Raw genomic sequence first — 113,228 nt, 5'->3', positions numbered from 1 at the left:
GGACCTCCGCAGGCCGTGGCTGAATAGGAAAAACAATCCTGTGGAAAGGAAGGCTAATACACAAGCTCTAGGCGCCGACCTGTTGTCAGCAGCCAGCTCCAGCATGCCTCAAGAATGTCACCTTGCCAATAGTCAAAGATGTGATGCTCAACAGGCTGAGTGGTGGACAGTGAGATAGACCACAATTATAAAACCATTTAATGATTAAAACTAACCATAATGATCTTATATCCTTTCCCCAAGCAGGAGAATTTCTGGCATTTTCCCTTTGCCCACAAAGGAAGTTCCAACCACTTCATATTGTGACAGGAAAGGACAAGTACAAAAAGAAAAGCTGGGTTTTTGGCATTTGAGTGGGGAGGCCCTCGGGGAAGAAATACTTCAGGTGCACAGAAAACATAACTTTAATTAGTATGTTTTTTAATACTGTATATGTGTGTTTGTGAGTGTATGCCACATATATGTGGGTGACTACAAAAGTCAGAAAAGGGGTCAGATCCTTTGTAGCTGGAGTTACAGGCAGTTGTGTGCTTTCTGATGTGGGTGCTTGGGAACTGAATTTGAGTCATTGGGAAAAGCAGCAAGTGTGCTCTTAAACACTGACTCTCTCCAGCCTATAAGAACTGAAGTTTTTTTTTTTTTTTTCTTTCCTATGATACACTTTTAAATCCTGGTGATTAAACCCAGGGCCCGTCATGCTAGGCCAGTGGTTCTCAACCTTCCTAATGCTGCAAGCCTTTAATACAGTTCCTCATGTTGTGCTGACCCCCAACCATAAAATTATTTTCATTGCTATGTCGTAACTTAATTTTGCTACTGTTATGAATTATAATGTAAATATCTGTGTTTTCTGATGGTCTTAGGTGACCCCTGTGGAAGGATCATTTGACCCCCAAAGGGTCTTGACCCACAGGCTGAGAACCACTGTGATAGGCAAAGGCAGCACCACAGGGTTGCATCTTTTAGGACGTTGTGTGTGTGCATACGCACATGCTAAGGGGTGTGTATGTGTGTTCAGACACATGGCTGCACCTGTAGAAGTCAGAAGACGGTACTGCATCTCCTAGAGCTGAAGTGGGTGCTCCCTGATGTGGACACTGGGGGTTGAATTCAGGCTCTCCAGAAGAGCAGTAAGCACTCTTGACTGCTGAGCCATCTCTCAAGCCCCAATATATTTAACTTCTAAAAGAACCAATTAAATTTGTGTTATATATTTATAAACCCACCATAACTTACTAAAAGTGTGCCTTTTAAAAAGAGATAAACCAGTATGCTAACACACCAAGATAATGTTGAGATGGCCCTTTCATTTGATAGTAAACAATCTGTACATGCACTGAAGCAAGTTCTACCTCATTCCTTGAGCCTAGAAGTCTGAGCTGTGGCAGGTGGAGGGTGAGCTGGCAACTGTGCCTGCAGGCTGTCCTCTTCCTCCTGCAGCTGCAGTTCCTTCATGTCCTACAATAGATTTTGGCCACATTCCTAAAAATATGAAGCACTTTCTGATTAAATGGGTTAAAATTGTATATAATAAATGAAAATGGGCCTATCTGAAATTTTTGAAAACTGCTGTTTTAAAATAGCTACTATATATATTTTGAACATTACACTGTAATGTCACCAATAGATATGAAAATGGTTTTAATTGTTTCTTTTTTATTTTTTATTTTATTTTTTAAAAAATATTTTATTTTTTTAAAGACTCTATTTTATTTATTTATTATGTATACAACATTCTGCTTCCAGAAGAGGGCACACCACATTCTGCACACCAGAAGAGGGCACCAGATCTCATAGCGGATGGTTGTGAGCCACCATGTGGTTGCTGTGCTCTTAACCTCTGAGCCATCTCTCCAGCCCTTGTTTCTTTTTAAAACAACACTGTCTATATCAGAAGTTTTATTTACTTAACAACTGAGTTCTGAGGGGGGCAAGAACTGGAATTTATATTGAAAGTGCAATTTGATAGGTAAATGGAAATAACTGGTTGCCCTTATCAGCAGGTACAGCCTGTAAGTGTTCTGGGACTCTGGTCCCTATGAAGAAAAAGGGCTCTCTGAGCAAGGCTGCCCATACTTAGGTGGTCACTGGAGCCTGGCAGGATATCCATGCCTAAGTTAGCCTGCACATCCAAAGGTATACTTCTGGTCTTCAGGTCCTTCACGGTAATTAGTGAGTAAAACCTGAAAATGTTCCTGTATAGACCAGTTGCTACATTAAAAGAAAATCATTTGGAAATACTATATAACGAGAAAGTCATCTAAAGAACAGAAACTATGGAAAGACAGCAGAGTCTGCCTCCGAGTGTGAGTAAATGCACAGACATCAGGCTCACACAATTCCTATGCAGCTGAGTGCCCTGCTAGCCTTTGGGGCTAGCAAAGGAAGGCAGTATGAGGTGGAGGGGGTTGATAAGACTCCAAGTCCCAAGGATGTTGATGTCCATGAAGACAGGCGGCTGCTAGAGTCTAGTTCACACAGGGCTTTGTGCTGAACACAATGAACACACTAGTCACAGCACCAGGCCAAGGTCTCCCAAAGGCTGCTTGCTTTTTCTCTTCTTACTCTGACATGAAGTGCCTAAAAGCAGCCTTTAAATTATGGTGGCTGAAATAAAATGCTGAACTACTGCCTATTTTTAAAGAAGTATTTTCCTTCTGTTGGTTATTTAAAATACAATGCAAGCTATATATAGGATTAGCTAACACTTGTTAGTTGTACCAAAAATAATAATTATCAACATGAAGTAAAAATAAGTATTTATTGCCTAAAATGCTGAACCAACATTTTCAGGGTCATTTCTCTATATACAAAAATGAGAAAACATATTAGACAATCTTATTATAGATAAGTTGATAGTTTTGGGATTTAAAAGTTTAAAAAAAAGAGTTAAGAAAAAAGACAAAATCAGAAGACGAATAGTTATGTACTATGACATCTGGCAACAGGAGGAAAATTTTGAATATTTAAAATAGTATGTACATACACAAAATAACATTCAAACATAATAAGAGTCTTAAACAAGCTATAACAGCAAGAGCATGGTTTATTTCCACAATTTAAACATAAACAGAACTAAGAATGAAAAAGAGGAACTCAAGATAGTGGAGGAAAACAACATTGCTCTCCAGCACTATTGGCCACAATTTTCCAAGATGTGTTTTTAATAAAAAAACTGAAAAACGGCTTGTATTAAATTGTTTCAAAAGATGATCCTTATTTTAGTTTTCTTTGGAGCAGAACTAACTGAGTTGAGTTCTATTCCATGTTTTAGATATTATTTTTAAAAATTGTCTTCATACAGTATTTCTTGGAGATTAAAAGCAGGAGAAACACAACTTTATTCAGAGACAGAAAACAAAACTCAGGGTAGGGCCGGGAGACAGAGATCGTGCTCAGCTTTCTGAGTGAGTATGAAGAGCCGCTTTGTCTCTGTCAGACAAACCACTTCCTACGCAGTTTTGCATTACAGAAACTGTAGGGAACAGTGCAAGCTGTACTCATAAGGGAAGAAACAACAACAACAAAACCACAGACGAAAACCCAAATCCTGCTTGAAGGGATATTTGCCACCAGTGCTGCCAACAGCCTCCTCTCTCAAATGTTCTTAGCCTCCCATGACTTGGAGAATGTGAAACAGTAAAGCAGAGTGAGGCTGGAGTGGATCCGACCGGAGCGAGCGGTAGGGATGCGTGCATAGCACCAGTGTTTTCAAGTAATTAAGTTCAGCCTCGGACCAACTGAACTCAAGATTCACATTTTATGCTCTCTCCACAACCTGCCAGAGGGCAAAAGCTGTGAAATGCTTCAGCCTGGATACTCAGTGGTGGCAGGAACTGAAAGGCAGCTTTTTTTGTGTGGCTGAACTGGTGGGTCTCAGGGCTCTAAGCTACTTCCAGGTCAAGCATCATGCCTGTTGGCTTTCAACACCAGGTTTGGGACCGTCCCCTTTTCTCTTTTTAAAAAAATGAATAGCCTTCCTTTATGAATGACAACCTTTGCAAATGTACATACATACACTGAAAAGACATGAATAATTTTAAAGAACCAAAGATGCTTTTTCTTTATGAGAAATTGCTCAAAGAAATTGATCTTAGAAATAATATAACTAAAAATACATTTTAAAAGTCAATTTAACACTTATGGTGCTTGGACATTGAATTTATTGTCTGATTATGTATAGTTCTACATTTTAGACTCCATGAGCTTCAGATTCTGAAGCTCGTTGAAAAAGCTAAGCTCCTCAATATGGGAAATTCTTTCTGGCTGTACTTTTAGATGGTTACTATTTTTCTGCTTTCAAAAAATACTTTGAATCTCTCTCTATACATACTATTAACAGAATACCCCATTTAAATCATATTTCAAATACATATTTTATAGTACAATTTGCTTTATACCCAATATTTTGGGTGAAATTTGGAAGAATCAGTTGTCAATCATATTTCCTCTAGGTAAGTTTTCATATAGAATATTAAAATTTAAGTTGATATTTGGATTGTGAGCTATTTTCCCTGGGTACTGTTTGCATCTACTTGCAGTGGAGGAGACTGGACCATGGCATAGGCCCCCTGTCTGGCACTCCCTGCAAAGGGCTCATGCCCTGCCTTCCATCACTCACTCTTGGCGGTCAGACTTAGGGGTGCTAGCATGCAATCCGAGGAGAACACTAACACCAGCACTGACATGTTAAAATTCATTCTCTCAAGTAATAAAAAAAATATATAGGTAGATATACATATAGAGATCTGCAGCTGTGCTAATTACTTCAAAGAGCAGAGACAAAGAAAATAAACACTTGTTTCATAAGTTTAAATTCATTTTAAGTTTGCTATATTAAATTTAAAAATTAAAAAAATATCAACTTACTATAAACAATTTAAAATATGTATATACAACTTCATGGCCAAAACATTTGAGCAGTCCATGAAAACAGGAGATGCTTTGAGCTTACATTTCTGCTTACAATCCATACATGATTTTCCTACCTGTCTCTTTCACGAGACACCATAAAACAGTTGTCTAATCTTGTGGCAACCAAGTTTTTAAAGAGACTTTCTCATCACAAAGTATTTAATTACTTTACAGGGGAGCTAAAGAAGAAAGAACTGGGAAATAAGTGGCTCTCTCCCTATCTGTCACTGTTCTCTTTGTACACAAGTGACCTCCACTTTTCAATCCATTTACAAATGCATTCTCAAAAAGTGAAGTTTAGAGTCTAAAAGTGTTACTTTGTACACAGACTATACAATATATATTGGATTTATACAAATACACACGTCTTAAAGGTAAGGTTCTCCAAAGGTTTTTCGGCATTCCATCACCCCAGTACTTGGTGGCCTGTCACAGTTATGTGTACTCTTGACTTGACTAGGTGTAAGGCGATCATATGCCATCTTGTACTCTTTGTCAAATGCATCTGCAAAATGTCATTAACAAACAAGGATGATTGAGATTGACTACAATCAAGTTAATATAACAAACAATATGGAGACAAATAATGCTTTAAGGGTACTTCTGTCACCCACAGGTTCACAAATATGGAGCCTAAAGAAGGGGAGCCTTAGAGTACAAAGCATTTCAGAAGTAGGTAGCACAGATCAAACATCAGTGCTAAAAACCACTGAATATCATGCACACATTTTTGTAATTTGCTTTTCATGCTCAATTAAACAGTAAGAATAAGCAATGGAGCAAAGCCCCTTGTCACAGTCCTGCAGACAAGGTACTGCAGAAGCTGAGACAAGAAGATCATCCACTCAAGGCTTGCCTGGGCTACAGAATAAGATCAAGAAGAACCTGACTCAAAACAAAGAATAAAGTGCCGGGAATACAGCTCCGTGGTGGCACACTTGCCTTGCACGTGTGCCTGAAGCTCTTGGTTCAATTCTTAGCACTGAGGTAAAGAAAAATATCATAGTAATTTTCCTTAACAAAACAAGATTAAGAAAAAAATGGATCCATAATTTCTTTACCTTTAAATTTTATTTTTTTACAGTTAAATTTTAGTGCTAAGTGGTGGTGGTGTACACCTTTAATCCCAGCACTTGGGAGGCAGAGACAGGCAGATCTCTGTGAGTTCGAGGCCAGCCTAGTCTACAGAGTGAGTTCCAGGACAGCCAGGATTACACAGAGAAACTCTGTCTTGGAAAAAAAAAAAAGAGTAAAATCCTGAATATGCTCTGGAGTTCTACTGGGTAGAAAATAAAGGGATGGTAACTACAAGCATAGTGCTTCTTCTTGGTACCCTTCCTGTCTTATTAGTTAAAAGTATCTAGCAACTTCCCCAGTGGCTCCAGTGATTGAAACCCTTTTGACACTCTGGTTTTCCTAACCAGTTTTATCAGGTATTTTCCATGTACCCATGCCTATTTCTAGACTCTATTTGGTCCCACTGACTTTCCTACCTCTGTCTGATACTGGCCATACTACAGTGATATGGTCTTCTACAAGGGAAAGCCAACTAATGAATATTTCTTTAAATATTTCATGACTATTCTTTTTCTTGGTCAGATAAACCATGTAAATTTGAGATATTCAGATTCAGCCTAAGCTGGCCCTGATTAAACTTATGGTCCTCCTGTCTGAAACTCCCAAGTGCTAGCACTGTAAGCATGCACTACCATGTTTGGCTCATCAATGTTTACTCACGAATAATATTCTATCTGACAAATATGCCCACTTTGTTTCTCCACTTCTCAGAAGAGGCATGTTTGGACTTTCCCCATTTGGTTCATGCAGAAGCTCTGAGTGCATGTCTTCAGTTATCCTGGGCATCTATGTACAAGCAGGACTGCTGGGCCATACAGAGGACACACAGAACTGCTTCTGGTGGCTACATCAGTTTACATTCCCACCAGCAACATATGCGGGCCCCCATTTCTCCACATCCTTTTTGTTTTTTCTTATGATAGGTATTCTAGAAGTTGTAAAGTAGTGACTACTTGTGGTTTTTTGTTTTTGTTCTTTTTGACTTGCATTTCATGAATGAACAAAGATACTGAATCTTTCAGTCAATTTGTATATCTCCTTTTGGAGAGATGTTCAAATCCTTTGCCAAGTTATTTTATTTTATTTTATTTTTTGAGACAGGGTTTCTCTGTGTAGCTTTGGAGCCTTCCCTGTAACTCACTTTGTAAATCAGGTTGGCCACAAACTCACAGAGATCCTCCTGTTTTGCCTCCTTAGTGCTGGGATTAAAGGTGTGTGCCACCACCACCCAGCCTTTGCCAAGTTTTAAGTTGGATTATTTACTTTTGTTAAGTTACGTTTTTTGCTCATGTCATAGTGAATGACTGTATACCCCTGCACATATAAGCAGCATTAATTGGACTTAGTGTGCCAAAATAAAAAAGACATAAAATTGGGAGGGAGATATCTTAGGAGGACAGAAAGGGCTGGAGAGAGGGAGCAAAGATAAATTGTATATATGTATGAAATTTTAAAAATTTAAAAATTTAAATAAAAAGTTCTTTATACTGAATACTTTGCTTTTGTCAGATGTATGGTTTTCCTGTATCTGATATAGGGCATATACGTCAGATATATGAGTTTTGTGCTATCTTTTCATTTTTTGATGGAGTCTGCTCATGAACACCATTAACTCTGTTGATGTCCAGAGTGTGGTGTGTGTGTGTGTGTGTGTGTGTGTGTGTGTGTGTGTGTGTGTGTGTGTGTGTGTGTGTGTGTGCTCGCATGCACATATGCCAAGGTGCTCTTGTAAAGGTCAGAGGACACCTTGTAGAATTTCTAGAGATTGAACTTAGGTAGCTAGGTTCACTCCTCATGACTTACTCTGCTTGTTTTCTTATACAACCCAGAACTCAGGTGCAGAAAACATCTTGACCTGCTGAACCATCATACTGGCCCCTTCCTTGTGTTTTGGATGCTACTTTTAAGAAACTGCAATTTACTCCAAGGTCATGAGGATTTATACCTATGTTTTGTTTTGTTTTTTCCCTGTAAGGTGAATATATTTGTATCACTGAGTCATCTTGGTAGATTGACTCTTGTTATAAAATATTTTGGTCTCTAACTGTCTATTTTACTTGATTTTTAAATAGTCACTGTACTTCTCTTTTGAGGATGTGCCTGATTAGTTTTTTGTTTGTTTGCTTGTGTTTTTTGTCAACTCGACACAAGCTAGAGTTATAGGGAAGAGGTACCTCAGTTGAGAATATGTCTCCATTAGATTCTCTATAGGCAAGTCTGGTGGGTATTATCTTGATTAGTGACGGATATGCAGGTTCAGCCCACTGTGGGTGGTGCCACCTCTGGGCAGCTAGTTCTGGGTTGTATAAGAAAACAATCGGAGCAAATCACGATGAGCAAGCCACTAAGCAGGACTCTGCAGTGGCCTCTGCTTCAGTTTCTGCCTCCAGGTTCCTGCCTTGAGTAAAGCCTTAATTTCCCTCAGTGATGGATCATGACTTGGGAGTTATAAGCTAAAATAAACCTTTTTCCTTCCATGTTACTTTTGGTCATGGTGAGAAACTCTCACTAAGACAGGACTACTTGTATGGACTATCTTTTTAATCTTTTTACTTTCTATTATTTATAATGTGTCTCTTGAATATGGGCTACTGTTGAATCGTATTTTTTTTTTTAAAAAAATCCCATTCTTGTAACTTGCCTTTTACCTGCAGAATTTAATCAACTTACATTTAGTATAATCCATGATCAAGAAGGATTTGTATTTATAATTTTGATAGTTTTCCTTACATGTTTCTTCCCCTTAAGGTTAACCAGATATTTCATACCATACCATTTCAATGTCTTTACTGTTTCTTTTACTAGTTTTGAATCCTGCCAATCTCTGTACATTATCTTTCCAATTAAATATGAAAATCATTTGTCAAATTTCTTATTTTTCAGTCTCTAGTGTTTCAAATCTTTAAAATAAAGAGCAAATAAATAATCACAGTATTTTGCTCAAAGTTACCTGCATGTAATTTGAAACCTCTAGTGGGAAGGATAGGTTAATGCATAAAACATTTGTTTACAAACAAATACTGGATTCAATCCAGTCTGTTTCCTCTAGCCTTTTCCATCACCATCTCTTGATTTTCAATGTTTATATTTCTATTGAAACACATCCAAAGTTTCCCAACTTTATTTCAACTAGGTGACTAATGATTTCTAAAGTACAACACTCCCTGATGTAAGTTTTTTCCTTTAAAAATATTTAGTTATTTTGGAGGACTGTGAGGCTGGAGAGACAACTTAGCTATTAAAAGTGCCTGTTGCCATCATGAGGACTGAGTTCAAATCTCATGAACCCATGAGGTGGCTCACATATAGATTTATTTTATTTTTATTTATGTGTATGTGTTGTGTGACTGTATGTATGTGACTGTGTTTGTGTGCCTGTGTGTGGTTGCTCATGGGGGACAGAAGAGGGCACTGGATCCCTTGGAGCTGGAGTTACAGGTAGTTTATACGTTGCTTGACATGGGAGCTGGGAACTGAATTCTAGTCCTCTGGGAGAGCAGCAAGTGCTCTTCACTGTGAGCCATTGCTCTAGCCTCTGACTGTATTTACTTAGATCATACTTTCAAAGGTTTATTATTGTTGTTATTATTGTGCATGCAAAAGTACAAGTGTGTGTGTTATGATGTGCATATGTCAATATCAGAAGATACCTTTTGAGAGTCAGTCCTCTCCTTCCACAGTGGGACCAGGGATTGAACTCAGGTCGCTATGCTTGGCATGGCAAGTGCTTTTACCAACTGAGTATCATGCCAACTCTTACAGTTAGTTTTTAAACAAAGATTCTAAACACTGACCTCTATATGACTTTAATTCATATCTAAATAGTTTTAAATTTATATCTATTTACTGTGTGTATGTGCATGTATGCACATGTGTTATGGTGTGTGTACATAGGTTACAGAACAACTTGCAGGACTTGGATCTCTCCTTCTATCATATGTTTTCCAGAGCTAAAACTCAGGTCATCAGTCAAATTTAATGTGCTTAATGATATGGCACAATACTGAAAGCTTGAGAATGAGGTTAAGTTGCTTAACCTCCTGGATCCTTAATGTCTTAGTTAACATACAACTGTATACAACTGGTAATAGGACTATTCTCATAGAAACTTGTAGAGAATTAGAAAATGCATGGAGAGACTCACTATAGTATGAGGCCTAAGAGATTTTAGCTTATTATTTACCATCATGATACAATCCATGACTAAAGTATCTTTTACATTAGCTAAAAACCAACAACCAACCAACCAACCAACCAACCAAACAAAAACAAAGGTGGGGCTGGAGAGATAGCTCAGCAGTTAGGAGTGCTTACTGCTCTGACAGAGGCTCTGAGTTTGGTTTCCAGCACCCATGTTGGGTGGCTCATAACTGCTTGTAACTCCAGATTTAGGGGATCCAATATCCTTTTCTGGACCCCACAGGTACTTGAATTCAAATGCACAAACCCACATACTGATAAACACATTTAAAAATAATACATCTTAAAGAGATGATAAAAATAAAAGAACCATTTTCCTAAAAAGTCAATGTCATGATATAATTAAGACCACTAATGAAAACCCTTTAAAAACTATAATTATAATAATGAGTTACCTATATCAATGTTTTCTCTTCCCAGTGCCACAAGCGAGAGAAATAATATTTCTCTATATAAACTCCTGTGGGCCAAAAATATGGAAAAATGTTAGAATCCTTACAAATTCTATGTTCTCTTTTATGCTACATAAGTATAAGGATGATGGAGCAAACCGGATGCATGTAGTTAGAGAAATAACTCATTCATTTGAGATAAAGACTTACCGCTGTCTTTTAAAATGTGGACACTTATTCAGTGTCTCTAAAATTTGACTCATGGGTCCATAGACATCATTCATTTTAATGCTTTTCACCATACTTTTCAACAGTTCCTGGTTAAATGAGTTATCACTTTTTTGTAATAAATGGACCATTGGATACTTTTGAGCTATAAAAGAATAAAAAAGCAGATGAAGGAAACGTTCTTTGTAGAAGGGAGAAATAAATCAAACAGAAACTAACAAGTGTTAAAGAAGTTACAATGCATTAAAAACAAATTAAAGGCAATAGGTAAAGGAATATAAGTTTAAAAAAATAAAAGAAGAGAAATAGGAAATAGACAAATAATGATTAAAAATAGACCTGCAGAGTTTTGTGGCCTCAAACAGACAGAAACTAAAAGTAGTTTTCCTTAATATAGTCCCCTAAGGAAAGTCTGCATCAGCAGTCAGGGGCAGAAACAAACAAACAAAATAAGTAAAAGAAGAAATTGGGACAAACAATGTTCTTCAAGCTGAACTGTACAAAACACAAGCAAGCCCTTCACCACATACAGAGCAGCCCTTCCAAACAAAACCAGCAGCACTAATAAATCAATCAATACTCACTCTCAAACAAAAGAGTGCGGTTCTGACCTGTAAGACAAAAAAGCACAATGCTATACAAGTCAATTATACATGCTGAGGCTTTTTAAAGTAAGAGGAGATAACTCTCCTGAAGTCAGTATTCTATGACATCACTTACTATGGGCATTCCAGAGGATGTACAGGGGTTGCCCTGGATCCTGATGTAATTTCATGTTGTCCCATAACATCTGTATTAAGACATATTTACTATCTTCGGACATACAGTGGCGGGGAATCTGTTGCAAAATAAAAGTTTATTACTGATCCTTACATAATTTTGTAAATATTTTATAAAGCCTGTCTTAGTAGGGTTTCCATTGCCATGATAAAACATCATTACTAAAAGCAACTTGGAGAAGAAAGGGTATTTCAGCTTACAACTCCATCCCCGAAGGAAGTCAGGGCAGGAACTCACAGGAGGAACCTGAAGGCAGGAACTGAAGCAGAAACCATGGAGGAATACCGCTTACTGATTTTCTCCCCATCGCTTACTTAGCCTGCTTACTTATAGCACTCAGGACCATCTGCCCAGAAGTGGCCCCACCCACAGTGGGCTTGGCCTTCCTCACATCCACCACTAATTAAAAAAAAATACACCACAGGCTTGCCCAAAGGCCAATCTGATGAGGGCATTTTGTCAATGGAGGTCCCATCTTACGAAACAACTCTAGCTTGTGTCAAGTTGATGTAAAACTACATACCACAAAGCCTCATAAAAATTTAAAGATACAGACATAGGAGAGAAAAAAAGAACAGAAAATTACTTATTTCTATATTATTTGATACCCACTGAAGGAAGATTTGTTGAGGTAAGAGGCTATTTATCTCTAAATCTCTAAGCAGCAGATTTAACAAGGCACTGGGGGAAAGTGAGAAGGGACATCACATGGAGCTAATCTTGTCCCTGCTCAAGAGTCCATAGAAAAACAAATCCAATAGGCCTATTCCCTCCACCCACTATTTCTCAGTTTAAGACCTTGACCAGCCAAGACAATTATGGATGACTTAATATCTGTTACTCATCTATTATGTACTAGAAAAAACAAGCAAAGCATATGCATGGTCACAGACATGAAATGCAAGGGAGAAGACAAAAAGTCCCTGAGCTTAGAGACTGCACTTCAGTTGTCCTTCCTAAGAAAAGGTAAAAACACCCTCATAAAACAACATATCAGGACTGGATAGATGGTTCAGTGGGTTAAGTGCCTGGTGCACAAATGTGAGGAGCTGAGTTCAAATCACTAGAACACATGTAAAAGCTGGACACAGTAATGTGAATGTCTATAATTCCAGTGCCCCCATGAGGAGATGGAAGGTGGCAACAGAGAATTCCTAGGATCTTGTGGACTGGCAAGCCTACAGTATATAGCAGAAAAACAACAAAAAGACTCTGTTTCCAAACAAGGTGGAAGGTAAGTGCTAACTCCTGAAGTTATCCCTGGACCACAGGATGCGTCTGTACTCACACACACAGATAAAACAAAACAAAGCAAATGACCACATAGAAATGTAAATGTAAAATGGCCAAAGATGCATCCCAGTAGTGGAGTCAGTCCTTGTCTAGTATGTATGAAACCTGGTTGTGAGCCTCAGCATGATTTTTAAGAACCCAATTAAATAAATGAATGAACATAATAAGATTCAGAGAGAGGGAATGATGAGACAGGCAGTGCATACTTGCAATATGAAACAAACACCCTCCTGAAAAGTGGTTGTCTTCCTCATATTTGAAAGAGGGAAGGGGGAACTAACTCAAAAACCTTTACTGTAAGAGTAATTTCTGTATTATTCTTCAAGTGATACCAAAACTCAGTCATGTTTGAGTTATTTTGGGAAGGCTAAACCCACAACTACATCACCACTGCTAGTCTGCAAATATAACTGAAGACAGTTAGTTCTGTTATGTGATGATTCAGATGGTAGTGAAAATACCAAACATAAAAATAAGCCTTACTTTGTGCCATTAGGAACATATAAACGGTATGATGAGGATAGTAGCATTGCTTTTTAAATTTACTCTCGTACCTTTGAATACTTGTTACAATGCTCAGAAGAAAGAATCAATCCAGGCAAGTTACTGGGCAAGTCGAGCCGTCTAAAATACCACACCAGGTTCCAAAAGACAATTGGATGATGGTCCACAAAGTCTGCCACTGTTATTGCATGGTCACCTTCATTTTCCAGTAAACTCTCAAGTTCCTTCCACACCACTAAGGGACTAAGGTATGGGACAGTGACAGGGTCTGGACTCGGAAGGTGCCATTCTAACCCTAAAGAATCCTGTTGAATAAAATCACACAGGACAAATGTAAGAATGACGACACATTACTATTTTAAATTTAAAGCATACCTTAAAATGTCTGTGATTTCCATGTGTAGAAAGGTAACAGAACTATATCATAGAATGGGACTATTTGTGACAGTAATATAATTGAAGCTAATAAAGTTCTTTGGGACAAAGGTTACAAGATTGTGTAAATGATCAATTTACAAACAAGAAAAACACTCAAATACATACTGTAGCTCCTTGCAAAGTTGCTGGCAGGCTGCCTGTAGGGATGAGCTTCTGACCTCCAGGATCATCCTTATCCAAGGGGCCACAAGTACTAATGCTCCTGGCCATTGGGAATAGTGGGCACTTTGATACAACTGTTTTCGATCTGTGAGCAGGGATCTGAATACTTCGAGCACAGGGATTTTCCTGCAGTTTAGATTTGCTTGGACATTTAAAAAAGAAAAATCTTATCAGTGCCTAGACTTTCTTAACTCACCTCATCTTATTTCATATCATCTTATCTAGAAAAACCATGCTGTTCTTTTTAGAATCAGAGCTAGACATAGCAAAATAAATAAAAGAAAATGGATACATACTCTTTGAGGGCTGAGGTGGGGACATAAGGGACATATAACGAGAGAAGGTGAATACAGACTTTGTGTTTTATAGTCTTATGATCAAATGGGTTGTGTTTAGCCTTGGCAGTAGTACACAGGCATTTTCTTTCTCTGAACATGCATCTGACAACACAGCTTCACTTATTTGGCTACATATGGTGAATCTGGCTTTTGCAAAAAACTTTTGCAAAAAAGAGCCAAGTTTCTGCATTTAAATATAGATTACTTATATTGGATTGCTATATATGCTTTTAATTTTATAGCTCTATATCAGCTCCAAGTTTTCTTACACTACTAAATATTCATAAACAGAAAATTGGATATTCTAAGATAGAAGTTCCTGAAAAGATGGAGAAAACCTGGTGACTTTAAACTTAAAGTATATTACAGATTTTTAAAAATTTTTTTATTTTTTGGTTTTTCGAGGCAGGGTTTCTCTGTGTAGCTGTGGAGCCTGTCCTGGCACTCACTCTGGAGACCAGGCTGGCCTCAAACTCACAGAGATCCGCCTGCCTCTGCCTCCCGAGTGCTGGGATTAAAGGCGGGCGCCACCAACCCTCGGTTTACAGATTTTTTTTTAATCTTTAAAGACTGGCATGGGATCATGGTGGCACACATCCATAATATTAGAACTTGGGAGATGGAGGCAGGAGAATAAGGAGCTCAAGGTCATTCTCAAGGTCATTCTCAATTACATAGCAAGTTAAAGGCCAACCAGGGTCACACAAGATCCTGTCTCAAAACAAACAAACAAAACAGAAGCAAAATACTGGTAACACTTTAACTTTGGAGGCTCATAAAGTTTAACATACAAACATTTAGACTTAAATAGTTATGACATTAGAGCACTTTAATATCTCTTTAATTATGGGTAAAGATTTAAGATAATGAGGGGCTGAAGGGAGGGAGAGTTAAAAGCATTTGCTGCTTTTGTAGAAGACCTGGGATCAGTTTCCAGCCTCCACATGGTGGTTCGCAACCATCCCTAATTCCAGTTTCTGAGGGCATGAAGCCTTCTTCTGGATTCCATGGGTATTACATACATATTTTGCCCTTAAGCCTTCTTCTGGATTCCATGGGTATTACATACATATTTTGCCCTTAGATACATGCAGACAAAATTCTCATACATACAAAATACAAATAAATAAAAATCTTTTTTAAAAACTTAAGATAATGAATTTATTTTTCACAGAAATCCATCCATCCATCCATCCAAAGCAAGGTCTTGTTATAGACACCAGATCATCTTTAAACATCATCCTTTCTCTACCAGTTGAGTGATGAGTAACAGAATGTACTTTTTTTTTTTTACAGAAACTTATACCTTAAAATGGTCCATTTTTTCTGTCCCATGTCTACAGCATGTATAACATATATAATTATGTTCTCCACAGTCATACTTACTTATTTAGATCAAAATTTCCTTGAACAGAAAGAGTGGATGTGTCAAGACCAGAGGCTGATGCTGAAATGCAAGACTGCCTTGTCTGATTTGAGAAGGAGGATGCAAAATGCATGGTTTCTGTAGATGAGCTGGACTTCAAGAAATATCTACAATGTGAACCAAGGACATTTTGAAAACAGGTATTTTAGGAACAATATCCTTAAGCATAATGACAGAAAGGGCATACTGTTACCTTCCAGGTCGTCTTAAATCTCTGATTTCAACATTCAGAAAGGGTAAGAAAAGATTGCCACAAAATGGGCATGTAGTATTGAGATTTGAATCATCTGCTGTCCAGCCAGCCATGATTTCCTCATCATGGACAAGACAATCACATGTTCTACACCGAGAGCAACTTGAGATGAGAACCTAGGGAAGAGAATATTTTACTAAGCAAGCTGGTCTGTGTATATTTCAAATTAAAACCTACTTTAGCTAAGAAGCCCATTGGAAAATTAAAGCTCACAAAGATTCTGACATTAATCAAAAGATTCCAGCATGTACAGCCACATACTGTACATTAAAGCCAATATGGTACTTTTTTTTTTTTTTTGGTTTTTCAAGACAGGGTTTCTCTGTGTAGCTTTGGAGCCTATCCTGACACTCGCTCTGGAGACCAGGCTGGCCTGGAACTCACAGAGATCCGCCTGCCTCTGCCTGCCGGGTGCTGGGATTAAAAGCGTGCACCACCAACGCCCGGCTGCCAATATGGTACTGTAATGCTGCTGTTGCAGTTCATAAAACAAATCCCTGAAGCCACATAAACATAAACTCCATATCAGTGTTCATTATTTATTTCCCAACTGAACCCAAATTTCTTCATGTAAAATTGGTGTGAAATAGCAAAACATTTAACAAAATATCTGGAAGCAATATTTTACAGAAAAAACAGGGAAAGTTTTTAAAGTATAAAAGTATAACTTTTCATTTAAGAAAATGAGGATTTATCATTTTCATTTGTCAAACTGACAGAGAATGAAAATCATGATGGAAGTTGACAACAAAACCAAACTGTTTCCTCACCTTCAAGTTTGTTTGCATAACAAAATAGGTCATGTTCATAATGCAAAACAAATGTTCAAAGAGAATGTATGTATAACAAGCTATAAATACAAATGTTGAAAATGAAAACTTTTTATATGTTGACAAATTTCCAATAAGCATGGAACTGTCCTAATAAACCAATGACTTGAAATAACAGGTATCAAAAACCTTGAATGAAGTTGGGCTGTGGTGGTACATGCCTTTAATCCCAGCACTTGGACAAGACAGGCAGTTCTCTGTGAGTTTGAGGCCAGCCTGGTCTACAAGAGTGAGTTTTCAGGATAGCCAGAGCCACACAGAGAAACCCTGTATCCAAAAACCAAACAACCAACCAAACAACCAAAAACAAAAAAAAACCAAAACTTGGATGTAATACACTTTCTGAAATTTCAGATGATACATACTCAACGCTTATTACTCCATCAATAACCATCAACACTAAAGAAATGTGAATTTTATAATGCAGTATACAAAGGTGCTCTCATGAGGAAAAGAGAACAGTACCTCCATTGCATAGTTCTGGAAGATATTTGTAGTACTGGTGTTGAGAGAAGATGCAGTTTCTGACTTTCCAGGTAAGGCAAATTTTGACAAGGATCCTGATTGAAAAAAAATAAAAGAGCAAAATCATGAAAACTGAGGAGGTGCAATGAAAGAATAATTTCTTCTATAAATTCTGATAAAATGCTAACTTGTTCTACTGAGAATGCCAAAAGTAATTTAGAAAAACCAAATCAATAATGAGACTTTCTCCCTCCTTCCTTCCCTCCTCTTCCTTCCTTCCTTCCTTCTTTTTTTCCTTTCTTCCTTCTCTTCCTCCTCCTCCTCCTCTTCCTTTTTTTTTTTTTTTTTTTTGAGACAGGGTTTTCCTGTTTAACAGCCCTGGCTGTCTGAGAACTGGCTATGTAGGCCAGTCTGGCATTAAGCTCACAAAGATCCACATGCCACTGCCTTCCAAGTGTTAGGATTAAAGGTATGCACCACCACTGCTCAACTAAAAAAGTCTTTTTCAATGAAAAAAAAAAGGTGTAAACTACTAGCTGAGGGGATAGTTAAACATGTTCAAGATCAGATTCTCAACCTCATTTTGACAACAGAAATATACATAAAAACTAAGTTGAAATGTGTTCCTCACAGCAAACATAGAAGTTGGTCAACATGTTTAGCCAATGCATTTCTCTCTGTCTCTCTGTCTCTGTCTCTGTCTCTGTCTCTGTCTCTGCACTTGTGTGCAGGCACTCAAGTGATCACATGCAATTTATATGTGGAGGTCAGGGGACAACTTGTGGAGTCAGTACTCTCACCATATGGGCCTTGCGGATGCAACTCAGGTCATCTGGCTTGGCAAGCACCTTCACTCACTGAGCCATCTCAGCAGCTCCAACATATTTTGTCATACTGACAAGACCATGGAAAAACAGGCATCCTCATATACGGTTATCAAACATGTAAAATAGCATGCATCTGTGAAAGGAACCTGGAAATACTACTTCCAGGACAAACTGGGAATCATTTCACAAAGATACATTGGTAAAAAAAAAATTGGCACATATATGTTGTGGCATTATCCAGACTTGAAACTTAATGCTCAGCAGCAGGCAGTGATTAAAATAAACTGATTCAGCCACATGATGAACTAAGCCACTGTGAAAATGGACAAGCAGCATTCACTCGTGATGATTCAGGACACCATAATAGTGTGGTAAGAGAAACTATGGTGATTTAGTGCATGTTACCTTTTGAGTTTCAAAAACAGTAAAGATATATAAAAAGACCTTTATTTACATTTTAAATGAAAAAATAAACAAAAAGTGAGAAAAACAGTTACTTCTAGAGCAGAAGCAAATAATATAAAGGGATAGGGGCATTTTTGTTTGTTTGTCATTCAAATCTTTTAAGATAGAAAAAAAATTAAATCACAAAGAAAGATGTGAAAATCAACAGCATGACAAAAACTTGGTGAACCTTCTAAGGAGGCGGAGCTTCCCAGGCTTGTGCGGCTGACATCAATTCCTTTGGTCCCTGAAGTGGCACTGCTTTCTTGGGAGGAAGTGGCTCCTTCCAACTCATGGCAGACATCTTCATCTGTCAAAGAGGTAGATTCAGAATCCTGGGCTCCCACTGAAGAAAGACTGGTACGGTCAGAACTTTGATCCTAAGAACATAATTATAAGCTTAATTTCCTTCACGTTTAAAGTCAATTATTTAAAAGTCACTTCTTAGATAGAAACAACTACCTACCACCTTCTACCCAGATGGTCAACATCACAACTTCTGCAAGAAAAACAACCAATTTTACCAAGGCATACTACTCTGGATAAATATGTTGGAGACAAACTCTCTCCATGTGTGTTTGCACTGTGTTAAGGTATGCATCGTGTTTAAGTATGTATGTGTGTGCATTTTGTTTAGGTGTTGGTACATGTGTAAGCTCCTCAGCAGCTGTCCACATTGTTTTGAGATAGGGTCTCTCATTGGCCTGGAGCTTGCCAAGTAGGCCAGATTAGATGGCCAGTGAGCCCCAGGTATCTGTGCACAATGTATATTCAGCACCCATGGAGGCCAGAAGAGAACATCAGATCCCCTGGAACTAGAGTTATAGACAGGTGAACCTCCATGTACTGTGAACCTAACTGAGGGCCTCTCTAAGAGCAGCGAGCGCTCTCAATCCCTGAGCCATCTCTCCAGGCAAGTGATCTTCATTTTTGATTCATGAATTTCTTAGAACTTTGGATTTTTTTGACACCATACTTATTAATAATTTTAGTTGGATTCTACTGTGGCCAGAAAATATGCTTTCATAAAAAATCTTATTGAGATATAATTTACATGCTATATATAAAACATTCAGAAAATAAATTTCACAAAAAACTGACTTCAAAAATTCAAGAAAATTCCCTAAGATTTTAGAACTCAGTTAAATTCAATTTTTAAATTCAGGGCTGGAGACATGGCTCAGAGTTTAAGAGCACTTACTGCTCTTCCAGGGGTCCTGAGTTCAATTCCCAGTAACCACATGGTGGCTCACAACCATCTACAATTCAATCTGGTGCTCTCTTCTGGCACATAGGCAGAACACTGTATATGTAATAAACAAATAAATCTTTAAAAAATTTTAATTCAATTAAAAATTTTTATTTGCTTTTTTGGAGGAGGGAGCATTTGCATGCCACAGCAAAAGTGTGGAAGTCAGAGGATGACCTGAGGGTATCAGTTCCCCCTTTTACCATGGAGATCCCAGGGGTTGAACTCAAGTCTTCAGGCTTGGCAGCAAGTGCATCAACCTTCTGAGCCATCCTACCACCAGCCCCAACTGAATTAAATTATGAAGTCATATACCGAAAACTCTACAATGTCACAATTTTTGTGTTGAGTTATTATGAGTGTTTTAAGGAACTTAGGAGGGCAAAAGGCAGCCTTTATGTTGGCAACTGTTATAACTTGTTTTTTCCTTCGTTTCTGGAGATCCAATTTTTCTTTTTAGTAACGTTTTCCTCATCTGGACTACCCAAGCATGGCTCACAGAGCAAGCCTGTTTTCCATTCACATGTTCCTTCTCTGTGAGTGGCCCTGTTCTACCTTAGCCTGTGGAGAGGATTTTCACTGGATTAAGATTCTGCACTGTCATGTCTTTTTTTTTTTTTTTCAACATGTTAAAGATGCATTCTCACTGAATCTTCCCTTCATGGTTTTGTAACTAAAACTCATGGCCATTAAGATCTTTATTCCTTTAGTAATTTTTCTTGAATATTTTTAAGTATTAAAAAATTGACTTGTTTTCTTATAGATTGTTTTGGTTGTTAGCACTTTGCTTAGGATAAGTACAGGTGTATTTTTAAAAAATTATCTATTATTATTTTGGAGGTCTGTAGCATGGCTCATGTGTGGATGTCAGAGAGTAACTGTAGTCATTCTCTCCTTCATATGGGTTCTGGGAACTGAACTCAGTTACTAAGCCTGTGCAAGTGCCTTTGCTGGCAATAAGTGATCTCACTGGCCCCAGATGTGGTTTTAAATCCCTCCTTTTGTAATGTGCTGTGTCATGTCTGTAAATTTGTATCTTTTTGCAAATTTGGTAAGCTACAGTATTACTAATTCAAGTATATTTTCTTCAATCATCATTTTCCTCAATCCTTTTTGAAATAACAACTATACCTATCCTATTTACACCTTTCCTATTGTCTGATAAGTCTCTAAGGCTCTGTGCATGTTTAAAAAGACTGGCTTATTTTTGGTTTGTGTGTGCTTTGCTTGCATGCTTGCATGTATGTCATGTGTACATAGGTGCTTACAGAGGTCACAAAGGGCATCAAGATCCCTTGGAACTGGAGTTCTAGACAGTTGTGAGCTACCATGAGGATAGTAGGAACTGAACCCAGATCTTCTTCGAGAGTAGCAAGTGCTTTTCTGCTAAGGTATCTCTCCAGTCCCATGAGCTATGCATTTTTATAGTCTTTTATTTTGCTGTTATCTGCATTCTGTTCTTGAGTTTATTTCATGATAAGTTTATTTCATGATAAGCAAGCACTTTACCACTGAGTTACAGCCCTGCTTCTGTGGATCTCTCTCTCTCTCTCTCTCTCTCTCTCTCTCTCTCTCTCTCTTTTTCTCTCTCTCTCATATACACACACACACACACACACACACACACACACACACACACACACACACACCAGGGTTTACCTATATAACTTCAGTTGTTTTCTTTTCTTTTTTCTTTTTTTCCTGTTTGGTTTTTTGAGACAGGGTTTCTCTGTGTAGGCCTAGCTGTCCTGGAACTAGCTCTTGTAGACCAGGATGGCCTTGAACTCACAGAGATCCACCTGCCTCTGACTCCTGAGTGCTGGGATTAAAGATGGCGCCACCACCACCTGGCCAGTTGTTTTCTTATAGCTGGCTTTGGTTATTTGTTTGCTTATGATATGTATAGAAATGGTTTTCACAGAGTTCAGAGGACAACTTCCCTTAGTCTAAGCCTAAGGATAATTCTTCCTCAGACTCATGGTCATTGGAACTAAAAGGTGTGCAACACTATGTCCAGCCTTTCAGTTCTTTACATCATACTTTTTGAGAGAAAGTCTCCTACAGCCCAGGCTAGCACTGAACTCACTATGTAATGTAGCAGAGAACTGGATCACTATGTAATATATTGGAGGACTAGATTCCTCTGACTTTGTATCCCAAGTGCTGGGATTACAGGCACATGCCACAATGCCCATATGATTATTATTTTCATTTCATCTTGGATATTGTGAGTAACTTTACATAGCATGGGTACTGTTATAATATTTTGGGGGATATGGATGCTTTTATTTTAGTAGCCAATAGTAAATTATATTTAGGCTGTGTTCTTTGTGTTTTACTTTTTGTAGGTAGAGTTTTAACTAAGTCTTCTCTGTTAGTCTGCATCTGTCATGTGTGTAAATCAAGGGTTAAGCTGAGACTTGAATGGGTCTCCCTTCAAACTCTTTAGTCCACAGAGGCCTTCTTTCCTGTTCTTTTGTGCATAAAATATGGGTTCTCCTGTGATTTTAGTTTTTAGAGCTATTATGGTGCACTGTGACTGCCCTTGGGGCAAGGAGGTATGGGAAGCAAAATAGAAAACTCATCTGTATGGAGGTCCTTCCTCTAACTCCATCAATTCTTATTTACTTTGTAGAATCTTCAGTTGTTTTTTTTATATTTTGTCTGGAGTTTTGTAATCAGTAAGGGGATGCAAGGTGGGCTGAAATGTCCTCATGCTAACCACAGTGGATCCAAACTATTACCTGAAGTTTTGACAAATATTTTTTGCTAGACTTGTGGATGAGTCATATAAAAGCTGGAGGACAACCTTGAGTATTGCTCACCAGATGTCAAGAACCTTAAAAATTAAAAAAATATACATGTATGGTATGAACACATGAGTGCAGGATTCTGAAGAGGCCCAGAGTATCAGATCAGCCTGAAGCTGGAGTTACAGGTGGTTGTGAGACACCTGATAGTGGGGTTTGCTTGTTTGTTGTTTTGTTGTGTTTGTTTTGAGACAGGGTCTTTGTGCTGGTTAGTTTAGTTTTTTCTTTTTTTCAACTACACAAACTACCAACATTTGGGATGAAATGCTAAGTCAAAAGAAAACTCCTTGGCAAAGGGGACAAACTGGCTACCTATAATGTTGATTGACATAGCAGGGCCCATATTTACGATCAGGTAGATTTAATAACTAAAATAGTTCTATAATGTGACAGGGCACTTGGCCTGCTTTATGCAAAACAAAAAGGTATTACATGGCTTTGGGGATTGAATTTGGGGCCTCATGCATGCTAGGCAAGAGTTCTACCACTGAGCTTAATCCTCAGCTGAAGGCATATGCCTATCAGTGTTGAGGGACCTGTTCAACAAAGTCCTCCCTTTTGGCAACTCATAGATTCTAGCTCTTCTCACCACAGTACTCCTAAGAACTCTTTTTCAGAGGCTTTTTGCATATCTGTCTTATGGAACATCAGTATTTGGAAAATGTGCTTTCTTACTCCATGCGGTATTGCCTTCTCCAACCTTGCCTAAGGCAATCAATCCAGGTTGTCTTTAGAACCTGCAATGATTTTCCTTGAAGAAGATGCCAGGCAAGACAATTGACAAGACAACCAATGCCCACCAGTTGTTGCCAATAGATGTAACTAGACACAAGTCTAAGCAGGCTCCTAGATGAGATATAAACTATGATCCATGAGAAAGTGAGGTATACCACTGGAAAAATAAACACTCAAGTGGGAGCTTAAGAAATATTTGGAATGGACTTTAAGAGTGTGGGATAACAGAAAGTACCTAGAAACAGGGTTAGGCTGAATTATCACTATGGATCCATAGATCAGAGACTCTGGGTTTAGTATGAAAGCTTGAACAGTTAAGAAAGGTGCTGAGAGTTTAAATGGTTGGCTAAAGTATTTGTCAAAAGATGGCCTGCTTAGGAGGAACTGGCAATCCCTGATATCCCCTTGGTTAGTACTGATGAAGGAATTTTAAGGCTGAGTAAAACTGGAATGCTAGAATGGATTTCCTGTTTAAACTTAATACACCCTGATGGAGAGGTCTATAGACATGCCTTTCTCTAATACTATATGACACAATATAGTGACAGAGGAACATGTGAAGAGCTTTGTTATTGAACCTCTTATGCCAGACCTTATGGTGAGAGATATGGCTGCTCCACTGGATAAATTAGAGATAATAGGTCTAACTGGACTCTGAATGGCATGGGCCAAGTGGCAGCACTGGCTTTCCAAGGGCCAGGTGACAAAACCTTCTGGGTATTTAAAGGCCTCAGGTTTTAAATTTTGTTTCCCCTTACTCTCCTCTTCATTTCCCCTCTCCCCTCTCAAAAATGGCAACTTTATGCTTGATGCTCATATTAGTAAAAATGCTGTCTGGGGAAAATGAATATTGCTATAGCTCCTTCCTTCAATTCTCGTTTTGGAATCTTGCCTTTCTGTTCTCTAATTGTGACAGCTATCTGATGATTATGAACACATACTTTTTATACTTCATCTATGTTTTTGCTCTTGGGAGAAATATAAATCAGTCAGAAGTTACTTCATCCTATCCAGGAAGAGATAGCATAGGCCTGGCTAGTAATTTTTGGAAACATATTGGACACTGAGAAAAAAGTATATTCTGAAGGAAACACTGAAATTCAGATCTTTCATATAATAAGTAAATACTCCAGGTTAAAAACAACAACACTGTCTTGGTGCTAGAGAGATGTATCACTGTTTAAGAGCACTTACTGCTCTTGCAGAGGACCTGGGTTTGGTTCCCGGCATCTATGTGGCAGCTCACAACTGCCTATTTTCTAGTCTCTAGGAATCCTATATCCTCTCCTAGCCTCTGAAGACACTTGCATATAAATGTTTCACATGAACTCACATAGGCACATACACATGCATGTCAACTAAAGTAAATCTTTAAAAGCCCTCATCTTTTATAAGCTGTATTTAAGGAGAATGGTTAGACAGATACACCTGTAAGTAAGCTTTCAGTAGTGGTAATGGTAGAGGCTGCTTAAGAAAAGGAAAGCAGCAAATACCAACAAACCTACCTTTGATGAGGTGTACATGGTGAACCTTGAGTACCATTTACTTGCTTTCTCTGCAACTCCTTTCCCTGCAGAGAACACACTGTGTCTTAGAACATCTAGTTTAGGTACCAGCAGTGTATCTAAGTTAAATGAAGGTGATGAATGGGCTAATGTTTCTTGAGTTCCTTCCCTAAACGGACAAGTGGGTGAGAAGGCTGGCGAAGACCACAGTCTATCCCTTGGTCTCTCCTCACTTTTGGTATAACTTTTAGATTTGGTAAGTCTCACTGGCCTAGGAGAATTTGGAGGCAGGCTTGATCTTCTGCAGGCCTTCACCAATGTTGGACTTTTCTTATTGACTAACTTATCATCACATGCTCTTTGTAAATCAATGCTTGGTGTACGGCTTGTCAAAGGACTGCTCATGTTATTCATATACATCTCAATTTCTTCAGCTAAATTGCGCTTAGCAGATGGTGTTGAAATGCTTTTGCTGTCATCGTCATCCTCTTCTTCTTTCACCTTCTGCTTCTGTTCAGTCTCAGCAACCAAGAGAGAGAGGGGATCAAATCCTGTTACAACATCTGTTTTTTCAGAAGGTTTTACTGAAAAGCTGCTGTTCATACGTTGAAGCCTCTTGGGATTTTGTGCAGCGACACATCCCACTTTTGATCCATCTGTTTCAGTGTCTAAATCTTCTAAGTCAAAAATAACAGGAGAATCCACTTTATCCAAGCAGTTAGAACCATCAAAAGGTGTGTCATCATCACTAGATTCCTTTTCTAGGCTGTCTCTTTTTGATTTTACAGGTGGCTTTCCAATATCAAGACTATTTGGTCTTGTGCTTTTTGAGATAACATTTGAAAGAATTTTTGCATCAGCTCCTAATTTTTCAACCATATCTCCAGGGCTTGTTTCCTGGTTGATTCTATTCAGCATAAATCCCATCAGAACCCCACCACTAAGATTTCGGTTCCTGTTTCCCCAGGGCATTTGCTGCTGCAAATGAGATTCATCGTCACTTTTATGTCTTTTCCTGAAGCATCTGCTTTGCATATTTTGTGTTTCATTTGTAGCCTCAAGAGACGGCATTAACAGCAGCTCAGGTGTACTTTCTGAAAAACAAGAAATGTGCTTTCAGCCATGAAAATGTAATGTGCAATATGTCATCTTAAATATTTAAAATACTAGTAGTGCGAATGATAACAGCAGGTGCTCACTGGCTGCCTGGTGCTCGGCAGACCCCAGTTTAGGCAGTTTACTGCTATTGTTGCTATAAACATTCCAACATTCAGAGCAGATAAAACAGACTGCAGAGAGATAAACTATTTAGCCAAAGTTACCCTGTTCTTAAGTAACAGGACTCAATTGAAATTCAGATTTGTCTAATAAGAAAGGCTATGCTTTTAGACATTAGAATGTACTGCTTAAAAAAACTTAACAATTAAGATTTACATTTTATTTTTATTTTTTTAAAGATTTTATTTACTTATTATGTATACAGTCTTCTGTCGGTAGAGCATGAGACTCTAAATCTCAGGGTCATGGGTTTGTGCCCCATGTTGGGCGCCATTTTGTTGTGACCCGGCATGTCTCAGCCTTAACACATGAGGTTCAGCCTGAGTGGGGGTGTGTGGACCTGGAAACTCCTAGCAACCCAGCAGCGATAAAGACCAAACACAGGCATCTTGTCATCTTTAGAGAGCTCTTAGTTCCATGTTGTAAAACTAGAGTCTTTCCTTTGTCATCTTTTTGGCTGTTTCTTAACCGTTCTGCCATGACCACGAGGAGATGACTTCCGTCCTTGTTCTCCTCTCTGCTCAATGGCTCCATGCCAGCAGAGGGCACCAGATCTCATTCAAGGTGGTTGTGAGCCACCATGTGGTTTCCGGGAATTGAACTCAGGACCTCTGGAAGAATAGTCAGTGCTCTTAACCACTGGGCCATCTCTCCGGCCCCAAAATTTACATTTTAATAGAAATAAATGAACACTAAATTAAGTAACAGTTTTACAATTGTACTATGCTGGATAAACCTGAAAGTCTAAGCCACCTCCTTATTAAAATGCAAAACAAGGCCCAAACATCAAATCAAACCTATGGCAACTATATTAATTTTATCCACAAGTAAAAATTATTTTTAAATCTTTCAAATCATTTTTGACTATACTTGTAGATCAATTAATTTCACCTTTGCTTTAATGCAGTAATTGCTGCATTGTAATATGAAAATATTATTAAAAGAAAAACATTGATTTTTGGCTTCTTGTTCTTCCTCCTCCTCCTCCTCCTCCTCCTTCTTCTTTTTTTTTTTTTGAGACACTGTCTCACTAAGTAGCCTGGGTTGCCTGAAACATGCTAAGTAGTCCAGGTGGACCAGAACTTACAGAGATTCACCAGCCTCTGCCTCCCAAGTGCTTGGATTAAAGGTATATGCCACCAGGGCCATGGGTATTAGCTTCATAAATTATCTGAAGGGCTATCTGTTTTGTCTCTGAATAATCAGGAACTATATTATACTACAAAAGCATATGGTTCATTTAAAAATTGGCTAGGTGTTCTCAATAGAGGAATCTAAAATGGCTGAAAGACACATAAGAAAGTGTTCAACATCCTTAGCCATCAGGGAAATGCAAACCAGAACAACTCTGAGATACCTACCATCTTACTCTGTCAGAATGGCTAAAATCAAAAACACCAACGGCAGTTTATGCTGGAGAGGATGTGGAGAAAGGGGAACACTTCTCCACTGTTGGTGGGAGTGCCAACTTGTACAGCCACTTTGGAAATCAGTATGGCGACTCCTCAAGAAAATGGGAATCAGTCTACCACAAGATCCAGCAATTCCACTCTTACACATATACCCAAAAGAATTATATTCATACAACCAGGACATCTGTTCAATGATGTTCATAGCAGCACTATTTGTAATAGCCAGAAACAGAGCAGCCTAGATGCCCCTCAACTGAAAAATGGATAGAGAAAATGTGGTACATTTACACAATGGAGTACTACTCAGCAGAAAAAAAAAAAAACAATGGAGTCTTGAATTTTGCAGGAAAATGGATGGAACTAGAAGAAACCATTCTGAGCGAGGTAACCCAATCATAAAAAAGGAAACATGGTATGAACTTACTCATATGTGGATTTCAGATATAGAGTAAAGGATTACCAGCCTACAATCCACACTGCCAGAGAAGCTAGTAAACAAGGAGGACCCTCAGAGAGACATACATGGTCCCCTGGAGAAGGGGAAAGGGACAAGATCTCCTGAGCAGATTGGGAGCACAGGAAGAGGCGGAAGGGAGCTAGGAGAATGAGAAGGGGAGAAGAGGAGGGGTGAGGAGGACATGAGGGAGCAGAAAGGTTGAGTCGGGAGAAGAATAAAAGAAAACAAGAATGGAGATACCATAATAGAGGGAGACATTTTAGGTTTACAGAGAAATCAGGCACTAAGGAAATGTTTGGAGATCTACAAAGATGACACCAGCTAACAATCTAAGCAACAGAGGAGAGGCTACCTTAAATGCCCTCCCCTGATAATGAGATTGATGACTGACTTATATGCCACCCGATAGCCCTCATCCAGCAGCTGGTGGAAGTAGAAGCAGACACCCACAACTAATCACTGAACTGAACTGGAATCCAGTTGCAGAGAAAGATGAGTGATGAGCAAAGGGGTCCAGACCAGGCTGGTGAAACCCACAGAAACAGCTGACCTGAACATCAGGGAACTCTTGGTCCCCAGATTGATAGCTGGGATACCAGCCTGGGACTGATCCAGACCCCAGGAACATGGGTTTCAGTGAGGAAACCTTGGAAATCTACGGGACCTCCTGTAGTAGTTCAGTACTTATTCCTAGCATAGGTGTGGACTTTGGGAGCCCCTTCCACATAGAGGAATACTCCCTGAACCAAGACACACAGGGGTGGGCCTATGCCCTATCCCAAAGGATATGATAGACTCTGATGACATCCTATGGAAGGCCTCACCATCCAGGGGGAGCAGAAAGGATTTGTGATAGGTAGGGTTTTAGTTGGAGGGTGGTGGTAGGGGAGGAGGGAAGGGAGAGGGAGCTGGGATTGACATGTAAAACAATCTTGTTTCTAATTCAAATAAAAAAAATCTGAAAAAAAGAATGACAGAATAAATCTAAGATCTATATGCTGAAAATATAAACATTGCCAAAAGAAATGGAAGATAAAAATGGAAAAGTGTTTTGTCTTCATTTATTAGAAAATGTATATTTCCCAACTTAATCATCAATTAAATGTGATCCATTCCAAACAACAACAACAACAACAAAAAACACCCCAAAACAAAAAAAAATTGGCTAGGTGTATGGTCCCCTCAGATTCGTTAGTCCCCACTTTTGTTGTTGTTGTTGTTGTTGTTTCCATACTTTCCCTTCTGTAAGCCCCAACAGTACAAACTCAAAAGGCAGCATTTAGGCTGCAGGTGTGCCCTTATACCTTGTTATAATCAAAGCTTGAGCAAATACATTATAAAACACAAAACCCAAGCTCCTTAGTTTTACTAGCATAGGGCATACAGATATATTCTAGTAGATAATTCTAGTGCATTAATATATTTAAAAAGTACATAGTCACTAGGACCAGTGAGGTGGCTCAGTGAGTAAGGACATCTGCCACCAAATCTACCACCTGAGTTCAATCACAGGGACTCAAAAGGTAAAGAGAATGGTCTTCCATATGTTGTTTCTGACCTACACACATGGCTGTAGCACATGCGCAAAATAAAATAAAACATCATTTTAAAACATTTAAAAAATACATATTTAGTAGACACTGATACAATTCATTCTGCATATAGCCAATGTGTACTATTCCACTTACCTTCACATTCTCCAGCTATTTTATCAGCACTGTTGTTATTTGCACTGCTGAGGCGAACTATAGTTGAAGAACTTTGGTAACTAAGAGTAGGAAGGCAATCAGCACTTCCTTTTGTACTCTCATTCTCTGACACTATAAAGATGAAAATAAAAATGTTAAGAAAATTAAAATATACATTGCAGAATGTACAAAGAAAAGCTCTTAGTCTTACATATTTCAAAATGAAAATTGATGATAAGAATATACTAACTGCTTTTCTACACACTTGTCAACCACAAATAAGTCTTTCACTTAAAGACCATCAAGTCTGGATCAAATGACTAAGAACTGGTCATATATAAGGGTCATAAAGAATTTTATATTTTCTCTTTGGTTGTAAAAGACAGATATGTACTGGGAAGAAAAGGGGAAATATAACTCACAATTCACCAACAAACTTTAAATAAAGGTATTTGCCTGGTTGAAACCTCCAGCTTGCCCCTGCATGATCTGGAAAGCCTCAGTCCTGTCTCTCTTTCCAAGCCCTGCCCACACAGAGAGTCTTCAAACAACGGCACTAAAAAGCCCAGTTCTGAATTCTTGGCAGCTACTGCAGCTTCCTCCCCTGAAGTTGCCAGCCACCAAAGTCCCCGCCTAAGGTGGTCATCTTTTGAACATATTTAGCACAAAGCCAGAATGTAGTGGACACATCATCACCCCTGGCCTACAAACTATATAATCTCCCTGCTTTAGTTTGGATGTGCGGCTTCTCCAGTCTCAGTCTCTGGGACTGAAGAAACGATCTGGGAGTTGCTTTGCTCAAATAAACCTGTTGTTATACTTTTTCAGTTCGGCTTGATCTGGCTTACTGCATTGGTGGAGAAACCTATTAGGTAGGGAGGGGAAGAAAACTCATTAGTATTGTGCTGACTAGTTTTATGTCAGCTTGACACCAGCTAGAGTCATCAGAGAAGAGGGAGACTCAATTGAGAAAATGCCTTCATAAGATCAGCTGTAGGCAAGCTTGTAGGGCATTTTCTTAATTAGTAATTGATGGGGGAGGGCCCATCCTTCTGTGGGTGGGGCCATCCCTGGGTTTGTGGCTCAAGGTTCTATAAGAAACAAGCCCAAATAAAACAAAACAAACAAAAAGAAACAAGCCCGAGAAGCCATGAGGAGCAAGGCAGTGAGCGGCACTTTTACATGGCCTCTGTATCACTCCTGTCTCCAGATTCCTGCCCTGTTGAGTGATTGCTGTGTCTTCCATCAATGAACTGTGATTGGGATATGTAAGCCAAATATCCTCCCCAAGTAGCTTTTGATCATGATGTTTCATCCTAGTAATAGTAGATCTAATTAAGACAGGTAAAGTTATTAAGCCTCAGAAAAAGATTTCTGTTTAAAAGAAGACATTTCTACTATATTTTAATATGACTTACACAGCATGCACGTTTCCTACAAAAAGTTTTTGGGTGAAAGTATTAGGTGGTAAAGAGGGATCAATGAGAAAAAAGACGATCAGAACAGAAGATGGGAGGTAAAACTAGTACTTTTATATTTAAAAGTTATTTGTATTTTCTATGCATATAAGTTCACAATTTTACATAACATCAACTTAACATTCAATACGTACAAGAACTAGAATCGCTCCCTTTTTTTTCTTTTTCCCCTTGAATGTCTTCAGTAGATGTACCCTCTTTCCTAACATCATCCTTAGATAATGAATTATATCCAAGATCAGACCGGCCACCTGAGCAAAAAACAGAAACAAATACTATACTGCTAATCATAAACTTTTTTTTGAGATTATATGCTAAACAAATTTAATGATCAGAGAGAACACTGGTCAACTGTAAAAAGTCCCTACGCCAACACAACACCTTGAATGAACACTCCTGGCTACTGCCTTGAGTGACAGATTCCAAGAGAGGCCTGACTGTTGTCTGACGGGGGTGGGCTGGGAGTTGAGGATTAGAATGGGGAGACGAGGTAGGGACTGTGACAGCATACCACACAGGTAAGTAGTGACATCCCAGAGATGGATCACCAGCTTATATTGAGAGGCCTGCTGGCCAATCCCTACAACACCTCCTGCTGGCCAATCCCTACAACACCTATCATGAGTTTTTTTGGTGAAACCAACTAGAATGAGGTGCCTGCCACACATTAGTGTTTTAATTTCCTTATTTTGTTAGCTACCCAGCACTCATATCTATTAATGTAACAAAGGAAAATTTTTAAATAATTTTAATTTTGATTCCACATTGCAGTCAATACATTTATATTACTTTGTAGGTACCCATACCAGACAACTAGTTAATCTTCACTCAAGTCTTTCTAGGTAGAAGTCTGAGTTGTCTTTTTAACACTAGGGTCTCATATAACCTGACCGGTTGGCCTCAAAGAGATTCACCTGCCTATGTCTCCATAGTGCTTGGGGTAAATATGTGTGCTACCATGTATGGTCTGAGTTCTAACTAAGCAATGGAGAAGAGAAATTTGCAAACATGCACACACGTAGGTCACTAAAACACAATGTCTCATGATTTGACACAGATTCATGATCTTTAACTTAATTTACAAGTACTTTTTCTCAAAAACAACTGAATAATTATAGAACTGCACCCAATTACAAATATATAGGAATGAGAAAAATAGTGTGTTAAGATTACTCAAAATGCCAGGCTTGATGGCACACACCTTTAATCTCAGCACTCAAGAGGCAGGCACCTTGGTATCATAGTGAGTTCCAGAAAAGTAAGGGCTCTGTAGAGACCCTGTCTCAAAAACAAACAAACAGTGTCCCCAAAACTCCTACCAAAACAAACATTATTCTTATGGAAAGCAGAAGCCAGGTGGTGGTGGTGCACACCTTTAATTCCAGCACTTAGGAAGCAGAGGCAGGTGTATCTCTGTGAGTTTGAGGCCAACCTGTTCTACAGAATAAGTGCCAGGACAGCCAGGGTCACAAAGAGAAACCCTCTCTTAAAAAAGAAAGAAAGAAAGAAAGAAAGAAAGAAAGAAAGAAAGAAAGAAAGAAAGAAAAGCAGAAGTTACACTGGTAAAAGAAAATCTCTAATATCTTGTTTTGTCAAACAGATTATGTTTCCTTTTTAGTAAACTGTTCCCATTAGATTAGCATCAAAAGCTAACGTTATGAGTAGCAGGGATGCGTGATTTTAAGTAACTGTTTTTGTATGAACTTCCAGTTCTCAGAACTGCAAAACACAAAGTTATGCTTATGTGACTAAAAATAAAAGTTTTACAAACTTGTAAAGAATTCTAAAGAGGTTATATTCCACAACTGACCTTGTATGATAGATCATTATCAATCCAAGCCAGGCACACATCATAGAAACGAGCATAAGCTGTGTGTAAGCTCTACATGGAACATGAATGGTTTGACTCTTACCTCCCACGTAGCTCATTACACATTAGCAAACACTACATCTCTAAAACAATATGAATCCAGAGCAGTTCTATGCATAGTAAAAATTCCTGACTAGCAGTAAAACCCAGAAACTATTCAGCATTTTTTTTTTTTTTTTTGAGACAGAGTTTCTCTGTGTAGCTTTGGAGCCTATCCTGGAACTTGCTTTGCAGACTAGGCTAGCCTTGAATTCACAGATATCTGCCTGCCTCTGCCTCCCGAGTGCTGGGATTAAAGGCATACACTACCACCACCTGACTTAATATTCAGAATTTTAAAGCATTTAAAAATTTCCAAAAACACAAACTATAACCAATTAGTTGTGAAAAAAGCTAACCATGTGCATACTTTGTCACCCTTTAATTACCTGAGAGATCTCTCTGTGATAAGTGTGGATGTTTCTTCAAAGCTCTTTTAAACTGTGTGACTCCTAAAACAACATTTCTTACTTTTGTCCAAAGAAAATAGCCACTGCGACTTCTTGAAGGCCATGTACTTTCTAAAACAGCCTATTCATATAAAAATATATATAATTAGTAAGGCAATTTTTATAAATGAACATACACTGGCTTCTGAATCAAGCTAAAGAAGATACAAATAGACTGTTGAACACGATAGAAAATAAAAATGTCTTAATTTATGAAATATACTCTGAACATTTTAAAACAAATACTAAGTAGCCCTTGATTATTTTTTGGCACTAAATCAATGTTGTGCAATGACAAAACAGTACTTTCCCTCATTAAATCAAAATAACTACCTTATTGTAATACCCGTAAGTGATTGCATTGGGGTCAATACCAGCTTTCTGCATTTCAAAAAGCACTCGAACTGCAAGCACAGGCTGGTCATACTGTCCACAGAGCTGCATGAGAATTCGGTAGCACACCTGCAACACAAGTTGAGAGGTGTACAGAAACACTCTTAACCAACATAAATCTAAAAGAAAACAATATTTGGGAGCACATGTTATCACCTCATCAGGTGGATCCATCTTCTTCAGCTGCATCTTTTTAAGGACATCATATGCTGTTTTCAGAGCCCTGACTTTGGAATGACAAACCTTCACATAAGCTGGGAGACAAATAAACCACAATCCGTAACAGTGACGCAGCAGACACCTAGACCACATCTGAGGGATAGAAGAATACCTCTTCGCAATCTTATGGGCTGATTTGATTTCCTAGAAAGACATCCAAGGTAGCATCCTTATTTAACTGAATGGTAAACACAGAAAGTCACATGCACTTGTCTATAACTAATACATTTTTAAGTCTCCTCTTGCATTTGTATCATACGTAAAGTAAAGTTCTAGGTCAGATTACTACAAACTATATTCTGAGTGCATAAAGGGCCTCATCATCTGCTGAAGGCTGCATCTGGGTAGCACAGGTTATCAAGGGGGGGATGAGCATCAGGTTACTTCCTGTCTACTTGAATACACGAAGAGCGCAGTTTTCAAAGCACCTGCTTTGTTCTTCTGAACATGGGAGAAGGGCTACGAGGACTGCTGGGTTTTGAAGGCAGCTTGTTCTTTCGTGCTTGTAGAAATCCTTCAGGCCTCTCAAATAAATTGTTCCTGAGAACTGGAAATCCACTATAGCTGTTTCAGAGAAGAAGAAATAGCTTTCAACCACAGATAGATTGCTACTAGCTAGAAGAATTATGGCCAAATAACTTATTAACTTAGAATTTAACTATATTTTTCTATCAGATTATAAGATATACTCAACAATTTTTTTTTTCTCCGAGACTGGGTTTCTCTGTATTGCTTTGGAGGTTGTCCTAGAACTGCTCTGTAGACCAGGCTGGCCTGGAACTCACAGAGATCCGCCTGTCTCTGCCTCCCGAGTGCTGGGATTAAAGGCGTGAACCACCAACGCCCAGCCTCAACAAATATTTTAATAAATATTATTTTTATAAACACAGACCCAATATATATAGAATTAAAAGAGAAAACACATTTTAATGAACTTGATATCAAATTCCAAAGCAACCCCAGCCAACTTTTAAAAATTAGTGTTCATATAAATACATAGAAAGTATTTTTGCATATGTTTCTGGTGGTAAGTGGCTCATGAAAACAATATTCTTTCAAACAAGACAACCAACAATGCTGTTGTTTTGGATTAAGATATTTATACTCTCATTTAAAAGATGGAAACAGCAGCTGTAGGTGTAACCTATCATCACATTGGGCTAGGTCCTCACATTATCTTGAGGTTAGCTAGTGGGTTTAGGACCTCACTTTTGGAAGAAAGAAAAACAAACTGTGATTCAGTGAAACTTACAGATATGAAATAGTTCTAGAATTTTTTATAGTTCTAGAATTTTATAATAAAGTATTACTAAAGAATAAAAGAAATTTAAAATATAGAAGGATACAATCTTAGGTAAAAAATAAATGTATATAGCACTTAAAAAATAACAAAGCTACCTCCCTCATAACTCTTATTTTACTGTACTCAGGGCTTTTCTTTCTTCCGCCCTAGACTTGAATAAGCCATCATTTATGTCTATATCAATTTCTAAAAAGTCTCTTAAAAATTTCTAAATTAACAACAGTCAATGCCAACAATTCTGAAACCTCATGTTTTAAAATAAAAATTTATCACCAGGTGGTGGAGGCGCATGCCTTTAGTCCCAACACCTAGGAGGCAGAGGCAGGTGGATCTCTGTGAGTTTAAGATCAGCCTGGTCTACAAGAGCTACTTCCAAAGCCACAGAGATACCCTGTCTTGAAAAACCAAAAATAAAATTAAAAAATTCATCAAAAAATGAATAGTTTAAATTTTATATCATATATATATATATGGCAACAGATAACAAACCTAAATTATATTTATAATCTCTTTGTAAATCAGCTACATTAATCAATGTGTATATGGCAATAAAGAAGGAGCAAGAGAAAGGAAATTGGTTTTTATAAAAAGTAAAAATCAAAATTCTATAACAAAAGCACTACATGTGAGTGTTGCCTGGTCTACTAATTTAACCAATAACCAGGGATACTTAAATAGAGTTAGAGATCTATTTAAGCTTATGAAAAATTTTAAATTTTTCTGGCTATGCCACAAAACTTAATAATGATGTGGGATGGGCTTGCTTATTTGTAAAGTTTGTATTTTTGAAAACACCAGTCTGTAGAAAGCCATGCCACAGATAATGGATTGTTTCTCTGTCAATCGCATAAACCGTGTTATTGAATACCTGTACTGTAATGGGGGCTCTTCACCATTGGGTAGGTGGGGGATCTCGGGTGGTGTCACAAAAACAGTATGTTCACTTTTGAATGATGCATCCAGTTCTATAAGTCGAACTTCACCACTCTTGTCCATATCCACCTGAAGGAATTTAAAAATGCATTTAAGCCACATTGGTTAGGCAAGGATTCATTCATAGGGAAATGGCTAATTAAATATATCATTTCCATTAATGTCTACTAAAAAACTATTTTTAAAAAGTGCCTTAGAGCCAGGTGTGGTGATGCACACCTCTAATACCAGCATTTGGGGCACAGGCAGGAGGATCTCTGTGAATTGGTCTACAAAGAGAGTGCCAGGACAGACGGGGCTGTTACACAGAGAAAACCTGTCTCTAAAAACAAAACAAAACAAAACAAAACAAAACAAAACAAAACAAAACAGTGCCTTAACCTGCTGAGCCATCTTGATAGCCCTATTTCTAATTGTGTGTGTGTGTGTGTGTGTGTGTGTGTGTGTGTGTGTGTGTGTGTGTGTGTGTGTGTTTATTTACTTACTTTGAGACAGGGTCTCACTATGAAGCCCTGGCTGGCCTGGAACTCAAAAGATTTGCCTGTCTCTGCCTCCTAAGAACTGAGATAAAAGGTTTATGTCACCATGCCCAATTCTCTATTTCTAATTTTTTTTTAAAAGGAGGGTGATTATGTTTGTTATATATTATTTTATAGACACAAAACCTCACAATTATCAAAATGTTAAATGTGAGTGATAGTATCACTAGCAATTAATTTATATTATTTTCTATATTGTTTATTTTCCAATTAAAATAATGAGCATTAGTGTTCTGTGTTATTTGATTTTTTTTTGTGGGGGGGGGGTTCGAGGCAGGGTTTCTCTGTGGCTTTGGAGGCTGTCCTGGAACCAGCTCTTGTAGACCAGGCTGGTCTCAAGCTCACAGAGATCCACCTGCCTCTGCCTTCCAAGTGCTGGGACTAAGGGCGTGTGCCACCACTGCCTGGCATTATTTGACTTTTTAAAAACCCAAAGTAATTACTGTTAGAGCAATCTTGTTGGAGGATTTAAAAAAATCTGTTGGTATAAAAGAGGCTAACTTTCTATTTTCAGCTTATCAAAACCACTTTTAAGCTGCCATGCATGGGACTTCCCATATGGAAGCCCTGCTGTGCCTGCCTGCTTTCCTGAGTTCTAACTCAAGAAAATATAACTTAATTTTTCTTTCTATCATTTTCTTTTGGATACCAGCCAAAATCCTAGGCATACTTCCCCTGACACTCGGCTTTCTTATTCTTCTTCTGAAGTCCCCTCTCCCCCTTTGCCATGCAGCTGCTTGCCAATCTCCACCACTGAACATACTACCTTTCCCAGATCCCAACTCACAAGGCATGGCTTTCTCTCTTCTATCCCCCTGGCAAGAGCTGCCAAGATTTACAGATTACTTGCTCTTATTTTTTTCCTCCCCAAATCTAATGAAATTGTCCTTGAGCTTCTTTCTGTGGCCTGGGGAGGAGACTTGTATGCTGACACCAGCAAGGATACAATGACTGTAAAAAAATAGATGAGCACATGCCCTACTAGCACTCAACACTGGTTTGCTTGTTTTTGTGGTGGTGAGGACTGAACCAGAGTCTTGTATATAGTAGACAAGCAATCCACCACTAAGTTACAAATACAGCCTGGTATAATAATTTTTAGAAAGGAAGATGGATTCAAACATTTCTACTGTATTCTTATATTTTTGGTTGTGAGCCTAGCCTTTAATGACTGAGCTATCCCTCCAGCCCTTTACTGTATTCTTATTTTAGGAAAATAACAAATGTGAAAAAACACCTATTAGTACTAAGGATATTTTTGTAGGTTACAATACTAAGTAACTAGAAGTAATGCATTTGTCAAACAATAGGTAAATAAAGGAGAGTAAATTCATTAGATGAAGTATAATTACTGATAAAGAACATAACAGCTATATGGCTTTCTGTTTGAAATAAAACCAAGACAATACTTTCACTGCTTCTTAAAAAATCCCACTAGAATGACAGTAAGGTTAGAAGTAAAAAATCAAGGCAAAAATGAACTGGATGAGTACAATAGCAGAGCTGGGGTTCAAACACTGACCTGGCACTGTAGATAGGAAGCAGGGGAATGCCAAAATTCAAGCTGTTTAGCTCTGCAATGCTTCATCTATGTCAGTCCTAAAGATTGCTATATGTGAGCTAGAGAGATGGCTCAGTGGGTAAACTGCCTGTCACACAAGCATGAGGACCCAAGTTCATATCCCCAGCAGCCAAGTAAAAGATGGACGTGGAGCCATGCACCTGTAACCCTAGTGCTGGAGAGGTGATGACAGGAGGACCCTAGGACTCAGAGGTCAGTTAGTTTAGCTGCTGTCTGGGAAAAAAAAAGGCAGGGTAGGTCTACCACACTCCAGTAGAAGGCTACATATCCAAAAGTGCAGATAGGTTAAACACACAAACACACACACACACACACACACACACACACACACACACACACACACACACACACGCACAATTGAGTGGGTAGGGTAAGGGAGTTAATTTGGGAAGAGTTTGGGAAGAAAGGTAAAAAAACGATCAAGACACACTGTATAAAATTCTCAAAGAATAATAAAAAATGAGAAAAAAGAAAATCTTTGAAAAAGGTAGAGAACAATAAACAAATACACAAACACACCCCCTCTGGTCTCCATATATACACTACACACACACACACACACACACACACACACACACACACACACACACACACACACACACACCATGCACTTGAAGTTGGAATAAAGGGGAGAGTGAAGCAAGAGCATTAGTACCTTCGTTTAAGGACTCCCGGATCCATGGCACAACCCAAGAGTTAGAAGAACACTATCTGTCATCAATGATGGGAGAAGGATAAGCTTTTGTCGTTTGTTTTTCAGGGTGAATCAGAGGGACTTTACATTTACAAACAACAGGGGAGCTGAGGTACTCAGAAGATAAGATAATTCCGGAAGAAGTAACCTTTAAAACAACTTTAACAATAAGCCCACATTCGGGAAGTAAGAACAAGAAAGATGTCACATAAAAAAGAAACATCCAGTAAGTTTATATAGAAATTGCAAACACGGCATCAGAAATAAAAATGTAAGGACTGGAAAATGAAATTGAAGAAATAAGTTAAAAAGTGGAAGAGGGGCAAGGAAGAGAATAGCAGGGCCTAAGTGATCTGAAGAGGGAAGTCGAGAAAGGGAGATACTAATTAGGAGGGGAGGAGAAAATAAGTACAGAAGAAGAGGGGAAGAGTATAAGTAACAGTAGGGATACCTGAATAAGTCATAAGGAATCATACTATTAACTATCCACCTAGAATACTATACTACACTTAAGTTACTGTACAAATATACATATATAGTTTAAATGAAAATTTCCCATATAGGCTAACAATGCTACTGCCAAGAGCCATACACCATCTAACAAAAATTCCAACGCTAGGCATGAGACACCCTCCTTTGAGTTGTTATAGGCTATTGCTATTGCCCTTGGTTGTTCTCCAGAGATGGAAAGTAAGTCCTTATTGCTGAAAATATTTTGGACACGGGTCTCAGAAGCCTAGAGCTGGATATTACCTGTAAGCCTCTTTTCTGAGGACTAGCTATCATGGTATCAAAAGGGGTCATGAAAGCTTCCAAAGGAGGGAAGCAACCAACATTCCTACTCAGCTATGATAACTATGAACCCAACAATGACCAGCATAAGATTATGCAAAGGATGCAATAGTTGCATGCATATCTTAGCAGTAACCAACAGATCTCTAATTGTAGTTAAGACCCACAAACAAGAGGGAAATTGTGCCTTGTATTGGAAACCTAGCCAAGTACAAAGGGCTGGTGAAGTCATGGACTTTGGAGGAGAACCTGCAACCTCCATATTATTAAATCAGCATAATCCATAGCTACCTTTTAAATATTAGTCCTTACATCCACAGATAAGTGTAGTTCCCACTTCCCATAAAGGAAACCTCTCTTTGCAATAGACAGAGATCATTACAGAAAACTACAACTGATCAAAATGCCAAGTTGTAGAGCCCAGTCCCAATGGGCACATCTACAGTACATTTTCTGAACCTAAGGCTCAGAGATCATCAGGCTGGAGGAACAGAGAGCTTGTTGTGACACTATGTCTCCTAGAAATGTCAGAAGCTATACCCATGAATGAAATCTCACCAACATAGCTTACTAAACATGACCGGAATGAGGAGAACACCAAAAAAGTGGTATTTTTGATGTGATAAAGTGGAAGTGGGGATGCTCACAAGATCCCAACCCTAGGTAAGGAACTATAGGCAACTAAGGAAAGTTGAGAGAAGGAGAAATAGCCTTTCTGAGGAAAGAGCACTGATTGGTTATCCAATACCAAATAGCCCTGAAAACATGTATATACAACTGACATATGGAGTGAGCAGGGTGTAGTTATGTATTTAGGAACATAATACATACACCACTATCAATAATTAAAGAAAAAAGAACACAAATCTGAAAGAAAGCAGGTGATATACAAGGGCGAGTTTGGAGGACAGGGAAGGGGGAAACGATATATTATAATCTCTCTCTATTTTCTCAAAGTAGAAAGACAGAAAATGAGATGAAAAGGGAAAAATTAAGATGATCAGGCTAGGGGAATGGGGTGGTGAAAGACTCAGTTTTTTTAAGGGGCTGGCCACTGTGAGTATATGGGCAATACAAATTGGACTTGGTATATATATTTTCTTTCCTTCTTGTTCTCCTTCTCACTCTGCTTCTTGTGTGTGTGGGAGGTCACAAGGGTGGAGGTAGGAAGTGAGTGTGATTGGGGTGCATTATGTAAAAGTCCCAAATTGTTTCAATAAATATATTTGTTGGGGGAAAAAAAGGGGACCTGGCTAGCAAGGTCAACATTCAAATGAGAGAGAGAGAGAGAGAGAGAGAAGAGAGAGAGAGAGAGAGAGAGAGAGAGAGAGAGAGAGAGAGAGAGAGAGAGAGAGAGAGAGAGAGAGAGAGAGAGAGAGAGAGAGAGAGAGAGAGAATGGAGTAGGATGGAAGAAAAATTTCTAGAAGTGAAGGAAGTGTATTCCTAAATTATAAGTCTACATACATCCAATTCACTCAATAAAGAAATGCCTACATAAGGCATATTTTCACATTCCCTGAAATTCTAGGATATCAAGGAACTTAGAGGTATCCTGATAGAGAAAGCGATCAGACATAAATGTCTAGAAATCAAGACAGTATGAGACTTCTTGCCAATACCTCATCGGGCAGTAAAAGACAATGTAGCAATGAATTTCAAATACTGATCCAATCAAGTTAGCAATCAAGTAGAAGAGAAGAAGGTATTTTCAGACAGGCTTCACCATAACACCAAGGAAATACACCAAGTAAGTCTTTACTAAGAAGCAGTTGAAAGCAGGGCATTCAGCTCCAGCAAGATGTTAATACAATTATCAAAATTATAGAAGACAGACTAGAAGGCAGTCAGTTCATATTTTAAAACAAGACAGAATATTCCAACAACATTTTTAACACTTAAATGGATAACCTGATGTATTGAAAGAGTTTTTTCATTCTTTGTAAGTTTCCAAATGAATTTGTAATAGACAGAAGACAAAAGCAGAACACTGTTCACTTCAAGGAAAGTAAAATAACGTGCTTCTGTATTTCTTAGCACTACAAACTTGAACCTATAGATTCAATACCTTGGTAAGATATTACATACACAAAAATGTCCTTTACTTGTACATTTAAAAATTGCATTTTATTATAAATACAGCAATGCTATAAATCCTATATTCTTCAGCTGGACATCTCTCTCTGTCTTTGGAAAGTACAGTGATATCTGTCTCAATTGAGAGAAAAAGAAATCCAACACCCATGGCAGGATAAAATTAAGGTATTTTCATATTCTCTTTAATAATTCTTCCAGAAGACATTGGTATGTGTAGGGGATGCTGTAGCCACGCCTGCTGGGCGTGGTCAGGCACACATGTAGCCAGCCCCTAAGCAGGTGTGGCTACAGCATCCCCTACAGGTATGCTCAGAAAACACTGTAAATGGGCACTTGAGGCAGGCGGATCTCTGTGAGTTCGAGGCCAGCCTGGTCTACAGAGCAAGCTCCAGGACAGCCTCAAAAACAATACAGAGAAACCCTGTCTTGAAAAACAAAAACAAACAAAAAAAAAAAACAAAAAAAGAAAAGAGAGAGAGAGAGAGAAAAAAAAAGAAAGAAAAACCAAGAAAAGCATCTTAACTGACTATCAGCTACATACTGCCCTTGGCCATGCACCTTTCTACAGGAACAGACTGCATGGATTTAAAGTCAATCATGTGAAGAACAAGGACATATGGCTCTTAAATTAGTCATAAATGAAATGCAAATAACTCTTATATGTTGTTTTTATTATTTCTATATTCAGCATTACTCATTTTTTATCTCAAAATTGAGTCAGATGTTTTCAGTTTGGATATGCTAAGATCAAAAGAGGAGTATGTCTGATTTACATTCAAGCACAGGCATGGATGGTAGAGGGAATTAATACTTATCTAAATCATTTATTTTCCATAGCTATGCTTCCAGAGGTAAAAGGATCTGTTCACTTAAAAATGAACTCAACTGTATCCAACCAAGGAACAGCCTCCAATAAATGATTATTCTCAAAGTATATGTACAACACTCTGAAACTGCTTGCAGATGTAGCTTGGTCTGTTTGTAAAGCTCCTAGCAGGAAGATCAGGATCTGTCCCTGGTGCTTAGGTGGCCTTTGGGAACCTGTTCCCCATGCTGGATTACCTTGCCCAGCCTTGATGCAGTGGGTGGAGTTCTGCCCTATCTCAACTTGATGGGCCATGCTTTGTTCAAGCTCATGGGAGGCCTGTCCCTATCTAAATGAAGCAGAGGAGGGGTGGATGGGAAGGTGGGTAGATAGGAGTAGGGAAGGGGAGTGAACGGGAGGAGAGGAGGGAGGGGAAACTGTAGTTGGTATGTAAAATAAATGAAAAATGTTAATTAAATAAAATAAAATTTAAAAAGTATTTATTGAGTTTTTATGCTATTGTTCTTACTGGGGTAGAAGACTATGAAAGGCAGGAACACTGCACTTGTATTTCAGGGAATTCTGTTCCGTAACACCAGAGAAAACTAGCCTCTACTCCAGCTACACATGAAGTTTATTAAAATACACACTAGGCCTTGTGAAACTTTTTCTCCAATAAAGTGTACCTTGAACTATAACAAATCAAATACAAAACTATGTTTTATCATAGTAATTCTTGGGATTTTGTTAGTTTGTTTTTGCTGAGCTCTGTTACTAAGTTACACCCCATCACAGTTCTCAGCTTTGATTTCCTGCCTAGTCAGCAAGATTTTTAAGTATGTTAGTTCAATGAATATACATAAGAAATCTTTCATAGGATCTAGACTTTTTAAATAGGTTACAAAAAACCATGTGGGAATGTAAACTCAGGTCCTTTACAAGAGAAGCAAGTGCTCTTAATAACTGATCCATCTTTCAGCCCCTTGGAATTAATATTTCAAAAGGAATTGTTCAAATAACCCACTACAGTGATTCCCATCACATAAATCTCAAATGACCTACAGAAAACCCTAGACAATCTAAGTATTAACTACCAGTACTGAGAGATCTCCTTAGGACAAGTTGTCCTAGAAATGGAGTAAAATTACAAGTCTTGTACAGCTTACAATATTAGTAAGTATCTCATTAGCCCATGTGATATTACAGCGTAAGTTTAACTAAAACACAGACTTGTAAATGAAATACAGTAAATGGGTCAAAAGAAAAACAATTATTTTGCAAAAAATAAAAATTCTCCCTCTTAGACTGCTAACCGGAATCTTACAATGTAGTTAGTGTCCCCAAGTGGATTAATAAACTTATTCACTACTGCATGTTATTAGCTAAACCATGACCACTAATTGCCTCATATGATTCAGTTAGCTTGGCATGAATGTATACAGATGCATGTCATTGTTCATAAAGGAAGTACATACATATGGCCAATGGAGACCTGGTGCCATCTGGGCAATCCCTCTCTTTTGCATGTGTATACAATTATTTCTGTAAAAAAAAAAAGTCTAGAGAAAAACTAGAAAAACTTGAGAGCTATATGCTATTTCTGCCAACAACTTTTTTTAATAAGGCATACTTAAAATATTTATTAAACTATTGAAAAATGTGCTTGGAGAGAGATGGCTCATCAGTTAACTGCACTTCCTGCTTTTGCAGAGGACAAGAGTTCAATTTCAATTTCCAGAACCCAAATGGGTGGCTCACAAATCCACAGAAGATGGAATTGTGGTGGTTAGTGTCAACGTTCAACTTAACAGAATCTAGAATCATCTGGGAGATGGGCCTCTAGGTATGTCTGTGGGTGGTTATCTCAATTAATTAAGGTGGGAAGATCCATTCCACAATGGGTAGCACCATTCCTTAGGCAAAGAAAGCAAGCTGAGAACCACACACATATACTCATTGTCTTTGTTTTCTGACTATGGAGCAGTTGTCTCAAGTTCCAGATGCCTTGACTTCCTTGACATGTGAGTTAAAATAACCCCTTTACCCCTTAAGTAGCTTTTGTCAAAGTATCTATCCCAGTAGCAGGAAAAGAAACAAAGATAAAAACTGTTAGGAACACATGATATTGTGTGCTATTATTGGTGGTATCCACTTTGATGATTTTAATGTGGTATCCACCAAGTTTCCCCACTATACAGTTCAATTCTCGAGTGCGTGCGTGCGTGCGTGCGTGCGTGCGTGCGTGCGTGCGTGCGTGTGTGTGTGTGTGTGTGTGTGTGTGTGTGTGTGTGTTTGTGTGTGTGTGTAGGGAGGTACAGTGACTATGTTTAGATCTCACTTCTTACAAGACTTTTAATTATTAATTGATGTCTGCATAGACTCATGATTTCCTTTTTTTTTTTTTTTCTTCTAGACAGGGTTTCTCTATGTAGGTTTGGAGCCTGTCCTGGAACTCTCTTTGTAGGCCAGACTGGCATTGAACTCACAGAGATCCACTTGCTTCTGCCTCCCGAGTGCTGGAATTAAAGGCGTATGCCACCACCACCTGGCCTATGATTACCTATTAATTCAACAGGTTAATTATTTCTTACTAACATTTGATGCTCAGAACACCTTCAAATAGGTTCTGTACATGTTTTATATGCCTCTACCATTTTGGGGGTAATTTCTTACTTCCTAATACAGGACACTCTAAATCTGTAACCAATTATTTCTCCAAAAAGCCCTGATGGCTTTTGATATGCAAAGTCTTTGCATATTACAGTACATTGTTATTAAAGTGTGACTACTCCCAAGTTCTCTCAATATAAAAAGCTACAGAGTATATGTATATATGCACAGATATATGCACTTTGCCTGTAGTTATTTCTGTCTTTGTCTATCATTGAAAACCAATAGGGAATTTCCAAATTCAGGGTTTGTTTTACCTCTCTCTAAGTTTGTATTTGTACATTTCCTGACCATGACTATCTTCATCTTTTGAGTACATTTACTTATTTGAGCACTTTCCCTGCCTTTATGCATCATTTTCCCTCTTCACTGCTCTTCTCCCATACAGATGACTTCTTTACTCTAACTTGACAAGTCTGTACACATTGAATTTCATGCCCACCATGCATGAAATGCCTCTCCTTCATCCAAGTCAAAGTCTAACATCCCATGCTATACCCAACCCCTACTCTGTTGACCTTGTGTAGACTCCTGAGCTTCACACCACCATCATCATCATACTCTTCTTATCCTAGTTAGATTCTGATATCCTGAGGCTAACTGCCCCAGGAAGGATGTTCTTTTCTCCTTGTTCTGAGTCTGACGCCATGCTAGATCTCTAGGAAGTTCTTTGCTCATGGCTGGGGCTCAGGTCCCTATTCTAGGCAACTGGATCTTCCTCATCCTACTTAAGATTAGACACTGTGTTATGGGCCACTGTTTTCCTGTTTCCTTTGTTTCCAGCATGAACCCAGCTCCATCTCACCTAATAATACAAGGACTGAGCAGAAAATGGACAGTTTTCATGTATGAATTCAAAATAAAACTAACATAAGGTATAAATTCACTCTCAGTGTAAAGATAGTTATATGACATCTATTATGCTATGCCCTCTATTCTTAGCATGTGATATCTCAGTATGTTGGAGGTACATGGGCTTAGAAAAATGTCCTACTCTGTAAGTGCAAAGGTTGAGTTAGGAACTTAACCTTAACCTTGTTAAGATAAAATTCCCACAAAACCTCTTTAAGAAGTATGCTCTTGGGGCTGGAGAGAGATGGCTCAGTGGTTAAAAGCACTTACTGCTTTTACAAAGGACTTGAGTTTGGTTTCCAGCATCTAGGTCAGGCAGCAAACAACTGTCTATAATTGCAATTCCAGGGGATCCAATGTCCTCTTTGGCCTCTCCAGGCACTGCACTCATGTATACAACACCCGCCCCCAACACATACATATGCATATAATTAATCAGTAATAAAAAAAATCTAAAAAAAGGAAATATGTTTTAAGAAAGATGGCTTAGCAGATAAAAATGTTTGCCACACATGCTTAACAACCTGATTCTATCTCTGGAACCCACGGTAGAAGGAGAGAACTAACACTCAAAAGTTGTTTTCAGTCCTCCATACATGTGTGCACATGCGCACACACCCATGCACACACACTACTACTAGTAATAAATAAAATAAAAGATACTAGAAGTATGTGCTATAATTTCTAGCAGGCTGCCCAAACTTTTATTGTGGTCAATTATTAAAATAAAAGTATTTTATTTTTTGTCACAAGTTACAAATAAAAACAATAACATAATATTTATAGCAGTCACACAAAATAAGCAGGGCACTGTAGACTACAGTAGACTACTTACTTTATCTACACAATCATCAAAAAAAGCCAGACTTGCATCTTTATCGCTGACAAAAGAACACTCCTCAATGAAGCGAATAAACATCTGTGTTTTGGTCATCATGTTATAGAATTTTTGATGTGATCGGTCTCGGCTTCTTAAGAAAGCTATTCAATATAAATAGATAATGTGAGAATAGATTCAGAAAAATTTTCTGCTAGAAGAAACTTGATCAACAGTGTTATTGATATTCTCATTTTGTTCTCTTCCTTATGGAAAAACAAAGCAAAACTTATTAAGCTTTTTGATAAATGGGGAAGAAATAGAGGAAGCAATAGAAAAGGGATATACACAGAAAGTTCAAGCTTTTACCCAGAATTCCCTTACTGTCTTGATGACTACACTTAAGCTAGTTTATCTCAATTTCTGCAATTGCTACTTTTGCACAATATTTTGCATGTTGTGTGAATGCTTTCTCTGCCCATATGCTATTTAAAGTTTTAACTAAATTTTTTGCTCTTTTACTTTCTGATTGCTCATCTTCTTGAGTATAAGCTCTATGAAAGAAGTGACCATGTCTCTTTTTTCATGGTTGTATCCCCGTTGCTTACTAATAAATACCAAATGCCCATCATTTCATAACATTGAGTACATACTTATTAAATGAATTTCTCTTTCAAATATTAAATACTACAAGATAAGGTAAATATATAGCATAAAATCAATTGTACTCTGGGCTTCCCAATTTCCTTCCCCCCCTTTTCAGTACAGAAAGAAAATAAAAGTTATAAAGCAGGCTGAAATAAAATAAATGAGGCTATTCAAGTCTGTAGGTAATCATCCCAGGGGTTCTTCAGATCCCCAGTATTTCCTGGAAGTCCGGAAAACTGAAGTCGTCAATACCTCAACATGTATGTGACATAACAAAGTGGAATGAAATACACTCAGGAGGTTCTGTGGTTTTCAGACAGTTTCTTCTGTATCTTTTTACTAGGATTCCAGTTAATGCACCAGACAAAGAATTTGGATAGAAATGGATCATCTGACTTTGGCCTCACACACTCCTCAGAGAGATATCTGCTTTATTAAATATGCACTATTAATTCAGAGAACAAGTGATTTGTCACAAGTTTAAGCTTAACAACATGAAAGCTATAAAATTATATTATCACTTACCTTGAAGAGCAAAAAGAGAGGTGGCATCTGTCGCTGTCTCAGATGGGGCTTGTGTGATTGGCCGTAAGTATGATCTATAACCTTTTAAAATAGAGGCCATGAAAAACAAGAATGCTTCCTGGATTTCCAAATCTATCATGTGCAGCCTTTTTCCAGAATTAAAATCATAATCATTCATTGCTAAGTCCATTAGTCCTTCATCTCTAGGTCTCTGCTGCACTGTGAAGAAATACAGAGTTTCAATTTTGAAGTTCATGACAAATAAGGCTCACACTGATTTTAATGCAAATTTATCTTTTTTAAAAAAGTGTTCATATAACCACAACTCTTTATTTATACCACTTCATAGGAGGCAAACTCATAGGAGGCAAACCTCAAGAAAACCTTCTCTATCATTTTTAGGCTCTGTTGAGCATATTTTATCTAAGTTGCACACAAAATTATTCCTGCAAATCTATCATCCTGCTTTAGCAAAACTACATATGTACATGTGTGTATTTATGTGTATACACACACTAGTAAATAAAGTTCCTAACAACCATGACACTGGATACATATAATACAGGGTCCTTTCCACCCCTTTCTTCATAAAATACAAGTACCTACCAGATAAAAACAGAAGGATTAAAAAAAAAAAAGCCACATCCTAGACAACTCAATGATAAAGACAATTCGTGGCAAGGAGTAAGTTTATGCTAGAGAAGCCTGGTTGAATCTTGACTCTATCTCCTGACTAAGGTCTAGTAGACATCAGCCTAGTAGACATCAGAGCTCCTCTCAATAACAGCAGAAACTGAGAGAGCACACTGAAGAGAAATGGTGGAGGAGGGCATTACCACATCTGAGGCACTCATGCCAGTGATGCATGGCCTGATCTTACATGAGGACTTCTAAACAAAAATAAAATCAGGGACCATTTGACAATGTAAGTATAATTTTTTAAAAGATTTATTTGTTTTACTCTGTATGCTTTGCTTGCATGTATGTATGTGAGCAGGCTGTTGGATCTCCCAGAACTGGGATTGCAGATGGTGTGAGCAACCATATGGGTGCTGGGAATCAAAACAGGATACTCTTTCGATAAAGAAAATTATTTACAAAACAGGCAAAATCTGGGCTGGACAAGGCTTGGTGGGTACTGTACACATATGAGGGCCTATATTTGGATCCCTATCCACATAAAAGCCAGGCATAGTGGCATGCATCTGTAACCTCAGTGCTGGAGGTAAAGGGAAACAAACATGAAGATCTCAGAGTTTCAATGGCTAGCCAGTTGGTGAGTGCATTTACACACACACACACACACACACACACACACACACACACACACACACCACCACCACCACCACCACCACCATGTTAAAACTTCATCATGTCTAGAGATTAGGGTGTTCAATGTTGCTTTCCTGAGTTCCATAATTGTATTGTAGTGATGTGAAAAAATGCCCTGTAGGTAAGATATGTTCTCCATTTAGATGTAATAGGGTTCCTCTCAAGGGTCAAGACAAAAGTTCATTACTGGTTAAAATTCTGAAGAGCTTTTAAGATATAAGGAACAGTTGATCATCTACATTATCAGTATTACTTAAACACCTATAGTGTTAAGCTTTAAGTGTAGTTCATAGGACTAGGGAGGAGGCTCAGTGGGTGAAAGTCCTTGGAATGCAGACCTGACAACCTGAGTTTGGATCTCTAGAGAACACATAAAATGCCAGATGGAGTAGTCTGCATCAGTGATCCCAATGCTCCTACCAGGGGAGGCAGAGAGAAGAAAACCTGGATTATGCAGAACAGTGGCAAACAAAAAGAGAGAGACTTACTCAAACAGGATGGAAAGCAAGGACTAATTCTTGAAGGTTACCCTTTGACCTCCACATACATGGCCAGAGCATGTGTGTAACTGCACACATATACACATCATCCACACACACTATACATAAGCACACATACACACAAAACTTAAAAAGATAAGTTGGAGAGTAATCAAGGAATACACATGATGTCAACCTTTGGCCTCCATGTGCATATGGACACACACACACACACACACACACACACACACACACACACACACACACACACGTTTTTTTAAAAAGCAGAAATCTTGTCCTTGGTATCCATGGCTATCTCTTCTATAGTCTGTCCTTCACTAGAGTTGAACATACTACTTAATTGAATTTAGTGACTTATATACTGCAACAATAGCTGTTGGACTTTGCATTTATACAAAGTAGTAAGAGCACTTCCAGAAAGCAAAGTATTTAAATCACAAAACTATGTAAACAATTTATAAAGTCCATAAGATTAAATTTTACTCTATTTTATGGCTTTAAAAAAATCCCAATACTTTTGAGCTACCTTGGAATTGGCTAGTTGCTTTTAAACTTACTTTATAAACATTGTCTTTTCTATTCTATTTCAAACTATATTATAAGTAACTTGAACCTTTGCAGGTATAGGCTATTTCCTATGTTTATATTTCATAACAAATACATGAGACCCATATATGTTGCCACATCACCATTGACCACATTTCACAAAATAAGTATTAAACCACAGACACTGAGTGGATCATTGTAACAATACTAAGAGAATTCAAGAAATAAAAGCTTAATACTTATCAGTAATTCTGGATCACTGTCAAAATATGCTCCTACATAAGCTTTTTCCTAAAACATTTCACATCCTAAAAATCAATTTTCATTTTGGTTAATTTCTTTGTTTTAGCAAACGGCAGATGGTTTCAAGATAGACATTAGGTAAAGAGATGAAAATCTGACTTACTTCACTGACATCAGCATTTTCTAATATACTTTAAATCATTTGTCTTAGACTTCTAGAACTTTCTATCTTATATATGAAGAAAATATACCAGTGGCAATCCTTGTTTCTTTATGTTACTTCAGTAATGGCAACGTTCAAGAAAATAATCACTTTAATGTCCTTTTGGATTTTATTAACCTAAGATGGCCTTATGAAAACCTAAGAGTTGTAAATGCTTATTTATAAATCATTTGTTTGGCTTCTAACAAATTTTGCTTTAATGTTTATTTGCCCTAAAGACTATATGAATACTTTTCGTTCTTTCCTTCTTTCTTTCTCTCTCTCTCTCTCTCTCTCTCTCTCTCTCTCTCTCTCTTTCTTTCTTTCTTCTTTCTTGCCTTAAAGACTATGTGAATACTTTTCCTTCCTTCCTTCCTTCCTTCCTTCCTTCCTTCCTTCCTTCCTTCCTTCCTTCCTTCCTTCCTTCCTTCTTTCTTTCTTTCTTTCTTTCTTTCTTTCTTTCTTTCTTTCTTTTTCTGAGACAGGATCTTACTATGTAGTTCTGGTTGGAACTCACCATGTAGACCAGGTTGGCCTGGAACTGCCTGTTCCTGCCTCCAAGTGCTAGGATTAAAGCCATGTACCACCAGTTCTGACTGTAAACGTTTTCTTTAACTTTGTAGAGACGGTCTTGCTGTGTAGTCCTTACTAGCTTGGAACTTATGTACAAAGGCTAGCCTTGAACTTACAGCAACCTTGTTGCTTCTTGCCTACAGGCTCTGTCAACATGTCAATTTTTTTTTTTTTAAAAACAGGGTCTTATCCAGTAGCTTAGCTGGCCTGTAACTTATTATGTAGCTCATAGCTCATGCTGGTATTGAAGTTTAGGTGATTATCCTGCCTCAGTTTCCCAAGTGCTGTGATTACATGTGTGAGTCATAATATCCAACTACAACTTTCTTTAAAATAAAATGAGTATCAGTTAAAGTATTATACTCACTTTAACAGCATAGTTATAAAAACTGGAATTTATTCAGAGCAGATGGGCCCTGAGCAAAGATGATATGCAAGCATTCCCTATTTTCTTTATTCCCTATATTTCCTTAGCTAAAAAAGAAAAATAATTCAGGCAAAGTCAGTCATTTTCTCAGATTGTTACATCCGTTAAGTAGATTATCCACTTACATTTTGCCAATTGCTGGTGCAAATTATTCAGTGTATTCATCAGATTTTTACATGGCTTCTTTGGAAGAATCTTCCAGGCTACATTCTTTTTGTCACCAGTTCTGAGATTAAATGACAACACCAATACATTTGTTATATGGACCTTTGGAGGGGGTATATTCTTGCCACATTTATACATGAAGGAAAAAAAGCCATTGAACAAAAAAAGGAGAACATTCAGAATAGTCAGACTAGTGGAGAAATCTGACAGAGGCACATTGGGATAGTGACTATATAAATTAATTTGCATGAGGGCGAATCTCTACTTAATATACTTCGGAATTTACAGTTATGTTTGTACAGATCTATTACATTTTGTGGGGATCATGCTCATCACAGAGGCATTACAAGGTGATCTAGACTCTTCTCTTTCATGTGTTAGGACTTAGACACCCAAACAGCAGGAAAATCTAACTGTAACAGTTTTTCCTAATAGAAGAAAAGGTATCACTGAATACTTTCAATGAACCTATAATCTACAGAACTTTTAAAAATATGTTGTTATATGCTTTGTTTCTTAGTTTCCAAAAGAATAAATAAAAATTATTCTGGGTTTTGTTTTTCAGAAAAGAAATATTCTAAAACATTAAAGTCCTTGGGTGAAGCAAAACATTTTATAACTTTAAAAGAGGTTATCTGCTATAAACTAATATCTCTGTCTGTAGGAGAAGTCTACAATCTCCTTTATTATAACCATCACAACACAGGTGGTCTCTTACTATGGGCCAGGAGGAACCATAAAGCTGTCAAACTTAACTATACTTTTGTTTAGTCTACCTCTAGTTTACTCAATCTTTTTTCATTTAAAAAGTAATGAATACTCACTTTGAAAATTGAAAACAAAGAAAAAGAGAAAGCAAACTCATCAAGTTCTATGCATCAAAGACCATACAAGTAGGTAGGAGAATTTCCCAAGCTAGTGTTTTATTTTTAAAATGCCCCCTAAACTTCTCATAGAACAAATATAATTTTGAAAAGTAAGCAAAAAGAATAGACAAGAAAGCTCAAACTTATAAAAATTAATGACCTTAGAATTTAACCTCTTTTCCGCAAATGAAAATAAAAACAAGGACAGAACAGGGTAAAATTGCAGATGTTCTACTGCAGAAGAATATTTTTTAAGTTAATAATGTGACTAAGAGTATGGTACAGGAAGACTACAATGTAGAAACGTTTTTTACATCACTATCTGGATACAATGTTGCCAAATAGCATCCCTCTGCATCATCATTCACTGTGTGCACACCTGTCTTAGACTAGAGTTTGAGGAGCTCAGAGAAAGGAGAACTTCTATTTGTTTGCTTTTTTGTTACCAACCTTTAGAAGGCATTTAAGATACGTTTTTGGCATAGATAGAGAGAAAAATATCTAATTGTCATTTACTTTCTTAATTTTCTCCTCTTGCCCTGGATATTGTTTCTGAGAAATGTGGCCAGGTAGGGAAGCTTTACCTTGCTTTTTTCTGAGTTTTTATCTCTGATAGCTTTCTGCATTTTTACTCATGGTGTCTCCCATGAACAAGATTACCGTTATACAAACAGTTGCCTCATTATTAGTGGCAGAAGTCTTAGTGTCACAGTGAGAGATCAAAAGTTTAAAAACCAAGTGCTGACAGTAAGCTATATGTCCCTTTAACTGCTTAAAAATCTAAACTTGTGCTTCCTTATCTGTCAGAGGAACTGTTAAATTTCCCATAATGTACACAGACTAAAATGGGGTCACTTAGCCTATACATGCACCTTTTTGCAAAATTACATTATAAATATTAAGTTCTTGCCCCTTGTTCAGAAATTTTTTGATACTCTGCACTTAATCTATATTGTAGGTACCTGGAATAGTAAAGGAAACTAAAAATCCTATACTTGGGATTCTCTGGTTTTTTTTTTTTTTCTTTTTTTTTTTTCCCAGACTTCAGGTTGGAGTTTCAGAACTCTTGATGATGGAAAGCAGAGAGCTTTAGTTCACTTATAGGGTCTTCCCAAGGCTTGTAAGGGTGATACTATTGAAGAAGGAACCAAGTGCAAACAACTCATCATTTTAACTCTTCAGTTAATTAATGATCAAAGTAGAAAGAAAATATTAAGCAAGATTATTATGGTTGTTATTATTGGGATAGGGTCTCACTAAGTAGCCCTGGCTGGACTGTAACTCATTCTGTAGACCAGGCTGGCTTTGAACTCACAGAGATCTACCTGCTTTTGCAGCCTGAATGCAGAGATTAAAGGTGTGTGCTAGAAAAGATTAATTCAACAAATTACAAGAGGGAAATTTTGCATACCATAATACAGTGTATACTTACTTATAGCACTTAGTTCACTTTTACAAATTACTGTCTCATCTAATGTTTATCAAATGAAAAAGCAAAGGACTAGTTTGCTGTTTCAAAGAATGAAACATTCCCGCTAAAGAACACAATGTTGCTCATAAAAAAATCTTTACTTTTAGTAATCCCACATTAAAAAGGCATTCATGTATAAAATATGTCCCATATTTTATTGATTTATATTTTTATGAATAAAAGCTTTTTGACTATGCATATATTTCCAAACAAAATATTTTTTCCAACTTTCCTAATGGTTTAAGCAACTGAGGTTCTGATACATGGCAAAGATGGAGAGTCAATCTAAAATTCTGGAATTAAACTGAAAGGCTTTATGGTATATTCTATTACTAAAACATGGAAAGACTAGGAGTGAACTATAGTGACATAACACATGCTTAGCCTGCATGAGCTCTGGGTTCATTCTCCAATACCAGTAAGTAAACAGAGGAAACTCTGTTTCATATCTCCTTATTAGTGCAAAACTAAACTAGCTTTTGTGATTTGCCAATGGACTAAATAATGGTTACTTTAACCAGATTCTGTGGAGTCTTTACTGGCTGATGAAAAACTAATCTGAAAATGTGGGTACAAAGAAATTATAAAACATTTTTAAAGCTATGTTTCTAGAATGTAAAGAGGCAAAATTATATATAAACTTATCGATTATTTTAAATTTTCAATATGCTAATTTTGCTAAGATGCACTAGCATTCTGAAAGTGTTAGATTACAAATAATATTGAAGTATTAATACAGTTATAGTGTTTTAAATCAATTGTGATTCTCCAAGACTCATCTGGCAAAGAAAGAAACTTAAAAAAAAATTATTGTGGTGTCCAGGCAGTGGTGGCACGCGCCTTTAATCCCAGCACTTGGGAGTCAGAGGCAGGTGGATCTTTGTGAGTACAAGACCAGCCTGGTCTACAGAGTGAGTTCCGGGACAGGCTCCAAAGTTACAGAGAAACCCTTTCTTGAAAAAACAAAAAAAAATATTGTGGTACCTGGCACCATTTTTATTAGCTTCTCAATCATCATCTGAAAAGATTTATTTTTATTTTGTGTAAGTGTGCAATGTTCTGTGCAGTGTCCACAGTGGTCAGAAGAGGGCATCAAATCCCCTGGAATTTGAATTACAGATAGTTGTTAACAGCCATGTGGGTGCTGGAAACTGAATCCATGTGCTCTTCAGAGCAGCAAGCACTCTTAACCACTGAGCTATCTCTCCAGCCCCCAACTTCTTCTATTTCTGCCTTGATTCCCCTTGTACTGTGTGTGTCTGTGTGGGGGGGTGGGTGTAGGTGTGGGTGTGTACACGCAAGCTTGATAAGTTTGTAAGTAAGCATGAGATTATGCTTTAAATATTAAAAGCCTGGGGATTAAAAGTATATTTTCTTCCCAATAAAACCACCTGTAAAATATACTCTAATGAAACTGAAGCATAGCAAGGGCTGACAAGGAAATGATAATAACTACAAATACAAAAAAAAACTCAAAAGAACACTACTCAGCAATTTTTAAAACTACAAATTCACATATAGATATGATGAGGTTACAGCAAAGTGGCTGGATACAAGATTAACTCAAAAAAATCTGTAGCCCTACTATATACCAATGACACATTGGTGGAGAAAGAAATCAGAGAAACATCACCCTTTAGAATTGCTACAAACAACATAAAATACCTTGGGGTAACACTAACCAAAAAAGTGAAAGATCTGTACCACAAGAATTTTGAATCTCTAAAGAAAGAAATTAAAGAAGATAGAAGAAAATGGAAAGATCTCCCATGCTCTTGGATAGGTAGGATCAACATAGTAAAAATGGCAATCTTGACAAAAGCAATCTATGAATTCAATGCAATCCCCATCAAAATCCCAACACAATTCTTCACAGACCTTGAAAGAACAATTCTTAACTTTATATGGAGAAACAAAAGACCCAGGATAGCCAAAACAACCATGTACAATAAAGGAACTTCTGGAGGCATCACCATCCCTGACTTCAAGTTCTATTACAGAGCTATAGTCCTGAAAACAGCTTGGTACTGGCACAAAAATAGACAGGTAGACCAATGGAATAGGGTTGAAAATCCTGATATTAACCCACACACCTATGAACACCTGATTTTTGACAAACAATCCAAATTTATATGATGAAACAGAGAACATCTTCAACAAATGGTGCTGGCATAACTGGATGCAGACATGTAAGAAAACTACAGATAGACCTAAGCCTTTTGCCCTGCACAAAACTTAAGTCAAAATGGATCAAAGACCTCAACATAAATCCAGTCACACTGAACTTATTAGAAGACAAAGTGGGAACTACCCTTGAATTAATTGGTACAGGAGACTGCTTCCTGAACATTACACCAGTAGCACAGACACTGAGATCAACAATTGATAAATGGACCTCCAGAAACTGAGAAGCTTCTGTAAAGCAAAGGACACAGTCAGCAAGACAAAATGACAGCCAACAGACTGAGAAGATATTCACCAACACCACATCTGACAGAGGGCTGATCTCCAAAATTTACAAAGAACTCAAGAAGCTAGTCTCCAAAACACCAAACAACCCAATTAAAAAGTGGGGATCAGAACTAAATAGGTAATTCTCAATAGAGGAATCTAGAATGGCTAAAAGACACATAAGAAAGTGTTCAACATCCTTAGCCATCAGGGAAATGCAAATCAAAACAATTCTCAGATACCATCTTACTCTGTCAGAATGGCTAAAATCAAAAACACCAATGACAGTTTATGTTGGAGAGGATGTGGAGAAGGGGGAACACTTCTCCACTGCTGGTGGAAGTGCCAACTTGTACAGCCACTGTGGAAATCAGTATGGCGACTCCTCAAGAAAATGGGAATCAGTCTACCACAAGATCCAGCAATTCCACTCTTAGGCATATACCCAAAAGAAGCACATTCATACAACAAGGACATATGTTCAACGATGTTCATAGCAGCACTATTTGTAATAGCCAGATACTGAAAGCAGCCTAGATGCCACTCAACTGAAGAATGGATAGAGAAATGTGGTACATTTACACAATGGAGTACTACTCAGCAGAAAAAAAAAAAAACAATAGAATCTTGAATTTTGCAGGAAAATGGATGGAACTAGAAGAAACCATTCTGAGCGAGGTAACCCAATCATAAAAAGACAAACATGGTATGTACTCACTCATATGTGGATTTCAGATATAGAGTAAAGGTTTACCAGCCTACAATCCACACTGCCAGAGAAGCTAGTAAACAAGGAGGACCCTCAGAGAGACATACATGGTCCCCTGGAGAAGGGGAAAGGGACAAGATCTCCTGAGCAAATTGGAAGCACAGGAAGAGGCGGAAGGGAGCTAGGAGAATGAGAAGGGGAGAAGAGGAGGGATGAGGAGGACATGAGGGAGCAGAAAGGTTGAGTCGGGAGAAGAATAAAAGAAAACAAGAATGGAGATACCATAATAGAGGGAGACATTTTAGGTTTACAGAGAAATCAGGCACTAAGGAAATGTTTGGAGATCTACAAAGATGACACCAGCTAACAATCTAAGCAACAGAGGAGAGGCTACCTTAAATGCCCTCCCCTGATAATGAGATTGATGACTGACTTATATGCCACCCGATAGCCCTCATCCAGCAGCTGGTGGAAGTAGAAGCAGACACCCACAACTAATCACTGAACTGAACTGGAATCCAGTTGCAGAGAAAGATGAGTGATGAGCAAAGGGGTCCAGACCAGGCTGGTGAAACCCACAGAAACAGCTGACCTGAACATCAGGGAACTCTTGGTCCCCAGATTGATAGCTGGGATACCAGCCTGGGACTGATCCAGACCCCAGGAACATGGGTTTCAGTGAGGAAACCTTGGAAATCTACGGGACCTCCTGTAGTAGTTCAGTACTTACCTTAGCATAGGTGTGGACCTTGGGAGCCCATTCCACATAGAGTGATACTCCCTGAGCCAAGATACACTGGGGTGGGCCTAGGCCCTATCCCAAAGGATACAGTAGACTCTGATGACACACTATGGAAGGCCTCACCATCCAGGGGAAGCAGAAAGGATACGTGATAGGTAGGGTTTTATTTGGGGGGGGGTAGGGGAGGACGGGAGGAACAAGGGAACTGGGATTGTCATGTAAAACAATCTTGTTTCTTATTCAAATAAAAGATGTTATAAAAATATAATGCTAATCATATCCCAATGAGTTTATTTAAAATTTTTAGACAACCAGAATAAATTGCATTCAAATTGAAAAAAAAAGATATGATGAAGTTATAAAGTCTTAGGTGTAAATTGAAAGTGTACTTACTGAGAAATGGTGTTGGTATCTAGGTCAACACAACTGACATCTGGTGGAGGGTCATAAAGATCAAAGTATCTTGAATCAATCCCTACTATGAATGGACATGGCGCACTGAGGACATCTGCTAGAGCCAGTGGGCAGAGAGGAACATATGGGCATGGCCAGTGGAAAGGGAAAATCATCTTGGATAAACAAAAGATGGGAGAATATTAAGCGTTTTGACATTAAAGCATAACTTATTAGCACATACATGAAATTATCTTTTAAAATGTTACCTAAAGTTTAACGTTTGAGAATGAATTAAATAATTATAACTAAAATTAAAAGTCAGGAAATTAAAACTTCTTCAACAATGTATAAATCCATTATTTTCTAAAATGTAGTTGAGCCTTAAAATGACTCTAAATTACATGGGTAAGTTCAGTTTAAACGGAACTGACTGCCTGTAGGAAACGGGTACTTACCGACACTAATGCTTCTGTCACACTAGTGAGCACAGAGGGCCGGAGTGAGTGGATGAGGATTTTATGTTCTGTCACAGCAAAGACCAGTAGTGTCACAGCATTTTCAGGGCCAAGATTCTGAAGTAGTGTTGAAAACTTCCCACCACTGTCAATACAAGCAAAAATACACAATAAAACAAAACAAAACAAAACAAAAAACCAAACCCAAATACAACAACAGAATGTTATTTCAACTCTTAATTATATAGAATAATGGGGCTGTGTATATTTAACATAATTGTTATTACTGTTCCTGGGCAGGGAAAACACAAACAATAGGAAAGAATGTAATTGTATGAGTTTCCAAAGTCATGAACTTTTCAGTGCTGCATTCAATAGGGAAAATGAGAAGTCTTCTGCCTGTCCTGTTTGTTTTCCTTTTTCTTTCATTGTTGGGACAGGGTCTGGCTATGTAGCCCAGGCTGGTCTCCAATTATAGATCTTGTCTTGGCCTCCTAAATGCTAGGATTATAGGTATTCTATAACACACCTGCATTTCTGCCTCATTTTTATGTAAAAAGACCCGCCCACATTGATAATGTCCCCTCAAAAGAATTCAATTAGTTAAAAGAACGCTTGGTTAGAAGCCAATCCTTTAAGGAGAGGGTTTTTTTTTTTTTTTTTCCTGTTTCGTTTGAGTAAGGGTCTCACAGCCTTGGCTGTCCTGGAGCGCACTATGCAGACCACTATGCAGGCCTTGAACTCATAGAGACCTGTCTCCCTCACCCTCCCAAGTCCTGGCATTTTTTAAAGGTGTGCATCACCATGCCTGACTTTAGTGGAAGGTTTTTATTATGGTAGTTCTTTCACTATGATTATCAGGAAAAGCATGCCTTTTCAGGGCTGTCTTCCCTAAGTAAATACTAATATTAAAGTTTGGATTTATGAACAGAAACTCCTCACTATTATGATGATAATAAACCTAGGAAATCAAGAGCTACAAAATGTTAAGACACATGTGCAAAGCAAATTAATAAAAAATAAACTTAGATGTTATATCTACAAAGAAAATACTAGACTAAGTAATATAGTAATCAATGAACACTTTGTTTATATAATGCTAACTGGTTTGACTTGATTAATTTTTTGTGAGAAGCAAAATAATAAGGTCTTTTTTGAAGCAAATTAAAACATGACCACAAAAAGCTTGTGTATGTTCAAAGCAAAGTTATTCACAGTAGACAAAATATAGTAGCTTCCTAACAGATAAACAGATAAATAAAATATAGTTTATTCATACAATGATATAGTAGTTGGAATAAAAGGAATGAAGCAGCAATAAATGTGATAACATGAATGAACCTAAAAACATGTTCAGTGAAGGAAGTCAGAAAGAAAAAGACTAAATACAGTACCACTTCATTTATATGAAATTTACAAGACACAAATCTGTAGAACAGAAAAGTAGATTAAGAGGAGCCTAAGCTATGTGTGCATGTGGGGTGTGTCTGTGTGTGTGTGTGCACGGGCGCACACACTTGTGTTTGCATTCCTGAGTGCATGTGTTTGAGCATATATGTGTAGGAACATACAGAATGAAGGTTAACAGCAAAGAACACAGGGCTAGTTTTATAAGATAAGTAATGTGCTCTAAATTTTATTACAATAATAGCTGCAGAATTCTGTGAATAAAATCACTGAATTATATACTTTACTTGGGTGAATTTTATATTGTAGAAATATATCTCATCAAAGCTGTTACCTCAATGAAGTCCTTTTGGCAATTTAGAATCATTTGTAATTTGTGTGTCCATTTTATTTTCAGCTCAGATAAGACCTTGGAAAACACTCATCACTCTGGGCTAAAGGCTAATGATGAAATCATCTGTAATTCTTACAAAATTAGTGTCAAAGATGGCAGCTGGTCTCCCTAAGGTATATGCAATATAATAGTTTAATTATACTATAACTATTTCTGACAGAAAAATCACAAAGCTAATTAAATTTCAAGAAATGATACTGTAGGGAAAGCATATTTTTTAACTTCTCTGAACTTTTAGAATGATGAAATATGTTCTGTTTAATAAGCATTTTTTTATTTTGGATTAAATTTAAAATTGTATTTGGTTAGGTGGGGCAGCACATGACTTTTAATACCAGTCTTGGGAAGCAGGGGCAGGCAAATCTCTGAGTTCTAGGACAGCTTGGTCTACAGAGTAAGTTCCAGGACAGCCAGGGCTACACAGAGAAACCCTGTCTCAAAAAAAAAAAAAAGTATTTGGATGTACTTTAGAGGACAATTAAAGCTAAAAATGTTTACCTTCATAATTTACATCTATTACCAATTATGTAACAATAACTACTCTGACCACAACCCAAAAGAGACAGAGAGCCAGCCACTCCTCTTTCTTATACCGAGTCACATCCACACACCTGAAGCCACACCCTAAGGTGTGACTACCACCCCAAGTCCACTGGTGGAACAAGATGCCACTACAAATACTTCCACCAATATTTGAAATTTTAGCTAGGAAAGACAGTATACATATACATTACTTTAGTTCACACTAGATTAAGAGAAATAATTAGGACTGGAGAGATGGCTGAGTAGTTAAGAGTGCCTGTTACTCTTCCAGAGGACCTGAGTTCAGTTCCCAGCGTCCATGTTACAACCACCTGTAAATCACTTACAAGAAAACCATCACCCTCTTCTAGGCTCTGCTGGCAGATGAATGAATGTGGGAATATGTACACATAGATTTAGAGAAACAAACAGAAATGAAGCTTTACTTGCCTTAATGGAAGAGGTGAAGAAACAGGCTGACTGAGAATCAAATTATCGTGTGGTGATAACTGGAAAATTTAAAACAAAGCATTTGAAATATAAAGATGAACTCTGAAACGCCATGCTCTGGCAATAGACATGGGCTAATGATGATAACCATGAAGTTTCCCAGATCACCAATGTAAGAGCAGTTAGTATTAGTTGGACTCAATAAAGTATGCCCTGACCTCTGGCCCCTTCTAATAACTTCTTATTATGAATCCTATCTCTTATGTCTTCAACTTTTCCCTAATTCTATTTTAACAAGTTTATGTTAACAGATTAAATTACTTAATCAATATCATACATTTAGGGTCAGTAAACTAATGGCCTGCAACAAATACATGGGCTATCTGCTTTGTTAAGCAATCTAATGGAATAAAATAGCCATGTTATTTTTTCTCATACTTTCTAGCTAATTTTGTACTGTAACAGCAGAGCTGATCCCCTGAAACAGATAACAAATAACAAGCAAACATTTAACTATTTAGATAAGATCCATAACAGGAAGCATTTTCCAGCTTCTGCAACAAAACAAAATTCCATGTGTATTTAGGTGGAGTATGCTATATAGCACTCTGGCACTAAATATCAAGTAATGACATGAATGTGCAGACCAATTGTCAAGGTCATCAAAAAGTATGTTCTAGAAATTTTATCTGTATCAATATAATAATGTAATTAATTTCATCTGCATTTTCAAACTTACATTTCTGCAAATCAGTATACATCTATTTGCCAAATGATTTCTAATACTAATAATACCGCCTTCAGGGCTACAGTAATCAGTAACACGCATGAAAGTATTTCCTTTGTATGAATCATTTCATAGATTATGATTAAATAAATAGGCAATTTAAATTATCAAGACCTCAAACAAGATATAACAAACGGGGAGAGATGCATTCAACTGTGAAACATTTATAGTCATTTAAATTTCCATGTTGCATTAAAGACACTGCATTTCCTCCCTCCTGCCATATATAAACATACAAGTATTCCTGATAACTACTCTAATACATTTAACCAATTATATGATCATCAAGGTCACAAACTTTCCAATATTTAGAAACAATTTGGTGGGGATCATTCCCTGCATACTTTTCTTTTTGTTTTTCTTGAGACAGACTCCCTATGTAGACATGGTTGGCCTGGAAGTGACTAAGTAGTCCAGGCTGAAATCAAACTCTCAGCCCTCCTGTCTCTACCTCCCAAGTGTTGGGAGTATATGAGTGCACCAAAAGTCCCCTTCTGTGGATAAAGTTAATAAAGTATCAGGGCCTGAATCCCAACATGCAAGAACATCTGGTTTTCCGCAGGACTCATTCCACTTTCTGCATTTAGTTGTTAGTCTTGATACATACTGACAGAGCCCTCATATGGAAAGAACCTTACCTGAACTAAAATCCGTGGCCTCTGAGGAGATGGAAAAGGAACTTTATGCATAAAATGAGAAATATGCCTTAAAAAAAACAGAAACAAAATCAAGCTCATTAAGGCCCTATGCAATTAAACTCCAAAGCTGTGAAAACAAATTAACAACAAAAAGTTGTTTGCTTGCATCATGTCTCTGCCTAATCTAATAACCTTATACTTTTGGTTGTGAGCCTAGCCTTTAATGGCTAAGCCATCTCTCCAGCCCAAGTAACTTTATGTTAATAGCTAGCTGATCATATTCAACTATTTGGTATTTTTAGTTGTCTCAAAACCATGTTTATTCTCCCTAAGCAGGTAATAATCAACATTACTAAAGACATTATTACATTTGTAATATATTTTAATTAATTGCTAATGTTTTGTGACGTAACTATATAAGGTGCTAAAAAATGAATGAGTTTAAATGCTTGTAAATGATGAATAAGCTGGATGAAATGGTGCATAGCTGTAGTCCCAGCTTTTGGAAGGCTGAGGACCACTTGAGACCAGGAGTTCAAGACAGCCTAGGCAACACAGACTTCCCCATCTCAATAAGCTTTCCATTTAGTAATGTACAAAAATCTAGATCAATGAGATGGGATTTTTTGCTTTTTGTTTGTTTGTGGTGACAGAGATAAAACCCAAAACCTTGCACACACCAGCAAGTATTCACCTACTGAACTATATCACTTGGGTTCTAGGGATATGATTTTGCTATAAGGCCAGGCTGGACTTGAACTTGTAATTCCCCTGTCTCTACCTCCTGAGCACCAGCATTAAAGTCATGTACTAATCAATAAGTTTGGTTTTGAACATTATAGAAGACAAAAAAGGACAGAAAAATATTTTATTCCCTTTAGGAATAGCTATCTTGTATTGTTTTTCTTCTAAACATTATTTCAAATCTATCTTATTTTTAGCAGTGAGATCATTACAACCAGATAGAGAACTGAATGAGTCATTTATTGATTGATTCTATAGATGTGTTTAAATATGTGTTGTGCAAAGACATTGCTAAACATAACAGAAAATGTAAAGTAGTGTAAAGTTACTAGTCCCTACCCTTGCTTAAAATCTGGGGGAAAAAAAGATTAGAGGAATGAGTTTAAAAAGACACACGACTGCTTGATTATCTGAAGCAGTTGGAAAAGCAGGACTTTTGTATGATTCATAGAACCTTAAATGTGTACTTGAAACAGTAAATATTTGATTCTGGGGCATACACTTAGAATATTCTGTGATAAGGGGTAAGTACTCACAGAGCTTTACTAGACAAAAACAGGTGGCCATCTTGATTTTGCAAAAGCACTTACAGGACTGAGTTATGAGTGAGTTGGCCATTGTTTTTCCAGTCAGAATGCCATTTTTACTTGGTAGATGATGGGGTAATTAAGCTTATCCAGTGTTGGGTATTCAATGGACATTTTCCACATAAAAATGATCAAAGTGACATTATTTCAAGAAAAAAACTAGAAATACTTGCTTTTAATAATAATTAAATCCAAATTTTCAAATGAAAAGTAGGAATTTGTCACCATGAATATGAAAGCTTTCTAATACTCAAAACTTTTCTGAGAACTGGGAATGTCACTAGGAGGAAGAACATGTGTCATGCATATGTAAGGTCTTGTTTCATCTCTAGCACCACAATAAACCTTATTAAAAAACAAAACACTTTTCTGGTCTAACCCAGAACCCACAAGATGGAAGAAAGAACAGACTCCTGCAAGTCCTCTGACCTCCATACGTGCACCATGGCAACGACATGCCAATACACACACACACACACACACACACACACACACACACACACACACTATATATATATATATATATAATAAAAAATTAAAAAGTAAACTCTGATGCTATAGATAGTGACATTAACAACTGAAATCTTTCTTACATTGAGGGAGATACCTGGCTATATTTCAAATATGTGTTTACCTCAGTAAACCACTGCTGTCCAAAAAACCAATACAAATACTACAAGACTGAAAGAGACCCTCAGATTTTAATACAACACAGAAGGAAAGTTTATTGCTTAGGTTTCATATTCTGCATTACTATTAATTTTGAAGAAACTATCACTTGCTAAGCTTTTGTACAGTGCCAAAAAATAATATCCTCAATCCTAAAACTACTACTTAAGTGCCCTCCCTTTTCTATTATATATCTGTATGAGGTCAGATTTTCTTCACATACCTCACCTAAAACAATTACTGCATCAGACTGAATGCAGAGCCATGAAAGAGAACTCAGTGGGATTCAATTAGCCAAGACATTGAAAACTTAAAAAAATGTAAACACTCACTCTTCTCACTAACCTTCTGTTTTTTTTAAAAAGTTACTATTTGAAGAGATGTTTAAACATGTAACTAGTTTATTAATTTTAAATAAATTATAAATGAATAAATAAATTATAAATGAGTTTTAATTTCTGCTGCAATAAGATGTCTATATTGAAAGATATAACAAAGAAAAACTCACTGAGTCCTCATCAAATTTTAAAGGGATTCTAACACTAAAATATTTGAGAAGTGCTAGTTTTTTAATAGTACAAATGAGAGGAAGAAAGAGCACAGGATAATTAGAGCAATATTACATTTATGAATTATCATAAAAATGGCAACTGTGTAACTTCCCAACTGTCATCAGAGTCAGAAAATTCTGCAAAAGGGCTGAAGAGATAGATGGCTTGAAGTAACAGAGATCAGAGTATGATTATGAGTCTCCAAAGACAAAAGTCAAATCTACGGTGGTGTATTTATAGCTCCTCTGCATTATGTCATACTGCACAAAACATTACAAAATTTTAGTGCTTTTAGTAAATCATTAAAATTACAAAACAAAAATAGGATATCTACTAAATTTTTCTTTTAATTCGTGATATATAAACATAGGACTATTTTTAAAGTTCATAATACATCAAATTATATATAAAATTTACATAGTTTAAGAGTTTTAATATTTTCAGGCTAGGGATACAGCTTAATGACAAAGCACTTACATGGCATATGTAAGGCTCTGGGTTTGATCTCCAGCACTTCAAGAAGACCTAGTTCCACTATTTCACTCAATTAGCTGCTATAAACTTCATAACAATAATATATATACATGTATGTGTATATTCCAAATAACTCACTTCAAAATAAATTAAAACATTCACTGGCAGAAATAAAATTGCTTAAAATAACAGGACTGTAAAAACATAATGATGACTTACATAAATAACCGAACATTTTTCTCAACTCTCAAGAAACACAATTTACATATAAAATTTACATAATTACTAGTATAAATATACCATAGAAAAGGCTGACAAAATTTTTTGAACAGGGTCTCTCTACACAGCCTTGGCTGTCCAAACTTACAGAAATGTGCCATCATGCCCACCCAGGAGAGCCAAATTTTAAGCCATGAGACTTCTAACTTACTTTTCAATTGGAAGGGCATGAGGTCCAGAGATGGAATAACGGTACAGAAAAGTCAGAAACTTTCTGAATGCATCAAAAAAAGGCCAATGAGAAAGAAGACAGATGCATTTGTTAGTGTGAATTGTTCTAGAACTATCAGACTTTCCATCCACCAGAGATGTTAAACCCAGAAGAAGTCTCTGTTTTTCTGTAAGATTTTCCTCAGAGTATGGTTCATAAAACTGAATAGCAGCACCATAGACCTGTAAAACAAGAAATATATTTAATGAATATATTTGTGTCATTTATTCAAAGCACATCATCAGTCTAATATTTAGTGGATACTTTCTATGGGCAGGTAAGGCGCCAGGGCCTAGGAACACAGTGGTAAAATCAATCTTGCTCTTAAAAAAAAAATTACAGGATCTCCTAGGCTGGTTTCAAACTTGCAGTCTTCTGCTTCGGCCTCCTGCGTGCTAGGTTTACAGACACGAGTCACCACCCCTCCAGCTTTCTTGGTATATTTGCTAACTATATAGTGATATTTTCATGTATACTTACTATTGAAAAATAGGTATTTTGATTAAACTATATTTTTAAGTGCTAAATACTCTTTATTTGATACTATACATAGACCACAGTAAGTGCCTTTCAGTGATAAAAGGCAGCATCCTTTGACTTAGGGAATTCTAATTAAAATGACATCATCAAGTCAAGTTACTTCTGATGTTTAGCCATTGCCTGTAACAGACCAGTGACTACAAACTGAAACACAGATGAGTCTTCTCATTTCTGAGGCAGTTACAGAATTTTCCCAGTGTTTAAACATACTCATATGCCCAGTTATATAAATTTAAGTATAAAAACCATCAAATAGGTTTGATGTGACACCCCCATCTTTGTAGAAAGTAGAACTTTAATAATTAAGTCCAATCCTATCTTGAGAAAAGGAGAGCAGTGATAGTACTTATGCAACTGGAATTGTTAATTTTAAAAAGATCATATCCACTTTACTGTAAGTCAGTTTTACTTAAATCAGGACTGTCCAACAAAAACATTGTTAGCCATTCATGATCTGCATTTTGGTGTGTGAATTAAATTATGTTACACATTAAAAGTCATGAGACATTTGTTTTGCAATAAATAAGGCAGCAGAATTACTCGTTAGTAGCCTTTTTAAGATAAATTATTAGGTCCACCCTCTCTCCCTTCTTCTTAATTCCAGTGAAGATCATTTTTGTTCCTGGGATGTGCTTTTTGGGATTCTCCAAATACTCCATCAGGATATCCTCTCCCCAGGTGATGCCTTTGCTCTTGTTGGCATTTGTGTATGAGAATCCAGCAGCCAGACCTTGGAGATTTGGACCAATCTTATGCTTGCCTCCCTTTTCCACAGTGTGGCACTGGGCACACTTCTGAACAAAAAATCTTCTTGCCTTTCTCAACATCGCCCATTTTTAATTCGCTTCCGGGAGATCAGCACCACAATCGCTGCGATCAGAAGACAGACATCCTGCTCTCTAGCCCAAGGACACCCCAGCCCGCACCTGGCTGGTTGCACGTTACTGCAGCCACACTTGTTCTACTCCTAAACTACATTTTTAAAATAAAGAGTGAAAGCAACTGAGCCTTGGCATGGTGACTAAGGTCTAAAATCTCAGCACTCAGGAGGCAGGGTCCTAAGCAAGTTTAAGAGCAGCCTGGCCTACATAGAAAGATGCTTTCTCAAACCAATGACAAAGAAAAAAGCAATAAATACAAAAATAACAAAGCAAATATACCAATATTTTTATAAGAAATGTGAAAATTATTTAGTAGGAAAGTGAGGCAAATTTAAACTGTGAATAATTTACTGAATTTTCCTGTCCACAAAATGAAAATGCTCGTCTAGATGATTTCCAAGCTCCCTTCCAAATACAACTCTATAATTCCCAGGTGGAATACAGTTAAGCAATAGAGCACTCACCTATCAAGCGCAAAGTTTGATTTCCCCGGAGTAACAAAAAAGTCTGTTTATCTAATCATGTTATATTTCATAATGCCTTTGACATTATTTAGGAGCTTTTCTGTCACAGAAAATGACCAGTGAGGGATCAACATGTGACGATGAGAAAATTCTTCACTAATATTTAAAAACAAAGCCAAAAGCAAACACTCAGGACAATGGGAAAACTCTCCTTTCCTGTCTCTGGATATAGTAAATTCAATCAAGTAGAAGAATATGTATTACTAGTTGATTTAGTCAGTTTTCACTATTCTTCCTTGAAGATGTGAAGCTTATGACCTAAAAAGGTACAAGAAATTACCAAATATCACTAGTTAAATACACCTTACCTTTTCAGCTGAGGCTCCAGTCAACACAAATGTAGAGAACACAGGAAGAGGGTATTTGCTATTTGGTGGCCAGCATTCAATAGTTGCACCCATTGGTAAACAAAACAAGGGAACAGATTCTGGTAGTGAAAATGACTCATAATCTTCTTGAGGATATCTGCAAATTAGACCTATGACAGCAATGGGAAATATTAGGTTACTATATCTTGAATGTATTTTCTAAGTTGAATAACAAAAAAAGCTTTCTTATTTCACACATTTGGAAGGCCAAGAATTGCATATATGTTCATCAGATAATTTTGAATGTGTCAGTAGGATTTATATAGGCATTAATCTTCAAGGATTATTATCTATTAAATTATTTAGTATTTATCAAACTTCATCTACAAAGACGAGATTAGAAGTAACAAGAAAAAAAGGACCCTCTAAAAATAAACATAACCCTAAAAATTCACCTTATGCCCTACTACGTTAAGGATATATTTAAAATTTTCAATATGGTTATTCACATATATCTACTTTATCACTCTTACTAACTATTCCTCTGAGGCCTTTTTATACATTATATATAGAATAGGTACCTCCCACTGAACATACCCTAGAAACAGAGCATTATACTGAATATTGTTGGGTTAGAAATAGAAAATGGTTTTCATGACCATGAAGTCCTTAAAGACAGGTAGAAACCATCACTGGTCATGTCATAAAAAAAAAAAGATAAACTGGGAATCTGAACAGCAGGCTCTACTGCCTATGTGTCTAACTCTCCACAAACAGGACTCAGGTTCTTTTCATCTGTAAAGCAAGGTGAACTAGATAAACTAAAGTTCTTCCTCTAAATTACATGTCAGCCAGTCAGTGGGGTCCGCTAGGGCCATAGTTAACTATGTTCTAGTCTCTCAGGTCATGATGCAACAGTGCAGTTATAAAGTAAGAACAGAAATATTGATGAATTGTGGGCCCTGGAAAGAAAGTCAAAAGGGTGAAAGAATCAAGGACTCTAATTTTAAAAGGTTGAATATGCTATCTTGTAAGCAAGACCAGCATGTTTGACATTTTGAGGTCTCTTAAAATTGAAAACTTCAACTATGCATCATAAAATTGCAAATTAGTTTTAATAATGTTCATTATCATGAAATATAACCATTAAATTTGACTAAATTAATATAAATATTAGAGAAGCATCATTTTCATACTTTGCACAGGTTTAAAAAATAAATAGAATTGGCATGTACTCAAGTTGTTATTTAAACTTAAGGCTTAAAAAAATCTCACCTTCTTTTCAAAGTGATCTTTCATGCAGCATTCAAAACTTCAAGATAAACTGAGACTCAAGAGACAGGCTGGAGTTCCAGTACTGATTCTAACACATCCTAACATGGTACACAGCCTGGTTACAGGCAGATTTTGTCTTTAACCTTGTAGCCCCACAATATGTTCCTACATAAATTATTTCCCCCCAAAATTATACTTACCTGCTTTGTAAGATATAGTGTTAGTCTTTGCCACTGATTTTTTATAGCATAAGTATACTGCAGATCCCCACTGAAGAGAGAAGAAAAATTAGCATTCAATTTTAAAAAGTTGTCCAATATGTGTTAGTTACCATGTAGTAACAGATTTCACCTGCTAGCTATTTTCAATCTGTTACTTTGTTAGCATTTTATTAGAATCACTGCCTACTTTTCTTTCAGAAGATCTGATCTCTTTGTGTAGTGGGAAAAACTGACCTTTTAAAATAAAACTAGGTCACAAAAATTTAGGCTTTATTCTAAGTCTTAAACTTGGGCAGAAGTACCAACGACCACTCTTTGGTCATTGGTTGAAAAGTAAGAAAATAACCATTTAACAATTTCTTTCTATGATCTTTTCTTTTAAGGAAAACTTAAAACAAGTATAACAATTAGACACAATTTTAAAAGCTCTTCTCTAAATATTAAATACATAAAAAGCTTAAGTAGTAATTAAAGGAGTAACTGATAATATTTGACATTTATACATCATTTGCTATTGTAGGCATTATCCCAAGTTCATTCTAATACTAACTCTTCAAAAATGCCTATGTAGGAAAAAAAAAAGCATCATTTTATCCCTAGTCTATAAATGAGGAAACTGAGGCACAAATAGTAAAGGAATCTGTCCACTATACACATCTGGGATTCAAACCCAAGCAGGTTGGCTAGAGTTAACAATGCCTTTTTATTCTCTTCAGAGCAGAATGTATGCTCTGTGGCAATAGAGAGACTACTGTCTCAGCAGGAAAAAAGAAATGCATTCTGGTTTTCGTTTCAATGGTAAAAATTTAGCTAAAACACCTTGATTAGTTAATGAAACTTAGAAACAGTTCTAATGACAATGTCAATTACTTTCAATCCAAAACAAATACATAAATACATCCACAAAATAAAACTTGAAAATGGGAAAATACCAAGTATGTGTAAGCTTGTATAGGGTTGCTAAAATACCAGATTAAATCTGAAAAGTTGTATGCTGGATCCCATATTCATGAAAGAATTCAAAAACATTCTTTGCCCTCACCTCTACTGCTGCTGCTGCTGCTACTATTGCCTTTAAAAACTATTTGTGAGCCAAATGTGGTGGCTTGTGCTTATAATCTCAGCACTTGGGAAAGTGAGTGAGGCAAGAGGATCACCATAAGTTGGAGGCTAGTCTGGATACCTAGTGAGGTCCAGGCCAGGCTGAGCTACAGAATAATATCTTGTCTCACCCTGGACCTCCTGACCCCCAAATTCTATTTACTACCATGATTTTTTTCTTCTACTATAATCTCAACAGCTATATAATATTGCTAAATCGTAATAATCTACAAGGAAATTTTCTATATATGATTGGTTACAGTAAAAATAGCCATTTACTTAGGAGTGACATACCTATAGATAAATTCTTTTAGGATAAAGCTATATATTGTCAGTAAACATTTTTCAAATAGTTTCTTAAAGAAATGGCTAAGTATGACTTTGCATTAACAATCAATGGGATCCACTGATGCTGCCATTAAACAACCTAACGTCTGTAAGGTCCTTGTTTGTATGTGCTGGGAAATTAAAATTGAAAATTGGTGATTAAAAGTTCAATTCTTACATACTAACAAGTTTCCCCTCCCTCCTCTCCTCATTTCCCACCCCCCCACCCTGACTACCATCTACCCTCCCATCCATTCCTCTTCAGTCTCCATTCAGAAAGGGGCAGGCTTCCTATGGATTTGAAAAAAAGCATGGCACATCAAGTTGAGGCAGGACCAACCTCTTTTCCCTCAATGTCTTACAGCAGAAGATAGAACAAACAAATTATAGACAATCCATCCAATGCAGCAAACTGCATTTTAAAGAATGCTATTTTCACTAGACCTCCCTTATCCACACATTCACTTTTCACAATTCAGTTGCCTGTGTCTGTGGCAATATTTTGTTTGTGCTCTAACAAATAAAGCTTGCCTGAAAATCAGAGGGGGGAGCTAGCCACTAGTTAACCACAGGTCCAGGCAGTGGTGGAATACACCTTTGATCTCAGCACTTGAGATCTCATGCCTTTAATCCCAGCACTAGGGAGGTGGAGACAGGAAGTGATATATATGCCTGGGCAGAGAGAGGAATAAAAGGTGGGAGGAGACAGGAGCTCTTCCTTTCGGTCTAAGGATTTCATAGAGGTATGAACTTCAGTGGCTGGCTGCTTTACTTCTCCGATCTTTCAGCTTTCACCCCCTAATATCTGACTGTGGGATTTTATTATTAAGATCAATTAGATTCCTGCTACATGTGGCCAATACTGACTTCTCCTTTTTTTTTTTTTTTTTGTAACTCCAATTAGTACTCCCTATATGTGCATGGGTGTAGGGGCATCTGCTGGAGGATGGGCAACATACCAGTGGCCACACCTTCAAAGAACACTTATTCTCAGGGTTGGAGAGATGGTTCAACAATTAAGAGCACTGGCTACTCTTCTAAAGAACCCAGATTCAATCCCCAACATACATATGGCAGCTCACAACTATTTGTAATTCCAGCCCCAGGGGATTCAATGGGTGCATCTATGAACACCAAGCACACAGATGTACATGCAGTTAAAACACCCATAAATATTAAGCAAAAGCAGAGAAGTTACCCTCATTTCCCTAGCAACCATCAACTGGACACCAAGCACACAGATGTACATGCAGTTAAAACACCCATAAATATTAAACAAAAACAGAAAAGTTACTCTCATTCCCCCAGCAACCATTAACTGCCAATAGATCTTCAACTAGAGATAGGGCCTTGCCAGCACCTCCCCCATCAATTTAGAATTTTTAACCTGCATGACATTTGTGATGGGGACTTGCACGATCCTGTTCCATCCTGCCTAGGACATGAATCATCCCTTTGTCCAGAATATACTTGCAGCATTTGCTATCTGCCCATTACTCACTCAGCAGCAACAGCAGTGCCTGTGTTTGAGAAGCCCTCACCATACCTAACAATGGCTCCAACATATCAGAGTAGTGATGCTGGCTATTGTTATACTGGATTCTTGAATATGTTTTTTCATAGTATATTTGTGATTATTCAAGAATCTAGGGGAAGGGTTACAGAGATGCTCAGCAGTTGAGAGCATGTATTTCTCTTACAGAGACCTGAGTTGTGTTCTTAGCAATTACATCAGGCATCTCACAAGGTCTAAAGCTTCTGACCTTTGTGGACACTTGTACTAATATGCACATACCCACAGACACAACACACATATTAAAGATAAACTCTTTTTGAAAATCTAGGAGCATCACTAGGAATCTTTGAAATGTGTTTTCACAGGTTCAAGGGAAGTTGTATACATTAAAGGATTTCCAATCTCCAGAATAACAAAAAAAAAGTTAAAAATCACATTGATTTATACTTAGTTAATTCAAAAGACATTAATTGGCAACAATTAATGTTGGCAAGGCATAGGACCATAGAAGAGGTGATTTTATAGACTAGGGCTAGAGGAAATACAAATCACCATGTTACCTTCCTTCCTTCCTTTTTTTCAGACAGGGTTTCTCTATGCATCCCTGGCTGTCCTGGAACTCACTTTGTAGACCAGGCTGAACTCGAACTCATGAGCTACACCTACCTTTGCCTCCTGAGTAAATGGAATTAGAGGCATGCACCACCATTGCCCAGCTACCATCATGTTTTCAAACCAATGATTGGTGAGGTAAGAGGGAAAAGGAACAAGTTCATAGGCCAGTGCATCATCTCTTCTTGCCACTACAGATGGAAAAAAATCACCATCTAGACCAAAACCTAAACAACTGAGACAAAGAACTGATCACTGGCCTCAGTAACAAGAAAAATATTGGGATGGTGCTGTCAAAGACCTAGATGAAAAGAGCCAAAGTGAAGAGTGAGGTAAAATATACTCAACTCTTTTTTTTTTTTTTTTTTTTTTTTGCAGGGGATGGGGTTATAATGTCTCAAGTACCTTAGAGTGGCTTTGAACTTGCTATGTGGACAATGATGACCTTGAATCTCTGATCCTCCTGCCTCAATTCCTGAGTGCTGTAATTATAGCCAGTTTATGCAGCTCAGGGGATGGAAACAGAGCTGTATGCATGCTAGGCAAGCATTATATCAACTCAGCTATGCCACCTTCATCCCCAACCACATACTCAGCTATACCCCACCCCTCCTATCCTCAATCACATACTCAGATGTTGATAGGTTTTACAGTAAAGAATGGTGAAATGGGGCAATGGAAGAGAGGGGAATATGGATTTAAAAACTTTTATAAAGACAGCCATCTTGCAACAAGTTTGGCATGCATCTAACAGAAGAAAACTGATGGTGGACAAAAAAGTAGAGAAGACTGCCAAAGCCATGTCCTTAGAGCTGCATATGCATGAGATCCAGCATGCAAGGATGGGGGCAGTGAGGCAGTCATGGTATTAATTCACTGATTTTGTAGTAACACTGAAAGTTATTTAAGTTAGAAGGAAGAAGGGGAGAGGGAAAGAGAAGTAGAAGGACAAAGCTTCTTACACAATTTTTTGTGAAAGTACAACTAAGTACTTTCTAAAACAATAAAATATCCAACATCCTTAAAAAACATATTTTTTCAGATTAAAGATGGTGGCGCATGTCTTTAGCCCCAGCAGTTCCTCATGTTGTGGTGACCCCAACCATAAAATTATTTTGTTGCTACTCCATAATTGTAATTTTGTTACTGTTATGAATCCAAAATGTAAATATCTGATATGCAGACTATTAGATATGTAACCCCTGTGAAAAGGTCATTTGACCCCAAAAGGGTCGAAATCTATGGGTTGCTTTAGAAGATGATTTAGACTCCCAGGTAGTAAGACACTCCTTTGAACATTAGGTACAGAAAAGAATATACCCAGAACTCAGGAGGTAGAGGCAGGTGTATCTCTGTGAGTTCCAAGACCAGCCTGGGCTACAAGAGCTAGTTCCAGGACAGCCTCCAAAGCCACAGAGAAACCCTGTCTTGAAACCCTCCCCCCCCCAAAAAAGAAAAGATTTACAATTATGTTCTTCTTCATAGTGAGTGGCTAATTGTATTACTGCTAAAGAATTGACTCACCATACTATTATTGAGATTCTTGTCAACCTTGCAGAATGTGTGTGGTGGACTTTCTCCTTTACTGGGTATAATAATGCATATGTCTGTGACAGCCAGGGTGTTCTGAGTCATGTTTTCAGAGGCTCTTCGGTAAGTGATGTAGATTCTTTGTGATGAGGTACTGCCACTAATATTGGCGGGTCGTCCGTAGGGAGTACTCTGAATAATCTCACAGCCCTGTTTTAATCTTTCTTTCCAGTCATATAATACCCTAAAACATAAAATTTTAAAAAGTAAGCACACAAAGTTTCCTCAAACCTGAAAGAGAACACTCTCAAGTATCATGGATGCATTCTAAAACACAGCTCTGTATAAATTGTGTGTATCGGTACACACTAATGATTTCAGTACTCAGGAAGAGGAGGCTGGAGGATCAGAAATACAATATCATCCTTGGCTACATAACAAGTTCAAAGCCACAGCTACCTGAGATTCTATCACAAATCTCCATCTTCTGCAAAAAAGAGCTGGGGTTATTCTGCCCCCATTTTTCACTTTGACTCTTTCCAGTTTTTTGTTGCTGTTTTGGTTTATTTTTTAGGTTTTCAAAACAGGGTTTCTCTGTGTAGCCCTGACTGTCCTGGAATTGCTCTGTAGACCAGGGTGGCCTCAAACTCAGAGATCCACTGACTCTGCCTCTGTTTCCCAAGCACTATGATTAAAGGTGTGTGTTATCACTTCCCAGATTCCAGTTAAATTTTTTTTTTACTATATCCTACAACTTATTTAAAGACTAAATTACAGTCTTATAGTAAAGAATAACTGTCTCCCTATTAAGACTTTAAATAAAGCTTTGTGCTTATTGATATAACAGAGTGGCAATAATTAAATACAAGGACACTTAATGTTCACTCCATTTAGTTAAGCTATTTATTAATACATATACTTACCTATGTTCTATAAAATCAAGCACATTCTATAGAAAACATAACTCTAATACTTTCAATAAAGGTTTCTAAACATAAAGAAGTTTTAAAAATCTTATTTAAAATGCTACTGCTAATTGTATTACCTTAGGCAGCATTTAACCTTCCTGAATCTTACACTACTTAGTTATAAAATCAAAACATGGGCCAGTGGGTAAAGACACTTGTCACAAAGCTTGACAACCTGAGTTAGATCTTGCAACCTACATGGTAGAACACAGGGTGGGGGGAGGGAAAGAGGGAGGAAGGGAGGACAGAGACAAACACAGACAAATTAAATAATTAGAAAAAAAAAAACAAAATTTCCTGGCTTCAGATACAACGATGAGAGGTATATCATAAAGAATGGATAGGAAGCTGGAGAGATGGCTCAGTGGTTAGGAGCACTGACTGTTCCTCCAGAGGACCTAAGTTCAATTCCTAGTGCCCACTTGGTGGCTCATACCTATCTGTAACTCATTTCAGGAGATCTGATGCCCTCCTCTGTTCTCCCTGGGCACTAGGCACGCATGTGGTACACAGATATACATGATGACAAAATATGTGTACACATAAAATAAAATTTTTAAAGGGAGAAAATATTTGTAAATCATATACCTAACAAAGGTATTAAGGTATTAAATTCTAACTGCATTAAGAATTTGGAATGAGCCGGGCGTTGGTGGTGCATGCCTTTAATCCCAGCACTCAGGAGGCAGAGGCAGGCGGATCTCTGTTAGTTCGAGACCAGCCTGGTCTACAAGAGCTAGTTCCAGAACAGCCTCCAAAACCACAGAGAAACCCGGTCTCAGAAAATCAAAAAAAAAGAATTTGAAATGAACTCTATAGCTCATCAATAAAAATATAACCCAAATAAGAAATGGGTAAAAGACAATGACAGTTTATGCTGGCTGGAGAGAATGAGGAGAAAGAGGAACACTCCTCCATTGCTGGTGGGAGTGCCAACATGTACAACCACTTTGGAAATCGGTATGGCGACTCCTCAAGAAAATGGGAATCAGTCTACCACAAGATCCAGCAATTCCACTCCTAGGCATATACCCAAAAAAAAAAAAAACATATTCATACAGCAAGGATATCTGTTCAACCATGTTCATAGCAGCATTATTTGTAATAGCCAGAAACTGGAAGCAGCCTAGATGCCCCTCAACTGAAGAATGGATAGAGGAAATGTGGTACATTTACACAATGGAGTACTACTCAGCAGAAAAAATCAATGGAATCTTGAAATTTGTAGGAAAATAGATGGAACTCGAAGAAACCATTGTGAGCGAGGTCACCATCCCCTGAGCAAATTGAGAACATGGGAAGAGGGGGGAGGAAGCTACAAGAGTAAGAAGGGAAGAAAAGGAAGGATGCAGAGGTCATGAGGAAGCAGAAATTTTGAGTCAGGTGTAGATTAGAAGAAAGGACATATGACAGGTAGGATTTTAGTTGGGGGGGGTGGGAGAGGAGGAAGGGAGGGAGAAGGGAACTGGGATCGTCATATAATTCAATCATGATTGGAATTCAAATTAATTAATTAATTAATTAATTAAAAGAAATGGGTAAAAGAGCTAAACAGAAATTTATTAAATGATACTTGCTAATAAATATATGGAAAGACATTCATTATCATCAGTAAACACAAGAATGCAAATTTAAAATCACAATGAGATTCTATTTCATACCTACTAGTACAAATTTAATGAAATAGAAATATGAAATATTGACACACTGGAAGACAAATGTCACACAATTTCAATTTTACGTGTAACCTAGAAATGATGAACTTATGGGAACAGAGAGCAGAATTATGGCTATTAGGCTTCAATGTGGGACTTTTATAATAATGGGGAAACAATTGGTTTAAGGATATAAAACTTCAGTTGGACAAGAGGCATAGACTCTGTGAAGTCTTGAGGTCTACTGAGAGCATGATAAATATGGTTGATAACAATATGCTATATTTTAAAAGTTGTGAGATAGTATACTTTAAGTGTTCTCAAAACAAAAATGATGAATATGTGTGACATAACATGTTAATTAGTTTAATTTAGCCATGCCATTGTGAACATACGGTATTCTGTATCATAACTGTGCATGACTTTATTTATGAGCTAAATAAATGAATGAAAAAAAAAATAAAATAAAAAAATGAAAAAGAAGAAATATGAAATACTATACAGACTGTGAAAAAATCAAAACCCCCACATCCTGTTGGTGGGAATGTGCAGTGTTTGTAAAACTGCTTTGGAAAATATTCTGGAAGTTCCTCAAAAGATTAAATACAGAATTATCATATGATCCAGCAATTCCACTCCTAAGTATATACACAAAACAACAAAAACATGTCTACATGAAACGTGTACATGAATAATCATAAAAGCATTATGAATAACAGCCTCAAAGTATAAGCTGCAAATATCCATCAAATGGTGACAAGATAAATTATAGTATGGACATATGCTGGAATACTATGTGGTCACATAAAGGTATAAGATACCAGTACATACTACAATATGGATGAAGCTTAAAAACAAGTTAAATGAAAGAGGCAAATCATACAAGGCATATCCAGTACAATTCTATTTGCATAAATGTCCTAAATAGGCAAACCTATAGAGAAAGGGAGAAAGCTGTGACTGCCTGGGGGTGAGAAGGTTAAGGAAATTGGATAGTACACATTAATGAGGACAGGATTTCTTTCTGATGAAAGTACTCTAAAATATGTTGTGGTGATAGTTGTATGCCTCTGACTATACTGAGTAATAGCTTCAAATGGATAAGACCATACAGTACATAATTATAACTCAATGAGGTTGTTACAAATAGAAAAGAGCCCCCAAATCCAATATAGTAGGGCTGTAATTTACCCCAAATCCTTATTTGATACATGGTTAAGCATCCATCTATAATTGTGTAAGTGTACCTGTAGGTTGAGGCAGAAATTTGAGAAAGCCTGGACAACACAGAGCCTTATCTGAAATTTTTTCAATTTAAAATTTGTAATAAATTAATTTTCTGGTACCCTCTGAAAATATATTTTCAGAAAATATACTCTCTCCTCTGTATCTAACAGGAAGGTGAGCACTAGGACTCGAAGGACAAAGAGGAAGACAGAATGAATACAGAATTCAAGGTATGCATTGCTTTATTTTTTAATTCTGCCCCCATTTAATGGGTGGTAGGGACAGAATAGGTTCTCACTATGTAGCCAAGCCTGGCATCAAACATAACAATCTTCCTGCCCTAGCATGCCAAGTGCCAGGATTACAGGCATATGGACCATATCCAAGAAAATGTGTCTGGTTCTAAAGCTCCCATACCACTATTAATGACCAAACTAACAGTTAACTTCAAAAGTTGCAAAGCATACAATTTGGATTAATAACAGTAATTCATTAAAAAAAATACTTACCCCAGATCTGTAAGTGGAGGTTTATCCCTCCCTCTTTTATAGCAAAGGAAGATTTGGGGTCCCACAAGACTTCCGTTATTGAGATCTGCTGACAATCCAGTTGGAGTGACATCAATACAGGTGTAGTCCCGGGGCACCTCCTCCCCAAGGGATTTGATGACAACAGAAACATCTGTGATGGGTTCTTTTGGCTTAGCCACTTTGTGACAGGCATCATTGAAGTGAATTTCCTCTTCAAGAGGCTTGGAAACGTCAGTTAAGCCTGCCACAACAAAGTAGTCAGCAACACGAGGCCCCTTGTCTTCAATCATCTTCCATTACCAAGTTTACTTCTAAAGGAAAAATAAAAGGTCTTATTCTATAATTTGCCAAGTCAAAGTACAAATCTACAAAGAATGCAAGTTCTGTTCACACTAGCATTAGATATTTTACCTATGTAAGTGAAAAACATGCCTTTTTAAAAAAATGAGACAATCTTTAGCATTTTTATTATAACTAATACAGGAATTTCCAATTCTGATATCATGGAAACCTAGATCATTGAAGTAGATAACAACAAAAACCTACCCCTTTAAATATATAGATGAGCCTTTAAAATATAATGGAAGTTCCCATAACATCAAAATGCTGAGGAGACCGGAAGCCAGAATACAATCTATAAGCTAATGTTGGGTCAGAGAATCTGCTATCTCCTCAGTTCTTCTCCTCAATAATCAAGGGGCTGTGCTTTAAAAAGCATTACAAGGACAGGAATGAGGCCTCTGAATCAAATTCAGACAAGGAACTGGAATGAAAACTGTTACATAAAGCCAAAGCCCCATATGACTAGACTCTTGGTTAAAGAGTGAATTTTAAAACCTCTCCATATAGGGCGTGGCTGTGGCTCAGTGGTAGGGCATGTGTGAGGCCCTCGGTTCATCCCCAAGCATTGAAACAAGACACTACTACCCACAGACATACAATGAATTCGGCTTCAATGCCTCCCGGGCTTGTGCTGCACTTAGACTCTGGAGCTTGAACCTAAGCCATTTGTTTTATGGTTCCAGGAAGCTCCAATTGAGAAACATATGAAAGTATACTGAGACTAATGATATCCCTGGGGGAGCAAAAACAAAACCAGCTCTTGAGGCTACACCCTAAAGCCAGGTTTCCACTCACAGGCCAACCTAAAGATGAGCTCCTATTCTAAACCACCAAAACATACCAGGAAAAATCTACCATGAATGAGTCTCAGCAGATACAACAAACAAGAACTCAAATAAAAGAGCACAATACTCTTAAAATAAACTAAAAAGACAAATATATTCATATGTCTATAAGCCTTTAAGAGTAAAACCTCCTTTAATTGTCTACAATCACTAAAAGCTTCTTTTCTTCTTTAGGCTAATATGCTTCTAGCATTGTCATTACTTATGAAGCACTGTTACAGGAAGAAAAGTTCTATTTAAAACAACAATTCAGCATGAGTCTCATGTCAGTCTTGGTTATAATAAAGGCAAACAAGAAAAAGACTCCAAGGATAAAAAATTAAGCATACATATGCCATAAACTTCCTTTTCACAGTTACCATATAAATGACATATGGGATACACAAATGATTATAGCATATATTTCATATATGTGGGAAGGTTAATATTAAAGTTAGTCATTTACTTAAACCCTAGGATCTCCAAAATGTACTTGAACAATAAATCTCTCTTTTTTTTAACCACCTAACAACTAGAAAAACTCTATAACATCCTCTAAAAAATGCTAGTTCAAAGTAAATAACCTTCCCTGCGGGAATCTGTGTCATACATAAAACTAAAACCTTCTACACTGAGCTGAGGAGGTGGCTCAGTGGGTAAAATACCTGCTGGGTAAGCATGAGTACCTGAGTTCAGAACCCCAGCACCCATGTAAAAGCTGGGGGTACTTGAGGGGAGGCTGTAACAAGAGTATAGATCCCTATGAATCTATCCAGTTAGCTTCAGGTTTAGTGAGAAACCCTTTGTCAAAACATAAAGTAGAGACCAATAGAGGAAGACATCAGATGTTGACCTCTAGCCTGCATGTCAATACACACTTGTGAATGTATTCATGCTTATAGACACACAAACACATACACACATAAAAGCTACACACACACACACACACACACACACAACCCTTCTATACTAAGAGGTAAACTTCTCTTCCTATTTGTTTTTTTATGGTTGATGAGGATTGATCCTAGGGTCCTTTATGTACCAGGGAAGTGGTCTACCATGAGCCTTTAGCCTCAGAAAGTAAATTTCTTTACATTAATTTTTGGAAACTGGGGATCATGAAAAACATGCACTTAAGCCAAAGGTTCTCCAGATAATAATTATAATACAAAGCCCTGAAATGTTATTAATTTGAAGTAACAATACTGTATCATTTATCAATAATTATTTGATAATTTTTGTTCAAAATGTTATAGACAACTTTAGGAACTTACTCGTAAGATAGAATGTTTAGGATCTGGCAAGTTGGCTCAGAGGGTAGATGCACTTAATGCCAAACCTGATTACCTCAATTTAATTCCTGGATCCAAAGGGTGAAGGAGAGAACTGACTCCCCCAAATTGTCCTCTGGTATCCATTTACATGTCATAGCATGGGTGTACTACATATGTACAGATACAGACAAATAAAATATAAAAAAGATGAAATGCTTGTAGGCCTCTTTTATATACTGGGGAGAGGAGTACCAGATGAAGGTGATCAAAATAATACTTTAAGAAATTCTTTAAAAATTAATAAAAATATTATATTAAAATTTATTATATCTGCTTACATAGAATTTTATGTATTTTAAAAATGATTTAAGCATATGATAGCACCATCAGAGGTTTTTCTTTCTTGTTTTTTTTCCCTGAGACAGGGTCTCACTATGTAGCTTTGGCTGTCCTAGAACTTATTATGTAGAGCAGGCTGGTCGCAAACTCACAGAGATCCACCTGCCTCTGTCTCCTGAGTTCTGGGATTAAAAGTGTGCACCACTATTCTCAGCCCAGAAGGTTTTTATACAAGATGTATTCATACTTCAGTAAATCAGAGACCAGGCTAAGTAGTCTAGCATCCTAAGTGCTGGGGATGGAAGCCAGAATCTTGAAAATGACAAGGCAAGCGTTCTACCACTAAAATGGATACACTGCCCAACCCCAGTGTTTCACGTTAAGTGGGATTTCTTCTTTTTTTAAAGATTTTATTTATTATGTATACAACATTCTGCTTCCATGTATATCTGCACACCAGAAGAGGGCACCAGATCTCATAACAGATAAGGTTGTGAGCCACCATGTGGTTTCTGGGAATTGAACTCAGGACCTCTGGAAGAGCAGCCACAGCTCTTAACCTCTGAGCCATCTCTCCAGCCCAGTTAAGTGGGATTTCTTTTCCTTGAAAATAGAAAACAAGAAGGATGTGTGCTCTATTCATAAGAAATATAAGATAACTAAATTGGAAAGTCATTACAAGAAGGCTCTTACCCATTCAGCAACTAATGGAGATTTGGGCTTTTTTTCCTCCGTTTCAATCTCTGGCCAATCCAGATGCTTTTTATTTCTTATCTCACTCCATTAGGTCAAAGTAGTAAAGCATGTGCTACCAAAGACAAGAAAAGGTGAGAGTGAAAATCTGAGGGATATAGCAATATATATAGCAATATACTATATATGATATGTGTAAAATTATGAACACCTAAGTTTTGCAAAATTAGTAACTACCAGTGTCAGGTATAGTGACAGACATATGTGACCCCCGCTTATAGGGGGCAAAGGATAGTGAGCGAGATTGAGATCTGTCTAGGCTATTAAAAAAAAGTATCAACTACTACTCAAATTTCCAGGTATGATAATCACACACTTAGACTTACATATGAAAATTATCAGAAACACAATGGGCCAGCTGATTAAATATAAGAGATTTTTTTTGTTGGATTTGAACTCACAAACCTCCTGCTTCATCTTCCTGACTGCAGGGATTATTTTATATTTTTGGTTGTGAGCCTAGCCTTTAATGTCAGAGCCATCTCTCCAGCCCTCAATGAATTATTTTATATCACCTGTTACTTACAATTATCATATAATGAGTATATCACAAATTCTTAAAACTCTGAAAAACTGAATTTTCACTGTTTAACACAGAAAAAAGCCAACTGGAACAAATCACAATGAAAAACAAAAACTACTCACACATTACCGAAGTTTCTGTTGGAAAACAGCAGCTCTCAACATATGAATTCTTCAGGCCTCGTGATTTAGAAATACTGTATTGAAAAGAATAGGAAATAAGGTTAAATTAATTCAAATAAAATATCCCCCTAATGCCGGGCAGTGGTGGCACACGCCTTTAGTCTCAGGACTTGGGAGGCAGGGGGAATCTCTGTGAGTTCCGAGGCCAGCCTGGTCTACAAGAGCTAGTTCCAGGACAGTCTCCAAAGCCACAGAGAAACTTTGTCTTGAAAAACATTATATATATGTTATATATATATATATCCCAAATATATCTGTGGATACTTAGAGATCTACTACTACTAATTTTTAGATAAATACTAACTTATTCAAAAAGCACATTTTAGTCAAGAATAGATACAGACTTGAAAAGAAATCAATCCGTGGAAGAAAGGGAGAAAGCAGAATAACAAACGGAGCCAAAGTACATGTGTGGAAAGCAAGGGGAGGAAATAATTTTAAATGCCTGTTCCTAGGGCACTTGCAGTGTCTCATTCAGAAGGCAAAAATACGTTTAAGACAATTTAAAAGTAGACTCAGAAAAGTTCATATACATGTTTCAAATAAGACCAATGTTCAAAAGATTCATCCTTTATTATAAATATTTACAACTATCTTAATATAATTAGCATATATATCCTTAATAACAGATACAATAGGAACAGGATAAAAGAACCAAAGTTGGGTAGGAATGTTGCTCAATGGTAGACCACTGACCCAATCTACACAAGGTTCAATTTCTAGCCCTACAGAAAAACAAACAGACAAACAAAATCCCCAAACCTTTGGTACAAAACAACAAGCCATGCTGTTTTATGAGAGTTAGCATGCCACCATCATACTTTCTTTAGACTGAGTGAGTTCAAGTGGGCTGTAGTTGTGAGTGAAGAAAATGCGGTCTCACTAATAAAGTCTTAGAGTACACTAACACTGACTACATGCCTGCTGAGGGTAATTTCATAATGCTGGAAACACACACGAAAAGGGTTTTGAGTCAGCTGGGGGTCCCTCTGCACCATCCTCTTAAATCTTCTTTAATTAAGAAAGACTAAAGATTAACAACCCTTTTGACTTTCTTCCTTCTGCTAGGCCAGTGGGGGTTGTGATAGTGTTATTTCTCAGTGATTTCTTATACTGTTCCTTCCTCATCCTAGGAATAAGCCTTTATCACTTAACCTGGGCGGCGGCGGTGGGGGGGGGAGGGTGGCACATGACAATTTCACTGGCTCAAAGAAGGCAAAAGAACAAGCTAAGGTGCAAAATTATATGTTCATCAAGAAGGGGAAAATTGTATCTTTACCCAATCTGGACCACTGTCTAACGACAGAAATAGTACAAGAGACAGATAAGAACAAGATTCAAACGACTCTTGGCAGGCAGAGGCAAGTGGATCTCTAGTCATTCAAGGCCAGCTTGGTCTGCAGAATGAATTCAAGGCCAACTAAATCTTTCAAGGCTAGCTAGATCTTTTCTCAAAATAAAATAAATAAAAAATCATGACTTAGTTGATCCTAGATACCTGTCTACCAGTCTCTGTGGGAAGTAGGAGAGGATGAGATAAAGGACCTAAAATGTTTTAGTCAAAATTTTGGTAGAATCTCTTAGAAGGAAAGGTAAAAAGAATTAATGAGAAATAATGCAAGTACATAATCTTGTGACCTTTTGATTTTTAATGTTTGATTTTTTTAAAAAGACAAGTTTCTACTATATAGCTCAGATAGCCTTAAATTTGAAATCCTTAGCTGGGAGATAGTAGCACATACCTTTAATCCCAGCACTCGGGAGGCAGAGGCAGGTGGATCTCTGTGAGTTCAAGGTCAGCCTGGTCTACAAAGCTACACAGAGAAACCCTGACTCAGGGGAAAAAAATTCAGTATATACAATTTTGAATGAAAATACTATATATGTGATTTTTTAATGCCTGATAGGATATCAGCTTGTTTAGATATCATTACGAATGATGACAGTGCCAAAACCAATTCAAAATACATTTTCTTTTTTTAAAAAAGCATTTATTCTCTCTGTCTCTGTCTCTGTCTCTGTCTCTGTCTCTGTCTCTGTCTCTCTCTCTCTCTCTCTCTCTCTCTGTGTGTGTGTGTGTGTGTGTGTGTGTGTGTGTGTGTGTGTGCATTCTACTGTGCATAAGTGGAGATCAAAGGACAACTCATGGGAGTTGGCTCTCTCCATTATATGGGTTTCAGGGATCACACTCTGGTTTTCAGGTTCGGCTTGGCAGCAAGTGCTGTTACACTCTGAAGACATCTTACCAGACTCCCAAATTTATTTTCTGTCATATGAATTCTTTAATATAGTAATAATACTGGTTTGACCATGACTTTATGTTCCACTAAACAATACTTGTATCAGAATTCAAAAAGCAGGTATCACCTGTGCAGTGGTGGCACACACCATTAATCCCAGCACTCAGGAGGTAGAGGCAGACAGATCTCTGTGAATTTGAGGCCAGCCTGGTCTACAGAGAGAGTTCCAGAACAGCCAAAACAAACAAACAAGAAAATCAAAATCCAGGTATCATTTCCTTCAATGTTAAATTTTTAAATTAATCTATTGTCACATTCCCAGTATCACATTTCCATTGATAAAATAAACTTCTCAAAATTTTACTCTGATTCTATGAATTATGTAAAAAAAAAACCCACTTGAGATATTATTAGAATTAACTGATTTTCTATTTAATACAGAAGTATTTGCAAAGTATTCTTCTGCTATCAGAAGTAACATTTTCCATACATGCAAAAGAAAATAAGAAAGAGGCATTTGTCAGCTCTATTTATTAAGCACATCGATGGTTATAAAGGAAGAGTTTAAATTTAAACGTATGGGAGTTTAAATGTAAACGAAGGGAGGGAGGGAGGGAGGGACCTGAAATTCCTTTTACTGAGTTTTTCCCATTAGCACATCTTACACAACCATTGACACTAATAATAATGAACTTGTCTTATTACCTAGGTTTGACTAATACTCGTTTGTATATGTGTGTATTGAAGTCAATGCAGACTTGATGCATATGTGTCATGTACCTGTCACTAGTCAAGACACAATGCACTTCCAGCACAAGAAGTACACATGTCATGGCGCCTTCTCCTAACCACATACACTTTCCTTCAGACACCACCTCCATCCCTACATACAGCCCATGAAAGTAAAAGATGTTTCATAAAGCAACAGTTCCTTAACAACAGGTGTGCAGAAACAAACTAAAGTACAAGAAATAAACATGGCACAGAACGCTCTTATCACTCAGTCAGCTAGGGCCCATTCCTTTTGACCATCTAGCCACTCACAATGAAGACCAGCCTCCTCAGCTTTCAGATAAATATTCCCATTACAGAAAACTACAGACTGGAAACAAAAAGGCAACAGAAGATGCCACAGAACAGCTGCAGTGGGAACCAGGTGTGAAAGAACTACAGAAGTCATCTTCTGTTCAAGGGTAATTTTGCCCCTTGGCTGGTAATTAGTCCAGAGAGGAAGTAGCTAGTATTGTCTTGGGAATATGGATCTGTTCTTGACAGTACAGGAGCAGACTGAAAATACTGAATTTTAATGTACAGTCACTTGTCTCCAGATAGACCACAGGCAACTCAAAGACTGCTATGATTTCTGTGTCTTCTATTACAGCAGTTAGAAACACATGCCAGGTGTTTGAACATTTAGTAATGAGTGAAGTCAAAACAGTAGGGAACACTGGAAAGTGGAAACATCACAGGATCATGAGATTTTAGTGAGAATAGTCCATGGAGATTTTGTTTCAATTATTCCTTTTATAATTGAAGAAATTTCATAATTACAGTATACTAGTCTGCCTATAACCAAATAAATCAATCTATGATTTTTACTCTGGAGTTCTGCTACACTATACTTCATATTCAATGATGGAAGAGAAGAGGGTCCTTGAAGAAACTACTGCTTGTTAGTGAAGCTAGGCTTCCCTAGTCAAAAAGTTAGTATATAAACGCTCAAGTTAAACGTGACAAAAGAGAAGAAAAGCAACGAATAACAAAAGTAAGACCAGAGAGTAAATGGAAAAAAGAAAGAAGCTGAATTAAAAGATATGGGAAGAGCCCATCCCACATGAAGGGATGCTCTCTCGGTCTGGACCCATGGGGGAGGGCCTAGGCCCGGCCCAGAATGATGTTGTAGAATTTGGGGATCCCCCCACCACCATAGGTCCCTACCCTCTATGGGGAGTGGAGGGGGGAGGGAGCTGGTGGAGGATTGGGGGGAAGAGGGAGAAGGGATTGACATGTGAAATTATAATTTTGTAAAAATAAAAAAAAAAAAGATATGGGAAGAATTAAAAAAAAAAAAGAGGGCCAGTAAGATAGATGGTTCAGCAAGCCTGCCACCATGCCTAATGACTTAAATTCCATTACCAGGACCCACGTGGTAGAAGTAGAGACTGACTTCCACAAGTTGTCCTCTGACCTCCACTCTAGGCCATGGCATGTATGCACACAAATAAAATAAATAAAATTAAAATGTAATAAAGTTTTTAAAAGGAATTAGGAAGAGGAGGGAAAGGGTGGTATAAATGGATTAAATAAAGGGCTGGAACATAGTTCTGCAGGGAGTGAGCACTTGACAACACACAGAGCACTGGGTTAGATGCCCAGCACAATCTCAAAAAGTAGTTAATTAATTAAATCATTTAAAAAAAGAGGATGTAGAGAGGTGAAAAGTGACTACAGTGGTATGAGGAAAAGGCACATACGGGAACTTTTAATGCTACACATATTCTCTTACAAATACTGAAATTTACTATTGCCACCAAGAAATCTAAGATTACTTAGAAATAACAAAAGCCAGCTGCCAATCTTACACTGAAAGTCCATTTGCAACCATCACTGTCTGTGAAATCCAAGTGTCCTGGTGACAGCATAAAAAGGAAGTCTGATTTTAAATTTCCTTTCTTACACAGTCTTCTTTTACTTAATTTCCCCCTTGCACACGACCCCTACAACTCTAACTTTTTACTTCCTCTTTGGACTAGCATCTGCATTTGCTAACTGGGAGCTAATGTGAACTGTCATCAACAGCGGAATGATCTGTTTCTCTCAGATAACACAGTATCTGGTCATTCCTCTTTTTACAGCTGTAAACAAACCATACAGAAGCCCAATTCTGCTTTAAATATAAATTAGAATTCTGTCATTTGATCAATGTTGAACATTCTAATTTCTTACCAATTTGTCACCATCCATTTACAAAGGCTTTAAGACTTTAAAAAACTGTTTCCATCATCACCACCCTCAAACTGTAACAAACATGATACATGAAACAGATTTTGAGAATTCCCTTTCCCTTCCAGCTAATAATGATTGATGTAATTTAAAAAATTTTATATGGCATTTAGATGATTAAAAACTAAAACAAACACTTCAAGCAGAAACACAATTACTAAGAGGCAGGCATCTTATACTTGTCTGTGATAACAGTGTATTGGGGAGCAGAGAGAGGCAGAAGGAGAAGGCTATCTTTGGCTAAATAGGGAGTCTGAGACCAGCTTGGGGTCCAAGAATCCCTTTCTCACACACCAAAAAGAACAAAAACGGCTAGGCAGTGGTGACACATGCCTTTAATCCCAGCACTCGGGAGGCAGTGGCAGGTGGAACTCTGTGAGTCTGAGGCCAGCCTGATCTACAAAGCAAGTTCCAGGAAAGTCAGGACTGTTGTTATACAGAGAAACTCTGTCTTGGAAAGGCAAAAAAAGAGAGCGAAGACAAAATCCTGAATTCCATCTCTAGGACCCATATGGTTAAAGGAGAAAACTCCCACAAGCTTCCTCTTTGGAGAAAGATGCACTGAGGTATATGCATAGATACATATACATAAATAAATAATGTTAAAAAGAAATAAAAGGGGGCTAGATAGATGGCCCCATGGTTAAGAGGACCCAAGTTTGATTCCAGTTCTGTGCCATCCATTTAGAATGTCTGCAACTCTAATTCCAGGGATGCAATGTCTTCTGGCCTCTGTGGACACTAGGCATGTATGAAGTACACAGATACACATACAGGCAAAACACCCACATACTGTTTAATTTAAAAGAGAGAGAAAAAAATATACAAATACTAAAATACTTGGAAGAACCATGAATCCTGCAAAAAATTATAGACTTTGGGGTATTAAATTAAATTGAAAAATATGAATAAAAACGATCAAACCCAGTGGTGGTGATGTTATAGGAAAAGGAGTACACTTGACAAGTGTTAATAGCACTGTGAATTAGAATGACTCCTCTTATATTCTGAAGTTACTTAAAACTGATTTGTTGGATGGGGGTGGTAGTGTTGATTTTATGGTTGTTGGTTGTTTGGTTTGGTTTGGTTTTTTTGAGACATGTTTTCATCTTGTAGCCTTGGCTGTCCTGGAACTCACTCTGTAGACCAGGTTGGCCTCAAACATAGGGATCTGCCTGCCTCTGCCTACTCAGAATTAAAGGCATGTGCCACCACTACCCAGTCTTGTCTGTCTTGACTGTCTTGAGACAGTCTCTCACTGTGTAGTCCAAGCTGGCCTTGAACTTGAGGCAATCCTCCTGCCTCAGCCTTCCTAGACTAATTTTATTCTGTTAAGATAAACTTTGTTTTAATTTTTGTTTATTATTTTTGTTTATCTGTTAAATAATAAAACATTCTTGAGATGATTTCATAGAGCCTGACAGTAGGATAGTAGTTATTGGAGAAAGTTATTGGAAAACAATACATACTAAGTTATAGTCAGACAAAAGAAGAAAAGCTTTCCTGTGCTTTTGCACAGCCAGTAACTACAGATATTGATGGTGCACACGCTCATGAGCGTGTGTGTGCGTGCTTGTGTGTGTGTGTGTGTGTGTGTGTGTGTGTGTGTGTGTGTGTGTGTGTGTGTTTAGTTTTTGAGGCAGGGTCCTGGCCTGGAACTTGCTATGTAGACCAAACTGGACCTGAACCCACAAATATCTGCCTGCTCTGTCTCCTAAGTGCTGGGATTAATGGTGTGTACCACTATTCTCAGCTATTATCCATTATATTACATATTTTATTTGCTGTATTTTTTTATTCTCTTTCTTTGCACAAGATTGTCAAAGTTCTTTGAGGTTTGGGAATTTTCTGCTTCACACCACTGACAGCAGTACCTGATGAACAGCAGTCAATATTTGTTGAGTGGATAAATAAACAAACCATGATATCTGTAATTAAAGGGATAATTTTAAAATGTGGCAAATCACGAATGTCATGTAGCAAGCAAAACTAAGAAATAAAAATGTAATAGAAATTTAGTGTTGAATAAGAACAGTTAAAAATCAGAAGGGAGTTCAAAGCAAAATAGCCTAGACATGACTTAAAAGCACATGCACATCCAAATCACACTATGGTTTCCAAAGATATCTGGGATGATATCATGACCATATTAGGATGGATGCGTAAGAGGAGAGGGGAAGCTAATGAAGATGCTGGAAACAAAGAAACGTACAATTAAATCAGAGCCCCCAACAGGTCCATGACAGAAACGTAACATGAAAGGAGAACCATGATTAAACCAATCCCTACATTTGAGCATTCTCACCCACTTCCATCCTAAGAGATACTAGATTTAGCAAGCATCCAAACACAATGAACTTGAGCAGAGTCATTTCAGTAAGTGTTATTGTGAGGGAAGTCCAACTGGGATGAGATGAAGACAATGGGAAGCAAGGAAGCACAATCATCCTAGGAGGAACTCTAATGGGAAAGGGGGAGGGAAATAGAGTGGAAACTGGTCCATGACACAGAGCCATCTCTCCAGCCCCTCAGGCTTTTACAGTCATCTTCTCTCTGGCCTTCATCCCTATTTTACCCTCTCCTGAGAAAGTGTGAAAGGGTAGGATCCAAAGCAGAGGGTCTGATCTTAGAGGCCAGGTTCTATTTCATGATTAAAAATGTGCTATCCACAATAAAATATATAAAATAACAACTTTTATGTATATGTATGTTTTTAAAGATACATGATGTGGGCTCTTAACCTTTTAGGAGTCATGAACAGCTCTGGAAGATCTAATTAATGCTAACAATTTCTTTCTAAAACACACACACACACACACACACACACACACACACACACACACACACACACACACATTAAACCCAACACAGAACCTGAGGGCTCCCCAATTTAGTCCATGCACAGGCCTGTTTTGTTTTTATTATTTTGATTTTTTTGTTTGTGTAAGAGTGTCTTGATGTATGTATTATGTACAAACAACATGTGTAAGTGGGTGCTACAGAAGTGTCAGAAGAAGATATCTGATTTCCTCAAAGGGGTGTGAGGGATGCTTGTAAGCCACCATGTCAATGCTGGGGACCAAACAACAGTCCTCTGCAAGAGCAACAAGGGGCTCTTAAGTCCTGAGCCATCTCTCCAGCCCCATTTTCATTCTTTTTAATTAAAGTGTAACAAACATAAAGAAATTATAACTGCAAGACTCCTCATTATCCATTATAATACCTTCAGTGTCAAGAACACAGTACTGCCAGAAACAGAAAGCCCCTCCAGTTTTTCCAGAGAACCACCATTTTGAATTCTAATGCTAGATTTCTCTCTTTGTGAACATTACAAAAATGGAACATGGAAGGACTGACACAGTCTATGCTGGGGTGGTGTATGGGGCTGGCTTGCGTGTTTTTGAGAATCAGACACAGTTGTTCTGTGTAGCAGTAGGTTGTTTATTTTCATTTCTGTATATTTTTTTCATTTTAATGACATTTTTTACACAATTTTGAACAGCTTTATCTATTCTTTTGTTAGTGGACATCTGGTTTGTTTCCAGTGTGATTACAAAGGTAGATAGAAATTATTGTATATGTCTTTTGACACATAAATGCATATTTAAAAAAATAAGAATGAGATCACTAGCACTGGGGTATGTGCATGTTCAACTTTGATAATATCAGTTTCCCAAAGTGGTTATAGTAAAACCTTATACTTGACAGGTAAGGCAGCTTAGAAATGGATAAAAACTTAACTTATTTTTCTAATATAGCAGTTAGTTGTGCATTCTAGAATCATCTGAACAAAGTTCAAATCCCAGTTCACCCAGTGTTGGACTGCCAGGCAAACCAAAGCTTCTGCTCAGGGACTATATAAGGGGGCAAGCAAGGAACCTTAAATAATTAGATACCCAGAAAGGCTGGCTATGCTTATCCTTTGCTTACTTTATGGCTTTGCACTGATTTAGGTTTGAGCAACATTAGTGACCACTTGAATGCTTGATGGTGAAAGGCTTAGAGATCCAGTATCATGGCTCTGGTATGTACTCACTGACCAGATGACTACTGAAATGAACAGGTGCCATTTTTACTTTTCACCGTCCAGACCTGAGCTAGCCCTTTCCTCTACTTAGAGAACCTGACAAATGTGTCTGGAAAGAAAGTGGGCTCTAGAACCAATCATAGAACCTTGACCAATCACAAGGCCAGATACCTGTTTGCCATACTTTGGGAACAGGCACACTGGCCAGTCAATTCAATGCATTCACACAGAATTTAAATCTAGAGCCAGCACTGCAAGAACAGGTTAGAAACCATTTTTTTAGGGTTCTTTGGGTCATGTGTGCATATGAGCTGTCAGTCTATCACCCACAAGAAGGAGACTCTATCTCAAAAAGCAAACAAACAAGCAAAGCACATCTAAATATAATTTAAATGATGTGGGAAAGGTAGTGAAGCACATTTTAAGGATTAAAGTAAGAAAACTCAAATAATTTTTGATTTTGTGGTAAGGAATAAAAAGCCACAATTTCTGACTTGGATGACAATGGTGATATTGTCATCTGTCAGCAGATTTGAGTCTGCTCTATGAGCTTCATGCTGAAACACAGACACAGACACACACACAGACACACAGACACACAGACACACAGACACAGACACAGACACAGACACACACACACACACACACACACACACACACACACACACACACACACACCCCACCCCTCATTACCACTACAAAGCTGGCCTGTTACTTCCCTTCTCTCCTCAGTCACTTCTCAGAATAGTAAATCTGGGCTCTTTTGGGGGGAAGGGGTCGTTTTGTTTGGTTATCTGCGATAGGGTAGTAGGAATTATGAATGAATGCATAAAGGAAGTAAAAGTGTCCACCAAGTACCTAGAGTAGTGAAGCACAAGGCATTCTTCTGTATAGATTTTTGCATAATGGTAGGGCCAACTGCACAGCGGAAAACTGATATAAAATCATATGGGACCAGTATAGTAGTGCATACCTGTAAACCCAGCATTCAAGATGCTAAGGTAGGAAGATTTAAAAGAAAACAAAACAAAAAATTGTGTTTGGAGCTGGGAGTGGTAGCTCATGCCTTTAATTCTGGCACTCAAGAGGCAGAGACAGGCTGATCTCTGTGAGTTTGAAGCCAGCCTGGTCTACAAAGAGAGTTCCAGGACAGTCAGGATTGTTACACAAAGAAACCCTGTCTCAAAAAACCAAAACCAACCAAACAAAAAAACTTGAAAAGATCTTTTTTCTAAAATTATAAATTTCCAGTATTGAAGTTCATTTTAGAGGAACCTCTCAGTATATATCATTTTCAGTAGGTAAATATCATTACATTAAGTATATATCACTTTCACCATTACTGGTCCCCACCTTCCTCAACATTTACTTTGATAGGAACTATGTTCTCTATAAATTTTATAAGTTCTCTCATTTTCAGTCTAACTCCCACTCTATAAAAGATCTACGTGTGAACAGGAAACATAATTACAAAAGGAAACTAACAATCCAATCAACCAACTACTAGAAAATTCTGATAAAAGAATCTAAAAGGAAGCTATTGGTGACATCTTACTCTCAAAGGTGGCATAAAGCTAGAGAACAGATAGCTGAGTATTGTAAAATCTACAAATGTCTTTTCAAAGGGGCTATAATTACTGACATGTCAAGGGCAAGCTTGGAAACACAGTTTAATTTCAGTTTCATTAAGTTAAATGATGCAAAACTTCACTTGGGTTTCACTGTACAGAGTTCCCCTTTACATAACTCTGGATACCTCTGAAATTCAAATTCAGCTCCTCCCACCAGAACACTCACATCAAATGAGTTCTGCTCTGTGCTTTCCTAGGAAAGACTGCCATTTTCTAGTCTTGAGCTTCAAGAGTATACTATATACACTTTACATGATTATTACACTAATAATTTAAGAAGATCTTTGAACATCCACTCTTCTCCACAGGAGTGTGAATTCTCTGAGAATAAAAAAATAATACTGCCTGGGAAAACAGTATGGGACTGATCCAGACTGCATGAACGTGGGTGTCAGTGAGGAGGCCTCAGAAATCTATGGGCCCCTTGTAGTGGATCAGTACTTATCCCTAGCATAGGAATGGACTTTAGGAGCCCATCCCACATAGAGGGATACTCCCTGAGCCTAGACACACAGGGGAGGGCCTAGGCCCTATCCCAAAGGCTATGACAAACTCTGAAGATCCCCTATGGAAGGCCTCACCCTCCCTGGGGAGCAGAAAGGGTATGGGATAGGTAGGGTATTAGTGGGGGGAGGGGGTAGGGAAGGGGGGAGGGAGAGGGAACTGGGATTGACATGTAAAACAATCTTGCTTCTAATTTAAATTAAAAAAAAAATAAAAAAATTAGGGCTGGAGAGATGGCTCAGAGATTAAGAGCACTGACTGTTCTTCCAAAGGTCCTGAGTTCAATTCCCAGCAACCACATGGTGGCTCACAACCATCCGTTATGAGATTTGGTGCCCTCTTCTAGTGTGCAGATACACATGGAAGCAAAATGTTGTATACATAATGAATAAATAAAATATTAAAAAAAGAAACTTAAAAAAATTTAAAAAAGAAAAATGTAAAAAAAAAAGAAAAAACAATTTCCTAGGGCCTTGATCAAGAGGAGATTTTTCTATTTTATTTAATAAACATTTACTGAGTACCTACTGTGTACTTACATATTTGGATGTATAAAAGGGTAAAGTTATAAAAAAATAATACTGCTCTACTCTGTAAATACTTGTCTTAGCATGCCCTTGGCATTTTATAGGCAGTAAATAAATGCTTGCTAAATAAGGAATATCATACTGGGGATATAGCTCAGTGGTAGAGTACTGCCTAGAATTTCCTTGGTTTACTCTTTAGCACTGGAATTAAAAAAAGGTCATGATTATTAATAATGTTATTAAGACCAGACATAGTGGGACACCACTAAGGGGGAGTCTAATCTGGAAGCTAGTCTGGATTACATAATAAGTGGAAGGCCAGCCTGAGCTACAAAGTAAGACTACAACTCAGAGATACTTTTTAGAAGTTAATATATTAAAGATAGCATATATTAATATACAGGTATTCCTAGAATGAGTTAAATTATAAATTCTATACACAGAAGCTAAAAGGGTATCTCTACCTCCACTGGGAGAAAAGTTCATGGCTTTCATAATAATAACCTATGAATAGGGAGTGAAAGAATTTTAAGTTTTTGGTATTATGTAAAGACACTGAGAGTTTTCTTTTAATTTCACTTAAAATTAATTTTATTCTTCATCATCTGGTATCCTTTTGTAACCAGCAGCTTTTAGGATGTCTATTTGTTGGACAAACCTGTCTTTGGGAAGCTGTATGTCCTATCCTATTCCACAAACTAGGGCTGAGAGTTGTGAAACCTTGGTTTGCCATAGCTGACTAGACCAGGCAGAAAATACTTGCCTCACACTAGATTTCCTCTTAGAGATCACAGAATCATGAGACAATATATGGATTTAGAAGTCAGAAGACAGTCTGACAAAGAGACACAGGCCTTTAATCTCAGCACTGGGAGGCAGAGGCAGGTGGATTAATATCAGCCGGAGGCCAATCTGGTCCCAGGCTAGCCAAGTTAGGAAGACCTTGTCTCAAAATAAGAGTCAGAAGACATGTCTAGCCACACAAGTTGGTAAAAGACAACATGCAGAGACAAAATAAAGTGAAAAAGTAGGGAGCATGGGAATCATGCTGGTTCAGAGTACCTGACTACTGGGGAGGGTCCAGCTCCTGGTCACATGCTTTTTTGGCAGTTTGGTTGTTCTATCACTAGATGCCATGAAATCCCAAGTATCCTTGTCATTAATTCCTATTTTGAGTGAGTTAGTTTGCATATGGTTTCTACTGCCTACAAACAAAAGAAAGCTGATCAAACAACAACCCTCAAAACCCATAAACAGGTTATGAGCATGCTATCTTACTCTCATAATCCAGGCATTCATGAGGAGGGAAAAGCAGCCTGGCCTATATATGGAGTCGTCAAGACAGTCAAAGCTACGTAGTAAGACTGTGCCTCTTTTAAAAAGACAAAAAATATTAAAATATCAGTTAATCAGAAAAAGAGTCTTATTTTTTAAAATATCTATGAAACTAGAAACTTCAATCACTCCTTAGCCTAAAAGAATGACAAGTAGTAATCAATGAGAACAGGTTCAAACAAAAGCTCATGGATCCAGCTTCATTGAAATTATTGCTACACAGCAACATGAATAAATACTATTACAAAGCTCAATGATAACACACTTGCCTAGCAAGTCCAGGTACCCAGGCAATCCCCACACTGCATTTTTAAAAATTTTACATATTTAAATAAAATACTATTACAAAGTTCTGACATCCAGGGAAAATTGAAGAATATCTTATAGCTTAGTTGATCAGAGAGAAAGGAAGGATGGGAGGGAAGGATAGAGGGATGGAGGGAGGGACAAAGAGAGAGAGAGAGAGACAGAGAGAGTGTTGTGTGTTTTAATTCTTCTTCAGACAGTGTCTCACTATATAGGTCAGACTGGCCTAGAACTCATCATCTTCCTGCCTCAGCCTCTACTATGCTGGAATCTTATAGGTATGTGCCACCATATCAACTCAAATAATTTTTTACAAAAAAAAATGGTATCACTTAACTATAATCTTGACTAAATAGGGGGTGAGGGTCAACTTTTCTGTTGATAAGAACCAGTTCTACTTAACAAACCAAAATATAATTTGTTTTCCCTATTCACCTACATCCATTCTCTTAAAACATGATACTTAAGAGTCTTCAACTAAAATATTTAATGTTAAGACAATGATCTTTTAAAAAAGCAGTTCCCAACACCACAATCATTATATGGTATTAGCTTCTAACACAACTGATACATTAAGATTTCCATATTAATTTGATAACAGTTAGAATTTTCCTTTAGAAACTTAAGACTTTTTAGAAAAATAAATTAGTTTCTATAACAACAATTTTCAAATGGATACTGAAGAGGAATGAATACCAGTAATTTTGTACTATTCCTATGTTGTTCAAAAGAAGACAAACTTACTTTCATATAATCAAAACAATGAGACAGAAAAACCTATAAATTTAACAGCAAGCTCAGAGATAAAAATAAAACAAACAGGACTTCTATCAATTTGCCAAGATTATACAGATGGTTTTGGTATTCAGAACAAAATAAGGAATGCTAAGCTAAGGTAAAAGAAAAGGATTCTGAAAGAATAAAATGACTATAAGTAAACAAGTCTTAATCATTTGCAACAATGGAAGAAGACAGGTTACTGATCATTTCTAATGTCTTACATTACCTTTGGAAATTGATTACTGAAATTACATCTGACTGAAATTGCTCAATATTCTGATAACTTATTTTAAAACAAATAGTGGAGACATAGTGGACATGTTTGGCTCAGAAGTACAATGTCTGACCCTCATTTTACCCATTTGTTCAGCCCCCTCACACCTTAATCCATATCTGCAAAAGTTGATTAAATGCCAAATAAAACTAAATGAAGCTTAAAAGTAAATGGTATTCCTAGAGTTCTAGCAGAACTTCTAAGCAAAACATGCTGAATTTTAAATAAGCAACCAATTATGTAGTATAATTAAAAAATGCTAATTATCATCAATGTCAATTTCACTTGTGTGGCAAGATGCCAAATGTTGCAGTTGCTAGAAAAGGGGGACTTAGACTCAACTTTTCAGGACATTCTGAAAAGTTAGAAATGTTATCTTTCACTGTAAGATACAGATTTCCTTGGTGTGTTCCTTCACTCGATAATTCAAAACCTAATGATTGAAACAGACACATAAATTAAAATACTCTAAAGTCAACAATAGTTTGATAGATTATTCACTAGGTACCAGATAATGTTTCGAACACTTTAGCTGCATTACCAAACCTAAATGTCACAACTTTATAAATGCATCCTTTTCCCAATTTCACATGGGAGGAAAATGAGGTACAAAGAAACAGAAGCAAAGCCAGGTTCCAATCCCATACCCACTGACCTTGGGTACTCATCTTGGTAATCCCTCTCATACAACAATAAACGATCCAACAAATTCTTTTTAAAATTACATTTGTTTGTTTATCTTCTGTGTGTGCATGTGTGTTACAGTGAAGGTCAGTGGACAACCTTCTAGAGTTAGTTACCTCCAAAATGCAGGTCCTAGGGAGTCAAACTTGGGTTGTCAGAATTTGTCAGCAAGCACCCTTTACCCACTGAGCCATCTTTCTGCCCCCTCCATTAATTTTCATTGAGTGACTTCTCTGGAGCTTGAAATATAACAAAGTAATTATGGATTATTCCAGGAGAGACCCAATAATCCATATCTGAGAAGCCTGTCTGGGGTAAGTAACAAGACCCTAAGTGATTCTTAAAGGATATAAAGGACTTAACCAAACAAAATAAAAAGGAAGGGGGAAATGACAGTATTCCAGGCAGAAGAACCACAGCAGCAATGCAACACTCCAGAAATAACACATATATTCAAGGAAACATCAATATGGAGTGCTATAAGGCTAGAATGGAAATGGAAAGTAGAAATTATAAGAGTTAAGATTAGAGAGACAGACAGAGGCCAAATCATAGAAAATTTTAATGACATGGTAAGGAGTTCGGGTTTCATCCAGTTGACAAGTGAGGAATTTTCAACTGGTGTTTTAGACATACCATTCTGACAATTTTGAAAAAGTGAATTTCAGGAAGGTAAAACTAAGAACAAGAAAACCAGTGAAAAGAAAATAGTTCCTAATAAGGAAAGCATTGGAATAAGGATGCTACAGGAGTTCTGATTCAAAATGATTTAATGGACAGAGAGATGGTTCAGTCAACCAAGGCCCCTGCTACCTATCCTGAAGACCTGAGTTAAAACTCTAGGAACCATAGGTAGAAGACAAGAACTAACTCCAGCAAGTTGTCCACTGACCTTCACATTCAGGCACATTCATGTTCCCATAAACACACACACACACACACACACACACACACACACACACACACACACACACACACATAAAAAAAGAAGTATAATAAAAAGTTATGTCAAAAAGACTTGCCAAATAAGTTGAGTGTAATGGCAGGAGGATCAGGAATTAACTAGTCTACAAAGTAAGTTGGATGCCAGCCTAGGATACACATACCCAGATAAATGGAGATTTCAGCAGGGTGGTGGTGGCACACACTTTTAATCTCAGCACTCCAGAGACAGAGAGAGGCAGGCAGATCTCTGTGATTTTGAGGCAAGCCTTGTCCACACAGTGGACAAAGCTACACAGAGAAACAAAAAAATAAATAAGTAAATAGAGATTTTAGTGAATAAGAGGATATAAAAAATGAGAGTGAAAGACAAGAATGACTTGTATACTAAAAGCCTTTTCCTTGAATTATGAAGTCAATAGTGGTCCGTGATATCTCTGAAATACCACAAAATAAAAGCAAAACTTTATGAAAGTAAATAAGTTCAGCTTGGATAAGTTTGAGGAGAAAATGACAAGTTAGATAAGGCATTGCAATATCAATCCACAGTAACTGTTCCAAGAAGCTAAAAACATCAAAAAAAGAAAAAGGAAGGGAGGGAGGGAAGGAGGGAGGAGAGGGGAGAGGGAGGGAGGGAGGAGGAGGGAGGGGGGGGAAGGGAGGGAAAAAGAAAAGGTCTCTCTAATATTTGTAAATAATCCTGAAAATATTTTAAAATAAGCAAAACAATCTTTTTCAAATAAGTAAGAAAAAGGCCAAGTAGAAAATACGTAAAGATGGGGCTGGGGAGATGGTTCAGCAGGTAAGAGTGCTAGCTGATCAACCATGAGGGCCAGAGTTCAGATACTAGAAGCACCTAACAAGCCAGACATCCCATGCATGCCTGTAACCGCAGATTCAAGGGGAATAGAAACACAAGAATCAATGGGGCTTACCTAGACAAGAAAACACAATTCCTGGGTTCAAGAAGAGACCCTGCCTCAAAGAAACAGGCAGAGTGTCAGAAAAGGACACCTCACAACCTCTTCTGAACTGAGTTTGCAAACAGCTGTACCCTTTCACACACTCAAACATATACTCATACAGACACAAAAACACACACAATCTTTTTTTGTTTGTTTATTTATTTTCTGTTTTTTGAGACATGGTTTCTCTGTGTAACCTTGGTTGTCCTGGAATTCACTCTGTAGATCAGGCTGGTCTCGAACTCACAGAGATCTGCCTGCCTCTGCCTCCTGAGTGTTGGGATTAAAGGTGTGCACCACTATGTCCAGCTGACATGGTTTATCTTAATTACTGTACTATTGCCATGACAAGGACAAATTACAAAAGACAGCATTTAATTGAAATCTCATAGTTCCAGAGGGTTAGAATCCATGATCATCATGGCAGGGAGTATGGCATCAGGCAGGTGTGGTGCTAGAACAGTAACTGAGAGCTTACATCTGATTCACAAGCACAAGACAAAAAGAGAGAAAGCTAGCTGGGAATGGCATGGGCTTTCGAGACCTCAAAACCACTCCCCAGTGACACACCTCTTCCAACAAGGCCACAACTCCTAATCTTTCCCAAACAGTTCCACCAACTGTGGATTAAGTCTTTAAATATATGAGCCTTTGGGAGCTATTCTCAGTCAAACTAACAAATGTTTTTTTTTCAAGATTATGTAAATAAACTCATTTAATTTTTATAAAAACCTTATGAAATGGACATTTCTGTTGATCCTATTTGATAGGATAAGGGCACTAAGGATATAGTTTAAATAACTATAAAACCATTAAATAAATTCAAGATTCAAATCAAGGGAGCTGAAGAAAGGGCTCAGCTGTTTGAGAGTTCTTATTGCCCTTGTAAAGGACCTGAGTTTGGTTCCCAATACTCATTTTGCAGCTCATAACTATCGATAACTCCAGTACCAAGGGAGTCAACACCCTCTTCTGACCTCTGCAGACACCAGACATGCACTTAGTGCATAGTTATACATGCCAGCCAAACACTCATTCTCATAAAATACAATTTAAACTTTTTTCAAAGGTTCAAACCATGGAAGTATGGCCCTAATCTATACTTTATTTTTCTTATTAAAATTTCAGGTTAACATTCAAGGTACCAGGTTTCATCATGGCATTTCCACACAGATGACAAAATACTTTGTTCTTAAGCACTCAGTAGATCTGCATGTGGTGGTGCTACACTGTAACTCCAGCCTTGGGGAAGAAGGGACAGTGAGACCAGGAGTACAAGGCCAACACAGTCTTCCTTCCAGCCTGATCTACATGAGGCCCTGACCAATGCTACATTCATTATACCGGTTACTAAGCGGGAAGGAGATGGAGAGGAATGAAAGTGAAGGGAACAAAAAAGACTGCAACTTCATATAAAGTATAAAGTTTCTATATTGCTCTTTTAGAATTCAGTGTGATAACTGTGATATACATAGTTCTTTTATATTAAATATGTATCTGAAGCAAAAATGAAAAATGTCAACATTTTATGTAGGCATGTGGGTGTGTACTACATATTTTGGTAATTGGGTTTATTTTTAAAACTTTCCAAGAAGAAAAATGTCTCATCTACAAACAACACTTGCAGTTACTTGGGCATGACAGCCATGTTTATAATTACAGCTGTCTGAAGAGGAGGTAAGAAGCTGAAAAGCTCAAGGGATAAACTGTCTCCAAGACCAGTAAGAAAGCTGGAGAGGTAGTTCATTGGGTACCTAGTACCCAGACACAGGACCAGAGTTTTGAACCCTAGCACCCACATAAAAGACTCAGTGAAGTGGCACAGATCTGTCTCCCCAATGCTGGGCGGGTGGCAGAGAAAAGCTGATCTCAGGAACTCAGTAGTCACTAAGAGAACCTGTCTCAAATAAATAAATAAATAAATAAATAAATAAATAAATAAAGTGACTGAGGAAGATATCTGATGCCAACTTCTAGGCCCTCCCCCGCCACACACACACATCAAACTAAAGTTACCACAGGTTTAAAGACAAATTTCTGATCTCCATATTTCAGGTTTTACTTAAAAAACACACTTCAACATGAAATATGTTCCAAAAATGTATCTGAAAAAACCCAAAACAGTTTCCCACTAGGAAAGTTACAAAAAGATATGAATATCAGAAGAAAAAAAAATCCCATCGAGCATTAGCAGTGAGACAGGAAAAGCAGGGGACACATGTACTGATGGCCCCAAAAGCAAACAAAGTTTCTCAGGCAGGGTTGGAGGGCAGAAGTCATGTTTTATTCACCTTTGTATCCTCAGTAACTAGCAAAATATTGGTATCTCTTAAACATCCCAATGCCATTGCCTAACAACTAATAAAGTAATGAGGAAAAAAAAAAAAAAAAAACGAGTTCATTATCAATAGGTGGCACTGTCAACATAGAGCAGTTTAGGGCTAGAAGTAAAAAGAACCCAGAAGTTACTTCGCACAGATGCAATCCACGCGCACACACACACACACACACACACACACACACACACACACACACACTCTGCTAAGAAGAAGGCAGCTTCCTTGTTGAAGCAAGAGCGCTTTAGATTTTCAGTATTTTCTAACTCTTTGATGCCACTTTGTGATTATAAGAACAATAATTTAGCTGAACGTGGTGACACATATCTATAATCTCAGCACTAACATGATTGAGGCTGAAGGCTTTCAAGTGCCAGGCCAAAATATTGTCTAAAATATGAAGCTTTACACTGCTCTTTTAGACTCCAAAATGATATTGATGATATATAGTAATAAAATATAGCTGGACTCTTTTCGCCCTACCCCACCAATTCTACTGAATAGAAAACCAACTAGGGGTAAAGGGAACAGAAAGAAAGGAAGAACGCTTGATTCACTAAAAAACTAAAAAAAAAAAAAAAACTAAAGTTTTTCTTTAGTATCTCCTTTTTCTACCTCTGGCAGGAAAGGCTGGATACTGAAAAGATAGGTCTCTGACATGGGAGAAAATAGAAATATCAAGTCCATTTTCCTGATGGAGTCACTTATGTTTTCTGCTTACAATTATGAGACACCAGTGTAAACAAGAAGGAAAGATCTGTAACATAACAACCCACTATCTTTAGTGATGGTTATGAAAAACTAGGCTTCCCATAAGCAGAAGGCTTAAGAGTTTACAAACAACTAGAGTTAATACAGTTTGTATCACACAGAAAGAAAATACTGTTTTCTTCTTTGTTACATGTTTACTGTTTTCTGAATGAACTAATATGATATACTCTGTCCCTTCCTTCATATAACTTCATCATTCTATATATGTTACATAATTCTCTTAATATATTCTCATAATATAACAATTATATTAAATAGTATTCAAGTTGTCAGAAATGGGGCAAACAGTTCCATGAACTTAAGAATAAATAACTACTTAAACGGGTGGTAATTCCTGTGGAAGAGCTCAAATCAGCGCCAGGTTCCTAGCTAAGAGAGCCAGCACAGACAGAAAAGCTATACCGCTTCACCAAACTTCAAAAATGTAAACTTGTGCACTTTAGCTTCAAATGCAAGCCAAAATTTGCTCCTTTTTATCCTGAATATTAGGCGGGTGTCAAGATCAATTAACTTCCCTCACAAGCACATTCTTTCAACATTCCACAGCGAAGTAGGTCTGTGTTTAATCATTCGGAAAAAAAGAGAATTATGTAACATATATAGAATGATGATGTTAACTATATGTTATTCTAGACTCTTGCTGGGAGCTGCAGTTCAAAGGGAGTTTGTGAAAACGAAAAGCTGCCTCAAATGTCTACCCCAAACAAAACAAAATCCCCATAAAAGAAATCAAATACAATCTTATTTTAAATTCAATTAGGGTTCAAATATATCAGAAATTCTATTCACTTTTTCAGAAGCTGTATCCCAGAACTTCTACAAACATAAACTGAACAACTTGTCCAAGAATCCTTACTTATTAACCAATCTTAGGTCCCCCAGAGACTCCTTTTTATAATAATCTCAAATGCACTACAATAGCTTAGTGTAACCTGGGCTACGATGTTTACAGGTGTCTCCACCTCCTTCCCCCGAGGAAGGCGAGGTAGAACGGGGTAGGCAGAAAATAGAATGAGGCTGTGTATATACACTAAACAAAAGCTTGTAATCGTGTAATACTGTTTCTTTTACGCCGGGGCTATCCTTTCCATTCATGTCTAATACATTTAAAAGAATAATATATTCACAGAGTGATACAATTTCTGTGTCACTGGTTGGCTGACACCCGCTTTCCCCTCAAATAAATACAAGCCTGTTGATTGATGCCTGTCCCGCTTTGCAAACAAGAAATAACTGTCCTGTAAGACAAATACAAACCCTCTCTATGGCTCCGAGGCCAACCATACGTCTGAATGAAAAGCACACTGGAGCAACAACAGCCAAATTTCCCAGTACGTCCTGTCATTTAAAAGCACCATAATGAAGAGATATCGCTGCGACCCAATTTTAGGTCACAAGCTTTTTTTGATCCCTCTCTTTTCTCCCCCCCCACCCTAGAAAGAGATAAACTTCAAAAGGAGTGATGATGACCAAGAATTGCACACACACCCAGTAAAGGAAAAAAAAAAAAAACTGTCCAACTTGGACGCTGTCCGGGCTCACGTGGAACCTGAGCCCCGGCAGGGCCCGGGCATCAGGCTGAGCAGCCAAGCAGCCGCGGGAAAGCAGCCCCCTCCGCGGGTTTGAAACCTGGAGCAGGTGGGATTCGGGGAAGCCACCTTACGTAACTGGCTTGTCAAAATCCCAGCTTCAGGACCTCCCCCTGGTCCGCCCCCGCCCCACAACCCCAACAACAACAGCCCCAGGCCAGCACCGAATGGCCAGTCTGTAAGGAGACCCCCGGAGCACGCGCGCGTTCCCACACGGAGGCGCGCAAACGCCCCATCAGCGTCTCCATCCTCCCGGACGGCCGGAGCCCCCTCCAAGCAGCTGCCCGCGCCTAGCGGCCCTCCGAGTCCCATCGCCCTGCTCGGCGTCCCCCTTGCCAGTCACCTCCTCAGGGCCGTGACAGCTCCCCACGCCACCGATGCCCACGATGCCTCCCCCGCCACTCACCTCCCCGCCGGCCCCCGCGCGAGCGCCGGGAAGAGCCCGAAGCGCGGGGTCCGATCCCTCCACGCGCGGCGGGCGGGACACGAGGGGGCTGAATGCCGCGGCGCTTGCAGCCCGCTTAGCTCATCCCCCGGCCCGGCGCTCCGCCCTGCCGTCTCAGTCAGACGGGACTCCCCCTCCCCGCGCGGTCGCCACTGCCTCCGCCTCCTTCCCCAGCGCCAGCCGCCAAACCCGCCGCGGCCGGCGCCATCTTGGGAGTGACGGAAAAGGCAAGGAGGCGGGGGCTGCGGCCTCGAAAGCCAATCACAGGCCGAGTCTGACCCGAGGGGCAGGAGAGGGCCGGCTCAGGGAGTGGGTCGTGGGGGAGAGGGCTAAGGAGGACCCCCGCAAGTGGGCGGGTCCAGGGCGGGGCGGGGCGGGGCGGGGCGGGCCCAGGCTGGCTCGTGACGCGGGGTGTAGTTGGGGAAACGCGTCGTGGTTCCCCTTCTGGAAGGGAGATCCCGAGCCCCTGGCGAGTGTGAACAAGGCGTACTGTATCTTCCTCTTTCACCATCCCAAGGCACAAGGATCCAGCTCTGGCCGACGACCAATTTCTTCCTTCCTCCCCTGCACTGCCTGCAGTCCTAGCTTGCTGGAGCTTGGTGCAGCGGTCTGAGCTGAGAACCGCCCACCGGAGTCACTCGGATTCTGCAGGAAACCCCCTGAGCGATTAGCAACCACCAGTAGCTTTCAGTCCCGAGACAGAAGGTCAGAGAAAGGGGGAAATTCAGAGGGGTTCTCTGAAAAGCGCCTTGATAAAACACCTATTGTTGACTGAAGGGGTGTCCATTACATTGATTAATTGGATATGGCCTACTTAAACCAGACTACGGCTCCACCGTTAATGGCTATTGGCAGGTTGCCTTTGAAAAATGAGGATAATAAAGGTTACTCAGAAATGCTACAGTGTATGCCTAAAAGTATTGAATGATGTTAGCTGTTGTTACAAGGACAAATGAAAGAAGAAATAAGACCTTTAAAAAAGAAATCCCTCTAGGTTCAAGTTAATCTATGCAAAGCAGGCTTCACCTTTTTACTAACCACGATTGAGGTTTTATTTTTTATACCTCCACTTCTTCTCTTGTACTCATTCATTCAGACAACATTGTTGGAGAACCCAGCAGAGGGTACACAATAGTCAGGGAACCAGAAAAGGTCTGCTTTCAGGGACTTGCAGTCTAGTGGGGGAAGCACAACGAAAAACATACTTTGCACTTGGAGAAGAAACATGAAGGTTACAGGAAGAATTCTGGGTAGAAAATAACAGGATGGTTTTTGAAACCAGAGTGGTCAAGGGTATGCCCATCTGATGAAACCAGTAAAGGGAGAAAGGCCCTGGAGAATTGGGTAAAGCAAAAAGATTGCGCACAGAACCTGCAATAGGGAGGGGCTTGGCTTTTAGAACTGAGTGGAATCCGTGTTGCTGGGAAATGTGTTTTGCCTGGAGAACCCTTACATTAGATGGGAGAAAGGAGTTGAGGGCTCAGTTGTACAAAGCCTAGAAAGGCACAGAAACAAGACCGGCTTTGATTCTAAGTGCAGGCTGAACCCACTGAATAGTAAATAGTGAGCGACGGAGTGAGGAACAGAGAGTGGTGTCGGATGATGTCTGTAGTTATATTCCAGACACCATATAAACCAGAACACCTAACAGAAAGTTTTTTTTTTAAATCTAAGTTTGAGCCTCTTCAACACTGAGTTGACTAAATATGGTTCAGATTGTTTAAAAATTTGTGGGCATCACATAATATTGTGGAGAGAAAACACTAATTTCACTGAAAATTATTAAATGATATCCAACCTTTCTCTCTCTCTCTCTCTCTCTCTCTCTCTCTCTCTCTCTCTCTCTCTCTCTCTCTCCCTCTCTCTCTCTCCCCCCCTCTCTCTCTCCATGGTTTCTCTGTGTAGCTCTGGCTGTTCTGGAACCTACTCTGTAGACCTCTGGCCTTGAACTCAGAGATCTGACTGCCTCTGCCTCCTTAGCAATGGGATTAAATCATTCATCACTATGCCTGGCATTTTACATATTATTTTGTTATAAGGTATAATTGTCTGTACAGATCAATGTTATTTGCTATCTTTTTATTATTTTTATTGATTTCAGGTAGTAATCCATGTTAGTCCTTCCTAGTCATTTCTGCCCAATGTGTAATGTTTGATACTATAATCCCAAATATATTTCTAGTAAGTATTTTCCTTTGTTTTTATTTTATGTCCACCACATGCATGCAGTGCCTGAGGAGACCAAATAAAAACTGGAATCTTTTAACTTGGTTGGATCCTTCCTCCCTGCTGTCAGTGTCAACCACAATGTTTTTATCCTCAGTGTGAGAACATGGCTATCTGCCAATCAATGGTCACTAGAGAAAGTCTATCATAAAGGGGTACAAGTAAGTTTTGGGGGGATATGGCTATGTCACTCTCTTGATTGCATTGATGGTCACAGGTATATACATATGTCAAAGTTATTAAGTTGCACCTCTAAATGTGTGTATACTATAGACTTCAATAGTACTACTTAAAAAGCTTTTACTTTTTTACATTTTCTTCTAAGGTAAGGCCACTATGTAGCCCAAACTGGTGTCAAACCCATTGCAGTTCTCCTGCCTCCACCTTCCAAGTGCTGGGATTACATGCTTGTGCCATCATACCCATTTTATTCTGTGATGGAACACAGGGATTGAGGCATGCTAGGCAAGCACTTTAGCAACTGAGCAATGTTCTCTGCCTCAAGCAAACAAACTTTTGTTAAACAAACTATTTAAAGGTTTAGTTGATAACTCCTGTCTTTTCCATTTTCCATAAACTTAGCCATTAATTGGTTTGATAGTTGTGAAACACACCCAGTCAATTCCCCTTTAAAAGGGTACCTTAACATATTATATTACCAGCAGTACAAAGCACTTTCAGTTGAGGTATAGATATATGTATCCACATTAGAGAGTTCTAGTTAAAATGTCAAGAACATACAGTTGCAAGAATAGCTTGTAGCATGTGATTCTTTAAAAGTTGGGGCAGAGATAGTTTAGTTGTTAAGGTGCTTACCACGAAAGAATGAAGACCTGAATTCAGCCCCCAGAACCCATGTTAAAAAGTCTGGACATGGTGACTGTGCTAGTTTTTGCCAACTTGACACAAGCTAGAGTCTTCTGAGAAGACGAATCTCAATTGAGAAAATGCCTACATCAGATTGACCTCTAGGCAAAATTATATGGCATATTCTTGATTAGTAGTGATGTGGGAGGGTCCAGCCCACTCTGGGCGGTGCCACTTCTGGGTAGATGTTCCCAGGTTTAATAAGAAAGCAGCTGAGTGAACCACTGTGGTTCTGCTTCAATTTCTGCTTCCAGGTTACTTCTTGAGTCCCTATCCTGACTTCCCTCAATGGTGAACTGTGTCATGTGGAAGTGTAAGATGAAATAGTCTCCCCAGGTTGGTTTTGGCTAGCATTTTATCACAGCAACAGAAGGGAAACTAGAATTTTGGCATAGCTCTTGTAACCTCAGCACTGGGAAGGTAGAAACAGGTATTCGTATGTATGTGCAGTTGCAAATATGTGGCTAGGCCAGAGTTCAACTATAGTATCATTCCTCAGGTGTTTGTTACATTTTTTAGGTTTATTATTTTTTAAAAATAGAAGTTACTGGTTGCCTGTGACGCACACCTTTAATCCCAGCACTCAGGAGGCAGAGGCAGGTGTATCTCTGTGAGTTTGAGGCCAGCCTGGTTTACAGAGCTAGTTCTACAACAGCCAAAGCTACACAAAGAAACCCTGTCTCAAAAAAACCAAACAAACAAACAAGCAAAAGAAAACCAACCAAAAAAAGTTGCAAATAAAATAGCAGGGGTTCTAATTGGCCTGGAGTTCCCAAATAAGTGAGGTTTATTTGGCAGGGATTCACCCATTTATGCTTCTCCAGCACTAGGATTACAAGCACATGGCACTATACCTGGTGTGTTAGTTGGGGTTTCTATTGCTGTAATAAACACCAGGACAAAAGCAAGTTGGGAAGGAAAGGTTTTGCTCAGCATACACTTCCATATCACTCTTCATCATCAAAGGAAGTCAAGACAGGAACTCAAACAGGGTGGGAACCCAGAGGCAAGAGCTGATGCAAGGGCCACAGAGGGGTGCTGCTTGCTGGCTTGCTCCACGTGGCTTGTTCAACCTGCTCTCTTATTGAATCCAGGACCACCATCCAAGGGGTGGCATCACCCACAATGGGCATGGTTTGCCCCCATCAGTCACTAATTAAGAAAATACTCGACAGGCTGGCACACAGCCAGATCTTATGGGAGCATTTTCTCAATAGATGTTCCCTCCTCTTAGATGACTATAATTTGTGTCAAGTTGACATAAATCTAGCAAATACATCTGGATTTTTTTATGGGGGTACTGCAGATCAAACTCAGTTTCCCATACTTGAGCAGTAAAAACTTTACCAACTGAGCTGTCTCTCTAGCCCCATCACTTCTATCTCTTGGAAAGAGAATTGTATCAAAAGGTAGCAGAGGTTCAGGTGTAACTGAAGAGTGTTTACCTATTATACAGGCAACTCTTGTGCTTGATCTCAAATACTTTTGAAAATAACATTTTTTACTATATGTTATATATATAGGCCTAGATGTGTGTTTGTTCACTATGTTCATGTCTGCAGAGATCAGAAGAGGGCATTGGATCCCCCGGTATTGGAGTTACAGATGCTTGTGAGTCACTCTGTGGGTACTGGGAATCAAACCCAAGTCCTCTGGAAAAGTAACAAGTGCTCAACCACTGAGCCTTCTCTCCAACCTCTCAAGTACTTTTTTGATATTATAAATAAAATTTTCTGCTGCTTTAAGCAAACAAAAATGATAGAAAACCAATAAGGAGCACTTGACTGTGTGTTTAGAAAGTATCTTCAAGTACTTCAGAGCTCTTAACAGTCAGATAGATCTCAAGTCCTGGCAACAGTCCAGTGACATGTCACTACAGTCACAGCTAAATAAACTTATGGCCCAAATGTGTCTTAGACAAGAGGTTCTAACAGTATAGACATGAACCAGAAAGAAAAATGTGGCTTGTAAATTTCAACCCCATGCCATTTCTGAAATGATGTCATCCCTTTACACCTGGAACTCTATCTGGCTGTTTCTAAGAAGTTATTTTAAAACATTGTAGTTCAAATGATGCATGAAGGAAAACGATGAAAGCAGTAACCATTTATAGCACTGGGAGCACAAGCTGTTTTACAGCCTAGTCCTGTCCACCTGTTAAATTTGGTACTTTAATTGCTCTACCAGATATTTCCATGGCTTTTTAAATGAAAACCTGTAGCCTTAAAGTAATCCTTGATATCTGTGCCACAGGGCTTCCTCATGGGTGTGAAAACCTTCCAGCAGCCATTTATGAGCTTTCACAAACTCTTTGGATGACTTCCAAAGCAGAACCCACATTTGCCAAATTGTATTCATTGTGAAACAGTGTTAGAGTGACATTGTCATGTATTTAACCCACAAGCTGAAATGTATTAGTCACATGATCCTAACAGCAATTTATTTCTTTAAATAGACTGATCTGGTGTAATTCTTTTTGAAATAAAATGTATCTAGCAATTAAAAAATGACAGTTAAAAAATGTTATAATAGCAATGACCAATTCTAGGACTGGTGAGATGGCTCAGCCACTAAAGGCACCTGCCAAAAAGTTTCCTGATCTGAGTTGGATCCTCAGGACTGACATGGTGGAAGGAAAGAACAAGCCCTCCCCCAAAAGTTGTACACACACACACACACACACACACACACACACACACACACACACTAAAAACCAAAAAGAAATAAACCCTAAACCTAGTCTAAAGAGAAATAACCAAGAATGGGAGGTTCTGTAGCAGTCTGGGCCACTGGTGTCCCTGCCCTTGGGTGGCATCATCTTTGACTCAGCACTTTTTCATAGTTTTGAAAATTACCACTTTTCAACATTCTCCTCAAATGAGTAATTTCACCTCTTCCAACAATGTCTCATAAATGCAGCTTTGACTTTTGGAATTGTCTTCAAGATAAAGTTATTTGTAAGTACTGTGTTCTCATCTGTGCCCCCTGACTCTGATTAGTAAGATGATATTTTTCTAATATTTAACATACTCACCTCAGCCAGCATTTACATTCCAAATGCCATGCAAAACACAGAAGGAACATGGAGATCCATAAATAGGAACACCACCCATGAGGCAAAAGGC

At 38.0% G+C, this 113,228-nt stretch overlaps 1 protein-coding gene and 1 pseudogene across 1 annotated transcript; both read right to left on the bottom strand.

Annotated features, from left to right (window-relative positions):
- Positions 1-3,021: 3,021 nt before the first annotated feature.
- Positions 3,022-107,227, bottom strand: Dennd4a (DENN domain containing 4A). The gene is made up of 34 exons (XM_027411361.2): positions 106,972-107,227; positions 84,592-84,665; positions 83,887-84,001; positions 80,394-80,725; positions 76,029-76,278; positions 70,928-70,997; positions 69,453-69,622; positions 67,140-67,381; positions 63,685-63,751; positions 62,260-62,318; positions 59,487-59,631; positions 59,029-59,204; positions 52,357-52,457; positions 48,409-48,627; positions 47,254-47,399; positions 36,325-36,458; positions 34,582-34,717; positions 34,091-34,297; positions 33,875-34,003; positions 33,482-33,623; positions 31,318-31,434; positions 29,706-29,837; positions 24,871-25,964; positions 18,762-18,951; positions 17,301-17,395; positions 15,946-16,121; positions 15,713-15,859; positions 13,932-14,130; positions 13,439-13,693; positions 11,532-11,649; positions 11,396-11,422; positions 10,794-10,956; positions 10,587-10,651; positions 3,022-5,419 (listed from the first exon to the last, which is right to left on the bottom strand). The coding sequence occupies exons 4-34, from the start codon at positions 80,702-80,704 to the stop codon at positions 5,283-5,285; spliced, it is 5,619 nt and encodes a 1,872-aa protein (XP_027267162.1). The 5' UTR covers positions 80,705-80,725; positions 83,887-84,001; positions 84,592-84,665; positions 106,972-107,227; the 3' UTR covers positions 3,022-5,282.
- LOC107977873 lies at positions 67,410-69,434 on the bottom strand (annotated as a pseudogene).
- Positions 107,228-113,228: the final 6,001 nt, after the last annotated feature.

This window comes from Cricetulus griseus, chromosome 4 (genome assembly GCF_003668045.3).
Source record: "Cricetulus griseus strain 17A/GY chromosome 4, alternate assembly CriGri-PICRH-1.0, whole genome shotgun sequence".
Lineage (NCBI taxonomy): Eukaryota > Metazoa > Chordata > Mammalia > Rodentia > Cricetidae > Cricetulus > Cricetulus griseus.
Note: the sequence above shows the minus strand (reverse complement) of the source record. Positions and strands in the feature narration are given on the sequence as shown.

What these genes read in the sequence shown, in the direction of transcription:
- Dennd4a (XM_027411361.2), bottom strand. Translation starts at nt 80,704, where the DNA reads ATGATTGAAGACAAGGGGCCTCGTGTTGCTGACTACTTTGTTGTGGCA. An exon ending in GGCCACGGATTTTAGTTCAG is followed by an intron (nt 62,319 to 63,684) that starts GTAAGGTTCTTT and finishes TAAATTTTCCAG; the next exon opens with TTATCACCACACGATAATTT. An exon ending in CTCTCTTTTTGCTCTTCAAG is followed by an intron (nt 47,400 to 48,408) that starts GTAAGTGATAAT and finishes TATATTGAATAG; the next exon opens with CTTTCTTAAGAAGCCGAGAC.